At 36.9% G+C, this 144,179-nt stretch overlaps 1 protein-coding gene across 3 annotated transcripts; it reads right to left on the bottom strand.

Annotated features, from left to right (window-relative positions):
- Window positions 1-39,744: 39,744 nt before the first annotated feature.
- Slco4c1 (solute carrier organic anion transporter family member 4C1) lies at window positions 39,745-103,785 on the bottom strand. 3 transcript variants are annotated; one of them, XM_063245523.1, is made up of 13 exons: window positions 103,340-103,785; window positions 99,942-100,205; window positions 64,609-64,788; window positions 62,602-62,698; window positions 61,126-61,247; window positions 59,549-59,667; window positions 57,520-57,664; window positions 56,928-57,123; window positions 51,951-52,104; window positions 50,431-50,618; window positions 47,041-47,105; window positions 44,833-44,970; window positions 39,745-42,808 (listed from the first exon to the last, which is right to left on the bottom strand). In XM_063245523.1, exons 1-13 carry the CDS (start codon window positions 103,635-103,637, stop codon window positions 42,648-42,650), a joined length of 2,127 nt encoding a protein of 708 aa, XP_063101593.1. In that variant the 5' UTR covers window positions 103,638-103,785; the 3' UTR covers window positions 39,745-42,647. The 3 variants fall into 3 exon arrangements, with proteins under 3 accessions (XP_063101593.1, XP_063101594.1, XP_063101595.1); XM_063245524.1 differs by having other exon boundaries at window positions 99,942-100,058; XM_063245525.1 differs by lacking the exon at window positions 99,942-100,205.
- Window positions 103,786-144,179: the final 40,394 nt, after the last annotated feature.

The raw sequence follows: 144,179 nt of genomic DNA, 5'->3' as shown, positions 1-144,179 counted from the left end.
TCCAAATATATTCTTTTTGACCCCAATCTGGGGCAAAGGCTGGCGGAGGGCATAAAGATATGTGTCACTTTCTGTCTTTTTTGCTTCTATTTTTGTGTGTGTGTGCTCTCATATTTAAAATTGGGGTGAAAACAGGAAAAAATTGGAGACAATTATTTCTTATGATTTTACTACCTTTTGATATTTGAGAATTAAAGAATCAAGATTTGCTTTTATGATTTAAGCAGTTTTAGATTACAAACTTTACCTTGTAGTAGACTATAGGATTAAGCATCCTGTTAAGTTAAAGAGATAAAAATTCCATCCACCCATAGTTTTCAGTGTTCTAAATGATATAAGATATGAAGTTCTAGGAAATACCTAATGCTTACTTGGCATTATGGAAGACACACACTTAGTCTGAAGCATGTCATGTAAGGTGATAAAGTGGGTATCACTGTAAAATTATAGAAAGTACACACAGTTGATTATCCATTTAATGAATACATTCTAATGTGTTTATATTTTTATTCCACACATTGTGTTATTAAGTGAACAAAAGGTTGAATTTCATAAATAAAGTTAATAAAGCTATACTCCTTAAGGAGGACTTTCTCACTATAAGCACCATGGCATCTCATGACTATACTCAGGATATAACACCTGATGTCTGTATAGTCCAGGTGCCCATCCAATGGCAATAATGGCCCAGTGCATTCCACATCCAGGTCCACACTCGCACACACTCCACTCAGTCCTGACTCCTCTGTCAGTCCTCTGGAAGCAAGGCAAGATACTAAGAAAAACAGAGCTTTTTCTCCAGACTTCTGATGAGGTTTTGGGGGGCTGAGGTGAATCATGATGGTCCAGCCCCATGCAGTGGCAGGGGGCTCAGTGAAGGGAGCCTCCAAGAACATCTTCTCTGCTCTCAGTCCTTCCAGCTGTGCTCTGCTGGGGCGGTGCTGAATCAGGAACTTGACTTCCTCTCCAGGTTCTTTTCTCCTATAACTTTAAAGGAAGTGTCTTGTTTAAACCTACTTCACATCTTGTAGGACTTTTCTTCACCTGCTAAAACCAGAAAGGGAGGTACAGCTAAGAAAGAAGCAAAATTCAGAATAAAAGTATATCTTAAAAACCTAGATTTCAGGTATGACAATGGCTTCTCTAATGTTGTGAAACAATGCCATCCTTTGCTTTAAAAACTAAAGAGGAAATTTTATTATGGAAATAGCCTGTCTCGGTGATCACTAAAATCTCTATCATCAAGAGAACATAAACCCTTAGCCTCCTACCTTAACTACGTCCCATTAAGAAATGATTTACATTCATTCTTTGTGTAGTAAAGCACTATACTCAAATTTCCCAATAAATACTTATCTAAACCAGGCATGGTGGTGCATGCCTGTAATCCCAGCACTCAGGTGGCTGAGACAGGAAGATTACCTCAAGTTTGAGGCTATCCTGGGCTACATAATGAGTTCAAGGCCAGCTTGGACCGCTTAGGAAGACCTTGTCTTAAGAAGACCAAAAAAAATTGTCTCTTTCTGTATCAATTTTAGCAGTTTGCATCCTATCTCTCAGGGTAGTCAGATTTTCTTCATTAATTTCCTTAGAATTTGCTCTGTTAGCAGTTAGGAACAACACCATAATGTAACATAAACCCCAAGAATTCAGGAAGATGGCAACTTGACAAGGTAGCAGGGTAGAGAGCCTCTCTGACAAAAGCAACTCAGACACTAGAATTTTAACACCACGGAGAAGACCAGACGAAAGGAGAGGGATTCTCATGACCCAGAAGAAACTGAGGAAAAAGAAAAAAAAAGTAAGGAAAGAAAAACATGGATGAAAGGCTGGAACTAGGCATGCTCACTGGGACCAGTCCTGTGCTGTGCTGGGCGTGCTGTGGAGTAGGACGATTCACAGTCGTCCTGAAACCGCAGCCTCCGAAATCAGGAGTTGGTGAGTCCAGGGCCCTTGGCAGGAGGATGCAGCACAGTGTAAAGTATAACCAAGGTGGAGAGCTGCATTAATTCGAGGCGGGTGAGGCCAGCTGGAGGACATATTGGAGTTGGGCAGGAAGGGTCTGAACCCTGAACCATGGTGACGTCAGTCAGCTGCCCCTGGTCCAGAGAGGACTTGTGGGATCTGCTAGGGTAGAGTCACGCCCCTGGTCAGGACCCAATAGCCAGGGATGAAACTGTCCCAACCCTGTGACATCCCCACAGCACAGACTAATGTGCTGAAGGTACTCACTGGTAGACTGGCTCAGAGAAGAGGGGCCAGCCCGAATTGTCCCTGTGTGCAGCTCACAGATCAACAGTAAACTGGAGAGGGCAGCAATCCCCTAGCCAGCAGGCTTCAGAAAAACTGTAAGCAATATGGAGAGGGACTCAGACTTCCACCACACACACCTGTCTGAGAGAAACCAGAAACATGACAAAAGAAAGAAATAAGAAAAAGCCTCCAGCTGCTGACCCTGGGAAAATAAGTCCAGGAGAGGTAAATACAGAAGAGATTCAGGGCAGCAATCATGCAATATCAGCCACAGCATCAGTGGACATAAAGAAATACCTTCATGACCTCATAGACGAACTTAAAACTGAAATTCTAATCCAAGTGAGGCAAGATATAAAAATATTAATAAGAGAAATGCTAAGCCCCTCTCAAGAAGACAAAGATGGAAGAATGGAGGAACTAAGAAAAAGAAGAAAAACCTTTGATGAAGAATCTAAACAAAATCTAGAATACATGAAACAGATCCAAAGAGATTACCAGGAAATTATCACTGAAAGCTGGCAAAATGCTTTGACAGAAACTAAAGTTAGCCTTTCAAAATTTGAAGATAGATTTGCAATGTGTGATCGTGAAAGAAAAGACCTCTTAAAAATAATAAAGAACCAGGAAGTAACAATACAAAGGCTAGAAGACAACAAGAGGATCTAAAACTTAAGAATAAAAAACATGAGCAAAGAAGCAGGCGTAAGCACAAGAGAATTACAAAGGCTAGTCACAGAAATAATTAAGGAAAACTCCCCAAGCATAGGGAAAAAAAATGATATCCAGATAAATGAGGCATGCAGAACTCCAGCAAATTACAACCAAAACAGATCTATACCCAGACATATAAAAATCAAAATCCCAGAAATTCACCACAAGAACAGAATATTAAAAGTGATCAGAGAAAAGAAACAGATTACCTATAAAGGAAAACCCATCAAAATAACAACAACACTTCTAAACACAAACTGCTAAATCAAGAAGAACCTGGAGTGAAGTAGTCCAAGTCCTGAAAGAAAATATCCTCCAACCTAGATTGATGTACCCTGAAAAACTCTCTCTCAAAATTAATGGAGAAACAAGATGTTTCCATGACAAGGAGGAATTGTGGGAGTTCGTGACCACCAATCCAACCCTACAAAAAATACTGAAGGACATTCTAGAGAGAGATAGGAAAAAATACCAGGATTCCAGCAACAGTGGCAGAGAGACCTCAATGAATGGGGCAGACAGTGGAATGAAGGAGAAAGGTGGACAAATAATAGCAGAAAAATAGAATAACAGAGATGAGGCTGAGAAGGTTGGCTATAATCTCTAATATAGATGGCCTTGATACACTAACAAAAAGAAATACAGGCAGAGTAGATCAGGAGATAGAATCCATCAAGATGCTCTGAATAGGAAATATACTCAACCTGAAAGAGGGTTAATAAACCGAAAGTCAAAAATGAGAAAACAATGCTCTATGTGACAGGGAACCAGAGAGAAATAGGGACAACTCGTCCAGCAGCTGCAGATAGGTTGGAAAGTCATGACAATTTTGTGCAGTGTAACACACAGTGCAGTGCAGCTCAAAGTCAAGCTCAGGGGTAAAAAGGTTCAGTACCACTCAGATAGATGATGGGTTGCCCCTCTAATCTAAAAACTAAAGGAGTTAGTGGGACCCAAAATATACAAAGCACCCTGAGAAAGAGAAAGGGGAGGAATTATCTAAAAAAGGAAGGCAGAGGACATTGTTAGTAGTGTATCAGGATTTAAAAGCCACATTAGTGTTATCATCTATTTAGTTTGATTTTATTTTGTTCCAATCTGTCTACTCATACTGGAGTTGAGGGCACAGACAGCTATCCCAAAAATAGCAGGATATACTACAGTAACTATCCTTAATTTCCTATTATCTTAAGCTGAATGCCTGTATTACTTACATTGTCTTACTATGACTGATCTTATTTAAATCTAGTTTGTTAGACCCCTGTTTTGTCTTGAATGATTTTACTCGAATTTGGTATGCTTGATAGTATCAAGTCTAAGAATAGAAGCAAATACTCTGAAGATGACAAGATGCAGTAAGATATCCATTCCGGTTTGATTATTAACTGCTTCTGAAGCAGTTAAATAATCTCCAAAGTTGTGTTTTTATTAAAATTTCTATGTAATGCTATGTTCAATTATATTATGCCTGATGATATAGACAATTCTATTGAAAATAACAAGAGACAGCATAGTAACTACTGTAGATCACCTAACATTGTGGTTTTATATGTCTTTTTCATTTCATGTTTCTCTAGGTATTTGTTTTGTTGTCTTGTTTTGATCTGCTTTTCCCTATAATACAGAAAAGATAGGTATACATGTAGAGATTCACACTGTAGAATTTCTAAACAATTTATGGAAACAGATTGTATAATGCACGATGTAATGAACAGGTGCTCTGAAGAAGAAGAGACACTAAGATACCCAGTGCTAATTCTGAAGCATTCTGACATAAAATCTAGCAATACTATTATTTACTGTTCAGAGTTATATTAGTCTAGTCTCTTACATTTAATTTCAACATACGTAAAGATATGGACAGCTATTTCGAAGAGAACGAGAGACATTATGGCAGCCATTGTTGACTTCCCTATTGTCTGGTTTGAAGACCTAAAAAGCCTTTGTCATCCTGTTCTGATTAGTTTAGTACTATAATGTTCAGTATGTATTCACTGTGTGTGAAGATGTGGACAACTATTTGGAAGAAAACAAGAGACAATATGACAGACAGTGAATATCTCCAGTGATCTTGCTTTGAAATCTGTGTTTCTTAAAATTGTTTCCTTATGATCTGCTTTGTTCTGTTTAATTTTACCCTCTTTAAAATAAAAAAGTAACATAAATCCCCATCATATAATAGAAGGCATCTTAACAAAAAACTAGGAATGACAGAAAAGATTCTTGAAAAATGGAGTCATCCAAAAGAGAAGTTACCAAATTATTCAGAGAAATTACTCAGATATCTGGATTTGAATGAGTGTGTCATGTAATAGGTTAGTACACGGGAGCTGGGTAGGAGGAGAGGAGGAGTCTACCTTCAGGAACAGAGGTCCCATAGGAAGATGAAAGAGACTCTAAGAAGCATAACATTTATTTTAACAGATACACATCAAAAAGTAAATAGCCAACTCTAATACACGTGATTCCATAAAAGGTTTCTGATTCCTAAAAAATGAATTTTGTGGAGAATGATCATCTAGTTTTTAGCCCATAATTCTGCATACTTCTCCTATATAAGACAGGGGTAGTAGAAACAATCCTAATGCATTTTTTTACATCTAGATTCACACAAGTCTTTGATTTTCATAAGAAGAAAAAAACTGAACCAATAACACAGCTCCACTGAAAAACAGGTACCTAGTAAAATATCTGATTTTATTTATAAAGTTAGAAATTTGGTACACTTTCTTTAGTACTAGCTTCTCCATTCCCAAACCTCAAATGGTGAAATGTAAACCTGAGAATATTAAGAACAGCTGAAAGTGTTTTTAAGCATGTGACTTAAGTCAAATACATCAGATGATATATTAAAAGAGACAGAAATTTTGATTTGGTTAAAGTAGGTTTCCCATCTTCAGTAGACTTTTTGCTGTAGGTGAAGAATTTATGAAGACAGTTATCCAATGTCTTTTCTCTACCACAGTTGTGGTGGTTTGGAGGAAAACATAAAGTTTATCCAAACACAAATTTTCTCTAACTGTTTATTGAAGTAACATACCATTGAAGTATATAACTAAAATGCAATAATAAGCCTGACATGGTGGCACACGTGTAATCCCAGCATTCAGAGGGCTGAAGCTGGAGGATCACTGCATGTTTGAGGCCAGCCTGGGGTATGAAGTCAGTTCAAGGGCAGCCTGATCTGCATAGTGAAACCTTGTCTCAAAAAGATAAAAATTAAGTTAAAATGCTATACAAACAGGGAAAAATTAAGCTTCATATTCTCAGTTGAGTCTTAAAAAATATCAATAACCGTGGTTAAGTGCAAGTTTGGAAACATAGCAGTACTGTACTCCAGAGCCAGAAATTTGTATTTGTTTTAATTCTGAAGTGTGTCTATTAGGATATCCTCTGAAAAGTGAAGCAATGAATAAAAATTTTTAATGTCCATGTCTTATATTTTTGACTATAATAAAGATTTGCACAGGTCTCTGCTATTTATTGAATATTTTTGCTATATTAACAAAAGCTTTACTCCTAAAAAAGAGATCCTGACTTAGTTTCCCAACCCAGAATATCATGGGAAATAAAACAAATGCCTAAAGTTATATGAATCAAATAGTCAACATAAAGTAACATTATTTTTAAAATTTCCTTAATGAAAACTTTATTTTCAAAATTTTATTTGTTTTAAACACCTAATCTCACAAGTATCTAATCATTACAATGGAAACATTAAAGAAAATCAGACCTTCCCTATCATGTCTGTGATCATTATGTATATCTAAAGTGTACTGATAAACTAATAAATTTTAAAGCTGCTTTTATTTGTGTAGTTGTATGATGAATTTGTATAACTGCCATGAACTCTACTTAAATTTTATTTTTCAAATGTTTACATTGTCATCCCTTATCAGTTTGTTTCAGTATTTACTTGTGAAATTCAGTATCCCAAATAAAATACATCATATTTTTAATGGGCAGACCTTTCTTTGTAAATTTTAAATGTAGTATTTCAAGTATTTTTTCTAGAATAAGGAAAAGCACTCCATAGTTTATCCTTCTCTAGTTTCCAAAAGGCAATCAGATACTCATTATTTTGCTGCTAATAGAGTTGCAAATCTTTTCAAAGTCTTTTCTTTGTATTTTGAAAAACTACAGTAGATAAAGAAGTTACCTGAAGTGTGACAAGAAGAAGAGAAAAAACAAAATCTATCATAGAGTTATGAACCTTAATACTGGGGAATAAAATACTGGAAAATAAACCAAAAGAACAACAAAACCAAATAATTCAATTATCCTTTCTCCAGAAAGAGAGTGATTCTGCACAATGTCTTTAGCATTTTTCAACTTTCCCCATTTCTTTGTCTTTGGTAGCGGTGTTAAAAACTATTGGATTGAAAGGGTAGGAAAGAGTCAGTTGTAAGTTGGAGGAAGATGAAAAGGCTTCAGACAGAGAAAGCGGTCTTTCCATTTTCACTCTGAACTCATTGACAATAGCAATGCGAGGCTGGGTGTCTTTGACTCTAATATAACCCCATTTCTGACTTATTTGATCAAGAGAAGTAAAAGTTTTAGAAATTTAAATAGTGATTAAAATGAGTACATTTCATGCTTTTAGTATTTCTGCCAAACAAATATAAAAGTCAAGTGTTGTTTTCAAATAACATGGATGCCAGACTTGGTAACACACGCAGTAATCCTAGCACTGGAGAGGCTGAGGCAAGCAGAACACTGTAAGTTCAAGGCCAGTCTGGGCTACATAGTGAATTCGAGGCCAGCCTGAACTGCCTTGTGAGACTCTGTCTTTAAAAACTATAGTTAATACAGATGATTTCCTATTTACTCAGAATTTCCACTAGTATGTGGAAAATCTACGCTATGTGCTATTTCTATGTTTGGAAACTTCTTTTCCAAGCTATCTCTATAGTTACAGAATCATTCATTGGACCCAAAATGGCCTCAAAGATGCTTTTTCTTTGTGCTTGAAGCCAGGGAGAAAGAGTGAGCTACTGATATTATACAACTTGACAATGTATGTGCACATTCATTTTCGTAGTATTTATTTTGAATACCAAACATTCAAAACAGTAATTTAATCTTCTCAAACCTCCCATCCCACTTCTCTTAAAACCAACACAAAAGACTGTGCAAACCAAAAAAGTTGCATAAATCCACTCAAATTGGTTTAAGGTACAACACAAGTTTTGAAATGAGTCTTTTTTGACTCATTAAGTGCAAACTCTGAGGCAAATGATTTGAATGTCTGTACAGATCTATGTGGTGCCTTTCATACACTACAACCCTACGGCATATTCATGACTGTATCAGTAGCAGAAATCAAAACAAGATCCAGAAAACTTGTTAAAAAGCTATGTTCTGTCCCTGACAAAGTTTTGTAAGTGGTCCCTTAATGTACTTCCTGCCTGGGTTCTGGGGAGTCTTTCTATCAGAAAATTTAGTGTGAAGCATTGAGAATCAGCAGTGCCATCATCTTCTGAAGAACATGAAGACTCAAAGTTATATGAGCTAGTGGTCCACGTGTGGCATCTCTTTGACCTGCCTAGTTTGTCTCCTCCCATCTGTGGGCTCAGTCTTCTTTTCAGGCATGACCTTGCTTTACTCCTTAGGGAAAAGAAATTATGGAAAAGCCACATAGAAAATGCCAAGTGGCTAACAAATGTGCAATGGAATAATGGTTGATAAATGGTTCCTAATGCAGTGTAACGGAAAATACCCCGCACCCCACCCCCAGCCAGTAGACTTCAGTTTCTAAGTTGCCCAGGTAACAGTTCCTGTTCTAGTTCCAGTTGCTTCGGTTTCCTAGAAGTGGCTGGTCACTGTGATGCACACTGTATAAACCAATCCCGAACTGATAAGCCATTCTGCCTCTGTACTTCCTGCTCGCTTATCCCATAAAAGCCCTAGACCACCAGAGATCAGAGCCTGACTTCTTGGAAATGATCCTAATCAGTTCTCATCAACATAAATAAATCTGCTTCCAAATACTAGGTGTCATTTCAGTGTTTCTGCTTGTCACAGCAATAGGAACTGGTGAACAGGGACTCATTTTCTATACTTTTGTGACCAAAAAGATATAATTTCATGGTTGTTTTTTTAAATCATAAGGATCCCTACATGTTTGGCACATATATCCGATTTCAGTATTTATAGCATTATCTTCAGCAAAATTAATAAACATCCATCCAACATTCAAAGAATTTGTACCAGCCTTTTATCAATTCTACCAAAATACCAGAAGGATATTCCCAAATTAATGTTAAGAGGCCAGCATCACTTGATACCAAGTGATACCAGACAAGGACAACACAAGAAACTGCAAGCCATTTTCCCTGATGACCATTTGTGTAAATCCTCAGTAAAAATAAAAGCACATTCAAAGGATCATACAACAGCTGCACCTGATGTTGTACATTTGTAATCCCAGCGCTTGGAAGGCTGAGGTAGGATGATCACCGTAAGTTCAAGGCCAACCTGTAGCATGTAGTAAGACCCTATCTCATGAAACCAAAAAAATAAAAATAAAAATAAAGGATCATATGACTAAGTGCAGTTTATCCTTGGGATGTAAGGATCATTTTACATATGTAAATCTCATATGCCATGTTAACAAAATGAAAAAAAAAATCATTGTAATTGATGCAGAAAAAGCATTTGACAAGCCAGTGTGGGGGTGATGTAGGAGAGATAGAACTCCCAACCTGCTAGATGTCAGGCGTTACAAGTTTGTTTCCCCAAAAATTGAAGAATCCCAAAGCAAGCTAAGAGTAGGAAAGGTTTACTGGGGAGTAGCAGCAAGGAATGGGAATGACTCCTATACACAGGAGGGGTACCCAGTGGGGTGCTGCTGAGCTCATCTCTCCAAGAATGTTTTATAGGTCATTGATTGAACCCTGACTCCAAGCTAGAACATTGTAGTGACAGTCCCAAGGCAGAAATCAGGTGTGAAGACACCCTATAGCTGTCCTGTTTCCTTGGAGTTGAGTTTGGATCCATGACTGTTGATTCCATTTAGAATCCAGGAAACCCAGTGACGTAAAAATATAGGCAATTCACCATAGAGCCATTAATTTAGTAGATAAGGTAAAAAGACTCCATTTTAAATTTGTTAAAAAAATTAAATCTCAAGCTCACCACCTGTTCCATCAGGATAAAGGAAGAAGGTAATAAAAAACCTTTTTATATACTTTATAAGAAGTATATATCTTCTCTACTATATTTTGTAGTATAGCACTCAGGAGGGTGAGATAGGACTGCAAGTTTGAGGCCAGCTTGGGCTACAAAGTGAGTTCAAGGTCAGTCTGAACTGCATAGTGAAACCCTGTCTCAAAAAGACAAAAATAAATAAACAAGTAAATAAAGATTTATTAATTAAATATTTTTAAAAGTATACTCTGTAATATAATAGCTTACATTGCCACAATAATCAAATGCATGTTTTCCAATACTTGATTGGAAATCAAGTATTATTGGAAATTAAGTATGGAAATACTTGATTAAATATTTCCACCTATAAGCATTAATTTTTTCAGGTATTTTTTCAGGCATATTTGAAAAACAAAACTAATGAACTAAAATATCCTTCAAATGCATATTGCTAGATAATATAACAATATGTTATATTATAAAAGTATAATACAAACAAGAATGTTTTATAGGGCAAAATCACAAGACATATACAATGTGGGTCAAACTAAATCAATCAATCAATAAGGTTACAAGCATAGCCATTTAAGTAATATTGATTGAATAAGGAAGCAAAGCAGGTGGCAAGGACATATGGAAGATATCGTTACCTTGGCTGATAATCTATAGTCTTTGTCTTATTTTTATTCTTAATCTTAGTGGTTTTAGGAGTTTTAGCCTTAGCCTTAGCCTTAGCCTTAGCCTTAGCCTTAGCCTTAGCCTTAGCCTCAGTCTCAGTCTTGGTGGGAAGGATGGCTCACCCTTGGTAGTTAATGGTCTATTGGACTGTAGATCCCAAAAGGATTTATTGATTACAGTGTAATGTAAAAGTTCCATTCATCCCCTAGGGAAGTATGCAAATATGTCCATTGTGATTTTAATCTTGAGGTCTTGCCTTCTTCAGATACACCTCCAGTCAGTTCTGATGTGTGCTTACCTTTTTTCACTGACTTCCATGATAGTCCAGTCCCTTTTGGATTGTATATAAATTTTTGTCTAATTTAGCTGCCTATAATAGTGGCACAGGCCTGTCATCGTAGTACTTGGGGGGCTGAGACAGGAGTACCACCAAAAGTTCAAGGCCAACCTGGACTACATAATGAGTTCAAGTCCAATCATGACTATACCGTGCTAGCTTACTTCAAAACATATAGATACAAAAATAGCAAAAGCATTTGACAGAGTTAAACATTTAATTCAAGGTTAAAACCCAGTAAAATGAATATGGAAGGAATTTGCTTCACTAAATATAGAAGCCATAAATTGGCAGCCAAGGGTGGTGGCACATGTCTATAATCCTGGCACTTGGGAGGCTAAGACAGGAGGATCATCAAGAATTTGAGGCCAGCTTGGACTACATTTCAAGACCCTGGCTCAATAACAACAAAATAGAAGCCATGTGTAAAAAGCTGACAGGCAGAATAATAGTCAACAGGAAAAACTGAAAGTTTCCCTTTAAGATCCAATACTAGGCAAGTATATGTGTCCTTGCCACTTTTCAGCATATCACTGGAGGTCATAGGAATGGTAATTAGACAGAAAAAGAAATAAAATCCATGGGGTACACGCATGCCTTTAACAAGTGGAGTAATCAGCAAGATCAGCAATGTGGAAGCATCTGAAAGAGCAGGGAGGAGCCAGCAGTTGGGCTCAGGGGAACCCCGCCAACAGGCCAGTCCCAGTCCCCACCTCCCAAAGCCAAGATCAGCACAACTCCCAGGGCAGGCTGGGCTGGAGTTCACAGCACATTTCTGGGGTCTGATGTGGACACTTACAGAACTATGAGCACCAAACGTATCGTACCACTTTTATTCTCCTCTGTTTGTCTGGTTGGCTATTCTTTTCCTGTCTGGTTAGATTTTGTCTTGCTTTGCTTTGTATTTTGTGGTTTTTTTTTTTTTTTTTTTTTTTTTTTTTTTTTTTTTTAGGGATATGTTTTTTTCTCCCTTTTTTTTTTTTGTTTTTCTTTCTTCCTTTTTTTTCACTGTTTAGGTTTCTTAACTTTCTTTTTTGTTTTCTTCTACTGATCTTTCTCTCTTTCCTCAGCTACCTCTTGAATTTATGTTTTTAAATGAGTAAACATTGCCTCTTTCCTTTCTGATTTCTCCTTCAGTTTCTCTTTCCCTCTTGTGTACTCGAGTTTCCCAAAGCTCAGGTGATCATTCTTTGACCTTCAGCCTTGATTCTACTATATTTGAGCACATCCAGCACTTTATCTTTTCCTCTGCACATCTTAACCTCTCTGTCCCCTATAGCGAGGTAAAATCACTCCACTGAGGGGAAAACCACTGCATATAAGTACATAGTACATGTTTGATTTTGTTGTAACATTTTATTTTTAAGACTATAGAAACTAACAAATGGCAATTGCATAAAGATTCACACAGGTGCTTATATGTCTAAACAAAGCATTTTTCACACAGGGAAAATACTGATGCTATCACCAAACCTTGGGGCCAGCTCATTGAGATTAGTGGCTTCTGTAGAAGATGAAAGAATAGCCATCTAATCCCAGCTTTCCCCATTTACTTTTCCTTGTGCAGACTCTGTTGAAGCTTGCAGTTCAACTCAGTGCCCGTGGGTAAATGCTCTTGGCTGGAAGAGGACTGCCAGTCTGCTAATATTAGCACCAGCAAGCAGAAAGACATTGGCTTCACAGGTCAAGAATCTGGGATGGGTCTCATCAGAAAACTGAGCTGTACAAAGACTTAGTTTAAAGCCATTCCAAAGAATTTATGAATTTTAAGGTGTTTACGCCTTTGAGAGCTGTGGGACATGAGCTTATAGACAGTAAATAGATGATGCACAAAAGTTATCAGCAGAAAAACAGGACGCAGAGTGTATTTATAGAAGGAAAGCAAATCAAAATGAAGTAATGTTTACAGCAGTTAACAATTATTCATCTTTAACAATAATGAGCCCTTTTGAGCTCCCAGAGCCTCAGCTTTCTTCTCCTTCTATTCTTGCTTGTGTTTCTTCTGTTACTCTTCCCTGGTTTGGAGCAGAGGTTGCTTGTAAGTTTTCTGATGGAAACTCACTCTACTTACATGTTAATTCAGAGAATTATTTTTTTAATTGACCCATGGTTTCAGCTTACCTTTGTGTGACTCATAGTTGAGGGGATGAGACAAACTTGCTTTGAGATCAAATACTGGTTTCTTATTGGAAATAAGAGTATGCAGTCTTGTGGTCGACGATTTGAATGGGGTAATGCCAACAGCAGCAGAATTTGGTCTGTAACTTTAGAATTTGCTCCTGCGTTTAAGGCATCAGGTTAGTAGCTACCGTAGTTTGTCAGTAGCTAAACTATACTTGAAATTATTGCCATTACTAACTGTCCTAATTTAGCCAGGATATCATACATGTTATAATCAGTCTTTCTCTCTTGCATGATAACACTGTGATGTATGGGGTCATAATCACCACCACAGTCCAGTACAAAAGGACTGTGTGCTGAGCCAAACTTTGCGTCCTTTATAAATTGGGAAGATAGGTTTTTAGGACAGCTATGAAGAACCGCCTACATCTAGAAAACATCCCTAAAGAGCAGGCATCTCCTAAGAAAGCCTTGATATTAGTGACATAGCTATCTGCCACAAGAAATTGGCAAGCATCAATGTAGAAAACAAAATAAAATAAAAAAGAGAAAATAAGACACAGAAGCAAAATACAATCCCAGACCCTCAGTCCGTCTAGGACACAGCTGGAGCACAATGAGACAGATGACATTGGAAGTCAAATACTGGAGCTTTCTGAAATAACAGCAACAGAAATGAAAAAACAAGTGGAAAAGGCTATAGAGAAAATAATCTCTCAGGTACAAAAATAAGTGATGCTTAAAATCCAATATATTAGAGTAGACATAGAAAAAAGTTAGATGAGCTTAGGAAAATAATGGAAACTGCAAATACCCAAATAGGAAAGAAATGTAATCCATGAAACAAATTCAAACAGAAATACAAGAGATTAAAACCTCCATTGAAAGCATATGCAAGAGATGGAATGAAGGAGATGACATAGTATCAGATCTGGAAGACAGAATGGCAGCTAATGATAATAAAGATTCCAGAATTGTTAAGGGAAGACTCCAGGAAGAAAAAATAATCACACACACACACACACACACACACACACACACACACTGGGATGCACAACTATATAAAACAAATATTAATGAACATGAAAAATCAAACACAACACAATTGTAGTGGAAGATGTAATACCCCACTATCATTAGATAGATCAGCCAGACAAAATTTCAACAAAGAAATATCAGAATTAAAACAAAACTGTAAACAAATGGATTAGTAGATATCTGTAGAGTTTTCTATTCCACAACATCAGAATCTATATTCTTCTCAGCTGAACAAGGGAAATCCTCCTAAATAGACCACATATTAGCCCATAGGCATGCTGAAGTCATGTAAAAGAACTGGAATTATTCCATACATATTATCTGACTACATGCAATTAAAATGGAAATCAATGCCAAAAGAAACCACAAAAACTACATAAATACATAGAAATTGAATGACACCCTCCTGAACAACCAGTGGGTTACAAAGAAAATTAAAGAAGAAATTAAACAGTATCTGCAATTAATTGAAAATGCTGATACAACATACCAGACCTCATAGGATGCAATGAAAGAAGTGGCATCAGGGAAACTTATCAGGTAAACTCTCACAATAGGAAAACAGAATAAGCTCAGATAAATAACTTAATATTCAAAATAAAACTTCCAAAATGAAAGAAGAAATCAAACTCAAAACTCATACAAGAGACTAAATTATAATGATCAGAATAGAAATTAATGCTTTTGAGACTAAGAAGATAATACAAAGAATGAATCAAATTGGTTCTTTGAAAGATTAAATAAAATTGCTAAATCTCTAGCCAAATATATCAAAAGCAGGGGGTAAAATAATCAATTATGAATAAAAAGGATGAAATCACAGTAGATCCTGTCAAAATCCAGATAATCAATACCTACTTCAAAAACATGTCCTTTATCACCACTCCTATTTAATATAGTACTGGAAGTACTAGCCAGAGCAATTAGGCAAGAAAGAGAAATAAAAGGGGTAAAGATAGGAAAAGAAGAAGTTAAATTATCACTGTTTGCAGATGACATGATACTCTACATAGAAGACGCCCTAAACTCCATTGAAAGACTCTTAGATACAATAAATAAATTCAGTAATGTGGCTGGATACAAAATCAATACTCAGAAATCAATAGCATTCCTATACACGAACAACAAAATTACAGAGAGGGAAATAAGAGAAACTGGACTATTCACATTAGCAAGCAAAAAAATGAAATATTTAGGAATTACTCTTACGAAAGAAGTGAAAGACTTATACAGTGAAAATTATAATACACTGAAAAAGGAAATTGAAGATGATCTCAGAAAATGGAAAGACATCCCTTGCTCATGGATAGGAAGAACAAACATTGTGAAAATGGCCATTCTCCCAAAACTGTTATACAGATTCAATGCAATCCCAATAGAAATACCATCAACATACCTTATAGATCTAGAGAAATCACTCCTAAATTTCATCTGGAACCAGAAGAGACCTAGAATCGCAAAGGCAATTCTAAGCAGCAAAGACAAAGCAGGAGGCATCACAATCCCTGACTTGAAGTTATACTACAAAGCAACAGTAGTAAAATCAACATGGTATTGGAATCAAAACAGAGCTGAAGATCAGTGGAATAGATTAGAAGATACAACCACAACTACGAACACACTCAACCACCTTATTTTTGATAAAGGAGCCAAGCAGGTTCACTGGAAGAACAACAGTCTCTTTAATAAATGGTGCTGGAAAAACTGGCTCTCCATTTGCCGAAAACTAAAGCTAGACCCATGTCTATCACCATGTACTAAATTAAAATGTAAATGGGTCAAAGATCTGAATATTAAAACAGAAACACTAAATCTATTGGAAGACAAAATAGGTAGAAACCTTGGAGACATAGGAGTAGGTAAAGAATTCATGAACAGGACTCAAACCGCACGGGAAATACTTCCCAGAATCAATAACTGGGACCACTTCTTATTAAAAAGTTTCTGCATGTCAAAAGAAATCTCCAGCATAGTGAAAAGAAAACCCACAAACTGGGAAAAGATTTTAGTGAACTCTCTCTCAGACAAGGGCCTCTTGTCTAAAACATACAAAGAATTAAAGAAACTCAGACCTCCGAAATCCAAAGATCCAATCCAAAAATGGGCATCTGAGATGAATATGCAATTCTCAGATGAAGAAATGCAAATGGCAAATAAATACATGAAAAAATGCTCATCATCATTGGTCATTAGAGAAATGCAAATTAAAACCACACTGAGATACCATCTCACTCCTGAAAGAATGGCCAGGATCAAGAAAACCGACAACAAATGCTGGAGAGGCTGTGGGGAAAAAGGAACTCTCTTGCACTGCTGGTGGGAGTGTAGACTGGTACAGCCTTTGTGGAGATCTGTCTGGAGATTTCTCAAAAAGTTGGGACTGGAAATCCCATTTATTCCAGCTATTCCACTTCTAGGCATATTCCCAGAAGAACTGAAAGCATCATACCACAGTGATATATGTGCACCTATGTTTATAGCAGCACAATTTGTAATCGCCAGATCTTGGAAACAACCCAAGTGCCCATCAACTGAGGAATGGATAAAAAAGTTGTGGTATTTCTATACAATGGAGTATTATTCAGCTATAAAGAAGGATCACATTGAGATATTTGTCAATAAATGGGCGCAGCTTGAGACCATACTCATAAGTGAAATAAATCAATCTCGCATGTGTGAATACCGAATAGTTTCCCTAATGTAAGTAATGATTCAAATATATAAAAATATGTGGTAATCATGATTCCCCATTAGGTGGCCTTGAAGCCTTATAAAGTTTACACTCATTAATTAGAAAGGCTTTATTCTGGGCTTCTTGATATGAAAATATTTGAAGCTAGAGTATATGAAGTTTTACCCAAATATTTCAAGGAAAAAGACACTATGGTAACTACTATTAAGTCAGGTTATAAGGTGGTGAAGTACTAGGTTATTGAAACAGTCATGCTGTGACCTCTATTGTTATATTGTTATGTCCTGTTTTATCTCAATCTCCCCCTTATTGTTTCAAAAAAAATTATTTAGTCATTTCTTATGTTTGTCTTAATTAAAGAAAAAATTCAAAAAAATTAGGATATATAAATAGTAACTCTTTTCGATTTCCTATTAACTTGTTTTGAAGTCCTGTAGTACTCCCACGATCTTGTTTTGACTGATTAGACTCTGTTCCATTCTATATGATAGTATCAAGTTTGAAGACATAGGCAACTACTTTGAAGACAATAAGATTCACTAAGATACCCATTCTGGTTTGACTATTGTCTTCTTTGGAAGTCCTGTAATGTTTACAATGCCTAAGTTTTATTGGTCTTGTTCTCTACTGTTTTGTCCAACTTTATAATATCTAATAAGATAGACAATTCTTTTTAAGGAAACAAGGGACAACGTTGATAACCATTGTTGATAAACTTGTACTCTGTTCTACACCATGTGCTATGTCTATCCTTGGTATTGACTGACAGATTTGTTTTGCCATATTTGACTGTATTCTTCCCCCCACCCCAAAGAAAGTAATAAGCACTAAGGAGTAATAAAATCCAAGATGTGTAAATTTTGTTGTAAAAAAGAGAGGGAAAAAAAAAAAGAAAAAGAGCTCTAACGGATATAACAGCAAGTGTGTTTGGGGGTGTTAAATAGCTGACTTTATCAATGTTTTTGGAACATTGAACACAGCTGTTTGCAGTCTCCCTGTTTGAATGTCCACCTTGTGTTCTTTGATACTGTGATTTGAGGAACTATTTTCAAGAAAATAGTGTGTAATCTACTAGCAGGTAATTTCTTACTGTTATGGTTTTTTGTTTTGTTTCGTTTTGTTTTGCTTTGTAGTTCTGTATTGCGTGTACCCTTACGCCGCTTTGGTTTGTTTTGTGTTTTTCTCTTTTTCCTCTTAAATAAAAAAAAAAAAAAAAAAACATGTACTCTAATAAGATGAAGAACACCAAAGAAATGGAAAGATTTCCGGACACATACAAATTTCCAAAACCAAACAAGAAGATATAAATATTCTAAGTAACCCAATACCAGTCAATGAAATCAGAAATGTAATTAAAAACCTACCAGTCAAGAAAAGCCCAGACACAAATGGATTAGCTGCTGAATTCTATGAAAAATTTAGAGAAGATCTAATATCATGGATTTTGAAACTCTTTAATGAAATTGAAAGAGAAGCAATACAGCCAAAAAAGAACTACTCTGATACCTAAACCAGAGAAGCACTCAACCTGAAAATAAACCTACAGACCAATATTCTTAATGAACATAGATGCAAAAATTCTTAATAAGGTTCTGGCAGACAGAATGCTGCAAATCATCTATTAGATTATACATCACGACAAAGTAGGATTTATCCAAAGGATATAGGGATAGTTCAACAAATGTCACCCAATAAATGTAATACACCATATTAACAAAGCCAAAGAGAAAAATCACATGATCATCTCAATAGATGCAGAAAAAGCACTTGACAAGTTCCAGCACCCATTTATGATAAAAACCCTACAGAAAATTGGAATAGATGATCTGTCTTTCAAACTGATAAAGGCCATATATGACAAACCAACAGCTAACATCACACTACATGGTAAAAAACTGAAAACTTTCACTCTAAAGTCAAGAACAAGACAAGTATTTCCACAATCATTGCTCCTCTTCAATATAGATCTGGAAGCTGTAGGCAGAGCATTTAGACAAGAGAAAGAAATTAAAGAAATAAAGATAGGAAAGGAAGAAATTAAACTATCATTATTTGCAAATAACATGTTACTCTACATAGAAGACCCTAAAATCTCCACTAAAAGACTGCTGGATTTAGCAACCAAATTCAGTAGTGTGGCTACATACAAAGACAGCATTCAAAAATCAATAGCATTCTTGTAAACAAGCAACAAACTTGCAGAGAGATAAATTAGGGAAGCTACATCATTTACAATAGCATCCAAATGAATGAAATATTTAGGAATTCTATCTAACAAAGGTCGTAAAAGATCTATACATTGAAAATTACAGTACTCTGAAAAGGTAAATTGAAGTAGATATCAGAAAATGGAAAGATAGTCCTGGCTTATGGATAGGAAGAATCAACATAGTGAAAATGACCATAATCACAAAATTATTATATGGATTTAATGCAATTCCAGTCAAAACACCATTAGCACACTCCACGTAACTAGAGAAAACACTCCCAAAACTCATTTCAAATCAGAGAGACATATAATAGCAAAAGCGATTCTGAGTAACAAAGCCAAGTCAAACAACATCACTATTCAGACTTGAAATTATACTACAAAGCTACTGTGATAAAAGCAGCATGATATTGCCAAAACAACAGATCTGAGGATCAGTAGAACAGAACAGAAGATGGAAGAGAAAATAACTAGAAATCTTGAAGACATAGTCGTAGGCAGGCACTTCTTGAATGAGATCTAACCTTATTTAAAAGCCTTTGCACAGCAAAAAAAAATCACCAATAGAGAGAAAGGAAAATGCACAGATTAGGAAAATATTATAGCTAGCTGTCCCTTGGACAAAAGACTTATATCTAAAACATATAAAGTATTGAAAAAATCAGACCCCCACAATTACAGTCCCAATCCAAAAATGGGCACTTGCTTGGCTACAAAGTGAGCTCAAGGCTAGCCTGAACTGCATAGTGAGACCCTGTCTCAAAAGAGACAAAAAAAAAAAAAAAATGGGCACATGAAATGAATGAGCACTTCTCAATCAAAGAAATGCAAAAAGAAAACAAATATATGAAAAAAATTCAACATAATTAGTAATTCATATTAAAACAACATTGAGATCCCATCTCACACCAGAAAGAATGGCTGTCATCAAGAAAAAGGGATCTTCTCCACTGTGGGTGGATTGTAGACAGGTGCAACTATTGTAATCCTAAATATAGAGTACTGTAATCCAACTATTTTTTTATCTTAAGGAAAATAAAACCAAGCAAAACAAAGCAGAACAAATCCAATCAAAATGAACCAGTGTAAGTGGCACAGAACTTCCAAACAATAGGAAGTCATTATGGTTATCATAATGTCACCTATTGTCTTCAAAATAGCTGCAGATACCTTCTAACATGGTAAAAATCAAACAACACAGTACACAATAGAATCAATAAAAACAAAACAATGGATGCAGTAAAGGACTTCAAAACAAGATAATAATAAATCCAAAATGGCTACCATAATGGATCTTGTTATTTTTAAAATATCTGCCCATGTCATCGGATATAAAAAAATCAAAACAAAACAACAAAACTCAACCCAACAAAACAATGAAAATGATACAGCACTTGAAAGCAAGACAATAGGAAAATCAACAATAGCCACCACCCTCCAAAGAAGATCCCCCACAGATGCTACACTGCATATTACTATCCTTTGAATAGATGATCAGTCCACTGGCTCTAGACCTGCCAAATCAGTGAAACACTAAACACTACAAGCAGATAGATGTATGGTGTTGATTCTCAGGAAGGGCTTGCTTCTTGTTGCCTTCTTTTTCTCTTCCTCCCTATAGTCCAAGTCTTGTAATCACTTTGTAGTTTTCCCTATTATCCAAAAAGTTATATTTATAATCCCATTGAAATGTTATTGAAATTTCAACAAGTTTATTCCAATCTACCACCTCCAATGCAACCCATGGTGAGAGTAAAGACACCAAGACATATTCCAAGTTAAAGGCAGCCAAGGGTTCCTAAGCCCAATTCCCATGAGGATATGCAGACCAAGTCCCTGATCCAAGGCCTCTCCAAGAATTTATTATCTTATGAAGAAGGAGGTGGCTCCAGGATGAGTGACAGTGAGGATGACAGGAACTCATGAGTAACTTGAGCCTGCTAGCCAGGGAGGGAGACAAATATCTTTGCAAAATGTGAAGAGAATGATATACAGAAGGATCAATCTGCATAATTCAATTGAGGTAGAAATTGAATTGTTTTTGGAGGCTGTTGCTTCAATTTCTAATATGTAAACTTTTTTTTTACTTTATTTGTAAGAAAAGGTAAAACATTTTCACAACAAAATAATAAAAAAGTAACAATTGTTGATAAATTATACAACATTATCTTTAGTCACTCAAGTACAAAATATGGGCATAAAAATTTCTTCAATCAATATTAGCACAACCTTTCCTATTCAGTGAACTAAGTGGTATAACTAACTTGCATTTTTTTCTTTTCCCTTCTATCCTTTCTCTTTTCCCCTATCTTAGTTTCTTCTTTTTATTGAACAGTTTCCTCCCATTTCACAGTGACTATTGTATATTTTGAACCTTATGGTTGTACATATGTCACTGTGATGTGATGTTTTTCAATCCTTCTGGGAAGATACACAGAAGGAGAATACCTGGGTTGAATGGGACCTCTAATCCTAATTTTTTGAGGAATCTCCACACTGATTTCCACAGTGTTTGTACTAGTCTACTCTCTAACCAACAGTTGAAAAGGGTTCCTTTTTCCCTACAGACCCAGCAGCATTTTTTATTGGTTGATTTTTTTTAAATTAAATAATTTTTAATGAATAAGGGAGAGGATGAGATAAAAGGGGGCATAACAACATAACAATACAGGTTAAAGCATGACGTTTTCAGCAACCTAGTTCTTCACCACCAAATAACCCGACTTAATAGTAGTTACCATAGTGTCTTTTTCTTTGAAATATTTGAATATAACTTCGATTGCTATAGCATCAAACATATCAAGACTGTGTAACACCATTCAAGTGGATGAAAGCATTGTAGAGTATTTAGAACCAGCTAACAGAAAAAAATGATCAATGGTTTCTATATTATCTCTTTGCCTATAACAATTTTTGTTTATACTGCCACATACAATAAAATCCAGCTTTTGGCTAAGATCAAGTGTACCATGTAAACTTTTATGCACTGGGAACTCATAGCCTCTTTATTTTGAGGCTCATACCCAGTTGACATTCCTGCAGCTGACTGGCACTATCATCCCACTGTGTTCATATATTTTACAGAGAACACTATGTGAGGAAACAGGAGACTGTCTGATGGCTTTAGAGATTACATGTCAGTACCTCAGCTAATGTTATTTGCAATGCTTGGAGCCTACTGAAGAGAGAAGGGAATAGCATAGTCAGCTCTGTATGTATCAGTATATAGAAACGAGCCTCAATATAATCAATATTGCAGCAATTGTTCTGCATTCGAGGGAAGTCGCTCAAATTGGTTTCCTACAGTACAACCACTGTGGAAATCAGTGTCCTCAAAAGAAACTGAGATTTGTGGTTCCATTTGACTCAGTTATTTCCCTTCTGGTTATCTTCCCAGAAGTATTAAAAACATTACACCATAGCAATATATGTGTACCTATGATTATAATAGTTACATATTGTGCAATATATGTGCACAATTTGTAATAGCTAAATTTTGGAAACAACCCAAATGCTTATCAATTGAGGAATGGATAAAAGGATGTGATATTTTTATACAACTAGATGTTACTCATCCATGAAGGATAAACTTGAGAGTTTAATAGACAAATGAGACCATGCTCATAAGTGAAATAGCTGGGGATTTAGGTCAAAGGCATAAGCACCTGCCTGGAAAGTGCAAGGTTGTGGGTTGGATCCCCAGTTCCAAAAAATAAAAACTAATAAGTGAAATAAATTAGGTACATATGTGTGAACATAGTATTGTCTCCCTACTGTGACAAGCTGAAAGAGTAAAATAAGATCCAAAATATGCAATAGATATTGTGTAATGGAAAGAAACTGTTCAAAAGGAAACAAAAATGTGAATGGGGGAAAGGTGAAAAGAAGGATGGAAAAGGAAAAATATATATTTACACACACACACACAAGATAGTTAAGATAGCTATACTACCAATTGGTCTTGAGTCATTGAAAAGAAAGGTTTGTGCTCATATTGTTTGATCAACTTTTTTGCCTGTATCTTATAATCTGAGCAACTACTTGAAGATAACAATACACAATGTATTAGTCATAGTTACTCTCCTGTTTCTTGCTTTGAAATTTGCATCATTATTTTTAATGTTTTTTTCTTTAAAATAAAAAAATTCATTGAAATCACAAAGGAGGAAAAAACCATTTTTGTCTTCATTTGACATTATCACGTATTTAGAAAAATCTAAAAGCTAAGCAGAACGTTTTCTAGAATAAAAAGACAAATTAAGAATACTAAACAAATTAAACAAAGTTAAAGGGTATTTTGCTATGCAAAAAAAGTAGAGAAGTTTAGAAAAAATCTTTTTCATCGTACCAACAGAAATAATAACATATGTTTAGTCCAAGAAGTGAAAATCAGAAGGTGGTGATGAAGAGAATTCAAACACACAGACAAGTGGAACGATACCATGTGACAGTGAATTAGAAGAACCAATATTGTAGAATTCCCTAACTGAGACAGAAGACTAAGGCATGGCAGAGATGGCTGGAGATGTAGGTGTGACCTGTTAATTACAACAGCCCAAGACAGACTCACAGAACAGTTCCCAAATGCCCACATCTGGCCTTTGAGAAAGCAAGCAGATTTTCAGTATGATGCCCTACACCTGACATCAGCCTGAGGAACAAGTGACACAAAAAAGACCATCAGCAGTGAATTTTTGCTATTGTGTTATCTGTTGCTTGGTGGCTCACTCTCACACTGTAGGATGTACTTCTTTTCCTGCTTTTGAGAATCAGACAGCTGTGCAAATCTTATTTCCTTTTCTACCTGTAATGAAATATTGCTACTGTTGCACTTCTCTTGATCAATTCTTTGCTCAGGACAGAAAGAACCTAGAAAGCACCTCCATAAGGATACTCCAGCACCCCAAAAACCACTTATATGTAGATTTAATGCAATTCCTATCAAAATCACAATGTTGTCCTCACAGATTTTTTTTTAAAGCTTAAAGTTCATATGGAACAAGAGATTTTAGTAAGTACAATCTTTAATTAGGACAAAGGAGCAGGCACCAGTCTTACTTCAAAATATATTATGAAGCTACAGTCATCAGTAATATGACAGTTAAAAATTACAAATAGATCAATGAAACAGAATAGAGAGCTCAGAAATAAAACTGAAACTGGACTCTCATTCCAATTAATATGCCAAAGTCAATTCAAACAGATTTAAAGGCTGAGTGTGGTGGCACACACCTGTAATTCCAGCAGTTGGGATGCTGAGGATCATCATGAGTTTGGTACCAGTGTGGGATACAAAGTGAGTTTAAAATCAGTCTGAAGTACATAGCAAAACCCTGTCTCAAAAAAAAAAAAAAAAAAAAAAATCAAAGAAGCAGAGAACAGAATTGTGATTTTAGGGTCTGGAGAAAGGAGAACTAGTGTGGAATGAGTCCACAGGGCCAGTTTCAGTTATGCAAAGTGAAATGAATTCTAGAGACCTTGTGTAGAGCAGTGTAAATAACAGCAAATGTTGTGTTGTATTGTATTCTTTAAATTTGCCAAGAGTATATATTAAATGTCTTTGAAACACATATGCACACACACAAGAAGAATCAGTGATTAAAAAAAAATTTAAACTCCTTGTAGACAATGTGTTTTGTGCAAAATTGGTTTATAATATTTTAATTACTGTGCTCGTTACTTTATGTCTTGCAACACAGTCTGGGGGTACATATGACTTGATATGTCCTTTGGGTAATGTGGCAATTTTTTTTCTAATTCAGGAATGACCTGAAATAAAATTGACATTAGCCACTGTCATTCAGTGTTGCACTTCAGGTCTGGGTTTGTGGCAGTTTCTTGTCCGGAAAAAAAAAAAAAAAAAAGACAATTACAGTAGACAAAGAATGTATCAGTGGCAAGAGAGAAAGTTGTATAAAGACTGAGGTGTCTTCAGGCTTAGGATTGCTCATAGTAACAACTCATCAGCATAACGAGCTTTTTCCCTATTAGTTTAATGGTAAAGTTTCTGATGTACAGATATTAAATAAACTCTACCTATTTCAATGGATCACTTATTCTTTAGTTTAAAACAGTTTATTACTAACAGAGAAAAAATGACTGTTTCTTTGGGATATTTACTATAACTTATCCTTAAGCTTCTGATTAATAAAATAATATGGAACAAATAATTCTTAAGGTATGCTGACCTGAAATTTACTCTTGGGACAGAACCACAGGATTTTTCTTTCTTTTTTTCTTTCTTTCTTTGTGTGTGTGTGTGTACCAGAAATTGAACTTATGACCTCCTGCTTACCAGGCAAGTACTTGAGCCTCTGAGCTAAATCTCTAGCCTTCCCCAGGCCCCAGCCCACCTTCCCCATACCAGAGATCAAATTTATAATCTCACGCTTGCCAAGCAGGTGCTTACACCACTGAGCTAAATCCCAAGCCCCAGGAGTTTTCTTTCTAGCCAACTCCAGATTGTTTTAATTCCATAAAATGCAAGCATTCAGTTTTCAATTAGTTAAAGTTGTGCTTCTGAGCATAAAACTGAAATATTCTGTTTCCTGTTCTCACATATTTCTATTAATATGGTTAAGAAAATGTTTTTAAATTTCAGAAGTTTTCTCCTTTTGTGATATGTATATAATGTAGCTGAGATTTATATTTAACCATTCCATAAGAAATTTATTTTAAAAAGCTTTTGTAGCTGGGGATATAGCTCAGTGGCATAGGTGCCTGCCTGGCAAGCACAAGGTTGTGAGTTTGATCCCTGGTACAATAAATAAATAATTAACTAATACTTAACAAAAACTATTAATGGTAGGAAGCACTGAGTTTGTTTCTACAAGATGAGGCAAAAAAAAAATTGTGGCAATGAATCCAAAGATTGTGTGCATTTTCTTAACAGATCAAACTATTCCCTTTGGAGCTGGTTAGTTTGGCATCATGTAGAGTGAAGACATAGTGGGTTCCAAATTTTCACAAAAATCACAGACCCCACATTTTGACATTTTGGAAAAATTTTTTAAACTTTGTGTTTCACTTTGAGATATATTGATTTCTGTGTGTTATTTTCATAAGTACATGGGAACAGTACAAAGAAAGAGAATTTATTATAAAAGGTACATCAAACCCAGGAAACTGTAAATGAAAATCTTAGACATTCCTCTGAAAAATCCACAAAACCTTTCTTAGGCCACTTTTTTTTTTTCCTAAAAATAATGCTTTGCTCTATGAATCAAAAAGCTTAACTTTAATATTTGTCTAAATAAAATGTCCAAATAGTTTAAAAATAAACATTTCTGAAAGGTTAAAAAAAAAAAAAAAAACAATATCCACTAACAGATACATCTTTAGCCTACTCTCATATTCAAAAACTTTTAAAGACCAGAGGTGAACATCTATTTATTTACTTATTTAGGTCTATTTCTTTAACTTTCCATCACCAAATAATGTATTTTGTCTGATGTTTGCTTCTGTGTTTCAGCTGTTACCTATTGGCTCCCACAGACAAAAGTAAAAATCTTAAGTCTTGCATTCTGGCTCACCCTCTTCTGTCTCCTATAATAATGTTTCTCTAGCCTCTCTTTCTTAGGTATTTAGTGAGGCATTAGCGACCTGAAGCACACAGGGGGATCAAACCGCATGCATTTCAAGTTATAATTCATCAAACAACAAAGACCTATAATATGTTTATAATCATTTAGTAGGTCTTGGGTTAAAAAAAAATAAGCTCCCCATCCAACGCAATGATGCAGTAAGGGAAAGCATACACCATACATCATGCTAGGGGTCACAGGATGACAAATGTAGCAAAAATTTTAGGGTCATTTATCTTCAAAACAAAGCATTCAACATTCCTACTTGCCATGACTTACACCAAGTGATTTTGGTTTTGTTTTGGGTTTTTCTTTTTTTTTTTTTTTTTGGTCTTTTGGGGATTTGTTTAGTTTAGTTTAGTTTAGTTTTGTTTTGTTTTTGAGCCAAGTTCTCACGGTATAGTTCAGGCTGTCCCTGAACTCACTATATAGCCCAGGCTGGCCTCAAACTCATGGAAATCCACCTGCCTCAGCCTTCCGAGTGCTGATATTAGAGGCTTGAGCCACCACACCTGGCTCACCTACTCACTTTTAAAAAGGAGGTTAAAGTAACATTCTTCTAAAACAAACCCACCCAAGTTAAACTGAGACCGGATTAGGTTTTTTCCCTCTTGTAAATTTCTTAAATGATTAATGCCCCTAGGATAATAGTATACTTGAAAAGGGAACCCCCACCATCTACAAAGAGCAAAAATGTTTTAAGTAGTCTCTGAGAAAAATGTCTAAAAGCATATAGACCCTTTGTAGACAAAATAATGATGATCATTAACATGATCGATTCAAACTCCACACTAGGAGTATTTACTTTCTCTCCCAGCACTACCTACCTTCTCTCTCTAAGGCATATTCTCGATGGTTTTTTCCTTTGCAATTAACTGCACCTATACCCTCCATGGCTGCTTATCAATGTCATCTGATTATTCACTTGCCAATGGCATAATCGCCTGCCTGGCAAGAGTGAGGTCATGAGTTCAACTCCCAGTACGAAAGAAAGAAAGGAAGGAAGGAAGGAAGGAAGGAAGGAAGGAAGGAAGGAAGGAAGGAAGGAAGGAAGGAAAGAAGAAAGAAAGAAAATTATCACACACAGTATCAGAAAGCACAGGAGGGAAGAGCAGTCTTTTGTCCCTCATGGTGTCTGAGGACAGCTTCTGGTTATGTATTCAATTATGATTAGTTTTATCAAATATTTCTAAACCAAGAAATCCATTATAATTATGTTCATTTTCCTGTCAACTTTTGTGGTGATGATTTTTTGACAATTTTTAAAATTTCCATGTAGTTTATTTTTTTAACTTTACACTATTTTTCCTAAAACAAGATTGTTTTGTCAAAATAGATCCAAAACCACATGTTGGAGAATATTATTTTAAAAAACAAGAAAAATGAAAGAAAGCATAGAAAGAGGGGCCAGGGATATAGCTCAGCAGCACAAGCACCTGCCTGAGAATCACGGGGTCCTGGGTTTGATCCCCAATACAAAAATATGGATAGGTATGTATGTAGGTAGGTAGGTAGATAGATAGATAGATAGATAGATAGATAGATAGATAGATAGATAGATAGAGAAAATCTCCTGACTCAGACAAACTCTCCACGAAGAAAGAAAAAGAAATAATTGTATCATCAAACATTAAAATCAGAATGGGATGTTCCTCATAGCACAATTCCCACACTTTGATGTAGCCAACTCATTACATCCCTCAAGATAAACCCTAAGTAGTTATAAAGTAAAAAGCCCTGCCAGCACTGTTGGTCTTCCTTACGTGAGGATTTAAATTTGCCAACTGACTTAGTAAAGACAATGACCATCATATTAGCTAATGGCTTTCTACAAACAAAACCAAATACATCTGCTGAAGATAGGCTTCTCCCTTCTCACAGAAAGGGGGACTGGAGATCTGGGCTCTTTTCCTCATATAGCTTACAAAGAGGTAGTTCCTGGGTCTCTGAAAAAGACAGTCTTGGGTCTTCAGTGAGCAAGACCTTTTTGGATTTGGCAAGCATTTATATATCTTTCCTCTTCCAAAGAGACAATTACAGATTTTCAAAAAGAAATCATCTAAGAAAAAGGACACTGGAGAAATCTCTCTTTGTTTTCTTTTTTCTTTCCTTAATTTGTGTTTGTCCTTATACACCCAAGTGTGCTGCAACAAACTCATAGAGAGCATATAAATTATTTTTAGAAAAAAATGCTATTTGATATCTGTTGGGCTCCATGTAAACTACTTGCTAGAGCAATTCTATCTTAACATTTGATTGTGCAGATCCTTACAGTAATGTCATATCTTTGCAAATCTTAGTAGTTGCTATGATAAAAAGGAATCCTTTGTGAAAATCCACTGGGGATAACAAAGGAACATAGAAGCATCCAATGTGGTTTCTATGTTTCTGTAGTACTGTATCCAACTGGTTAAACATTAGTAATTGTGATTATTTCAAAATGAAATAGTAAGATAATTTTCATTCAAATTGTGTGTATTGCTTTTTTAAAATAACTGTTAATTCACAGAATAAACATTTAATTACTTTTGATCTACTTTATTAATAAGAACAGTTAACCCTTTTTTGAATCAGGTGCACCAAGAAAAAGATTATTATGACACTAGATTTGTGTCTGAGAACTTGGGAACTCTGGAAACTCCAGGACGAGTATCTAATCTCTAAAAATACTTCATGAATTTATAGACTCACAGTAAACTCACTTCAGTCTGTGCCTCTTCAGTACTAATAGAAAGATACTTGCTCCTTTCCATCCCCTGAGAGTTAAATGCATATTTATTAGAATGGAGATGAGTCTGGCACATCATATCTAAGAGGAAGGAACACAGATCCGAGATGCTACCTAAATTAAGTTTCATTTCTCCTTACTGATACAGGGGAACAAAACTCTCAACCTACTACATGTCCAGTATCAGTTCATGTTCTCTAAAATCAAAGAATGAATTTTTGGAACAATGGAGGTTAAGAGCAGAATGTATTTATTGAGAGAAAGAAAGCTTCTGTCTGGGGGAGAGACAGAAGGGGTCCTGAGTGGGTTGCCAAAGACCATCTTTTCCAGGGATCTTTATAATGTAAAAATCTGAGGCAAGACGGTTTCAAGATGGGGAAAACATGGGAATTGGCAAGGTGGGCATAAGCTGGCACAGAACTGTGGTCAATCATGATTAATTTCTCAGGTAAAATTGATTAAATCAGGAACAAATGGGGGAGTGAGTCAGGTAGGAAGCAGGCATGCTTAAAGAACTGTGTCTTTTCCTGTAGGGAATGGGATAGTAGTGACTCCTGGCTTCCTCAGGGTGATAGATAACTACTTAAGATTGTCAGTCCTTAGGATGTGGGTGTATTTGCTCTGCCTTTTGTCTTGAGATCTGGCCCACTGCAGGAGGTGCCTGCCTCCTATAAGTTGACAAGACATTTGGTCCTTTGGGACAGCTCCCTGGAGAGCCTGGCCCTGTCTGACTGCCTATAATATTTCTAACTAACCCAAACATTACCAGCTCCAAAGTCACTGTTAAAATGTCATAGGAATACTTAAGCTTATCGTTCATATTTATTTGTGTGTGAGAAATAGTAAGCAAATGACTTTACACTAAAATAGAAACCTCTACCTAATAAAAGCAACACACTTGATGCATGCAATTCACTGAAAATTGATAAAATGCTCTATATATCTCTGCATTAACTGAACCCTTACTAATGTATAAATCTAAGTTCTGTGACTGAAAATGAGGTTGAAAAATAGCTGGGTTCAGCTGAGAAGGTAGAGCCTATTGCACTGTCATGCCTGGCAGTTTTATTATAGGCAGCTAAGTTAGAAATTAATATACAAAAGAAATTAATATACTGTCAGAGATGGTATACTGGACCCTCAAGGAAATCAGCACAAAAAATGTAGACATCAGAGTCATGGCTGGAGGAACAGCTGGAGAAGGACAGGCCTCAAGGTGCAGAGGTGATCACCAGGCCTGAGTTCCTCCTCAGTAATAAACAGCAATGGAAATTAGACTGAAAATAGCACCACTGGTCAAGGGAATCCAGATAGGCATCCTTGCCCAGCTGGCTGACCATAGCATCTGGACTCAGCCCTACCCGAAATGCCTTTGTCCTTCCCGTGTACCCCTGCCACACAACTCATTTCCCTACTGCACTATTAGATAAGCAGATGTACTTGTAATCCTATGGACTGAATGTAGTTTGACCCACATTTTACCCACATTGTGACTTTGCTGTATATATTACCTGTGACCAGGGCCTCATGGATATCCCGCTTGGAATCTTTTTCCCAAGATTCCCCTACCTTCTTCCTTTTGTTCTCTGCTTCATTCCTAAATGTTGTGGAACATTTGGCAGGTCAGGAGTCACGTTTCTCCTCTATCAGTTTCATGTGTATAGATTATATCTCTGTTATGTAGCTCCTGCAGAAAATGTCTCCCCACCCTCCAGCAGGTATACGCCAGTTTCTGTGAAATGCCCAGCTCCTGTTACTTCTGTTTATTAGAAATGGTTGGTCACTGGGATGTATGGCTGGTTAAGATGATGTACACTCTCAGAACCAAAGACAGCCATAAACTCTACCTCTGTACTTCCCTTAGCAACATCATAAAATCCTCCCTCCCCGGGCCTTTCCAGGCCATTCTTGAAGTCAGTGTCCATCAACATTAAATAATTTGCCTCTAAATCCTGTGTGACCTTTCTGTGTTTCTGTTTGCCATTGCATAGCTAATTATGCAAAGTTAAAAATGTGAAAAAATAAAGAAACAGGAAGAATAAAAACAGAAGTGAACTTGGTATACCATCATCTCTAGATTCTGAAACATTGCCAGCGAAGATCACTTTAACTAGAATAAAACACTGCAGTAATCTCCTTAATCTCCTGTGTGACTTTCTGTCCATGCATTACACTTGCATCCCTCATTTTTTTTCTCATGTCTCATATTATAGTGGTTTTAATGTGCTTATGGCCCAATCCCTCATTGTAACATACAAACCATTTGCTGTAGGTAATTAACTTTAGTATGCCTGAGCCTTGTTATCTCAGGCTGCCCTGTTGAGAGTTGTCTTGCATGATTGCTAATCTCATATCAGAATTTAAAAGCATAAAAGCCAGATCAGTGTCTGTTAAAGACATTGTGGCTTGCTTTTTCAGTCTCCAGTAACTAATTGCTCAGTTAAACTCGTCTGGTTAAAACCACAAATCTATTGACAGATGTGCTGTTTAATGAAAAACTAGTAGGATGAGTCAGACTAAAATTTAGGATGGACTTTTGTGAACCCAAGTCCTTAAATCCAAAATCAAATACCAAGCAGCCATGAGTTATAATATAGATATATAAATTTAAAGAAACTTCAGGAAAATTTGAAAACAGAATTGTACTCCTTGACAAAGACTGCCTTGACATTTTATTTCCCTCAGCTTGAGTATGTGGCATGTATATAAACATGTAAACAGATGAAGATATACCTATAAGAGCGAGAGAGAGAGGAGAGAAATTTTGAGATGAGGCCTTGCTCCATTGCCCAGCTGGCCTAGAACTCCTGGGTTACCAAGCTCCTCCCACTGCAGACTTTTGAGTAGCTGGAACTAAAAGCTTGCACCGCTGTGCCTGGCTCTGACCCCACTTTAGAATGACTTCTTTCAAATTATAAATAAGCTGACCTCCCTTAGGGCATCTACTTTAGAAAGCTTTTGCTTACACTTTTGGTCAGTTCTTTCAATATGTAAATATGTTTAAAAGCTTCTTGCTGTTTTTTACAACCCAGGGATATCTCTCTAAAATATCCAAGATCTATCCCATTGAAATGAAATCATTGAGATAAATAGTACTCTCCTCTCCCAGATTCTTAGAGAAGGTGGAAGCATAACTCAGCTGAGCTTCTTGCTCCAAGCTGTAAAAGCATCAACTGTCTTAAAGACATGAGAAAGTTTATTTTTCATTTGGTTGAGGACAGGTGGCAAACAGAGGTCTCTGAGCCCACCTTTTAGAAATCTTTCCAACTTCTGTTTCAGATGAGTGATTTCAGACTTAATTATCTCTCTTTCCTACTTCAATAGCTTGGGATAAAATTTTCCTTGACCCTTGGACTTTGATGCATTTTTTACCTTAACAACCCAATAATGGATGAAATTATTAAGCATATTCAAAACTAGCCAATATATTTGTTTTTCACAGTTTTTCCCCTAAACTTAGCTTGGGTATTACAGAGCTTGAAAATAAGAACCAAGAAAATCAACATTTTCTTTTCAGTTTATATTAGAAAGTGACTTATATTTCAGATTACTATAGATTCTTGAAATATTTCAAAATAAAATTGTATCAATAAATTAAATTCAGTAGTTTGTCACACTTTTTTCCTTAATTATATTGGTTCTTGATGAAAGAGTTTTGGTCTAGACAGGACACTGTAGCCCGTAAAGCCTTAGAGGCAAAACCAAGGAGCTCCATCTCCCCTACCCCTAGGAATTTACCTCTGGCACCAAAAGAATACCAATGGGCTACCTGTGCATCCCTAATGCCCCTCAGGGCCCACCCCAAACCTAAGCTACATACATGCCTCCACTCCACGTGTGTCCCACGGAGAGATTGCTGATGTGGGGGGATGCCGTACCCAAGGGGATTAGAGGTCTCTCCCTGCATTCTTAAAATAAAGGTCATTTATATTTCATACTTCTTATCTTTTCAGCCACTGCCACAATTCTATCATTTGACAACTCACAGATAGTAGAGAAAAATATGTAATCTATATCCAGTTTATTCTCTTTTAATATAGTAAAATCTATCATGTAGCCAATGAAATTTATAAACATTTTTATTATCTTTTCCTTGAAATTATGGTGATTTTAGGCAATATTTGATGCTGGTTTACAGTCATTGTGATATAGTGATATGGAGCATGTGATACAGGGAACATGCATGACCTCCAAATTACAGGAAAATCTACAATCTGCTAGCTATGTGACATGTTGAGTTTGCATTCTCTAAAAATCAAAGGATGAATTACAGAAGCAACAGATGTTAAGAGTAGGAGATACTTACTGGGAGAAAGAAGGTTTCTGTCTAAGAGGGAGGAAGGGGGTCCCAAGTAGACAACCTGGAACCTACTTCTCAAGGGAGTTTTATAGAGCACAACCATGAGGTAAGGTGGTTATAAGGTGGGACAAAACTATATCTAATAAATTTATAAAAATAGTCACTTAGGTAATATTGACCTAATGGAAAAATCACAAGGTGGGTTTAAGGTGAGGCAAAACTATAGTCAACAAGAAAGAGTATCAGTAAAATCACTTCAGTAATATTGATTAAATAGGGATCAAATGGGGAAGCAAGTCACTTAGTAAGCACACACTGAAGGAATAAGAACTTGGGAAGGAAAGGGCTAGTGTTGTGGTTGACACATTGTTTTTTTTTTTATCTTTATGGGTACCAGATCGAACTCAGGACTGCCTGCTTGCAAGGCAGGCACTTATCCCACTGAGCTAAACATTGTGTCAACTTGAGGAGTTTAGAAGTTCAACTAAGACTCAGCAGGGAGCCAGGATCCTTAGTTTGTAAATATCTCAGCCAGTGCAAGAGGAGGGCACAGAGATTTTGTGAGTGCTACACTCACCCTGTTGTGTGAGGGGCTGCCTGTTTACAATATAAGGGAGGAAAGGAGGCTTGGTCCCTGCTTTTTGTGCAAGCTGCTGCCTTGGCCCAGTGCCCTAGCTCTCTGCCTGGGGGCCGGCTGATTATGCACTGAACCTCCATAAACAGTGAGCTAAATAAACCTTTCCTTCCTTCACTTTGGATGCTAGATGTTTTGTCCCAGCAATGGGAGAAAAGTATCCAAGACATCTAGGGAGGGTTTGGTCCTCACCCAAGGTGACTGATGCCTATGTGAGTATCAATCACTGCTGCTCATCCTTAAGGCTCCTATGTGGGCTTGGTGAAGCCTGACCCCCTCCCACAAGGAGAAATCTCAGTTAAGTGGGCGTGGCTCGCTGGAGTGCTGGGTTCACAGTGTAGACCCTGTGTGGAGGGCATCTCTCCTCAGCTTTATTGATCACTGGCTTGGCAGGTGGGAGGCTGCACAGTTCTATATATCTGTATTATGACTCTGAAGTGCTCCATAATAACATACCTGGTGAAAAACAGAATAGGATTTTCATGCAGTTGATTATTTACATACACTTCTATTTATAAAAGTCAATGAGCCTAGGGAGGATAAATACAAACAGAGGTCCCTCTCTTTTTCTTTCCTCTTCTCTCCCTCAAACATTTTTAGAGCTTAAAATTATGCCTGGTGGAAAGTGAAGGGTCAGTACAAGTTTCTAGAAGCTCAGTACTTTATCTTCTACTCTGTCTTCAACTTATTAACTTAATGTACTTTTAACTTAGGCTTTATTTTGTCAAATAAGTATTAAGGATTTTTTTGGTGTGTTTCACTGTATTAGTACATGTAATGCAGTACATGAAGTTGACGCTTATCTTGGGGGTAGGCATGCATACCAACTCAGCTCCTTCCTTTCCTTTCCCGACCCTCTTCCCCTTCCCATCCACCTCCCTCTCTCCTTCCCTCCCTATTGAAGTCCTCTTTCCCCATTTTCATTCTCTTTGTTATCATTCTTGCCTCATGTTTACAACCTTAATGTTTACATTCATTGTGGGTATTTGGAAGCTGTACTGTCGGATCTTAATTCTCCTGATTGCTCCTTCTCCTGCCCTTCTGCCCACACCCTCCGGCTCCTGGACCTCTTCCCATCTGCAAGGTGTCTATCCCCTGGTCTCCTTCTAGCCATCTTTTATGTTGGCCTTTGTACTTTGCCTTACTCAAATGACAGATACCATATGGTATTTAAGCTTATGTAAGTATGATTTATTTCACTGCATACTAATGTGTATAGCAGAACAATTCATATTAACTAAATCCTGAAAGTAGACTGTATGCCTGGTAGTTTAATGGAATACTATTCACCTAAAAAAAAGAATAAATTCAAGGTATGTGTAGGAAAATAGATTTTAGATTTTTGAGGAAAAAGTAGGCACAATTCTGCATATTAATCTTCTGGTTAATTTAAAAAGAAATGTCCAAAAATGCTTTTAACTTTATAAACCCAACTGAAATCTTCCTTTGATCCAAGTATGCCACGTATGAAACAGAATGTCTATGTTCTCGGATTCAATATTTTTAAATAGTTTAATTTTAATCAGTATCTTTTTTTTTGAGACAGAATTTCACTATTGGGGAGGGTACTGGGATCAAACTCACAAATTCATGTTTTCTAGGCAGGCACATGTGCTGCTGAGCTAAACTGCTGGTCTAGCATTTCATTACATGATCTAAACTGGCCTTGTACTCACCATACAGTCCACACTGGCTTCAGCTTCACAAGGATCCTCCTGCATTAGCCTCCCAAATGCTGAGGTTATAGGCGGGCACCACCATGCCCAGCTATTTTGATCAGTTTTATAGATTTTCACTGAAGGAAACAGTATGAATAGTTAAAAAGAAAAAAAACCCCACAAGTTCCTGGCCCTAGCACCATGCCAAAAAAATTAAAAAGTTAATTTTTTTAATGTACACAGAATTTACATTAATCAATGAAAGACCACCTGGACAACAATTTGAAATTTATTAATTTCAAGTACATTTTCTGTGCTTGTGAAAGACTAAATTCTCTTGTTCATAGTAATTTAAATACCTTTCTGGCATTCAAAATAAACCAGAGCAATATTCACTGTTCACTCTTGGTCACTAAATGTGTAACATAAGAAATATGTACCTTTCTATTGCAAACTAGAAAGTAAATCAAAATAATACAGAGTGTATCCACGGGACAATTATCGTTATTAACTGGAAATCTTTTCAGTACTCTGCAGTACTAAAATTCTAGCAAAATCCTTACAAATAGGAATGATGGTGGTTAAAAAAAAAAAAAATGCCACTTTTTCAGAAAGCCCAGAAATACTCCATCAACAATTAGGGCACAGTGACACGGGCCTGTAATTGCAGCACACGAGGCTGAGGCAAGATGTTAGTTTGAGGCCAGCCTGGGCTACACAGTGAGTTCAAGGCCAGCCTCAACTGAAAAGCAAGACACTGTCTCATAAAACGCCAACCCCTTTCAGAAGAGTTTTAAAAAGCACAGGTACAGTACCTTTTACTGTCATTGTGAAACGGTACCACCACCTGCTGGTTCATGCAGAAACTGCAAACCTGGAAAGAGTATCGTTTTTAACCATGTTTTCAAGTGTATTGCACCAATTATGCTTAATTGCTTAATAAAATATAAATTTTACCAATGAAAAAAATATTGGATAATACCCGTAACATGTGTGGGTTTTCTAGTCCATAATGTTAATCTCAGTATATTCTAATTAAAAAAGACTAATTTCCCTGTTGTCTGATGCGATCATAAAACGTGCAACACATTTCCTCAGACAGTGCAGGTAAGAAATCTCTGACAGCTACCTCTTCTTCACTTGAATTGCCTGATCTCCCCAAATGTTTATTAAAGAGAAAAAAATCAGGCAGGTTTGATACTGTGATTTGTTTTTCCTCTCCTGTGACTTTTGGCTTTGCTGACATCTAACGTACAATCGGAAAACTGCACCACTGTGTCACAGATGGGTCAGCTTTTCGAAGAGCTCAGGGAGACAGGAGCAGATCACCCAGTAGGATGCTGCAACCTCTACCTCCGTTATCCCAAATCTGCCCCATTTCCCTACATCTTTACCTTCAACAGATTTGAGGTGCTCAAGTTACCTGCCTGTAGAGCTCCCCATTATGTATCTTGCAGTGTGAAGTCTAGTTAGCAGTGGAGTTGCTCACAAATCTAGCACAATGTGGACTTTTTACAACTGCTAAAAGACTTAGGCACAATTTTGCAACTCCAAATCTTTCCAAATTCTTACCACAAGCCAGTTCCAAAGGCTCCTTGTCTTGGTTACTTTTCTCTTGTTGCTGAGACAAAACACTTGATACCCAAAATTAGGGAAAGAAAGGCTTATTTTAATTTTTGGAGGTTTCAGTCCATAATCAGCTGGCTTCAAGGCAGGGTGGCACAACACCAAGGCAAGACTTCAAGGCGGCAGCCAGATTAAAAGCCGGGGGAAAAAATCTCTTCTCCTCCCTTATATTGTAAGCAGGCTACCCCCACCCAGGGCGAGTCTAGTACTTACACCACCTCCGAGGCCTTCTCTTGCACAGGCTGAGGATATTTACAAAGCAAGGTTCCTGGATCCCTGCTGAGTCTCTTAGTTAAAATTTTAACTTCTCAACCATAAAAGTGTTATCAACCATAACAGCTCCTAAACCACAAGAACAGGAACAGTCATAGTAACCACCCCATCCTCAGTACCAAAATCTTACTTTTCCTTGCTGAGACAAAATACCTGACACCCAAACTTAAAGGCAGAAAGCATTATTTAGGCTCACAGTTTATCGCTGTCAGTTTACAGACAGCTGGCTCCAAGTCAGGGTCGCATGGCAGAGGGGCATCGCAGAGCAGAAACAGTTCATGGTGAGCAGAAGGCAGCAAAGCAGTGAAGCAGCAGCAGCAGCAGCCCGCCTCTCCCTTCATTCTTTCCAAACTACTTGCTCTTCCGGTGGTGGCACCCACACTCGGGGTGGATCTTCCCATTACCCATCCCCAGAACCACGCCAAGCCAATCAGTGAAGTAATGTAGTAAACACACATCCTTAATCTCAGCATCACATGCCCTAGAGCCTGATAGTTTTTAAAACCCCACCTATAAATACATTAAGGTTTGGGGGAACATCTTGACAGGAGCTATAATAGCAATTTAGTAAGACTCTGTTTCAAAATAAAAAATGACTGATTCAACCCCACTACCCACCCCCGACACACAATGAATTTATCTCAGGTTGTCCAGATTGATATAAAACACAAGCCCTTCAAAGTAGAGAATTTTATTTTACAAAGTAGAGAATTTTATTTATGAAAAGGGTAGGTGGAGCAGAGATAGGAGAAAGGAACTCAGAAAAATTTAGATCTTGAGAGCCGACATTGCTGGCTTTGCAGATGCAGGAAGTGAGGGGCGGTGCATGAGCTAGGCAATGTGATTGGTCTGCAGCACACAGGAACATTAAGACCCAGTTACTAGCGAGGACGAAAAATGGACTTTATTTTTGAAATGCCCTGTACTTGATTTCTTCCAACTCCCTCTAGAGTTTCCATCATTGAATATAGCCTTATTTATTATTGACTACAACCTTAACTTGATTTGAGAACCATGGAACTGAAAAACACTTACACTACACTCTGCCTGGACTTTTGACATAAATAAATGTGAGTAATAGACAGATACTGTTTTATGATACTAAATTTTAATAATTTGCCATGTCACTAGTAGAAACTCAATATAGGACAAATAATTTGTTGTGGATAATGAAAACCAGGTCTCTTGCTCTCAGAGAAAGGGTCTACAATAAGAAAAAAGACTAGATTAACTTCCTGGCACTAAATTTCAATTGGAAGTATTCATATATTTATGCCCTCGGTTTTACTTATTAAAAAAATGCATCTAGGTACTGTGGTGAAGGGTCTTTGCAGGTTCAATGAATATTACCTATGCTGCACGATCAGTGAAATGCAATAAAAGGGATATATTACTTCTAAAACTGGGTGACAATAAGACACTAAGACATAAGACCTCTACATGTCATTATGCTCTATGAAATGGCTCACATGCAGAGGAATGGACTTCTTTAACCCTCACATAAACACACATGTTTACAGGAAGGTTATCTAATCCTGGGCACATTTTAATGATTCTGTAGGCTCAGTCTTTAATCACTTTAGATCTCAGATCAGAACCAGGAAGCATAACTGCTCCTAAAGTCCTGACTGTAAGACAATAAGCATAATTTTAAGTTACTAGAATTTAAACTTGTTTAGGACTCAGCAATAGAAAAGAAACACATCATGAATGAAACAAGGAACTGTTACAGATTAGGAAAAACTAAGGACTCATAAAAAACAAATTTAATGTGGGAACCTAGTGTGGATACAGAGAGGATAAAGAACATTAGTAACCAATATGATTTACAAGTTCTGTGCCAAGCACTTTGATAAACTGAGATGAACTAAACACATTCCTTCCAAAACTACATTACTTCTGTAAATATCAGATGTTTTATAATATGCCATTTGTAACATATGGTTACTCATACAAATCTCAGATGTTCAATTTGTTATACAAGGAAACTATTATTGAGAGAAATTTCCCAATACATATTTCATAATGAGTGTAATTTATAGTTAATGAAACATATTTATTGAGATACTCAAAATCATTAATTACATTTGACTTCCAAAGTACAATTTCCTTTTCCCATTAATAAGTGTGCTTATATTCAAACTGAGATTAATCAAATTTCAAAATCTGTGTCGTTTAATAAAGTCACTTGCTCTAATGTAAATACTTTGATTTAATAAAAGACATATATGGCAAAGTCATTTACAATAAAGAGAAATCTGAACATTCTAAACTTTTATTTATATTTTCTTCCAATTTACATAGTAAAATGCATACAGTTCTTTCCATGTATTTTCTGCTGTAGGAAGTCAAAACGCTTAAGTTCTAAGGTAATATATCCAATTATATACAAAATCATAATAGGTCAACTTGTGAGTTCAAACTTTTTGAATACAATCATTATAAATTATGAAAAACATAACTTGTGAAAAATTTTTCTAGAAGTAGCATACCAACACATACAACCTAGGTCGGTGACGGCAAAGCTTTTAGAGCTTTCAATGACAACAAACAGCCCACTGTGACACAAATGCAACAGGTTTGCCACCACCGACCTACGTGAATTCCAAAGCAAAAAACAAGGGTCATAAATTATAATAGTGTCTGTATCACCCTATCATGAAATGAGGTATTCTTTCCATAGATGTATAGTATAAAGAGGAGTCAGATTCCTTTTGAATGGGAAAATGACTGTTCTATTGCAACCACTTTCATTAAAAGTTTGTAAAAATATATCATCTTATAAAACAATACATTTAACGCAGGGTAGCCCTTGATAACTAACAATCTTTATGAAAGTTATTTACTTATTATTAACTCATCAAACTATTTCTCTCTGTGGAGTTATCTTTTTTTTCTCTCTTTTTCTAAAATTAAGTGGCTCTGGTCTAAAGTATTTGTATAGTTATTCTGTTTGCTTTATTTTCATTTCACATTTCTTTCAGGGAGGTTCTTAGAATTTGCCATTCTTTTACAGCTAAGAAATTCTCCCACTGAATCACTTGCTTCCAATTAGAAAACACAGGAAGTCCCTTAGTCTTGGCCCCACCACGTGGAAACATTTAAAACGTGTCTTGCTGAGTGGAGGGAGATACCCAACTGAGATACCGTCATGTATTCCTCTATCTTGCATATCCCTTTGGTTGCTGAGATTTTGTTTCCAAGAACAAAATTTTTAAATTTTTGGCAGCCTTCTTACTTTGATGCTTGTTTAAATGTTCCTAGTTAAGTAGATCTGTCCCTCTGATTACTGACCCACTGGTCCTCTCTCAGGATATTCAACTTGCTTGTCTGACTCCTAACTTACCTCTTCTTGAATCTCAGTCTGTACTGCTACTAGGTTCTTGAATGATCCTTGCCCACAGACTGTTGCCAAAAATCAGTGACATCCTGCCAACTTCTACAGCTTCTCATGTTGACTTTCTACTAGGTCTTTACTCTCAGTTTGCAGTATCCTGATCACAGTATAACAAGAACACTTGCCCGTAAAAAACTAACTTAAGAGAAGACTGATAGGGGAAACCTACCAAGTCTTTAGTTTGGAAAAACATTCAAATGTAATCACTTCTGGGATTAAATTTCAAACTGCTTTTCCCTGGCTCAGGTTTAGGAAGTCAGAGCCTCAAGCACAATAGGGAGGTCGTGCTTTACTACTGAGCAACACCCCTAGCCCTTCAACACTGTTCTCAATCAGGGAAATTCTTAACCATAGTAAAAGTTATTTTTGAGGATGTTCACTGCGATTCCCTCCGTATTCTGAGTTAATGTGATGTAAATCTGACCTGAATAAACAAAGTTATAAACTGAGCTCCATCACTGAGCTCTATCCTGCCAGCCCTCTTTTCACAGATCATTGGCACTTTTTATTAGTGAAGCAGGTTCTATCCTCTGCAATATATGCAACTGAATAATACTATCACAGGATCATAACAATTAAGTGTTAAAAACTCAACAAATTACCTCCTGGAATTTTTAAGTTAAAGTGAAAACAGGTGTATTCAAAGCTGGTATTTCTGTATTCACCATATACTGGAACACAAGATAAGAAACCAATATTCTAACAGTTCGATAATTTACTGTGTTAAATAAAGTTCAAAATAATACACATAAATTAAAAAGAAACTATTTTATAAAGCTGCCTTTAAACTCATGAGCTTCCTATAATAATCCTCATAGAACATTGCATAAATTTGATGAGTTTAATTTTGCACGATTCATTTTCAAATAAACTCAAACTATTGACAATGAAAATTAAAAAATAACAAATTGTAAAAAAGAAAACACTGCTTCTTTGGAATTTTTTTCTCACCATGTTTTTAAAATGTAAACATTTAACTAACCGCTGGCTGGCTTTCTTGTTATTGGTTGGTGATTGCATACCTAGAGTGTGGAAAAAAGTGAGCATATGTGATTTGAAGCTTCAGTGGACCTTGAAGGCACAGGTCTGATTCTTGCTTTGAAACAAATCAACAGTGCACACACATGCAACAAACACACTCAATTAAGAAAAACATCAGCTGTTAAAATGGTGTCCTTATTGGGCAGATAATGCTGTAATGGTACTATCTTCTCCAAAATGAAGACTGATTTTCCAGCTATAAGACACCTTCTTCTTTCACCCATCATTCACTCCTTTGTTGAGAGCTTGTTCTATTGAGACAGCAGTCACATCTGCATTCTGATTTTGAAATGACACCTCAGTGCCTGGTGGAGGTGGTTTGTACAAAAAGACTGCAAGTCCATTGAAGAAAATTGTGATAATTTTACAAGTAACACCTAAATGCAAAACCAAAAATTAATCACACATTTGGGGTTTTAGTTCCTGGAAAAAATAATGCCCTTTAAGAAATTCTACATGAACAGCAATTCACAATTTTAAAGAAAAGGATCATATGAACGTTCTAGTTCTGTATTTTAAAATCTTAAAACATTAGGGAAAAATACAACACTTATGTACAAGTTAATTAGCATTTATTTTCTTTCTAAACAATTAGAATTAATTTTACAATAATACTAGTCTTATTCTTGGTCATCATTTACATTCTCATAGGATCTAAATCCATGTTATATTTCTAACTTTAATAATGCAATGTCTTACTTAAAAAAAATTACAAGCAACCAAAAGTCAGTGAGAAAATAAATTAGCTTAATCCCTGAGCCTGAATAAGAAGTTGCAAAATTTTCATATACAAAATGAAAAATTCTTAAAATAAAAATACTTTGTAATTCTTAGGGAAAAAATCTATGAAACTATATCATAATTAATAATAATTCGGGGCTGGGGGTTTAGCTTGGCAGCATAAGCACTTGCCTTGCAAGCAGGAGGTCGTGAGTTCGATCCCCGGTACCGATAAAAATGTAAAAGACAAAAAATAATAATAATAATAATAACAATTTTCTCTAACCGATGAGCCCAAAAAACAAAATGTTCAGATTTCCTTCATAGGCTATGATTTCTTTTCAAACAGCTCCTTTGTCAAATAACTCATACTGTAGGTGGTTTTGAGCTCGACTACATGAAGTGAAACTAGTTTCGGCCCCAGTACTAGGCTGAATAAGTGCTAGCTGAGTTTATAAGCGTCAGCTGAATAAGTTAAACATGATCTCACAGTGTAATTTATACAGCTACTGATTTGTCAATCATCAATATAATATTTAAAAATGTGCACCCAAAAAACAAGAATGCTTATTGTTTTAAGCATTCACAGATTTGTAGATGATTCTATAGATTAGAATTTTTACAATTTTTGTGGGTTTGTTTTGAAAATGTATAGTTATATGTCTTTGGGAATAATTTCCACATTTATTAGCAAGAGAGAGAACACATCATTATCCATATCTCTCAGCTAAAAAGTAGGGAAAAAATCAGTTAAATAGACTACATATTCAGCCCATGAATGGGCTGAATAAAAAGGCTTTCTAGGGTTAGGCTTGCAGCTCAGCAGCACAGCCCCTGCAGAGCGTGCCTAACACCCTGGGTTTGATCCCCAGCAACACCAGGAAAAAAAACAAGAAAGAGAAAAATGTCTTTTAACAATAGGCAAAAGTAATGGGAAGATGAATTTTGTCTATTTTACTCAACATTAACACTCAGTTTTTTTGGAATTTATGTATCTTTTAGTCAATGTATCTATTACTGTGTAATTGAGTAAACACATGTGAGAGTAATAGCTCATCTACTTACAAGTGTCAGAGAGCAATGAAAATCATATGAATACATGTTCGATATTTCTCTATTTTTAAATACTTTAATTTCTTCTGTTCATTTTGAAATTCTACATTTCAAGTTTTATCTTAGTACTGCAAGTAAGACATGGTGCTTTATTTCTTAAATTTTAACTTTCAGCTATTATTTAACCAAGATATGATAGGCCACAAAAAGTAAAGAAGGAAAAACATTATGGCTAAGGCTCTGAACTCTAACGAGTTCCCAGAGCCAGAGGAACCTTCCCTGCAGCAGCCCTTCTATGTCTTACAAAGTCCAGACACCTGGATAACAGTCAGTCTACAGAATTTCTCAGAATTCTCCTTAAGCTTCTCAGTACACTTCCTCCCCAAATCTGAGAGAGACAGTTAAAAGCAAGTCATAGGATACGCAATGTAATTAAAGCTAGTCTTTTATTCTCTTCTTTTTAAGAGTAGGACTTGCAGGCTTCATTCAAAGCCTCTCATAACAGCTGTGATAACTGATCTCCAACAGCACAGAATAAGCCTTCCCAGCACAGCTGGGATCTAAGTAACCAGCAGCAAGGTTTTCTAACTCAACACTCATTTACTCCAGTTATCAAGAAGTCACTTACTTATGGCTACCAGCATATGGGCCATCTTGATGTTATCGTAAACCCAGCAAGCTCCTTTAATTCCACATTCATTAATATCCCACAGAGTACATGTGCTGTCGATTGTGGCACCAAATATAATCGGTCCAGGTATGGTACCTAGAAGAAATATAGACAAGATACAAATAGGTACAGATTACAATTTGTAATCATAGGTTTTAAACTTTATGTTGACAAAAAATAGGCATGTCTACCAACATGCAAATTATTTGATTCATGTACAAGCAAAGAGATAGAAGCACAAAAAAAAAACATTTTATATGGTTATGGATAATTTTATATTTCTAATCAATTCAAACAAGATTTTAATGAAAACCTCTAGCATAGATTGGGTTAATATTGAATATAATAAATATTTTAAATTTCTTGCTTTTATAATGTGTTATGAATATGCCTTTGAAATTAGCTATTACAGATTCAAAAAAATCAAAATAAGTTATTCTTCATATACAAATAAGTCTGATGAACTATGTGTGGGTAGGCACATTGATATAAGCTAATGTGAACTCATGTATATACAAGATAATGTGAATGTGTGTGCATGAGTGTATATTTATGTGTGGATACAAATATAACTCCATGCTAACACACCCAGCAGAATCATTTATTTTAAATTTTAAATTTTTGTTGTTCATTTTAATTTTATTAGTATACCTGTGCAGTAAATAATGATTACACTCATCCCAGGGAGTTGATCCACATACATGACATAGTTTCTTTTTTATTCCCTGCTTTTCTCCTCTCACCCCCTTCCATGTCTGGGCTTCCTTCCCTTTTGTAAAAGATCCATCTCTCTGTTCCCTATTAACCATCTCTTTGCTGGTTATTTATTTATATTTTGGGTTTCACATTCAAGACATCATGTGAGATTTAAGCTCATGTGTCTGATTTATTTCAGGCTGGAAAGCAATAAATCTCCACGCAGGGTGGTGGACCCTTCCTCTCTAGAGGTTCTACATTGGCAAATTTAGCCAACTGCAGATTAAAAACATTCCCTAAAGATTGTGGTGCTACTAGACATATTTATTATATTTTTCCTGTCACTATTCCTTATAAAGTAACTATTTACATGGTATTTGCATTGTTTTGTATACTATAAGGCATTTAGAGATGCATTAAGGTGTGTAAGTTTGAAGTACATAAGAGAAGGACAGGCCTAGGTCACATTCAAACACTGCACCCTTTTAACCCAAGGCTTGAGGAATCAAGGATTTGGGTGTCCACAGGGATCTTGGAATTAACCTTCCCAGGAAACAGAGGAATGACTATAGTTAAGGAGCTTGGGCTTATTACATATCGGATGCAGCATATGATTTGAGGAAATATTGCCTAGACAATGATCTACGCTTCATGGCCTACCAGTTGCACAACAGCAACAAAAATGGTCGTAACTCAAATCACTATCTTAAGTCCTCTTTACACTTTTAAATGTGAGAATAGAGACAAAATGGTGCATTCACAGTTCCTTAACTTATGTATCTGAAAAATGAGAAAGTCAGACCAAGTGATTCCTAAGATTTTAACTTATGTTTTTGCTTTTAAAAACTGATCTTAATTTTTTTAATGTTTCTTTCTTTCTACTTTTCCTACATCTAGAACCTTGCAAAAGCCTCCAATATGGGGCAGGAGTTGGCTCAGCAGCATAAGTGCCTGCCTGGCAAGTGCCAGGTCCTGCGTTTGATCCCCAGTACAAAAACAGCAACAACAAAAGATTCTCTGGTATAAATTCTTTCTTTCATCAAACCTTATCTAGTCATAGACTTTACACCACAGTTACTTTTGAACTGTTTTAACTCCTTATTTTTCATTTCTAATACAACACAATAGTATCACAAATGGAGCTAAAAGCAGAAAGTAAGTATAAGCTTGAGGTCATATTTTATCTTTCGAACAAATGAGGTATAATTTTTAATGTTGCATTTATCACAGGTTTGGAAATAACAGTAACAAATCAGGTGGATGAAAAGTAAAGGTATCTTACTCTTAAGTGCTATATAAAAATACTATTACATCTTGAACTTTGGGAAAAAGTTGTTTTTTCAATAACAATTCTGTAGTCTTCCTCTTCAATTGTTTCTTGACACATGCTACATCTGAATTAAGTCAATAACATTAATGAAACAAAATATCCAACACTTAACACTGCATCATATAAACTGGCATACCCACCCAGTAACCGAAGCAACATAAACTGTGTTCCCAATGCTAGAGACCGCTGCCTCTGATCAACACATCTGGAAATATACAAAAATGAGACAAGAAAGTTGTACATTTATTCATTGAGCAATTTTGTATCTTTATCAGTTTAGCATTTTGGTGCCAAATTAAATTTTGAGCATATAAAAGACAGAAAATTATTTATATGACCTTAAATTAGTTTAATCATTCTGGGTTTATAAGAGAAGAAAAATGCTATCAAAACTAAAATACTGCAAATAACAGAGTCACCAACCCCTGTGAATTTTAACAAAGGTAAAGGAGAAAAGACATTCATTGACAAGAACTGACCAAAAGGTTTTCATAAAACCTGTCAATAAATTAGATACAGAGCTGATGCACTCCAGCACCCTGCTAGTGTAAGTTACCATGCTACTGTAGGATGACTAGACTCACAAGTTCCATTCAAGATAGTACCCAAATTCCTGTCCTAAGTAATTTGGTAAGAAAAAGAAATAAAAGCTATCTACGTTGGAAAGGAAGAAAAATAATAGCCTTCGTTTCCTGATGATATGAACTTTCATACAGAAAGCCCTAAAAACTCCGCCAGAAAACTAGTTAAGAAATACTCAGGATACAAATTAACAAAAATTAAGTTGTGTTTCTATGCATTGTGTAAAATATCAAAAAAGCAACTAAGAAAACAATATCATTTATGATAGCATCAAAAGATAAAATACTTAGGAATAAATCTAACTCACAAAAGAGAAATTCTTGAAATTAAAAAAATTAATAAAAAAAATTGAAGACACAAATAAATGGAAAGACATATTATTTTCTTGCATTGGAAAAGCTAACACTGTTAAAATTCCACTACTACACAAAGCAATCTACAGATTTGATACCTTCTAGGTCAAAATGCCAATAATATCTTTCACAGTCCTAAAATTCATATACAACTACAAAAGACCTAAAATGGCTAAATGAATCTTGAGCAAGGAGAACAAAGATGCAGGCATCACACTAACATATTTTTAAATATAGTACAAAGCTATGGATATCAAAAGACTATAGGTCTGACATATATATATATATATATATATATATATATATTCGTGTATATATAAAACAGAACAGAGAGACAAAAAATAGGCCTACATATTTATATGCGATTGATTTTTGACAATGGTATCAAGAATGCATAGTACTAGGGCTAGGGATTTAGGTCAGCAGCATAGAAGCGCACAGCCGTAAGTTCGATTGCTGGTACTGATAAAAAAAAAAAAAGAATACATAGTACAGAAAGAAGACTTTCCTTAATAAACCAGTAAGTGAAATAGTAAATGCTGGATAATTACAGCAAAAGAATAAATTTGGACCCTTCTCTCATAACATATACCAAAATCAACTCAAAATGGACTAAAGTCTTTACACATAAGAGTTGAATCTATAAAACGTCTGCCAAAAGCATAAGCGTAAAGTTCCTTAGTTCCTTGACTTTAGTCTCCACAATGATTTTTTATGTAAAATCATAACTGCTCATCAGGGAATGGTACGTCAAAACCATCAATATCACCTCGCACCTGCTACCTGGCTATTAACAAAAAGGACAAAAGACCACACATACTGGCAAGGTATAGAGAAAAGGGAACCACTGAAAATTGTTTAAAGAATGTAAATTGGTATGGCTATTATAGAAGGGAGTCTAGAGTCTTCAAAAATTAAAAACAGAATTATCCTGCTATCCGGCATCTCAACCATGAGTACATATCTAAGAGAATAAACTCAATATGGGGGAGAATACTTATACCCTCTCATGTTCATTTCAGTGTTATTCACAATTGCTAAAATATGGAATCAAATTAAGTGTCCATTAGTAAATGAATAAAGGAAATGTGGTACATAATACTAGTCAGTTTCAAAAAGAAAAAGAAACCTTGGCATTTTTGACAACATGGATACACATATAAAATTACATGCCAACTGAAATAAACCAGACAAGGACAAAATACTAATACTTAATCTCAGTCATAAGCAGATACTAAAGCAATCAAGTTCATAGAAATTGAATGTAGAATGAAGATTGCCAGGAGCCGAAGGTAAAGAACTGGGCTGATGTCAAGGGGTAAACATTTCAGTTATTGCAGGGTAAGCCCTGGAGATGGAATACACAGCTTGGTGACTGTGGTTAGTAACACTGTATTAGAGTTGAAATCTTCCAGGAGTCGATTTTAAATGTTCTTATCTCTCTCTCTCTCTCTCTCTCTCACACACACACACACACACACACACACACACACACCCACACACTATGTGAGGTGATGGATATATACAGTAGCTTCATTGTGGTAATCATGTCACACTGCATATTTATTTCAAAATTTTCCTTAAAAAATAAAAATTTTATTTGCCATCTGAAAACAGTTATATTTGTATTTATACCAAAAATAGTGTCTTTTTAGCTACTGCCATTAACCTAAGTTGTAACCACATAATTCTAACACTTACTTAACTTTGACATTGAAATCCTATCTACGAGATAAAGGTATAACTTTGAAACAACATAAAACAGTTCCTGAAGCTCATTCTGATCCAAAAATCATTCTTTAAGGAATGATCACCAAAGATCAAGGAGGCAGGGTACTAACCAACAAAAGTTGTGAGAGTCAACTAGTTGAAAGGCGATTTATATAATTTTCAAACATGAAAATTTTAAAAGTATTTTCCCTAAATAGCTTCCATTTCCATATAATATAATTAATGTTAATTATTTAATAGTATTAGAGTTGAATTCATAGAACTTTTCATTTTCAAATATATGAAAAGGAAGTGAAAACAAAATACAGTAAAAGTTTTGGAAAAGCCCTTAGGAAAGATACAGAAAGACCACAGTGTTTATGGATGGGCACACAGGAAATATTTTTAAAACAGTATAGAAGCAGAACATCTGAAAATATAAAACCCTGGCTAACAGCTAGACTGCCGGCTTCTTTTTGATTATCCTCATTTCTAGGATGACTTACTGTCAAAGCTCTTAGTATTTAGGGTAGAATGCATGCCATTCTGAGTCTGGGTTACATGGAGTACATTTAATTTTCATGAAACTCAACTACAGTGTACCTAACTCCAGCTCACCACTGAAGCTGCATGAAATAATCAGAAAAACTAGCTCCACGCACACACCAGACAGGCACTATTATTATGGCACCTTCACACACACAGACTATCTCATTAAATTCCAAACATCTGGGGTTCTGTGAGGGAGCTTTCCTAATGACAGAGAAATCATGTTATTTTTAAGGGCTGGATGGCCGCTATAAGCCCCAGCTGAACCCCTGGGTTAATTTTCTTTGCACTCAACATGTTGTCTTAGGGAATGAAAATTTCACAACGCATACATACCTCAGTATGGACACAGTTATAGGAGTACCAGCCATAAAGGTGAAGATCACAGTAACAAAAAACATGCCAAGGAAGACAGGCAAATTTGTGCAGTGAGTTTCACATTTTCCTGCTTTTGCTTCGAAGCTCACACTTTCTGTAGATGTTATTTCTGCTTTCTTTTCAATACAGGAACAGTTGTAATACCTCTGAAAAATATGAGACATAAACACAGTGAACGTGTTTATAGGAAGTAACTCTGAGAAACAGTAATTAACCTTAAAAAATTCAAGAATGCAGTTTAATCATTTGTATTTGAGACTTTTGTAGCCATTACTTCAACTTGTAACCATTGTGACTTCCAAAACAAGTTGATGAGACTCTTAACAATTATATGAGCTCACACATTCTCAACTTGCCATCAACCATAATTATTCAAATAATGTTTTCCTGATAACATTCTTTCTTTTCATTACCAGAAGAAAAAAAAAGGCAGCCACTGTTACAATTTCACTAACCGTAATTTATGTGACTTCTCTGAATTACTTAACTGAAAGCAAACTATCCTTAAAGTGACACTTACCAGTTACTACAGCAGAGTTGCCCACCAGTGGTTACCACGAATGCCATGCCATACGCAGCTCTCTTCCGCCACACCACTCTGCCTCGAAGCTGACCAACCATACAAGGACTGAAGCTTCCACAGTGTGTGCACCAAAAGGAACCTCTCCACCCTGAACTAAAGGGACTGGCTGCCGTTCAAAGCTATAACACCTGCCAAATTCCTAGTGTAAGGGGCAGATTCCAGAAGGCAGGGGTCAGGTCAGAGTTCCCACATTGTGTGCAGTATGTTTATTGATAAAGTAGAAGCATAACGCTTTAGAAAACAGATTAAAACTGCACCTACCATGCTAATCTGTGTTTATCACTATTTTTGATAGATTTTTTCAATATTCTTAAGATAATTTGGCCTAATAAAATGAAATAAAAAACCCACTGTTTATCACATTTTGGTTTACTCCCAGCATGAAGACTGAAACCTGAGATAAACTTTTAAATCATTTATTATACACAAGCTCCTTAGAGATAAGTACATACATATATTTACAGATACTGTGTGAACACAAAAGTGTATGATTTCATGCACATGTACATCCATGTTGGTTTTGAAAGAACTCTTTAGTAATTTTATAGATTATTTCATTTAATCATTCCTGAAGAAATGTTTTCTTACAGCTTTCAACTTATCCTCAAATGGGAAAAGAAATGCCATGTCTTTACCCCATATTTCATAGACTGAGGACTGTCATATGATTCTTAGACAGCTATTAACGTCTTTTATACCACAGTGCTTCTACCAAGTACTTTTAAAAATATCTATCACATTACCTACTAATGCACATTACTTTACCTACTGAGTTACATAATGGAAGAGGGGCACAGAAAAAAAAAAAATAGGCAGTGTAGAATTCCACTACAGGGATTGGGACAATCCTAAATACACAAAGACTTCATGAGGGGTAAAGCAGCAGGCCCATTACCTTTGGTTTACTGTTTGAAACGTAGTTTAAGCAACCCGCAAAGCAGGGAGAAAAATATTGGACCCCATCTCTTCCACAAAGCGGATAATAATAAGATCGCAAACAGTTACAGTTGGCGTTACAAGGGGCTGTCAAGTTTCCAAGATCTCCTGTCCTGTAAATAAGAGAAAGCAGAAGGTGAGGTTATCTATGGCATCACCAGGAACGACAGTTCAGAAGCAGTGTAATATCTTGCCATTCATTTAGTCACACCATTACACACGGTGCATAAGGGAAGTCACAGATCTGCCTTTGTGCATAAGCTTAATTTCTTATGGCGGACAGGCCGTCAAAACAACAGTGATGTCTGCTAGTGAAATATAATGTAAAGCAGAGGAAGTGAGGAAAGCAGGTTCTCCTTTGATGCCAGACAGTTCTGAGTGGCACAGCGTTTGCAGACAGTGAGTATCTAGTAGCATTCCCACCTCCACCTGCCAGAGGTCAGTAGCTCTCACATTAATCACAGCAGCCAAATATCCCTTGAAAGCTGGAAAACTATTAAGTCTCAAAGGTTGAATTCCTGCTAGTCAGCTTACCAATGAAAAAACTAAGGCCTAGAGAGATTGAGTTACTTTTATTTCCTTACCAAATATAATTTTCCCAGTGTTGCTTCATTCTGCCTCTTAACGGAAGCAACATCCTTCATGATGCCAAGCAAGGATTACTCTAATTAAAGGTGCTTGTCCCATGCCTCATTCATTCACTCTTTCACCCACACACACTGAACCAGAGCGAGGCTCTACACTGGTAACAGAAAGAGAAGACTGAATAAGATAGTGTACACCTTCAAAATTTTCACAGTCCAGTGAAGAGCTGTATGTAGATAATGAGATTACAAACATGCAAATCCTGGTTACCGATATCCACAAAGCACAATTTAGAAGCACCAAGAGAGGACACTACAAGTCAGAGTCCGGAGACGAGAGACTGAGAAACTGCTGCCTGAGATGACCCTCAAGGGTGAGCACCAGCATGGCCATGGGGGAGGAGAAGGAGACCTCAGTAAAGCCTGGCAGCGAAGTAGAGGTCTGACTGGTGCCCTGTGGTGCAATAGGCACAGCGCTGAGCCAGAGCAGAAACACTGCTGGACAGTGATCAGGGACCCCCAGACCTTTTTAAAAACAATGAACTCTGATCCACTGGCAAAGGGAATCACTGAAGTATCTTCCAACTGGAAAGTTCTATTTTCAAATGTTCATTTTAAAGAAATAATCTGAGAAGTGGTATAGAGTTTCAGCTTGAAGGAAGGAGACCAATGATGACACCCAGAGGGCAGGTGCTGACAAGCTGAAGGAAAGCTAAACCCAAGGCAGGATTGCAGGAAACACTGGAGGAAAAAAACCTGGATCCCTAATCAGCGCCCTCTCTCTGAAGATTGGACAAGTTAAAGGCGACTCCTACAGTGCAGCTAGAGAAGGAAGTCAGGTGGGGAAGAGGAGGTGATGCACACCGAGGTTAAGAGTTTTGGGTCTGGCTACTGGCCTGAAGCTAGAGGTCTGCACAGTCCTGGGCCTTCACGCTGAGCTACGTGCTCAGCTCTTTTTATGTTGAGATGGGTTCTCTCTCACTAAGTCACTGAGATGCCCAGGATGGGCTCCAGATTGCAATCTTCCTGCCCCAGCCTCCCAAAGTGCTGAGATTATAGGAGCTTGTCATCATTCTGGGCTAGAAATCTTAGTGTCTGTCTGCATAGAGATGCAGTGGAAACCATGAGACTTGGTAAAATTGGCCTAATACACAATGGTGAGCAGAGCACAGGGGTCCCAGGCATTACTGATTTACTGAACGCATAGCAAACTCCAACCGGGTGCTAGCTAAAATACATCTAAAAGAAACAAGGAGCCAGAGCTGACAGAGAAGCAGGCATGGTGGTAAATTCCTGCAATCCCAGTTATTCAGGAAGCTGAGGCAGGAAATCACAAGTTTAAGGCCACACTGGAAAGTTTACAAAATAAAGATGAGATCAATCATAGAGGTCTTGGCTGACCATGCTTGAGGACTGGATTCAAACAAGAGAGAGACAGAGAGATAGAGACAGGGAGACAGAGAGGAGAAAGGAGAAGGATGAGGAGGAGGAGAAAGAGGAAGACAAAGAGAAGGAAGGTGGAAAAAAGAGATGGAAAGGAAGACAGGGAGAGGGAGGAAGGAAAAACCAAAAATAAATCTTTGGAATTCTGAAGGAAAAAGAAATAAAAGCAATAGCCTGTTGGTAACTATTGCTAGAGTCTCATCTTAATGTAATAATTTACACTCAAATTATGCAATTATGCATTTTAACTTTTGACACTTAAAAATACATATGTATATAGACATAAATGCTTGTCAAAAAACAGTGAAACTAAAACACTAATGTCTTAATAAAACCTCAACTAGCAGGGCGTGGTGAAGCATGTTTATAATCTCAGCACTTGGGAGACAGAGCAGGAGGAACACCAGAGGTTCAAGGCCAGGCTCAGCTACAGAATGAGTTCAATTTCAGCCTGCAATGCATAGGGACATGCTGTCTCAAAAAAACTAAAATAAAATGAAATTCAAACTGTTGTCCCATAATTATGCCTCTGCAGTAGGCAAAGATTTTCCTAAAATTATTGCAAAATCTTGCTAGACATGGCTTTTTTAAGGAGCAAATAGCTCATATAAACAATAAAACTCTTCCTATAGTTGAATACAAAAAAAGTCATTGCATAAAATACTGCTATTTCATATTTTGAGGTCTTAAGTACAAACACCAATCATCATTATCAAAGTATGATGCCAAAATACTAGAGATTATCAAAGCAGAAGAACAAACAAGGAGTTTTAATAAATAATAGGTTTCTGCAAATGTGCTTAGACAATCTCAAGTGAATTTAGTGTTATATCTAAATATAACACATAAATTAATGTAAAATATTATACTACTTTGTGACATGAACCTTGTTGTTATCAATATACACACGTATATAAACATATATAGAGATATACAATATATACATACACATACATAAACACACAGATATAAATATACATATAGATACACATAAACTCAGGTGAATGTGAGTATGCTTTTCCTCCACTAAGAAACGTATATGCATATTAAACACTATCTCTAAGTTCCAGGTCTTGATGCGTCTTCATGATCCATTCCTCCAGTACCTTACACAGATACCATCACTTCCCTGCCCTTCTGTGATGTCAAAGATCGCTCACTCACTCTTGTGGAAACCAGAAAAGACTAAATGGACTGACACCTACTTTGTTATTCAGGGTGATAAAATGATAAAATATGTGCTAAACTATTCAGGATTATCTGCCTTCCTGAAACAAATATACAGAGAAAGTGGTTTGTTAGGAAAAGTTTGGGTGAAGCTTTAGGGGTTAAAAGTCAGGTCTGTACAACTTCATCTACATGTCAACATTTGCAGGTACTTTTCTATCTCCAGATACATAACCCAAGTCCCATGCAAGCTGACACCTCAACCCAGACTCCATTTCTGATAGCATTTATACCCTACGCTTAGCATGTTCCCTCTCTCTTTGTCTCCTCTCAAGTCTTTATGTCTGAAAATTCCTTGTAGCTCTAAAAGATACCTAAAACAGTTCCACTTTGGGTCATGAAACTTCCTGAATGTAATCAACTAAAATCGAAAAGCTTTTCTTCTTTTGAACTTCACAGTCCTTTCTAGAGCCTCCAGTTATGTAAGTCGTTCTTCAGTCACAGTTTTGTTTTCCAATCTCTCTTTCAGAACACATTCGGCCCCAGAGGTCTGCCAGAGGAAGCATTCCACAATGCTGAGTAGCCAGCACCGAGCTTAACCAAACCCTACTCCCGAAACTCAGTCTCACATTAACCTGCAGGACAACAGGCATGTGAATAGCAACTACAACCCATGATTACTGTGACTAGCAAACATCTCCAAGCAAATTACATTTCATCCATGTCACCTGAGTGATGGATTACACAAAACGATGGAGTCCTGGGCCTGGAGTACCACGTCCCTCATCAGCTTCGTGCCCATGTGACGAAATAATTAAAGCAATGCCACGAACTCTGAAATATACTTCCATGCAACACTCTCCTGCATGAACCCTTACTCACAGCTTAGGATTCCAAAGCCAAACAAAGCAGACAAACAAGGAAAGACACACAGTCAAACTAGTTTAGGCAGAAACACTCTACAGGACAAGCCAAGTTACTAAGAAGTTGTTATTTCTGTATGAAAAACCTGAATTTTAAAGTAAATACACAGTAACATCCAAGACTGTCTTTATTTTAATCTGTCTTCTAGTCTTTCTCAAACTATCTATTAAGACGATTTTTTCACAGGGAATAATTTTCATTTCTTAAATTTTAATTAAAGAGAGCTATAAAGTGAAATTTTCCCTACAGTGTTGTCATAGTCTGTTTTTCCTGCTGTATCAAGATACCCAAGACTGGATCATTTATAAAGCCTGTTTATGTTCACTTGGCGGAGGAGGTCAATACAAGGAAGAGCAAGCAGGCTGGCCTGGCTTCTCTTCCTCGATTTAATAAAGCCACTAATGCCACCATGGGGGGTATCACCCCCCTGACTTCTAATTTTCATTACCTCCAAAGCCTCACCTCCATGTACCATCAAAATCTGAATTTTGTGGTGATTTCCAATACACAAACTACTGGGAAACAAATTCAAACCACAGCAGATGCAAACTTCTGAAACGCAGTGTTTTTGTTATGTCAGTCTTTATATCAAAGCCAAGCACACTGCACAGCACATGGTAGCTGTTTCTTAGATAAATCTCTGAATACACAGTAACAACTCTAAGAAGACATATTACTTAATCTAAACACGCAGACATTCTTACACTTTTTGAAAGTTTAGTATCTTTACAAAGTCCATTCCTCATCATTTGATTTTAAAATGGATACCTAGTTTCTTATTCTGATATTAATATGAAAAAGCATTGAAATATATTTACCCATTATATGACTCAGAGACACCTGCAAATGGCTCATTTTCACATTTGGCACAAATAAGTAAAAAAGTCAGCACAAGTGCAACTCCAGAAGTGACCAAAGCAAACTTCATGGCATATTTACACGTCATTTTGTATCTTGAAACAATGGCACCACCTAGAATCTGACCAAGAGCAGCTCCAGGAATTAAAACAGCTCCTAATGAAAAAAACAGTGAGAAGCACACAAGTACGCTCAGTAACTCATCCTGACAGTGAGAAAGCATCACAGCAAAACCCCAATGTGGCTACAACACATAAAAGTATTTGCCCAGCAGAGAAATAATATGCATAAATGACTGAAGAGTCCATCAAGTAAGGGCTTAGTAGAATTAAACAATGAGCATTAAGATTTCTCTTTAGTGTGGAAGGTTTGTCTCCTTGAGTTCATACAATCAACTGTCTGATTTCAAAAAATCAGAAAATTAAAATCACAATAAGGTGTAAATTTCAGGGTGTGGCACATCCAGATTTTATACATATATACACATATATTTAACATTCAATGTGGCAAAATAAATTATTAGAGTAAATGAAAATAAAGGCAACATTTTACCTCCAATGGTAGCTGCAAAGCTGGATGTCAGCCCAAACTGATTTTCTATAAATTTAGGTAAAAATGTAGCAAATCCAGTAGTAATTAAGGCTTCAGAAGAAGTTGACAGAATTAAACATATAAAGACAGTGTTCCTCATCAAATTCTAAAGGAAAAATACAGTTCACCAAATAAATAACTACGATCACATTAGCAAGAGCAGCATTCCAATGACACTATGGTGAAATGGCAAAAATTCTAACACACAATGTAACATCTTTACAACTTTTATAGCATTTTAGATCATAAAAATTTAGCCATGGATAATTACTAGCAGAGCAGCAAAAGGACTTGACAAATGATTTTTCCTTTATCAGATTCAAAGGGCCAGGCGGGGGCGACAAAAGCCTATTTGGAAAGGTTGTCTCCTCCAGACTTACTATAAATGTTCCAACTACAAATGTACCACTATGTGATTTTTAAAATTGGGTCTGAATTCCTTGGTCCACTAAATGAAGAACTTGAGACAGGAGCGCAGTGGGAATGGACTTAAGGATCAAAGTCATCGTTCTGTTCCACGATGAAGACACAGTAATCAAGAACAGCAGATGAGTTTAAGGCTGGACACCCTTACAACACAGCTGCTGTAGAGACAAACTTCTCAAAATCTATTATGTGTAACTCAGCAAATTTTCTAGCATCAAATACAGACTTTAAAAATTTATGAAACTTACACAAAAACACACACGTGGAACTTCCAACTGCCATTTAAAAAGAGTGTACTCTTTTAAATAAAAGGACTGAGCAACACCCAGAGAGTGCTGAAATTAATGGCAAATAATTCAAAAGTATTTATGTGGTCAGAACTATCATTCAATACTTAAGTGATATCCTAACCCACAAATAAAAGGCTGCACCCACAGAGACCTGACTCAGAATACGGATCCCTACACAGGAAGCCATAAGGACTAAAAAAAAGGCGGGGCTGGGGATTTAGCTCAGCGGCATAAGCGCCTGCCTTGCAAGCAGGCAGCCATGAGTTCGATCCCTAGTACTGATAAAAACGAAAAAGACAAAAAAATAAAAAAATTTAAAAAGGCAATAGTGGTTAATGACTGCTGATAATGTAAATTAGAATTTATAAAATTCACAGAACAGAAATCTTAGCTGGGCGTAGTGGCGCACACCTGTAATCCTAGCACTTGGGAGGCTGAGGCAGAGGATCCTTGCCAGTTTGAGACCAGCATGGGTTACAAGCCCAGCTGAGCCTGGGTTACAAGCCTGAACACAAGCCCAGCCTAAACAAGAAAATGAGACTCTGTCTCAAAAAACACAAAACAAACAAAAAACCCCACAGAAATCTTACAACAGAAAATAAAGAGTAGTTGGAATTAAACTTATAAACAATAGCAAAACAACATGCATGTCTATGGGAGGAGAGGGAGGCTGGAAGGTAATGAAGAATCATGAAATACTAATATAGCCAATAAAGTAACTCACGTAATTTCAATTTCCTACTGTAGAATATCTCCATCTAAAGCACTATGAAGTAATCTGGCTGCATGTGGTGCTGCATGCCTGTAATTTCAGTACTCTCTGGACTGAAGACAGGAAGACTGCAAGTTTGAGGTACCTGGGCTACATAGTGAGACCATAAGCTCAAAACAAAACAAAACAAAAAAAACGTCCCAGGTATGACAGCACAACCCTGTAATCCTAGCACTATGGAGGCTGAAGCAGGAGGGTCACTGAGAGTCCAAGGTTAGCCTGGTCTGCATAGTAAGTTCAAGGTCAGCCTGGACTACACAGTGAGACTATCTCAAAAAACAAATGAACAAAAACTGGATAGTTTACATAAGCCCAGAATGGCAGTAAGTAAGCAAATAAGAATACATTATAAAAATCTGTATGGGGTATAAGTATGCATGTATATTGTGTGCTTGAATGAATGTATGGCTATTTGTATGCAATTCTCTACATACATACATGTGTACATATGTACATACAAGAGAAAAAGAGACAGAGAAACACAGAAACTGTTTTATTTTACCTTTAGAGCCACTGGAAAATCTTTAATATTTTGCCCAAAATTCTGATCTACACGTGATAAGGAACTGCGTTTACACTGATGAGTCTGGGAAGTTTTCTCAGCTTGAACTTTTGCTGTACCTACAATACAGTAAACTTACTTGCTCTATCATTTCACTCATTTTATGTTTTTCCATCCACTTCTTTAACTTTTTTACCCCTATTCCCTCACTTCCCTCCCCTTCCCATCTGAACATTTTCTTCCTACTTCCCAACATCTATCGTTGATTTTTGTCCTTATTTACTCTTTGGGTTTCTCACATAAGAAAAAAAGCAGTACTTAAACAGTCCAATTCATTTCATTTAAAAGCATGGTCTGAAGGTGCACCCATTTACCTAAAAATGTCTCAAGTTTACCCTTCTTTATAGCAGGGTGGTATGATTTTTTCTCATTGACAACATACTTCTACGAATATGTAAATCCTGTAACACAAAGGATGTTCCTCTCTGTGAACAAAACTGTTCAAATACCTATGCTTCTCACTAGGGCATGCTAGAGCTGGAATTCATCAATACTAAGGAGGTGTCCACCAGGCTAAATATTAAAATGAGACACTTTTTCTTCCAATGCATATTCTGTCCATTTTAAGTTTAAAAAATTTTCCCTATATGTATATCTTTTTCCTCTGCTCCCTTAGGAGCTTAGGAGCTCCCTGCTTAACAGATAAAATAATACCTGCTATCTGTTCCTTCTGATTTTTTTTTTATGGTACTAGGGATCAAAATCACAACTTCACACTTGCCAAGTAGGCACTTGTGCCAGTGAGCTAAACCCCTGGTCTCGTTTAGATTTTTAATAACAGTACTGTGAGTAAATCTGAGAAAACAATCAACATACAGAATTAGAACTGAATGGCCCAGTGTGTAAAGAAATCGATGAGTCCAATCTACTACTTCTAGTTTGTCAAGTTTTATTTTGCCTATTTCCAATAATTAACCATCTATTCTGTTGCAAATATCAATGGAAACAAATCCCTTCAACCTACAGATAAATATTTCTACAAATAATTTTAGTTGCAGAAGCAAGATCTCATATATAAAGGTACAGATATTATTTTCTTCATAAGACTAATGTTGAAATTTTATTAGTGAAATTTGATAAAAAATAACTACGGCATAACTCTGGTGATAACTGAAAATAAAAGGACTTGTACTTTCAACTACAAACAACATGAATGATTTAAGGCAGGTTGGTCCTTGAAATCAGTCACACAAACTAATAGTTTAAAAGATATTCCATCTTGCATACAAACTTAAAGCAAGAATCAAGATAAAACATAATAAATAAATTTACTAAGCAATAATGAAGTGATAAGAACAGTTTTATTATTAAATAAAAACAGAGAAAACCCATAATAAATGTTGAGATTGCTATTCAAAATTTTCTAAAATGAATATCGATATTTGATGTTTGTGTAGGCAAAATAACAGATTCTATAAAACAAGGTGAATCTATTTCATTTATATTCATCATGTAGGAAATGATATGTGGCCTAGAATTAGAATAAAATATTCTGAATTTAAAGAAAACAAGTTTACCTGGCAAATGTTTGGGAAAACAAGAGAAAGGTATTATCAAAGACCAAGCAAAGAGCCAGGATACAAGAAATCCAATCCACCAAGCCCCCAGCCATCGAGGGTCATCTTTAGTGACATCAATGCTACATGAGAGAAAAGCAAAAGCAAAAGTCAACTCAGTCTTGCCCGTTAAAACTCAGCTGTGAGGACCTTACGGTTTATAACTCAAGTGCAGGTCGCAGAATATTACTATCACATCAAAAATTTTAATGAAGTCATTATACAGATTCAAATAACAGCACACTTAAATGGGTTATAAGAGTAATGGTTTAGAAAGTATTTTAAACTGACAAATATGACAAAAAGTCTAAGATATTAAATAGTAACTGTAAATATAATGAGTACTTGAAAACACACATAGAATTCTTAAGAATTCTTTACCTTTAGCTACTTTATTTTCTCCTCTGCTGTATGTATTACATAAAACACATCTCAGCAGCAAATCACGGATCTGTGAAAAGGTCATAAACTCTGCTTCCACTAGAACATCTCTTTACATGTAGGCTGAAGTAATGTATTCAAAGTTTTTATAATGGTTTACATATTTTAACATGAATGGGTCCTTTCTATAACACACCATGCACACAACTCATGTGTTCCTCCAACAAAGTTAAAATGTCATTTCTTAAAAACCTGATTCCATGCTTCTAGAGCTGCTTCTGCACACCTGTGAATAGTCTTTAAAATACTAACCTAGACTAACAGCTGAAAGAACAAGTCTTATATCTAGGAACATGTTTTCTTATTCATTGCTCATGGTCATGCCAAGGGTTATGCAGCTATAACCCGTCAACTCCTTTAATGGTAAAATATAAAAGGGGCGTCATCAAAGGTCACTGATGTCTACAGTTAAAAAAGAAGGTGACTCAGTGGGGCTAAGGGGGATTTGGGAGTGAAATATTCTACTTCAAGTCATGTGTTGACCACTTACTAATGTGTAGGTATCAACTGTCTTACAGGATTACTGGGAGGATTAAACAAAACAATGTGATGCGTGTTGACACAAAAATGTATGTGCAGAAGAGTATGGGGTAAATATTATCCATTATTACCACACTGTTGCTATTATTAAAGTGACAAAATTAGGATCACTATGCCACTGTCAGAACTACCAGAGAACTGACTCTGAGAATCACAGCCTTTCAAGACACTACAGGCCATCTATCTATAATTAAAGCTCATGAAAATGTAACTGTTACCAAATTCTTTTTAAAATATATGTATTTCATTTCACCAGATTCCTCTATTGTACATCCTTATTTATGAATAAATACAGACACTGTAGTACTGATTCAGGAAGCCTAAGTAATATATCATTCAAAAACTGTGTGTGTTCAGGTTTTGTTTCCTCCAAAATCCCTCATGCCATTCCGAGTAAGTAGAATGAAAACATTGTGACATTAGCATTATTTAAAAAAATGAAAGAAATTGTCTTGCCTCTGTCCTATAGCAAAATCAATGTATATGTTTAACAGTTGTCCTCCCAAAACATAGCCAATGGCAGGGCCCAAGAGCGACATAGAGTAGCCAATTCCTAGAAGAAGAAAGAAGACATTGGAAATACTGTATGCACTTTTCTTTCTATGTCTAACAATAACAAGGAAAGAAAAATATTTTACTACAGAAAAATCTTAATGGCTAGATCTAAATCAAAATTACACAGACTCACTGTAATAGTTGGTGGACTATTAATAGTAATAATTACAATAAGCCAAATAGTTACAAATCCATGCAAAGTTTTATTATGTTCACTGGGGGTAGCAGTAGCATGATCATTATAAATAAGGAAACAATGTGAAACGAGAAACTTTTTGCACTCTGCACCCAGTTGGAAAGCATTCTTTACTGTGCACTAACACAAATTTCAGAACCCGAATTTGCTGACAAGTCTGTTTCTTAAAAATAAGACATCTGATTTTAGCAACTCATTGTTACTAACAGCAGGATTAAGTTGACTATGTCAGTCAAATATTTAATTTTTTTCATATATAATTTAGAAAATTTACAAAATTTATTTGTTTTACCATCCTTAAGACTTTTTATTAGCTGGTAAGATTTTTATTCTCATAAGAGAACAAGAAACTTAGTTTATACTCAAAACTAAGCACATATAGTGGCAAAAAATACTTAAGCACTAGGTAAGTCTCCAAACAAAGCTTACCTGAAAACACATAAGACTATTTTTTTTATGGCAGAATATATTTATTGAGAGAAAGAAAGCTTCTGTCCAAGAGACAGACAGAAGGGGTTCCCAGTGGTTTGCTCATGTAAGAAGTTTATCCTTCAACCACATTATTTTATAGTTTAATTTTATAATGTAAAAAAATATTAGTAGGAAAATTCAAGTATATAAGTATTTAAGAGTGCACATATAAAAGATCCATGCTCAGAACAGTTTATGACCAAGAGAATACAATTAAAAATGCTGGAGCCAGGCGTAGTGATGCATGCCCATAATCCCAGAATTCTGGAGGCTGAGACAAGAAGATCACAATGAGTGCCAATGAGTTCAACGTCAGCCTGGACTACAAAGTGATTTCAAGGACAGTCTGAACTGCATGGTGAAACTCTGTCTCAACAAAGACCAAAAGAAAAATGCTGGAAACCAGTCATTTATACTTTTTTTGTTGTTGAGGGACTTTTAAGAATAATTTCCAATTAGGTCACGCCAATAAACTTGTAAAGATACTAATTAACCTCTGCAAAAATATAAAACTGCTTTAGAAGTTTTTATATTAGGACCTTGCAAAGATGGGAAGGAGAGTTGGTGATGGGAGGTATGGCAGTGAGGGAAAGTAAAAAAGAATCAAGATGAGTATACACACATACACCAATGGGAGTGTTCATTATGTGTCAGGAGCATGTGTACTGACACTCAGCAACTGGACTCTCTCTGACAGGATAATAAAGTCATAAAGAGAAAATTTAATAATTAAACATATGGCCTTGTGTAGTCTAGTTAGCTCTAGGCTGTAGGGAAGAATTTACAAACAAAAATTAGCCATATATTTATAAAACAAACAAAAATGTGCCATATATTTAAAAATATTATGTTATATGGAAAATTCCAAGCATTTCTGGATACTTGCTTGTGGCTTTTCTTGTGGACTCCAGTCAAGTCCACACAGGGTCTAGTAAGTCACCGTCTCCATATCTTGTGTACATTTCCTGGGGTTCAACCAATAAGGACACAAGGCTGCTTGGATGACGCTTGCCATCTAGTGAGGTCAGCGTGACAAGGGCAGGACATCAACAGAAGCCACTAAACATTCTATTCCCTGACTTGAGACAATCAAACCCATAAAAGTCATACTGCAGTGACCTAATGGAGATATCTATGGTCTGAAAAGAAACTTTTTAGTAACCCTAAGTGTTATGTTTTATTATAAAGTAACCAAGAAGACAAAATGATACCGAGACCGTTACCATAGAGAGTAGACTCACCGATGTAGAGAGAAGCTTTGTGTGTGGGTACAGACTCATCAATGAAGGCCGTGCCCAGGGTGTAGAGAGGGGTTCCCCCGACCCCCAGCAATAGCTGGCCCAGGATGAAGACATACAGGTAGTTGGAAAGCAATGATCTTGAAGGGGCACAGCTGGTGCTATTTCTTGCCAAGCAAGTACCTTAGTAGAGGAAAAAATGACTGTAATTATAGACATTTAAGTACCTGTCTTATATACTTGTCTAACATAACATTTAATTATTTGTTACAGTTACTTCATTTTGATATTTAAACCATTTACATTACTACAGTACTTGTAAAGTGTTACATGTCAAAATTTAGAAAATAAACAGCAAAACTGAGAAATATTACTTAAAGCACAAAATTAACAAATTTTAAATAAAACAATCTAAAGGCAATCAAAGCAACTGATATCAAGGAATTACAGTTTCTAGATTAAGAAAGAAAAAAGTAGTCTTTATTTTTCTCCAAGTCAGAAGTTCAAAATTACCAATACAATGAATTTATCAACAAATACCTTAAATATATTTGAAGAAGTTTTGGTATTTTGACCACAGTATTAACCTCAATATTTACTGTGAAGCAGGAAAACTAAAGTTACATCTAGTTCTGTTTTTATTACCCAAACTATTCTATTAAATTTATTTTTTAAATTTTATTTTAAAAAGGATAAAACAGAATGAAACCAATCAAAACAAACCAATGTAAGAGATACAGGATTTCAAAACATTATGAAATCAACAACAGTTGCCATAATGCCTTTTATGTCTTCAAAATAGTTGCAGATAACTTGGACACAGTGAAAGTCAAACAGAACAGAACAGAATAGAAACAAAACAAGATACTGAATGCAATAAAGGGCTTCAAAACAAGCCTATAGTTAATCCAAATGGCTATCATAAAATATCTTGTTATCTTAGAAATAGCTGCTCCTGCCATAAAATTGAACATAAACAAAGGAGAACAAAACCCAACCTAATAAAACAAACAATAAAAGACCTCAAAATAAGACTAAGGAGTCAACAATGGCCACAACCCTCAGAAGGAGATCCCCTCTAGATACCACTCTGCGTGGCGCTATCCTCTGAACCCATGATCAGACCACTGGCCCTAGCCCTGCGATGTTAGTGAAACACCAAAGCACCACAGGCATCCAACTGCACTTCACCTCCAAGGCTCTCATCACAGCCTGTGCTTCCCTGGATAGGCCAGGCACTTACAAGAGAGTGGGGGAGGTAAATTGTACTTTTAGTCTGCCAGCCCAGACGCCAGAAGGGGCTAGGGTCTGGCTGTTCCCAGTCCAGCAATGGCCCATGCATGGCGCTGGTTCCCAGATTGGGCTTATTTCTCACTCTCTCTCTCCACAGTCTGTGAATGGTGCTGACTCATGGGGAGAGCTTGGGTCAGCTGTTCCCAGTCCAGTGTCAGGCCACACATGATGCCAGTTCCCAGACTGGGCTTGCTTCGTTGTGTGGCCCTGTTGTCTCTGCCCACAGCCTGAGAATGGCACTGACGCATTTATTTTTTGAAAAAATATTTTTGAAGCAGTATTTAGGATTATAAGTTATCATTATAAGTATTATAAAAAAGTTATCTTCAAGATGTGACCAAAATCTTTTCTCAAAAAATTACATGAAGAGTAAAGATATTATGCTAAAATTATGCTTCTTAAACTCGATATTAATGAAATGAGATGCCTGTTAAAACCTATTCCCAGAGCACTCTCCCTGAATCTGGTATAAACACTCAGAGATCTGCATTTAACAACAGCCTCAGCTAATTCCACTTTTATTTCCTTTACATTAGATCAAAATTTATTACTTTTTGACAGGTAAGTACAGACCCCAAGAATCAACCCTGAGATTCTCTAACTGGTATGAGAAGAAATTAAGTTCATAGTTATCAAAGCATCAGATGCAAACTTGTGCATAAAAATCTGCATTTTTACATTTAAAATATACCTTCTCAGATAATATATACATATTATAACATGTGGATAAATATCTGGACAGATAATCTACTTCATCCATACCAATTCCCTGGCCATAGCAAGCATTCAAATTGTAATTTCTGGTTTTAATATTCATTTTCTTCAGATAGTACATTAGACGAACAATTTCTTATTGTGTAACATAACGCATGATTCTAGGTTTACTAATCTTTCTTATTTCCCTTTTATAGTAAGTATGTTTATAAGTAGCAAGTACATATGTTTCATGGTAATACAGTATTAGGATTGATTACATGAGTATTCTTTAGAGTTTTGATGTTTTTATTTTTTAGGGAAAAAAATCCATGATGCTTCATGGAGTTTTCTTTGGTTTTTCTTTTTTTTTTTCTTTCAACATATTTGTTCAAATACATTTCAAACAGCACAGAATATCAGGAGGAAAATAGCAAACAAAACTCTCCCTTCCCCTGCTGGCATGCACTCTGCACCCACCCTACCAAGCTTGGAAGGAAGGGGCACCTGCAGACAGCTCGGACATATACCACACACTCACACTGCACAGTGATTTAATTTTCTCACAGCCACAATCACACTAAACATGATTATCTTTATATTCAGCAACTTAAAGTTTTCACTCATTACATCTTCACATCCTTCTCTGTTTTTGAGACAGAGACTTACTATGCAGTTCAGACTGGTCTTCAACTCCTGGTCTCAAACTCTCCTCTTGCCTCTCTATTTTTTTTTTTTTTTTTTTTTTTGAGACAGGACCTCACTAAATAGGCCAGGCAGATCTTAAACACACAGCAATCCTCTGGCTTCAGCCTCCCAAATACCAGGAATATAGGCATGAAACACCACAAAGTCGCTGCCTCAGCCTTCTGAGTAGCTGGGATTATCAACCTGCTTGCCTGCAGGTCCCCACGTCTTTTACAGAGCACATAAAACTCTATTAAGATGTCATTATTGACAATATTACAATATTCTACAGCATGAATCTCCTGTGATTTGTTTTCCTAGTCTACCATTTAAAAGTAATGTGATAAATATTATTATATAAATTTAAATCACTTGTGCTCTTCCATTACAATTTTGTGGCATATATTTCCTTCCTCCACTTTTAAAATTTCTCAGCACTGAAAACCGAAGTCAAGACCTCACCCACGCAAGGCACAAACTCTAGCACCAAGCTATACCTGCGTCTTTCATTTTGAAACAGGATTCACTGGTTCCCCAAACTGACCTCAAACTTTGGGTCTCCCTTGCCTCAGACTCTCAAGTAGCTGGGTTACAACCTTGCAGTGTAGCACTGTACCCAGCACCCGCAGTTAGTTCTTAAATCTATCTTGGCAGTTGTGCAAGACTATCTGTAGGACAGGTTTCAAAAGACAGAACTGCCACAGATACTGAGGTTTCAGTTATTTCCAATCTGTGTTAGCGAAGAGTCACACAAATATGAAATCCAACCAACAGTGTAGTTAACAGTTCGCACAATAAAATTTATATTACTACTGATTACATTGGTTAAAAACATAGTTTTTAATTTTCAAAAAATCATTAAAGACATTAAACATTTTTATATACTTATTACCACTTGGTATTTTTTTCTGTGAACTAACTTTCCAAATTTATTTGATATGTTGAGTTTAATACAGGATTTATGGTTGTTTGCTCCACTCCCTGGCATAAAATTAACAGAGGTTACATTCTGCCATTTTCCTTTGTTTTTAACTTATAGTCTCTTTTCTTTCAATGGAGACCCAGAATTCTGTAGGATTAACCCAAATGCATTTTTTCTAACTTTCCTGTGCATGGAATTATGTCTGGATTCATGTTCTTATGTCACTGACTTTCACAATCTCTCTCCATCACAAATTTTCGTGACTACTTTGAGTTATTCAAGTTTGGGGACATCAGTATCTCAGCCAGCTGTAACCTGTTATAGTTCAGCACAACAGGCTCGGTGCTAGTGAGCAGATCTACTTAGGAAGTGTAAAATACATCTTACAAAATGCTGTCTGAGAAAAAATTCACCTGATTCGAGGTGGAAAACAACCAGAAAGGAAAATCAAATGCACAACAGAACCACCTACCAAGAATTATCACCATGCTATAAATTTACCAAGTTACCTTCTTAGGAAAATGTTTTTTAGAAAAATCAAACAATGTAAAGTTGAAAGCTCAAAGCAAGAGTTCATGGGAACACGGGAACATGGGGGAATTATATGGGTTGACATAAGTTAGGAAAGATATAAAATAGAAGAATGAAATTACCAAAAACAGAAGTCACACTAAGAAGAGCAGCAGGGAACAAAGGCAGAATTACGAGCCCCGCCAGGGTGGTGGTGCACACACCTGTAATCCCAGCACTTGGAGGCTGAGACAGGAGCTTGAGCTCAGACTTCATCTCAAAAAAACAAACAAAAAAAGAATTACAAGGACAAAGAAAAAAGAGTTGAAAACTATGAACAAATTTTTTAAAAACTAAGTAACATTTAATAGACTGCACAGAACTGTAATAAAAGCAAAAGCTATCAAATGAATTCATAATCATACAGAATAGGAAAGAAGTCTGTATTTCCAGGTATAATTAAGGAACCTTTCTTCTAATAAATGACAAATTCACAATCTAAAGGGGCACAGAGAATCTCAGGAAAATGTGATGCAGGGCTTCTAACGCCAAGAATTTCCCTCAGAACTGGGCATGGTAGTCCATGCCTATAAACCCAGCACATGGGAGGCTGAGGCAGGAGTATCACTTTGAGTTCAAGGCCAACCTGGTCTAGATACAGTGAGTTCAAGGCCAGTTGAGGCTACACTGTGAGACCCTGTCTCAAAAAAAAAAACATTCCCTTGTAAAATCACTGGACTTTAAACTGAAGGAAGACTACTTTGAACAGCCAGGCAAAAGAAAAATTCACTTACGAAACAGGAGATAAAAAAATCTTTCAGCGAATAGAGTTCCTAAAAGTATTTCATTCAGAGCTATCAGATCTAAAGAAGAAAGTACAAAATAAATTTAGTAAATTTTATTATTACAATGATTTTATTAAGTAACTAGATTCATCCATTTGGTTAATTCTGTTATATTATAAGAAGGAAACTAGGTGAATGAACCAACTTCTAATCAATATCTGACAAAATGCTTTCAACATTATTTAAAAAATGACGCAGGATAGGGGTATCAAAATACAGTTAGATAACAAAAAAAGTTCTCATGCTGTGTATCACAATAGGGAGACTAACAATTTATTGCGTATTTTTATGAAGAACTGGAAGAGCAGAATTCAAAAGCTCCACACATAAATGATGAATACATAAGGACTCGGAAATTCTAACTACCTAGTTTGATCATTAGGCATTTATATACATATACTGAATTATCATTAGTCAAGTATACATGTACATAAACATGCATGAGTATTATCAATTAAGAAAAACTGGAGGAAAGGCATGTGATTTAACACACCACAAGAGAGAGCCCCTCTGTTGTTTATGAATTCAGAGAAGCACTGCCATTAAAATTAAGCGTTATCATTTCACTTAATAGAAAAAAAATAGCCACTCTTGCCTACTGATGTTTGAAGAGCCTTCAGCAAAAGGACAAAAGGAAGTCCACAGGAGTTAAGAGTATTTAGATGTTATCTAATATCAAGGCCAGCCTGAGCTTTGATCCAATTAGAGCCCAAGGTGTGTGACCTACAGACCTGAGGCCCAGACACTGTTCTCAGGCCTACCCTGCCTCCTGGGCTGAGGAAGAGGCCCGGGAGTCCATTCTTCCAGCCTCACTTCTGTGGCCAGGGTTTCCGATTTCCGGAAAGTACCTGAAACTCCAGTGGTGGGCATTACAAGGCACTGTTTCCCAGGGAACCCACTTCCCTTAGCTGCCCGCATCAGATACTTTAAAGGCTCCTAACTTTAAACAAAAGCAGACTCACTTTTCCAGAGCCAGATGAGACAGGAACTGTTTTCCCCTTCCCACACCTGTCTTCTGCTCACTGCCCTGAAGGGAAATGGGCTGCTTTTCCCCAAGTCACAGTAGCACCTTCTGGCCTGGGGATCTTAGCACGGTCTTGCAATCCTCTCAGGACAATAACCTTTCCCAGCCTTCCCTGTCTCCTCCCAACCCCCGCCACTGCCCAAAAGACTTGAAAAAAGAAGACACAGGATCTGAGACTCTCAGAGTTTGTGGGTGCATGTGTCCCTCCAAGTACAGGGCTCAGGACAGGGATGGTCTTGCCCAGGTCTAAGGCAGCTTGGTGGCTGGGCTCTGTGTCAGGAAAAATATTCTTCTTGTGAAGGAGAAGAGATGCCAGAGTCTTAAATCTAAAGATGCATCTTCTACAACAAGTGATAAGCCTAGTGACAGCAGAGGCCACTTGATTCACTCTGATTTATAAAACTCTGGTCAGGTGGGAAGAGTTTGCACAAAGCCTATCTCAGACAATCAGTACTTTGTGGGAACTGAGAAGCCACCTGCCTGGATCCCACCCTGGCCAGTTGCCACTCCCAGGACCCCAAGTCCACCCGAGCCACAAGGGAACCACCACAGCATCTTAGAAAGACACTGAAGAAAAGCAGCAGCAGGATTTCAATACCACTAACTTCAGGGCCACAGAACACTGGCCACAAAAATGTCAGGGTGCTAGTGCAAACTACAAATACACTTTTCCTCACAAATGAAGCAATTACTTATGTAAAGAGCGGTAACAAAGCAGAAATGAAGCAACATAAAAGGAAATGGTAAGAGGAGAGTTGAAATATGTGCTGATTTTCAGAAAGAAAACATAAAAAATTAAAACCATGAAAAAGAAGATACAACAGACAGAGGCTTAAAGATGACCTAGAAAACACCATAAGGGGCATATTGAATAGAAATAAGAAAAATGAGCAGAAAGATTGGTAAGGATATGAAGTGGAATTATTAAAGATGTAAATTGGCCAAAGGAAATCACATATACACATAATTGAAGGGCATGAGAGAAAGAAAACTAAAACCTGCCAATAAAACAAAGATGTACTGTTTTAATAAAATGGCACAAAATTTAAAAGCATGAATGTATTTAGTATAGTTCAATTCTCCCTTACTAGGTTCCAGGAAAACATGACATGGCTTGTCAGTACCACCATATGCCACACACTGGACCTCAAAAGACTCCAGAGTCATACAATTTGGACTTCTGAGATTCTTCCCAGATAAAAACAGCAGTACACAGCACAGCACAGGTCCCAAGCATTTCTAAATTATTTCAGAATGTACAAGTGGACAGAAGCTATTAAGTACTTCGTGTTCCTCCATAAAGAATAGTAACTGATACAGGTATGTAACTGCATATGTGCAGTATTAACCATCATGTATTAAGTTCATTTTTTCTTCACTTATGTCTAGTATCTCATAGACCAGTGCTCTAAACACACACACACACACACACACACACATACACACACACACACTTTTGAAAATTACCAGTGAAGTAGGACAGAGGTCTTATAAAATAGCTGTAAGGTAATTAAAATATTTAAATTTAGCCTGTCTGTAGATAGACTTAACTCTTGGCATAAGAATGTACATGTAATTTTCTCAGATTTTAAAATTCTTTTCTGCATTTACCTTTATTCATATTCAGTGAATTCATGATACTGGATTATTTTTCTTACTTTTACTTTTTTTCTCTTCTTTTAATCTTTTCCTTTTCTTTTAATCTTATCATTCTTTTAGCAGTTGAGCCAAGACTTTGCATTTTAGATAAGGAAACTGACACATCTTAGCTCAGAAACTCTGGGCATTTTATCTTGATAGAAATGTTTTGAATTCCTACCCTAAATTTCCTAAGTAACCTCACACACACACACACACACACACACACACACACACACACTCACACCCCTGTTTCTTTACACTCTAAGACACACATCCTTGGGCCAGGGTGGTCTCTGGTTCACCTGGTGTGGAAAGCAAAGGTTATTGCATTTTGGGGGCTGGGGATTTAGCTCAGCGGCATAAGCACCTGCTTTGCAAGCAGGCAGTCGTGAGTTCGATCCCCGGTACCGATAAAAAGGAAAAAGACAAAAAAAAAAAAAAAAAAAAAAAAAAAAAAGGTTATTGCATTTTGCTGGAATCAAAGAATTTACTCCAGCTATGACAGAGAACTCTGGGATTTCGGTGCTTGCTAGTTCTGACTGCTGAGCTGCCGCAGTCACCACAGAAAAGCCAGCTGTGTGGTCAGAGTTGTTAATGTTATGTCAGTTGCTAAGAAAAATATTCACAAAGACAGTGCAGGGTGCTTGCTGGATTGGTTCTATGAGGCAGGTACTGAACTACGGTAGGCAGTCGTGAGTTCAAAGTCTCTCTGTCTCTGTCTCTGTCTCTGTTTCTGTTCTCTCTCTCTCTCTCTGGAACCCCTCAGCCTCATTTTAGTGGCAGTTATGGCAAGAATAACTCCATATAATGAATTCTCACAAAACCCATGTCATGGGGAAGATGTCAACTCAAATCATTCTCCCACCTGACACACTGTGGGAAACATCTGATGCTGAAATGTTGGCCACCACTAGCTGCCTTAATATGAGGTGGCAGAGAAAATGAGGACATTAGAGCAACATCAAATCAAGCTCTACAGCTCTTCCTCTGTAGCTGGTCAGAGGCCTGAGTGATATGCATCCTATTTTATCATCCAGTTTATGTTCTCTGTACTCCTGCCTACTTTTCAGCTGGACTGGGATTCTACAGATTCTTTTAAACGTCTCCAGCTGTTCTCTCTTTATTGGGTTATGGTATGCTATTGGTTATGAGGTGGTAAGACGCATCCAAGTACAACTTCTCTTTCAAAATCTATTGTTGCTTGCAACTATAAGGAAATAACTCAATTTTCCCTTGGTATCTATTATCCATCCCATTGGTTCTGCCTGCGAGGAGACCTTCTTTATTATGTAGAACAAAACACAATTAGGAAATAGTCTTTTGAATTTAAGGCAATAATACTTGTACTCCATGATGGAAAAATTTACCCCCTTGGAGGCTAAGATTCAACAAGGCCGAGACAGGAAGCAGAAGTTCCATAAAGGAGATCAAGTGAAGCATTGAGACACATCAATCCACCCTGTGCATTGTGGTTGCAGAAGATCTAATACCACAGTGGCTTCCACTTCAATGCATGCACATGTTGAGGAGGGAAGCAAACCATTCTGCAAGTTATACCTCTAAAGACACCATTGTGTGGAGCCAGCAGCTCCCCGGTGTTGAGGCACATGGATTTCAGTCTTTAACCTGTGCTTCTGATGGGTTTCTTGCTCAGAAGTGATACAGCACATGACATAATGAGAATGGGTATGGCATTATAGAAGTCACATAACGTTGGGTATTGCTATATGTATCACAGGTAGTAACAGCAAATTCCGACCCAGAATATGAATTTATCTCAAAAAGACAAATTGCAACCAGAATAGGCATCTGTCACCTGACCTGGGCAATGCTGTCTGCCCTGGGCGATGTTATCACAGAACTCAGCATCAGCCTCATGGGTAGTAAATCAGGCAACCGATCTGCAGTGGAGCCTTCCTGAGGCAAAGATCATAATTTTTAACTCATTCTCAGCTCCTTTAACATCATGATGGTTATTTTTACTTGGAACAATCCTACAACTACCACAGCATTTGGGGGAAAACACAGGTGGACATTCACTGTGTGGACTACCGAGTCTTGCTCTTTGAGAGTCTCTTCCATAACAGATGCTTTCAAGTAATCACTGCGAAATAAAGAATTATCTTTATATCCTGGGCCATTCCAAGAAGCACAGGGCACACCCCTGAGTGGGATGATCTTATACTTTTGAGTATCTTTCATTTTGGTTTCTTTCAGGCTTCTGCCTATCTGATCTAGTGGTGGTGTTTATGAATAATCAATAGAGATCTGTGCCCCAGAACAAATTCTCTGCTGTCAAAACTGGGTTTCTGTTTTTTGGGTTGTTTGTTTCTAATTTTGTTTTTCTGAGACACAGTGTTGCTACATAATTAAGGTTGGTCTGGAACTCACTGTGTAGTGCACACTAGTCTTGAATTTGAGGTGATCCTCCTGCCTCAGCCTCCCACCGTGCTAGGATTACAGGTTCCTACTTAACATTGCTCCCAGGGAATATGACTCATTGGAACTGTCATTCAGAGACACCCACCTGTAGTGGATGCTGCATACCTCGTAAGCTCTGTAAACCAGCCTATACAGCCTCCTCCGCTAGCCAGTTACAGAAAAGTTTTTGTGAGGTTCTCACAATGAGTGCCCCAGGTAAAGCTAATAAGGCCAAGCCAACTTCTCCCTATCATGACACCTTCAAAGGAGGGGGTGCAAGGGACTTTCAACTGGTAGAACAGTACAGTAGGATGCAATTCACCAGTTAATCATACATTCTTTAGCAGTACCTGCTATTTCACCCACCAATGAACGCTACCCCTGTAAATTTTCTGATCAGTCACAACAGATAAAAAAAATACTCACGTGAAATTCAAGTCTCATAGTGCTTGGTAATCATACCTATGCTTAACCAATCTATGGGAATAACTCAAGAGCTGCTTGTCATGTGAACAGTTACATAGTGTTACTATAAAAACATAGGGTCTTCCTTCACTATGATTTCCCATCTTGAGATCACTGCTTTCCTACACACTGCCTTCCACAAACACTGCCATACCTCTTTCAGAACTTTATTTTGTCTCTTTTCACTGAAATGTGGCAGCCTCATGCATTAATGGATTGAAGTATATAAATGAGGTAAAAGATTTCTCCAAAAACACTGCACATTGTGCCTCATTCTTAATGTGCAAGAGGTTGGTGGATAGTGTGATAGGGCCCAAGTTTAGTACCATCTGTGTAAAACCCAGTATAGTGTTCTTGAGGGTGACAAAAGACTGATCACAGTATCTTTAGGGCAGACTCCCAATCTTTGCAGCGGGTCGGTTTCAAAGGGCCCTCCTACACCGACTGGGGTTTATAGGTGTCCCTCAACGCTACCCAGTAGATGCTGGAACTATCCTACACTCCACCGTCATAACAAAAACTGTTTCCAGATGCGGATACTCAGCCCCTTTTGAGACCATCAGACTTGTGTCCCCATATAAGAATGTAGCACTGCACAGCTCCAAAAGCAGCAGTCACTTAGACCTCAGAATGCAAAGCAAGATCACAGGCCTATTCCCACCCACTCACTGCTTTTGTAAGTAAAAATTTATTGCAACACAACTGCTCTCATTTGTTTAGTGTTGCTATGTCTGCTTTCACACTGTAACAACAGAGTCAACCAGACATTCAATGGCCTGCAAACCAAAAGTATTTACTGCCTCACCAGTGAAGACTGTGTTGCTAGCCTAGATTTCCACCTTCCTGCAACAATGACACCTCTCTCTCACCCTGCTTCTATGGTGTTGTAAAAAGAACCTAACAAAGTGACATTCTGGCATACTCCAGCGAGGCCATAACTTTCCCACCTGGTGTCAGCAGCAATGATGAATATGAAACTGACTTTAGAGTAAAGAAATTTACCAGACACAGTGGATATATCAACCTAACAATAGTTGATTTAGCAGGAAGGTATGATAATCCAACATTCAGAGTCAGCAAAAACAGAGCTAAACCATGAAACAGAAACAGTTTATAGCTACATTTTAGGAATACTATTATGGTTTATTAATTTTTATATATTTAGTTAAATTTCTGCTCTTATTGTTGAATCCTATTATTATTTGTTGTATAACTGCTGCAGTTAGTAGATATTTAATGTACGTCCCTGTTCAGTTTATCTTTGCATCTATATTATAATTATAAATCTCCTATTCATTTTAGGAAAGGGGATGACTATGTAGTTCATGCTGGCTTTTAAACTCACTATGTACCCCAAGCTGGCCTTAAACCCCTGGCGACACTCCCAACCTCAAAAGTTTTGGGATTACGGGCATGCGTCACTATGCCCAGCTTATTGGCTCTTATGCTATGCCAATACATAGTTTGTCTTTTTTTATTTAAAAGAGAAAAAAAGTAAAAATAACAATAAAATAAGAGTTTTAAAACAGTCTAGGAGGACAGTAACAATCAGTATATGGTGTATTGTTGTCCAGTTTGTCTTTGACTTTTTTTACTATTGCTGATATTGATGTCATTCCCAGGTGGCCGAGTTGTGATATTAACTGGTTTTTTACTGTATGTCAATTCTGGTTCCTCAAGCCGGGCGTGGTGGCTCATGCCTGTAATGCCAGCACTCGGGGAGGCTGAGGCAGAAGGATCCTTGCGAGTTCGAGACCAGCCTAGGCTACAAAGTGAGCTCAAGGCCTTCCTGAACTGCACAGCGAGACCCTGTCTCAAAAAGACCAAAAAATAAAAAAAAAATTCTGGTTTCTCTTTGTACCATCCACATACAATGGTCCATCCCAGCAGAACTGAGTGCTGAGACTACATAGCATCTCTCCACTCCAAAGTAACAGAGGCAAGATATTGGGACATTTTCAAAGGCCCACTACTAGCCACTCTCACAGGCACTAGCTAAAGAGATCATCACATTACCTACAGCCTTTCCACTATAACCAACCCTCAATGCTCAGTGCATACACACACATGCGCACACACACACTCTCTCAGAAACACAAAATGAGAAAAAAAAATGCCTCCAAAAACTACCAGCACCCCTAAGCAGATCTATGTGATGTTCACATGTACAAAATCAAAAGTCAAACAGCTAAGATACATAAGATAAAAGAGTGAAAGGCACACAAATAGATCAATAAGGTACTTGCTAAGCTCAAAGATGATATAACTAACAGACAACTGATTTAATAAACAAGATAACCACCAGTGACCTTACAGAACACACTAATAGAAAGCTAGCCACCTAAAAGGTACCAAACATGACTGAGTAGTTCAGAGTCCTTAAACTGGCACCAAAAAATCCAGGCATGCTGGTACACACCTGTGTGTCAGGGAGCTGAGGTGGAAGATTGCAGCGAGGTTACACAATGAGGTGAAGACCAATCTGAACTACGAATTGAGACTCTGCCTCAAAAAACAACCAAGTAACAAAGACAAAACCAGATTATAAAAAATTCTACTGACAAGTGTGAGCAGCAGAACTGACCAATGTGAGGGCAGTGTCAGAACTATACTGTAGTATAAGGCTGATGCAAGTGACCATATACTCAAGAGAGTCCTTAAAGACAAGAGAAAGTAGATATGGACCAAACAGCTGCTACATGACACAAACAAGAACAATCTAGTATTAACCGGAATTGGTGAAAAATTAGACAGCATAAATAGCATAAAAACCTATTTATCGAAATAAAAACAGAGAATTTTCCAAGTATGGGAAAAGAACTTAGCACACAAGTAAGTGAGATATCTAGACCTCCAAGTAGCCATGAACAAAAAATTTCTACATGACAGATCAGTCATGTAGATTATAAGACAGAAGTCTTATAATCTCAGTACCCGGAGGCTAAAGCAGGAGGATCACTGTAATTCAGGCCAACCTGGGCTACACAGTGAGTTCAAAGCCAGCCTACACTGCATAGGGAAACACTTTCTCAAAAAAGACGAAAGAAACAATCCCAGAAATCCAACACAAGGAGAGCATCTAAAAATCTCTTAAAGAAAAGCAACCAAACAAAGAAAGAAAACCAAAAAAAGGAAAAACAGAAAAGCAACAAATCACTTACTAAGTTTAACTCATTAGAATTATAACAGATTTATTCACACAAATTTGAATGGCAAGAAGAGCCTGGAGTGAAGTATTAAAATCCCTAAAAGAAAACTTTCACCCTGGCCTACTATGGTCTACAAAACTATCTTTCAAAATGGATAAAGAAATAAGATATTTAGATGATAAACAGCACCTAAAGAAATTCACCCAAACATTCCACCAAAAGACTATTAGATTTATAAGCAAATTCAGTAATATAGTTGGATACAAAATCAATACCCATAAATCAACAGCATTCTTGTACATGAATAACAAACTCATTGAGAGAAATTAGAGAAAATATACCTTTCACAATAGCAAACAAAAAATTGAAATACCTAGGAATCAACCTATCAAAGGATATAAAAGACTTCTACATTGAAAACAACAGTATTCTGAAAAAGGAGATTGAAGAAGGTATTGGAAAATAGAGAGATATCCCATGCTCTTGGGTAGGAAGAACCAATATAGTGAAATTGGCCATACTTCCAAAACTGTTATACAGATTCAATGCAATTCCAATCAAAATTCCAATAGTATATCTCATAGAATTAGAGAAAACAATCCTAAAATTCATCTGGAACCAGAAGAGATCTAGAATAGCAAAGGCAATCCTGGGAAACAAAGACAAGACAGGGGCATCACAACCTGACTTGAAATTATACTATAAAGCTACTGTTACAAAAGCTGTGTAGTACTGGCCAAAGAAAAAAGAAAAAAAAGAAAAACAGACCCAAAGATCAATGGAACACACTAGAAGATGCAGAAGCAACTCCAGATATACTAGGCCACCTTATCTTTGACAAAGGTGCCAAGCACATTCATTAGAAGAAGGCTATTTAATAAATGGTGCTGGAAAAACTGGTTTTATACATGCTGCAGATAAAAACTGGACCCACATCTTTTACTGTGCAGTAAGCCAAAATCCCGAATGAATCAAAGATCTTAATATTAAAACAGAAACATTAAGTCTGCTAGAAAATAGAGTAGGTAAAACTCTTGAAGACACTGGTATAGGCAAAGACTTTATGAACAAAACCCCAATTGCATAGGAACTGTCACAAAGAATCAACAACTGGGATCTCACCCTATTGAAAGGCTTTTGCACAGCAATAGAAACCACCAACAGAGTGAAGAGACAACCCACAGTGTGGGAGAAAATGTTTGCCAGCGGTACCACAGATAAAGGATTGCTATCAAGAACACCTAAAGAACTCATTAAAAAAAAAATCCTCCCAGATTTAAACACCCAATCCAACAATGGGCACCTGAGATGAATATACACTTTTCAGATGAAGAAATAAAAACAGCAAATAAATATGTGAAAAAACAATATCACTGGTCACTCAAGATGCAAGTTAAAACACTGAGATTCTACCTCACCCCAGACAGGATGGCTTTTATCAAGAAATCAAGGGCTGGGGATTTAGTTCAGTGGCATAAGTGCCTGCCTGAAAAGCACAAGGTCATAAGTTTGATCCTCAGTACTCCTCCCAAAAAAGAAATCAACTAATAACAAATGTTGGAGTGGCTATAGGGAAAACCAAACCCTTCTCCACTGTTGGTGGGAGTGTAGACCAGTGCAACCACTATGGAAATTAGTGTAGAGATTCTTCAAAAAACTAGGACTAGGAGTCTCATTCAATCCATGTATCTTCCCACAAGAATGAATAACATCATACCACAGCAATATATGTGCACCCATGTATATAGCAGCACAATTTGTAAATAGCTAAATCTTGGAAACAACCCAAATGCCCACTGATTGAGGAATGGATATAAAAGATGTATTTTTATACAATGGAGTACTTAGTCATAAAGAAGGATAACCTGGAGACTTTTATAGGTAACTTGAGACCATACTCACAAGTAAAATAAATCACACTCACATGTAAACATCATATTGTCTTACTAGTATGAAGCTGAAAGAAGCAACATATGTCTATCTATGTCTATAAGAATAGTTAAGATAATTATACTATTGATTTCTTTGAGTTCCTTGAAGAGAAAAATTTGTGCTGGTATTGTTTGGACAATTGAAAGCACATGTCCTGTGCTGTGGGTGAATGACTGGGGGAAGACAACACAAAATGTGGGCACTACTGCTGCCCCCCAATGTCACGTTTTGAAGTTCTTTTCTTTTTTTCTCTTTAAAATAAAATGGATTTGACAAAAGGAAAAAAGAAATCCATGACCACCAAAACAGCACTCTAAAAAATTCTTAAAGATTCCCCAGAAACAATGACACTGACAATGCCAGAAAGTTAGTGGGAAGAATATACTGGACCACGAAGGGAAAGCAGTTAAGTAAAAAGAGGAGGAGGAAAAAAAAAAAAAAAAAAAGAATCAGCAACAGGAAAACAATGCAAAGGCAGAAATACGTCAATACATTCTAGTAATTGCTCTTTGTGAATGTCTAAATTCCCAATCAGAAGAAACAGAGTGGCACACTGGGTCACAAAAGTCTAAGGTACACTGTGTATAAGAAACACATTCAATCCAAACAGAAATTCACAGACCAAAAAAGAAAAAAAAAATCAAAAGATGGAAACACTATTCTCTGTAGCAGAAGCCCAGAAACGAATAGCAGCAGCTACCCTATTTTCAGACAAAGTGGCCTGCAAGCCAAAACTGACCCAAAGGGGCCAAAAGGTTCACTATGTACTGGTTAAGAGAACTACTTCACAGGAAGAGGTAATAATTATAAATGCCATGCACTGAAATCTGGCATATTGCACTCCATTTGGACATAAAAGGTCAAACATTAACACAATTGTAGTGGAGGACCTCAATACCCCTCATACATAAATAGGAAGATCAACCATACTAACAAAAAAAAAAGAAACGAAAAGAGTATCAGAGTCAAACCATACCTTCAAACTAATGAACTTTATAGAAATGAACGGTGTGTTCCTCTCACCACATTCTTCCCTAGAGGATAAGGAGCTTTCTCAAAAACAGAACACATATACCCCATAGAGCATGCTTAAATAAATACAAAACTATCCCATGCACATTATCAGATCAGAGTATAATGAAAGAAATCAATGGCGAAAGAAACAAATTAAATTAATGCATGGAGATTAAATAATGTGTTCTTGAATAATCAGAAGATCACAGAAAAAAAAAATCAAGGAATCAGTTCCTAAAATCAAAAACTGATGGTAGCACAAATGCTGAATTTATGGAACACAGTGAAAGCAGTCCTAAGAAGGGGATTTACATCTGTGAATGTCCACATCAGGAAAAAAAAAAAACAAAAACAACAGAGCAAGTCTAAATGCATAAACTAATGGTGCTGTTCAAGATCCTAGGAAAATACGAACAATCTAAGTTCAAAGCCAGTACACAGAAATTTAAAGACCAGACCAGAAATTAAGACTCAAAAATACTACAAAGAATAGATGAAAATTAAAAAGCTGGTTCTTCAAAAGAATAAACAAAGTAGACAAAATTCTTAGCCAATCTTACCAAGAAAAGTAAAGACTCATATCATTCCAATTAGAAACAAAAAAGGAAAAGTCTCAATTCATTGCACACAGACAAAATGCAGAAGATTATTAGTAACTGCTTTGAAAACCTGTACTACAATAAATTAGAGAGTTCAGACACAAGCGATAGATTACTAGATGCATATCAATTACCAAAACTAAACTAAGGCATAAGAACCCTAAATAATACAGCGTCAGGCAAAAAAAAAAAAAAAAAAAAAAAAATTGAAGGAGTAGTAACAAATCTACCAATTAAGAAAAGTTCAGGACCCAGGAGATTCAAGCATGAGTCCAGAAATCTACTGCCAATATTCCACAAGCTCTCTAGTGAAATTGAAAAGCGTGGGGTACTCCCGAAGTCAGGCCTGGAGGATAGCAACACTGATTCCAAAACCAGATTAGGACTCAAAGGAAAAAGAAATTTACACACGAATTGCTTTAGTGAACACAAATGCACAGAACCACAAGAAGATATTAGAAAACAGGATGCAACAAATTATGAATCATTACAGTTATGACTCAGTACAGTTTAACCCAGAGATGCAAGGATGGTTTGACATAGGCAAAAGTAATACATCAGATAAACACAAGCAAAGACAAAAATCACATGATCATCAACAGATGCAGAAAACAGATGTTGGCAAGATCCAACATCCATGTATGATAAAAACTTTGAAGAAAATCGGTATAGTAAGACTCAATCTGACAAAAGCCACTTATGACAAACCTATAGCCAATATCATATGAAATACAGAAAAACTGAAAGATTTTCCTGTTAAATTAGGAACAAGATAAGGTATTCGTCATCACCTTCCCTATCTAATACAGTAATTGAGGCTGGGCATGGTGGCAAATGCTGTAATTCCAGAGATAATCCCAGAGGAGGCTGAGGATGAGGATCACCTTGATCTCAAGGCCAGTCTAGACTACAGAAAGAGATCTTGACTCAATAAATATATTATTTAATTAAGTTTTAAAATATATAGCAACTGAAACTTTACTCAGAGCAATCAGACATGAGAAATAAATAAAGCAGGTATACATAGAAAAGGAAGAACTCAACAATCCTTATTCACAAATGACATGGTTTTTTACATAGAATACCTAAAAAATTCCACAAAGATTTCAAAAACTAATAAATTCTGCAAACGAATAAATCCTGCAAATTCAAAATCAGCACATAAAAATCTACAGCATTTCTGTACACCAAAAATGAATCCACTGAGGAAGAAATTAGATAAGTGATGCCATTCACAATAGCTTCAAGAAGAATTAAATACTTAGGAATTAACCTAACAGAGTAAAAGATGTGTATAATGAAAACAAGAGTACTATTCTGAAAAAGGAGATTAAAGAAAGACATCAAAAATGGAAAGATATCTCCTATTCTTGTTTAGAATAAACTGATATTGTCAAAATTGCCATACTTTCAAAACTGATACATAAAGTCTAATGCAATTGCAATGAAAATACCAACAGCTTTTCTTACAGACCCAGAGAGCACAATCCTCAAAGTCAGGTGGAGTCAGAAGACACACAGAATAGCAAAAGTAGCAACAAGAACAAGAATACGCCACACAATCCCAGATTTCAAGTTACACTTTAGAACTAGTGATTAAAAACAGCGTGGTACCAACATGAAAACAGACACAGGGATCAACAGAATAGACAGAAGATTGCAGAAACAACACTAGGCACATTCAGCCATCTGAGGTTTGACTAAGTGGACAAAAACACATATTGGAAGAAAGATTGCCTCTTTGGCAAATGGTGCTGAGAAAACTGGTTATACACATGCAGAAGACTGAAATCTAGAGCCATATCTAGATACAAACAGAATAGACAACCTACAAAATCATTAAAAAAAGAAAAATTACCAGCTACACATCAGTCAGAGGACCACTATTCAGAATATACAGACTAAAAAAAAAAAAAAAACCTTGAGTAGGGCGTGGTGGCTCATGCCTGTAATCCCAGCATTCGGGAGGCTGAGGCACGAGGATCATTGTGAGTTCGAGACCAGCCTAGGCTACAAAGTGAGCTCAAGGCCTGCCCGAACTGCATTGAGACCCTATGTCAAAAAAAGCCAAAAAAAAAAAAAACCCCTCAGACTCCAAAATAAAAGACCCAATGAAAATAGAATAGAAATGAACAGACATTTATCAGAGGAAGAAATACAAATGACAATGAATACATTTAGAAAAATGGTCAATAACTCTGTCCATTAGAGAAATGAAAATTATAACAATGCTGAGATGCTACCTTGCTCCAGAAAGAAAGGCCATCATTAAGAAATCAAATAATAACAAATGTTGATGAGGCTGTGGGGTAAAAGGATCTTCTACACTGCTGGTGAGAATGCAAATAGTATAGCCACTGTGGAAACCAGCATGGAAATTTCTCAAACACTAAAAATAGAAATTTCATTCCATCTAGCTCATTCCAAGCATCTTTCCAAAAGAGTGAAAGATCATATTCTAGTGACACATGCGCACCCATGTGTATAGCAGCACATTTCATAACAGCTAAATCTTTGATGAACCTATAAGCCCTTCAGTAGCTAAATGTGTAAATAAAATGTGGTGTTTATAAGCAATAAGGTACTACTCAAATTTATTGTCCTATAAAGAATAAATCAGTCATTTGTAGGAAAATGAATGTACATTGAGACCACAATGTAAAGTGAAGTAAGACACATACGCTTAATGTCACATGGTCCTCTTGTATGAGAAACTCAAAACAAAAAAATTCCAGAGTAAAATAGAAGACAGAAAATAAGAAATAAAGAAATAGATCTTTTGCAAGGCGGAAGGCAACCAAGAGATCAAGGGAGGAGCAAGTAGAGGGAGGGAAAGAAAAGGGATCTAAATATAATTGAAATGTGTTGTACATTTCAAACATCTCCCAGGATCAGTGCAATCATTATGTGTTACAAACATGTGCTATTAAAATAAAAAGTGTTTAAAATCTGTACTCAAATGTTCACATCTTTATCAATGGCAAAGAACTACCCTGATGTCTCTTAACATGAAAATGGTTAAACAAATGCCAGTATACCCATACCACAGAATATCAGTCAGCAATAGAGAGGAAGATCAGTTAACAAATATCATGATTGGATACTCAGAGACTTTCAATAGAAAAAAATAAATTCTAAAATGTTACACATGCATAATTACTAAAATAGAAAAAAAATACATAATAATGGGGCAATTAAAAAACTCTACAAATAATCTATAATAGTTAAAAAGTAAAACTATGCAAGCATAAAAATTTAATAATTTGAAAAATATATTAACTTTTTAAAAATAGCATTGCAAGAGCATTATATAATCCCCATGTTGCTTTCTAATGTGGAAATGACTTTTTTTCTTTTCTCTATTTGTCTGCAGTGACCCACAGAACCTCTATCCAGAAATATAAAATGCATTAATATAAAACAAAAGAGAGCTGGTTAAAGATTATGCAGCTCCATCTTTATAAATGTAAAGTGGTACCCAACATACATTTTACATAAATAACATAGACACCCATAGATTCAAACTTTTTCTGTATGATATGGATGACTGAACCTAGGACCTCATATATGCTAGGCAAACATTCTACCACTAAGCCACCTCTCTAGTCCAGGTTTATGTTTTTATTTACTTATTTTATCTCTTTGGTTTTTTGAGACAAGGTCTTGCTATGCAGTCAGCATGACCTTGAGCTCAAGAGGTCCTCTTGCACTTCCGGGATAACATGGTGGACAGATAACAGCAGCTACGGAGGCTCTCTGAGATTGCCAGCTTAGAATCCAGGAATGATGCGGTGTGAGGTGTCCTAAGCAAGGGGAGATATACCCTGCCGACCCAAGAACGAACTAAGTCGAGAGAAACCAACTGGAAATGCAATCCCGGTGCTATAACAGGAACAGATAAAATCTCAGCGCAGAAGCTGGAACCTGCAACGCTGGAAGCCACGATTTGAATTTCTTGCTGCCGTGGCTGCTGAGTCTGAATTGGCACAGCAGGGAGAGAGACACGGGAAAGTTCTGAGAGCAGGAATTGGTGAACCAAACAGAATTGAGAGCGGGACTGGCGGGGAGCCCTGTATCAACCTGTGGTGAGTGAGAGGAACGGAGACCCTCTCAAAGACTAGGAGGCTCCAACAGAGGACATTCTGGGACCAGGCAGACTAGCCAAAACAGGACGCTACAGTGACTTTAGTCGCATATTCCCCTTTCAAGCAGGATTGGTGGGGAGCGCTTGGCCTGAGTGATGCCACGGACTAAGATCCAATAGGCTAGCCCAAACCAGGTCCCAGCCCCTGGCAGTGCACCCTAGCAGTGAAGCCTTCAGTAGGTTGACCTGGAGGAGCGGGCCCAGCAGAGGCTGCCCAGGTCTGTGTCTCCCTAGTACACTGCAGTGAGTGGGAACACCTAGCTGACAAATTTAAACAAACTATAACAGACAGAGAAAAAAAAAACTGGGCCTCCTATATACGCCTGTACAGAAGGAACAAAAAGTATGGGAAGAGGGAGCAACAAAAAAGGGTCCTCCGTCCCCAATCCTGAGAACACTGATCCAGGAAAGGTAAATGCAAAGGAGAATGAGGACAGAAAACATGCAATATCAGACACAACACCAATAGACATAAAGCGATATTGCCGGAGCCTCATAGACGAGTTCAAAAGTGAAGTATTTAACGAAATAAAGCAAGATATAAGTAGAATAGTTAGAGAAATGCTTAGCACCGCCCAAGAAAAAAGATAGTGGAATGGAAGAACAGAAAAAAGGGGAGAATTGTTTGATGGAGAAAATAGAGAAAACATAGACTACGTGAAGCAGGTTCAAAGAGATTACCAAGAAACTAAAAACTCTATTGAAAGCTGGCATAACAGCTTGAAAGAAACTAAGGGTAGATTAACAGAACTGGAGGACAGATTTGTAAGGTGGGAGCATGAAATGAAAAACTTCTTAAAAATAACAAGGAAACAAACAGCAATAATACAAAGGGGGAAGATGATAAGAGAATCTATAACTTAAGAATTCAGAGCATAAAAGAAGTAGGGACAAAAACAAATGAACTACAAATGCTATTCACAGAAATAATCCAGGGGAATTTCCCTAATTTAGCAAAAGGTAAAGATACTCAGATGTATGAGGCATACAGGACCCCAGCCACCTACAACCCAAACAGAGCTACACCCAGGCATATAATAATCAAAATTCCAGAAATACAATATAAGAACAGAATATTAAAAGCCGTCAGTGACAAGAAACAGATCAATTACAAGGGAACACCCATCAGAATTACAGCAGACTTCTCGGCACAAACCATCAAATCACAAAGAGCGTGGGGGGAAATAATTCAAGCTTTGAAGATAATAACCTCCAGCCAAGATTGATATATCCTGCACAACTGTCCCTAGAAATTGATGGAAAAACAAGGTGCTTCTAGGATAAAGAGGAACTAGGGGAATTTGCAACCACCAATTCAACTCTACGGAGAATAATGCAGGATGTTCTAAAAAGGAAAAATATCAAGATTCCAGAAACAGTGGCAGAGAGGCCACAATGAATGGAGCAGAAAGCGAAATGAAGAAGACAAACTGACAAATAATGACAGAAAAAGAGCTCAACAGAAATGAGGCAGAGAAGGTTGGATGGTAGGAACAGCTATTTTGGAGAAAACAAGACATCATAATAGCTAGTGCTGATTTAATATCATCTTGTTTTGAAGTCTCATCAAGCTTTTGTTCTTCTGTTTCCATTGGTCTTAACATATTGTATCTTATTGGATTTTATTATATGTGATAATATAAATAAAAACTTTTATAGACAAGGAGATTATACAGAAACCATTGTTCATTTTCTGTTAGTTGATTCGAAATACCCTGTAATACTGTCATTCTCTTGAACAGTTTTACATTGTCTTGATATGTTTGATGCTACAGTATACGAAGTGATACTCAAAGATTTCAAGGAAAGAGACACTATGGTAATGACTTTTATGTCGGGATTATCTTGTGGTAAAACACTATTTTGCTTAAATGGTTATGTTTTGACCTGTGCTGTTTTGTTGCTATGCCCTCTTTTATCTCAATCTTCTTTTATTATTTACTTTTTCATTTTTATCCTTTTAATTAAGGGAAAAATAAAACATAGCAGGATATATTATAGTAACCCACTTTGATTTCCTATTAACTTGATCTGAAACTCTGTATTGCTCTCACCATCTTGTTTTGACTGATTTTCCTCTATTCTGTTTTGCTTGATAGTACCAAGTTCGAAAGTGTAGGCAACAACTGTGAAGACAATAAGATTCATTATGACGCCCATTCTGGTTGACTATTATCTTCTTTTGAAGTCCTCTAATGTCTCCAATGTTTTGGTTTTATTGGTCTTATTCTTTACTGTTTTGTTCAATTTTATTATAACTGATGATATAGGCAATTCTTTTTAAGATAGCAAGAGGCATTATGTTAACCATTGTTGATCACCTTGTATTTTGTTTTTACATTATGTATTATGTCCATCCTTTTGAATTGACTGCCTACGTTCCGTTATGTCACATTTGGTTTTACTCTCTTCAAAAAAAAGTAATAAGAACTGTGGGAGTAATAAAACCCAAAATGCGTAATTGTCATTGTACAAAAGAGAGGAAAAGAAAGTGCTCTAAAGGACATAACTGCATGTATATTTAAGTGTATAAGATAGATAACCATATTACTGAGCTTTGTTGGATCATTGAACAGAACTGTTTGCAGTCTCACTGTTTGTCCACTTTATATGCTTTCATTTTGTAACTTGAACAACTATTTCTAAGATGACAATATGTAATCTATTAACTAGTGATTTCCTAGTGTTTATTTTTTCTGAAATTCTGTATAACTTGTACCCTTTTTCTGTTTTTTTTTTCTCCTTAAATTAAATTTTTAAAAAAAGAGAGAGATCCTCTTGCCTCAGCCTTTTAAATCCTAGGATTCCAGGCCATTGCCACCACACTGGGTTGAAGTTTTACGTTTTTAAACAAGGATTTAAATATGTATGTGTGAATGCATGTGAATGTTAGTAACAGCGTTTGGGACTGAATATGTGTGCCAATGTTAATGACTATGCAATATCATCACATCATGATTGTTTATGAATATATGTACCTGAAATATGCATTTTAAAAGACTAAGCAATGAGGCATTAATATAAATGCTAAAACGATGAAAATGTTAATATGAGGAGCCACCTTTATTTCCTTAAAAAAGTACATACATTTAAAATCATAAGGCCAGGCATGGTGGTGCAGTCCTGTAATTCCAGCACTCAGGAAGCTGAGGTAGGAGGATCAGTTTGAAAAGTTGAGAACAGCCTGGGCTACAAAGTGAACTCAAGGCCAGCCTGAACCACACAATGAGACCCTGTCTCGAAAAGACCAAATAAATAAGTAAGTAAATAAAATCGTAAAAAGATACTTAAGAAGCTGCTTGGTTGTTTAAAAAGGCAGTATTTAAAATGCTATTATAAACAGATCCAACTATATGAGTTATATCAAATAAACTATCTTCATAAATCCTAAGAATAAAATTCTGGAAACATATCTAACTAAAATGTGTTTTATTACACATTTGCAAAGGTGGCCAAACTTTGGAGATAAGTCAAGACTAAGTTGTATCTAATGCAAACCAATGTCCTACATAGAAAGATTTTTGCTTATTTATATAATCACATAACTACCACTGCCAATAACTAAAAAAAATGCAAACACTGTTGGCTGATCATCATAAACGTGATTCTTCATCATTGCAACTACTTAATGGACACTTATAATATAGCTGGCATGGCTTTATTACTGTGATGTCTAATTTCCATGAGACAGGGGCTTATTTATCACCATTACCATGTATAGTTGAATAAACTTAACTAGGATTATGTAGTTCTGTCAACAGTGGGCGAATTAAAAAAACTCACTTCTGTCTGATTCTATATCTTTACGTATTTTCAGTGCAGACAATAAGTAATAGCATTAAAATGAAACAGGAAAGATGTATAAAACTCACATTGGCCAATTTGAACCGTTTAAAAACCACGACTAAGAAAATAGAATTTCCTCTTTTTATCTTGCCACAAACTTCATTTTTACTGATAGCTTTGAGGAAGCAAAAAAAAAAAAAAAAAAACCAGACAAAAAACATTTAATCTTTGCCTCCCATATTTGGTTAGCTACAACTTCCATGACCCATTAGAATTCTCTATCAGATAATTTCATTTTACATATGAAGATAAATACAGACAATCAAATAATAATCTTGCATTTTAGCAAGCACAGTAGTGAACATGTTGATCATGACAAAAACCAAAAGCAGAATATCAAAGTATTTCACTACTATATCTGAACAGCCCCCTCATTTCAGGTTCCTTCTGCACAATGCAAATTTTTCAGATCCTGAATCTTACCCTAAGATTCAGGGCAAGTAACTTTGGTCTGTGATCACTAAATAAAATTCTTCCTAAGTTAATGGAGACAGAGAGGGAGACAATATGACACAAAGAGACAGAACAACAAAAATCCTGCACTATTCCGTAGCTCAATTTTTGGAAAAAGTGGACAGAGTTCTAAAATGTCTGTGCCACTACATACCCTGCTTTCTGAAAGAGGAAAGAGAAAGTAAGGATCTGAAACAGAATAAACACAAAAAAGGGGATAAGTCAGACTCAGCCAACAAGTTTAAAGTCTACATATTAATCGTATCTTTAACTAACTATTCTCCAAATCCAACTGCCTTTACCGGGATGTAGCAAACATGTTTGTATAACTGTCATTTTTTTCCACAAATTCATTCAATCATAGAATATATTTTTAATGTACGTTAATGACTTTAAAAACTACATCTGATAGACCATGCTTTGTGAAATGCTAGGAATTTTTTTTTTTTTTTTTTTTGGTAGAAAGCCATGGATTGTTAAAACTCTTGGCTATACTTTACGATCAAAAGTGATTTTGTACTGATGTCTCACTGATACATTTTTCCTACTTAGATATTTCAAAATACCTATTTCAGAAGTTTGAACATTTGAATTTCAACTAACCTGGCCAAATTAGCACACCTAGTAGTCTAGTTGTGAAGTGTCTATTTAAATGGAAAATATAAAGCAATAATTCTGTGATGAAAAGAAACCTTTTCCTGTCTCAAATTGAAAACTTCACAAAATAATCAGCTGCTAAATGGGACATGTATTTCCTAAACTGGAGGAAGATAATCTAAGTGACTTTTCAAAAAGTGTTGACTGCTGGCTGGAGATTTAGCTTACTGATATAAGCACCTGCCTTGGCAATTGCAAGGTCATGAGTTTGGTACAGGAAAAAAAAATTACTGACTGTTGAGTCTTAGTGTAGCCTTACTGAAACTTTTGTTTTGTTTTATCTGCGACAGGGTCTCACTATGTAGATTAAGGTGACCTTCAACTCACTTTGTAGCCCACGCTGGCCTGGAACTCACAGCCATCCTCCTTCCTAGGCCTCCCCAGTGCTGGGATTACAGCCTGGCCCCATCACAACAGTTTCAATCAGGAACATCAAGAGGCAACATTCAGTAAAAATCAACCATACTTAGACAGTATGAGTTAACTTCATACTATCTAAGAAATTAGGGGAAAACAGAAGTGCTTTAAATCTATCAGGACAATTTCATCATCCCTGAAATTTAGCTCTAGCCCTTTATCGTGCATATTAAATTTAAATTTAACTCATTTGTCTCATTATAACATTATATATTCTCATTTGTCTCATTATAACATTATATATTCTATCACTTCCTTTCTTCTTTTCTTTATTTATTTCAATTGCAATATAATTGAAATACAAAAAACAAAATTGCTCTCCACAAAGGAAAAAAGGAAGAACACTCAGAGGCCAAGCAAAATTAAACCATCCTGTATTGAATTAGGAGTTGAAAAATGCTTAGGACTCTTTGCCCCAGGTCTTCTCCCATCTGAATAAGCATTCCTTATTTAAAAATAAACAAGAAAAAATATCTTTTAATAATACAAGATAAAAGAAAAAATAGGAACCAAAAATTTATTCCAATTTTGAGGCTTTAATCATTTCCCAAGCACAAGCAGTTAACATACTCAGCATTACCAAAGTCTCTTGTGTCGAATTCTTCTTAAAATACTACTTCTAAAGCCTTAGAAAGTTAATGCTGTCGCTACAGGAAAATCTTTAACATTCAAAGTTACCCTTTCTTGAGGGAAAAGGAGAAAAAACAGAAACTACAATTTACACAAAAAATCTTCAATATAAAAAAATGCTAAATTTAAGGCTGGGTATGGAGGTGGACACCTATAACCCCAGGACTCATGAGGCTGAGACAGGAGGATCATTCAGTTAGAGGCCGGTCTGAGCTACAAAGTAAGTTCTAGGCCAGCGTGAACTGCACAGCAAGATCCTATCTCAAAAAGACAAGAAAAAAAATTACTGAGTTTAGAAATGGCTTTTCTGTGATTCTTTGGTATATGAAAATGACCTCTTTCCCAGAGTTTCAAAGGCAAAAAAATTATTTTGCTTAATAACATTAATACGCATTCAAAAGGATCTAAATAAGGCTTAGATGAAAACAAAATGAACATGATAAAGATCTGTTGCATTTTAAATATTCAAAACGTATATTACTAACATGTTAAAATACCAGTATCTACCAGTCATTCTGACACGTCTGCAATCCCAGCACTAGAGAGGCTGAGGCAGGAAGATCACTGTGAGCTGGAGGCCAGCCTAGGTACCTAATGAGTTCAAAGTCAACCTGGACTGTGCATAGTGAGACCTTGTCTCCAAAACAAAAAGATATCAATATCCATCTGAAATAAAAAGGAATAATTTTTAATTCTCTCCCAATTACAATACACAGAGATACACATCTCTAAGGTAAAAGTGAGAAACCTTGGTAATACTTATATTCATCTTAAATACTCCTTCTCTCAAATCTATACTGCCAACCAGTGTTCACGGCATACAGCTTATTTTCTGGTATTCCAAAATCAATAGTACAGGGAGACAACCAATATGAAGACATTCACTATAGTAATGCACCTTCTCTAAAAGATGAACCATATGTGCTGCCCATACTACCAAATCCAGGCAACGCAGCTCAGTTTTCTTCCTTTTACTCTGCTCCAATAACTTCCACAACAGTATGCTTGAGTCTGTGCTGAACTCTTGAAAAACATAAAGGAATGCACTCCCTTGGATTCCCTAATCCACCTTCCCAACCTGGTTCAAATAGCAACACCTTGTGAAGTCCTTCCTGATTCCACGCACACTCACTTAAGGGAGGAGTGATTCTGCTGCTAACTCTCACAACATCCTGGACCTCCCCTTTGTAACACTTAACCATCATTTCTGCTACATAACATCAAACAGATCACTTTATTTTCATGATTTTGTATCACAGAGTCAGGGGCTCTCTGGGCCATGTTATCTCTGGCCCCAAATCTCCAGCACTCTGCACAACTGGTTAAAGCAAATATATAGTGAATGCTAAAATGAATGTCAGTCAAGTTACTCTTTTGAGAGCTGCAGAAGACTAAAGATCCATGGAGGAGAAAGTATCAATTACAACACAATAAACAAAAAACTCAGACCATGCAATCTATCATTTAATGAACACTTACCTAAATCTAGACTGTGCTATAGATTGTATTGTATAAATCCTCACTATAACTCTTAAAGTATTAATCTTATTCCTATTTTAACATATGAGGAAAACGAAGCATGTGTCACCCAGAGGAAGGTTTGAAACTGTACTTTTCTGCTCCCCAAATTATGCCATTTCCCATTTTTCTTCTTTCTCTTTATATTTTTATTATTGCACTATTTTTCTACATGCAAGTTTGTAACTTTCAACAAAGATCATAGTTTTTTGAAATTGTTAAATATGATTTGAAAACATTTTATGATCCTTTTCCATTCTGAAGATTTCGTGCACAAAAAGTATCCCTCAGAGGTATTTATTCCTCTTAATTATATTTCCTTGTTTATATCTAGTAAATAACCAAAACTTCCTTGTGATAAATATCTTCATTTTCATTCAAAAGATAATCATTCCAAAATCTCATGATCACCATCAAAGCTTTCCTTAAAAGAACTCTGTCTCCCTGGATGTGGTGGCATAGGCCTGTAATCCCAATACTGGGAAGGTAAGGCAGGAGGATCCCCAGAAGTTCAAGGCCAACCTGGGCTCCAGTGAGTTCAAGGCAAGGCTGAGCTATACAGTGGAGACTCTAAGAAAAACAAAAGGGCTAGGAAAGTGACTCACTGTAAAAGCTCAGAGTTCAATCCTCAAAAACAAACCAAACCAAACCAGACCAAATGAAACAAAACACACACAAAAAAGCTTTCTCTCAAATATACCATATATATATATAAAATACAATAGAAAATACAAGCTACTTTTGGCTAACTCTTAACCTCCTTTTGTGTGATCCTCACACTTCTGGAAATTCTACACACTTATCCTATTTCATGTTCTTTTTACATACTTTTTACTCTATTGAATTACTCTAATCCCCTCGTATAGAGATGATCTCATCCAAAGGAAGCCCTTTGATTTCCCTCAAATTCAAAAAAACAAGCAACACACACACACAAACTTCATTTCAAATTAAACTACATGTGCAATTTCAACTAATGAAATGATTTCTTAATAACACTATAATACTTAAGACTGCATATTCCCTTGCTTCTAATTTATTTAAAGGAAACTTTCAACTTCTTTGTTTTCCTTTTCCCAGTTAAATCTCCAGTTTTCTTCTCTATTTTCCTGACAGACACATAATACAGATTTTGGTTTTAGGTTCCTATATGTGCAAAAATGCATTTATTTACTTGGGCAGAGAACTTACTATCCTTTAAAGAAAGTACAGGCTAATATAATTGACTTTTTAAAATTGGGGAAGAAATGGTTTAAATTAATAAAAGTAAGGAAACCACTCAGTATAGCTAAGAACTTACTTAGAGTTAAAAGCATAAGTAAAAAAGCATATAAAGCATAAAAAAGATTACTGTTAGCTGCTTATTGCAGTAGTGATACAGTACAAAATCACTACTGTAATAAAACATAAGGGAACACCATTATGGCTGCCCTCCTGGAGTGTTAAACCATGGAATGAGAAGATCCCAGCCAGAGGTGGCGCCTGTTCCCACTGATCCTCCAGTGTGAGCATTCTTGAGGATGACCTTGGGAAAAAACCAACACCACGAGGACCTAGATCCTCACAGGTTACAAAACCCATGACATGGGGATAGCAGAGCAGGTGATGTAGGAGGCTCACATGCTAGTGATGTGACAGGCCCTCCCACGAACTCCTGAGAACGTCTGTGGCTATGATGGCAATCACAGCCTATACGCTGTTTCAACTGCTGCAGTCACAAAAATCAAAAAAGGGAAATGCTGGGGACCACAAATTCACAATGGCTATTTTACACACCTCCCTAAGGAATGAACAGAGGCTTAGAACGATTGGTATCACCCTTTAAAGATTTCCTATTATCCCATCAGGGGTTGGCCACCCTCTCCCAATACTAAGACTATATCTAAAGACTAAGGCTAAAACTAAAACTAAAACTACTAAGATTACTCCAAAATCCTCCTTAGTCTATGGGCACCACTCCCCTGAGTCATATGATAATCCCTCTGACTACTATGCACACGCAATAAACAGTGTCACTATCTCCGCCCACCCTGAGGCACTGACCTTTCCAAAATTCCCCTTGTTTATCTATTACTAAATTTGCTTGTTTTTTCTTCATTCTTTGTCCTCACACAGACAGCTGGTGATCTTGGTCACATCTCCAATGGTACATAATTAAAGAAATACCTCACATTTGAAATATTGTACGAGGCAACAGAGAGGCATGCCTTAAGCAGACATAGTAATGTAGCTTAGAAAAGAAATTTTTTTAAAAAACCACAATGGATCTATACAATTTCTTTAAAATCACTGAGCAAGAGAAACAGTAAACTTTCATGATGACTTTGCATAGCCCTTATACTGACTTAAATCCAAAAGCAAATACTAATACTCTCCTCTTTTATTTTTGGTAAGCAGTTGTATGGTAAACTTAGAAGACCTGACCCCTAGTTTTACCAGGGAGTGTCCTATTTAATATTTTATTTAAAAGACAGCAGATTTGGCACTTATACACTGATGTCACTAGTATCCACTTCACAGACATTTTCCAAAAGCAAATTCATTTTTGTTTTTTGGTGTTTTTTGAGACAAGGTCTCATCATGTAGTCCAGGTTTGCCTTGAACTCACTTTCTAGCTCACATTGGCTTCAGACTCACAGTGATTCTGCTGCCTCAGCTTTCAGAGCACGGGATTATAGGTGTGTGCAAACACACTTGGCCAAGAAAAAATTTAAGGGAGGAAAAATGAATGCCAAACCACTCTAAAGCACCACCATACAAAGACAGTGGAGGAATCACTGGCATAGTGTTCCTGAAAGCCCATTGTTATCTATGAACAATTATAACGAGGAAGTCTCTTGGAATCTAATGTTTGCATTTCTAGGGATTAAGCTTGAATGATTTACAAGTTTAGGCAAACAAGTTTGAGGAAGTACACAGCAAAACCAGGTAGATAATATGGAGCTCATACTTACATTCAAACCAAATTCTTGCTTTTTACTCCCAATTCTACCCTACTTAGTCTTGCACACTGTAATACACAGCCAGGTGGTCAATCCAGATAAAAAGTCAGTATTCCTTGATCATGATAAATCAACCGTGACAGTCTTACCCCTTTCTCTTCTATAATCTCTTGTTCACCAACCAGGCTCAACAACCATTGTCTTTCACCTGGATGAAGGTAAAAACCTTCTCAGTAATTTCCTCCCATTTATTCTCATGTCCCAGTTATAGAAGCACAATTTTTTTTTTTTTGGTCTTTTTGAGACAGGGTCTCCCTGTGCAGTTCAGACTGGTCTTAAGCTCACTTTGTAGCCCAGGTTGGTTTCAAACTTGCAACAATCTTCTTGCCTCAGCCTCCTGAGTGTTGGGATTATAGGCAAAATGGTCATTTTTTTAAAACACAAATAAGAGCCAGGCATTTTAAAACACAAACAAGTGGTGCATGCCTGTAATCCCAGCACTTGGGAGAGACTGAGGTAGGAAGGTTGCTGCAAGTTCAAGGCCAATCTGGGCAACATAGTGAGTTCAAGGACAGCCTAGACTATGTGAAGAAAACCTGTCTTACAAAAAATAATACATACAAACAAGATTATGAATTTCCTATGGAAAACTCTTTCATGAGTACATACTGCAATTCAAGCAAAACTCAAATGCCTCAATGGCATTTAACTGCCTCTCCAAGTTCATCTCAGGACACCTCCTCCCCCTTGCTATGGTCATGCTAGCCAAAAGTGACAGCTTCTAAAGTCACGAAACTCTTTCCCAGTGGCAAGGCCTTAATCAAGGTCTTCTCTGAACTGAAAAGCATCTTTGAAGGATGGCTGCTAGTTACCCATTTATTACTATGGTACCCCTCCCTGCCCACCTCTTTACCTATATGTACGCTATGATTTCATTCTATTTGTTCCTTCCATCCACTAACTTCAGTCTTCAGTTTTATTTATTAATTGTACATTTCTTAACATTAGTACAGAAAATCTAGGTGGTGTGGAGCTGTTCAACTATTATCTCAGAACTATGCAGAGTCTATTAACTATAAATATCTATTGTACAAATTGAAAAATAATACTGAGTTTTTCTATTTCAGTCATCTAGCAAACTCAGTCTACTAAAATAATAAAAAATGTCAACTAGATCAACAAGTAACTGGTGAAAACCTGTGAACAGTTACGTTCTGGTAATGTTCTGGAAGTTTTTGATGTGACTTTAGAAATCATTGCTTTATCTCTGGGGCACACACATGCATGGATTCACAAATTTCTTCGTGGCCACTACCTTTCAGGAAATACAAATTGCTCAGATTGGTTATAAATGAAGGTGCATATGCCAAGAAATAATACTGGGAAGATCACACCACGCTTAGCACTTCAAGAGAAATTTACCCTTTTATTGAGAAACTCAGAGACTTTTGAGCAAAGTTTGTTTTTACTTTAAGGGCATGTGATGAACAGGAAGGGTGTGAGCCTAGAGGCTGCATAAAGATTACCACCTAAACACAATAAAGACAAAGGCATTTTCATATCATAGGATCAGTGTGTATTCTACTGTGGCAGATTAGATTGTACTTGATTATTTACATTTCAAAGGCACTGTACTATGCAATGTGCCTTGTTCCCACAATTGGCTCCAGTAAAATTAAGTCAAACATGCCTAATGCAAACTTTTGTTATTTTTAGTAATGTTTGCAGTACATAATGATTTCATTTTTTGTGGGGAGTTGATACATGTACATAATAAATCTTAATTCTTTTTGTGTCCCTTTCCCCTCCCTCCTGCCATCTTTGAGCCCTTTCCTATTTGCAAAAGATCTATGTCCCCATTTTCTAATATCTATCTTCAAGTTCTCATATAAATTCAAATGCCTGATTTATTTCATTTAACATTATTATGGTCTCAAGATGCAGCTATTGTTCCACAAATGGCTCAAATACATTTTTCTTTGTTGCAGGGTAGTACTTCACTGTGTATATAATACATTTTCTTTATCTACTCATCTATTGATGGACATATAGGCTGCTTCCAAGATTTTAGCTGTCATGAATTGCTCTGCAGTAAACACAGTTGTACATAGTTGTACATAGCATGTATCATTATAATATAACAAGACCTTGTCCAATCTTAGATAATGTACTAGAACCTATATAAGTACTGCTTCTACTGGTAGCATTTCCTTAGTTTTTGTTTGTTTGTTTGGTTGGTTGGTTTTTGATAATGGAGCTTGAACCCAGGGTCTTTTTTCTTAGCTACATCCTCAGCCCTTTTTAAGTTTGAGCTAGAGTCTTGCTGAATTGCTCAACTGAACAGGCTGGGCTTGATCCCCCTGCCTTAGCCTCTGAGAATGCTAGCATTACATTTATTCACAAGTGTATCAGCTCTCCTTTCATTTCAAACGCTACTGCATTCTAAAAGAATTCTCCATTCATCTGTCTGCTTGCTTATTCTATTTTTACTTCCAAAATGAAGTTTCCTAGAGGGGTATAGTAGCTCACAGGTAGGAGGATCACTGCAAGTGTAAGGTTAGCCTGGACTACATAGTAAGACCATGTCTCAAAAAAAAAAAGTTTCCTTACCAAATAAATGCACCCCTAAGACCACGCTGCACAATATACACTTTGTTACTGAGAATATAATCCTGTATAATTGGGGAATTGGTGTAAGGAGCAATTAAGTATTTACTATTACGTGTAATATTGGTACATGAAGTAAAAAATCTTAACTTTTAAAAATAATAACTATAGTTCTGTCTTCCACTCTCTTTCCCTCTTACTCTGAGCCTTTTCTTCACTTACCTAACTCATGAAGGCTTTTTAATTTGAAACCATTAGATTTCATTCCTAAGTTTTTCAATGTTTGCTATAAGTCCCAGAAAGGACATAAATATGTTAAGGTGTACTTTCATTAGCACATTCCTTTGGCTGTACCATAACTGTTTTTCCATGTAAAACAATTCTTGAAGAGCAAAACTGAACAATAATTAAATTTCCTTCCTGTGTCTCTGAATCATGTACTTCATCTAACCAGAGCCACACCAGAGCAATACACTAAATTAGAGCCATAAGCAGAGCCGATTTCAATTATTAGGAAAAGTCCTGCTCCTATGAATGTCACCTCTCTTTGTCTCAAATTCTGAATCAACGTGTTCAAGGCACAGAGCTGTTAGCACTTCTAATAAAATCACAAAAGGAGAAAAAGCACAGATCTCGGAAACCCAATGAGGTCACAACACCTGCAAAAGAAAACAAATCTTTCTAAGGAGGACTGTGTGTAATATAGGCAATGAGAATCAGAGGATCAAAAAGCTTGGAGATGCTCAAGTGACAAATAATTTATAGTCTGTTTCAGTGACTTACCTTATACAATCCATTATCACCAGGGAGGCAGTGAGCTGCGGAGGAGACTTTACACTTTACCCTGCTGTACAGGGACCTGGACAAGAGAGTTAATGACCGGTTTTACATTACTACAAACAAACAAACAAAAATAACAGAACTTACCTTCAAAAATGGACCCCAGCTGATATTGTCCACTGAAAAATTGTGGTAACGAAAACACAAGTGCTCCCAGTCCTATCATAAAGGATGCAAATGCCAACCATCTTGGTTTGTGTCCTCCTTCACCATAGAATGATACAAATAAAGACAGCAAACAGAATGAGATATCATAGCTCGATGATATCAGGCCAGTCAGGGAGCTCTTTATTTCATAGCGCTTCTCAATAGTGGAAATGCTAATATTTACTAGGCCATTTACTACAATACCTAAAAGAAAAAAAAATGTGTGTGCATTACTCTAACTTCATTATAGAGATTATACTTATTAACACAATGTTCTCAAGTTTTGTTGTTCATTTCTTTTGCTATTTTTAAGTGTGCTAGTCTTAAGTCTCCAAAGTTCCAAATCAAGAAAACCCAGTTTGAAAATAAGTTTGCTTTTTAAATTGTTCACACTGAGGGCTGGGGATTTAGCTCAATAGCATAAGCACCTGCCTTGCAAGCAGGCAGTTGTGAGTTCGATCCCCGGTACCGATAAAAAGAAAAAAAAATTGCTCACACTTAAGTGTTCAGATGATAAACAATGCTAGTGCCTGCTACATAGTTAATTGGTCTTAATTCATTTTTCTTTAAATGACAAACAAAAGTCAAACTGGTACAGTTCCACAAAACCAGTTTGCTAAAGTTTTCAAGTGCAGTATATACTTCCACAGAGCCCTCTAGGGAAAGAACAAAAAGTACAGATGTTCTATCAGTAGCAAGAACTTAACTTGGATTCATCTTAGAGTGAGAAACTGGAATTCTCAAATTTTAGTTTGTTCCTAAAGTTTTTCTTGATATTGAATTATCATTTAAAAGGTTTTAGGAAAAAACTAAACACAAGCTAAGACTCCTATTTTGACTACCAGTATTCTAAATCATATGCAAAGTAAAACATTAATACCTCATACACTTATAATAAATGACTAAGATAAGACTGAAGACAGAAGATAAGACTGAAAATTTAATTTTGATTGACTCAAAACTGTCCTGTCCAGATACAGAGTAAAATGTAAAGGCATTTAAACTTTGCTGCAAATTGAAAATAATAGGACTGTAATTAAATTTTAACTAGTTATACCTTTTAAGAGCAACTAAGAGTTGTTCTCACTAATAATGACTGGAGTATATCTGTTACAATGCCTTTAAATGTTGATTTATCAAGACTATAACTAAAAAGGGAAAGGCGATGAAGAAATGGATTGAGTTATCCGTCCATGTACCAACTTCCCCATCAGGAACCTAAACATTACGTACTACACACACTTACTGATAAAGAAAGGAAGTACTTAACAAACTTCAAGAAAACTGACAGAGCAACTTTCAAAAGTCCTAAAATAATATTTGCTTTTAATGCCAATGTTACAGAATCATAAGCCAGTCAACAATTCTTAGAATTTAAAATGAAGCATTCACAGTAACTATGAATAACACTTTTCTAAGGAAATACTTATCAGGCACTATGAAAATTTCCTCATCCAAAAGTCAACTTCCCAACACCTATGTCACACTGATTAATAACTAGTCACTAAAAATCACTGCCTTTCTGGTGAAAATTCTCTTTGAAAATAAAAGTTCAAATACCTCTGGAAGGATAGCACTATAAGTCCAATGAATCCTTTAATGAATCCTAAGCTATACAAATTCCAAGAACACTGCTTGTAAAATGAAATACTGCACACTACTTCACTACTTCTATTGTTAAAGCATGAAAATAGGAAGCACATTAGGAAATTAAGCACTAAGGTAAACCCTATTTTTTTTTTTAGAAATAGTAAAATCAGTCTAGTTTTGTTTTGCTCCCTAATTAAGGCTCTATTAATATATGATGGAAAGAGTCTTCCTGAGAGTCATATTTGAGATACCCAGAAATAATGTCTTCAGAGTTAGTGGAACTTAAAACTGGAACATGCGTTAATTCTCTTTCACCCCAGACTGTGCTTTTTGAATCGCCTCTGGGTAGATGCAGTTCCAAGCTAAACCTGACACATTTTTCAAGAGTGCCAACTTTATTGGGTGACAATTTTAAACAATACCTTATGGTAAATATAAAACAATATAGTCTTAATATTAAATGTTCAGAGTTTTATTTTCTTGTATGGTACTGGTGATTTTATGGCCCAGGGCCTTCACATTGAATCATATCCCCAGCCCTTTCGAAGTTTTATTTTCAGTCTGGGTCTCACTAAGATTGCTAAGCTTCCCGGGCTGGGCTCAAACTTGTGATCCTGTTGCCTTGGCCTCTGGGCACTACAGGCCAGCACCACCACGCCCAGCTGCTCCAAAGAAAATTTAGGTAAAAAATGAGACAACAACAGTTTTATTTCTGTTCAACTTTTTGAGCTGTGCAACCCCTTGGCACTGAGATGTTTCAAAATCACTGATTTTGGACCTCTAGGGTCAAGTTATGAATAATGGTAGGAAAACGAGGAAGCGGAAATAACTCAGGCACAAATTTTCAGTGGAAAAGCAGAAGGAGACTCACTTTCAACAAATAATTAGCATTTAACCAGGGACAGGAGTTCCTTGGAGAGGGGAATGAAAATAAGAACGGGAAGTACACACTTTGATTTAGTTTCCCATTAACTTAGCCAAGAGCAATTTCTAACTCCCTCCTCCCAAAATACTCGTTGGGGTGCATTTCTTCCAGTCAGTCCCTGACTGCGCTAGGCAAAATATTCTGAGACCAGGACTCAAATGAGCCAAAAAAACATCTACATACAAATGCAAACTCAGCCCCAGCACGTCCTTCGGAGCCCTTCCCCGTGTCCTTCGGCCCCCAAGCTCCCTCACCTGAGTGTTCCTTCCCATTTCCTTCACCCCTCATAGCACCGGCAGCGCCAGCAGCTCTGTGCTGCCCGCTCTGTGCCCGCTTTAGAGGGAGCCGGTCTCTCCGCCAGCTCCTAAGGGTTTAAACTTGGACGCGTCTCTCCGGAGAACCGAACCGCGGGCCTGACGGCAGCAGCTCCCGGATAACTCCGGAGACTCCAGGGCTTGATAGAGGTTGCGCCCGGCAAGGCCCGAAGCCGGGGCTGCCCGGCCGGTGCGCACGCCTTACCGAGCGCGAAGTCTTTGTACTCCCCGTCTCAAAGCACCTCATCCTTACACGCAAAACACCTCCAGCCCTCTGCTGGAAAAACCTACAAAACCACTTGGACAAAAGACACCACACAAGGGATGCTCGCATAAAGCAGACCGCGGAGCGGGGACACGCTGCTTCTGAGGGAAGGTTCTCGTAAGCTTCCCTGCAGAACGCCGCACGTTAGCGAGGCACCGCGGATGACAAAGAGTGAACGCTCCGCCCGTAAGTTTCAAAAGCCGCAGCCCAGGGGGCGCAGGGCGCGGGGCGCACGGGACGGTACCTTGCGTGACGGCCAGGACGCAGTAGTGCAGCAGGAAGCCGGCGGGCGTGTTGCAGGGCCTCAGGCTACGCGGGGTGAAGCGCCCCCACCCGAAAGGCCCCTCCTTGAACTGAGACGGAGCGAGGGACTCGGGCTCAGCGGGCGGCGGCGGCGGCGGCTCCGGCGGCTTCGGGGGCTGTGCGTCTTCGGTCGGGGCGTGGGAGACCTCGACCTGGGAGGGTGAGGCGGACGAGCGGCGCGGGGTGTCTGGGCTGGAGGGGACGAAAGCCGGGTTATCGATGCCTCTGGCGCCCTTCATGGTAGGGAACCGAGCTCCAGACTCCGAAGCCTGCGAGCGGCGCCCAACGAGCGGCTTGGTGGCTCCTCCCCCGGACAGGTGACAGCGCCCCCGCGCGGGAGCCGGGCCCGCCTCCTCGCTCTCCTCCTCAAAGCGTCGCGCCGCGTGTCCGGCGCTTCCTCCTGGGGCTGCAGGAGCGCGCCGTGCCGCCCCACCTGTCGCCCGGCCTGGCGGCGCGCGGCGGAGTGCGCAGCGCGGGCGTGAGACCCGGCTGTGGCCAGGTGAGGGGCGAAAGCCGCGCCCTGCTGGCCCCAGCGCAGCTCGCTGCGCTCCTCAGCTAGCCCGCAGACTGCAGCAAACAGAGACTGCGAATCTGTGGGCAAAAGTTCTCCCGGGTTCTGATAGGACAGCTGTAAACACGATTGCGTCAGGAGACCTTTCAAGAAAATAAAGAAAATGCGGTTTTTTTCCTACCACATCAAGCCTCCTGGACTCCAAGAATCAAGCAGCCGTGGTTGTGTTTTGGGTTTCATGAACATCGTTTTAAGATTTTACCTATCATCCTCACTGGAACCGGAAATCTCCTCCCTCCCATGTTACCACACCTTAAGCCACAAAACAACGACCATCGTTTTTGATTTTACTTCCCCCATACTGAAGGAAAAGAAAGTAAGAAAATTAAAAACAAGACTCTTTGTGGACACATACTGCACATTTAAGATCAACGACGATGATAATCATGAAAATAATTTCTACTTGTGGGTTAAATACACAAAACGCTTTGAGGATCCTAAGGCCATCATATGATACTTACAATGCATTCATTTTTTCAACTAGCATCAAAAACTTTATTGTATGGGTGCTGAACACCATTAGTTAACACTCCTGCCCTCGTGGTGCTCACATTTCAATAGGAGACTGCAAATAATAATTCAAAGTGCCTGGTACATAGTACACTAAATATTATTTTGTGAAATTTTTGCATCAGTTACGTATGCTGTCTTTATTGGGTTGAGACATATACATGTTTGTTTTGTTTTGTTTTGAATAGACATTCTGTTTCCTGTTCCCTCACAGGATAAAAACAGGTCTAGGCTAGCCCAAACACGGGGAAGGAGTACAAAAAGGAACTAATATTTCAAATATTGGCTGGGTATCCCATTATTAATCCTTCCTTGAGCATAGTTAGTATTACCAATATGGTAAACATTGAAGAAACCATAATCCAGTGATTATGGTTTCTCCTAAAGTAGCTCTCCTAAAGTCATATAGTTAATGAATGGCCTGCCACTTGTTAGGGATTTGAATTCAGTTATCCCAGTTTGGACTTTGCACTTTCTGTCTTTTAATTTACACGGCCCATCTCTTGTGGTTAGAATTATTGCATAGTCATTCTGAGAGATCAAAACACATTTCTCTGAATTTATAATTTTAAAACGTACATGCTTTGCTTTTCTCAGTACTTCGATTTTGAAGGTGTACAGACTAAGCACAGTATGTAAACTCTCTGGACCTTCTTTAGATGGAAATGGGCTCAAAGTAAATATCTAAAAGTATAAATAGATAACATCATTTTATCTCCACAAAATGAGGTAATTTACTTAACCAGGAAGGTTTGCTCTGATAAGATGATTAACATACAGTCATGGCTTAAGACTATTTTGCAGCTCTGAATTAATGCATTCCAAATACAATCTCAAAACCAGAGTAGCTTAAATCCATACTAAGGAATAATTTTGATTCTTACAATGTTAGACGGTAGGATTCTGTTGAAAGACTAGCAAGAGTGCTGTTGCTTCATCATCAAAACATCCTGCTCTTACTGAATGGGTTACCAACAGCACTTTCCAGTTACCTTGCATTCTTTAAGCTGCAATGATCACAGAAGGAGACTCAGGTTTGCAACACAGATTTTAAAAATGGATCAATTTAGTCTCCAATGACTCTGGAAAATCATCATATTTTAAGCTAATTATGCAACCAATCTGTGATAAATCTGTCTGGAATGCATATTGTCAAAATACACCAAGTCAAATTTTAGAAGATACTTGATAAACTGCAATTTTTTCAGTGGATTTCATTTGCTTTATTTTTCAGGGTAAAGAATAGAGGAGAAAACAACATCCAGTTTTCACACTAAACCTTCCCATGGATATCATTCTCTCCAACAGAGCTTCCCTACCAGGAAGTGGATAAAGCAAAACAAAATAGTTTGATGACAGAAAGCAACAAGATTATGCCACTAACCCCCTCACTTTAACTCCATGCCCTGCTCAATTTTAGGATTGTATGTTGACATTCCTTGTCGGTGGATCTACTGGTTGAGAAGGTACTGATATGTTTTTCTTGAAAACTTCATCATATTCTTTTCTGTTTGCTTTATTCTTTCCCTGTTACAGGTTGTATGTTACAGGTATCCTTTAGCACTGTAACAGTATAATGTTTATAGACTATTACAATTAGAAGGAGCAGGGTAAATGCAAGGGTACAAATATAGGCAAATGCAAATGTTGAGATTAATTTTAAAAATTATGAAAATATCTTGTCAGTTAAAGCCTTTCAAATTGAGCTCAATATTATTTATTAAGTATCATAGTGTATTTTACAAATATCAAAGCATAATAGCAAAGAAATCATTGGACATATATATATATATATATATATATATATATATAATGAGATGTTTTAAACTAGAAGAAAGTATCCTATTGTAAATTAGCACTAAGGGCATTTCTTCTAGAACATATTTCTTTCCTTTCCAAAATCTGATTTTGGTGCCTGGAAAAGTCTTCAGTTGGTTAGTCTTGATTGTCAGCTTGATTGGCTTGCATGACACCTAGGAGATTGGTGAAGCTCACTTCTGGGAGTCTGGGGCAGTGTTTTGGAGACAGTTGGCATTTGGGCCAGGACATTGTGCCACAGATGGAGTGAGAAGGGAGGGAAAGGGAAGCCAGCCCACCTTGCAACCTCGATTCTGTCAGAGCAGGTGATCTGCCGCTGCTATTGCCACCTATAGAAGTGGGTCTCTGGCATCTTTCTTCTTTCAAAGGGGACCATACTAGCAACCCTCTAAGGACCTAGGCCTGCTTTGACTGGAGCTGCATCCTTGGTCTGTCTTGTTCTGCACCTTCTAGCTGCTGAGGCCAAGCAGCAACTGATTGGATCTTTTGCCTGTCCAGTGTCCAAGTGGCTTTTGTCCACTATCTTGACCCTACAAATCACCTTACTAAATCTCCCTTGTGAGTTTCTCTGCATTATGTATCTATTCTAACAATTCTGTTCTTTTCCTCAGTTTTTTTTTAATTAGTGCATCTTCGCAGTACACAATGATTGCATACCTTGTGGGGAACTGGCCTGTGTATAGAACGCGGCATAATTCCTTCTTCAGCACTTTCCCTTCCCTTCCACATCCCCTCCCTCCACCTCTTGATTCCCTTACCTTTTGTGAAAGTTCTATTATTTTACACTTTATATAGTGCATTTCTCTTAGAAACCATGTCATAGCTCAGCTTGTATATATGATTTATTTCATTTAACTTTATGGACTCAAAGTAAATCCATTTTTCTACAAATGACACAAGTTTATCTTTCTTTAAGACACAGTAGTACTCCAGTGTGTATAAATAATACATTTTAGTTTTTTCCTATGATTATAGCAGCACAGTTCATAATAGCTAAACCTTGGAAGTGGCCTAAATGTCTATCAGTTCCTTTTGAGCACCCTATCCAATACAAATACACTATTATTCTATAGAAGATATGTAATTGTAGGGGCTGGGGATTTAGCTCAGTGGCATAAGCACCTGCCTTGCAAGCAGGCGGTCGTGAGTTCGATCCCTGGTACTGATAAAAAGATAAAAAAAAAAAAAGATATGTAATTGTAATATCATAATCATGGAAAAATACCACTTTGCTTTTCAAGGCCTTGAACCCAGGGTCTCATGCACCCTAAGAAAGTGCTCCACAAGTAGGCTCCATCTCCCTTTTTTAAAATTTTATTTTGAGGCAGAGTCTTGCCAAGTGGCCCAGGCTGGCCTGGAGCTTGTGTTCCTCTCACTTTACCTCCTGAGTAGCTATAATCACAGGCATGCACCACCTTGTTCAGCACAAAACGCCATGTTTACTGAGTAGAGAAACAACCATACAACTACTCTTGACAGTCCTGTCACAGCTACAATTTAACCATTATTTGTTTTTTAGAAATGGAAGTGGGAGGAGAATAAGGGTTATTAAAATTTAGAACTGTAGAAAGGAACATCGAGGCATCATTTGTTCCAGGAGGCTACCTCCAGGAATTTTAATAACAAATACATTCAAAGGCTCAGTTCACTCAGAAGAAAAAAATTAAAAAGTTCTGATTATAGACAAGGTAAGAGAGATGAACAAGGAATTTTCATACATTGTTTAGTAGTAATTTTTTTCACTTTCCTGGCAGTTAGTTGGAAGAAATCTAGTAGTGTACAGCTGAGGAAGCTAGCAGGCTGCTACTAATTAGCTAGCAAAATACTTAATAAATACAAGTCAGAACAGTATGAACAAAGGGTAAGGCAGTAGGCATAGGTTAAACTAAAACTTTAAAAACCTTACATTTCCACTTATAATCACTTGTGGAAGTTCTCAGAGCAAGATCTCAACAGACAAAGAAAAGGATTTCACATCTCACAAAAGAAGAATGATGACAAAATTACTTCACTGAGCATTGGGGAAAGCTAAGAATCAACTGCCTATTTTTTGATTGATGAGGGAGTTACAAGAATCTCCAGTTTGTAAGAACATATAAAACTTCCTAAACCAAGGATTGTAGGAAATAGAAGCTTCTGAGGTAGTAGTAAATTAAAGACTAAAAATGTTTTAAAATGTTAAAGAATTGGCATTAAAAAAATAGTCAATGCAAAGATATCTTCTTCCGGCCCAAATGAAATAATAAAAACCATATTTAAACCTTGGCCTGAGGGACGCAAAAGGTAGGAATGTTAAAATGTTAAAATGTTAAAAAAAAAAAAAGATGTTAGGTAAGAGACATTGAGAGACCATGATCTCTAAGAGATAAAAGGAAATGAGGTGAGTGGTTTACATCCTTGAGGAAGTTTTCAAGTGAATAAGGATGGAAGGGAGGGTGGTACAGACAGAGCTGAAGCCCAAGGAACCCATGACAGAATTTGCAGAGCAGAGTTGTCCTGTGGAGAAAGCTGCACAGGGAAAGATGCAGAGTGGCCCCCAAATATCCAGTAGATTGTGGGCAGTACATGCCAGCAAAGAAAGTATTCTAGTATAGGGAAAGAATCATTTAAAAGATTAGGGAAACAGAGGCCAAATAGAAGTAAAATGAAGAAGTTTTATGACATTTAAAAAATCTGAAACTCATCACCAAGAGCAAAAACATACACATAGAAATTGCCTTGGTTATTTTTCTCATTGCTGAGACAAGATACTCGACACCCAGAGTTAAAGAAGGAAAGGTTTGTTTGATTCAGTTTGTCCATAACCAGCTGGCTCCAAGGCAAGGTAACACATAGCAAACAGGCATCACAGAGGAGAAATGGTTTATGGTGGACAGAAGGTAACAAAGCAGTAAGGTTCAACCACAGTTCTTTCTACCCCTTATATTTTATCCAGGCTACTTAGCACAGGTAGCACTCACACTTTTAATCCTAGTGCCCTTGAGCCTAGCATCGTACCATGAATCAATCTCGGTGTCATACAGTCTAGATCCAGTCACCTCTGAAAAATCCCCACCTATGACTGCATGAGGCTTTGAGGGGACATCTAGACACAAAGCATAACAGAAATGTTCAAAAAGTCTTTCAGAAAGAAAAAAAGTAGTACAGGCTGGCCTCGAACTCATTAGGTAACCCAGTTTAGCCTCAGACTCACGGCAATCCTCTTGCCTCAGCCTCCTGAGTGCTGGAATAATATACATGTGCTATACCAGGCCTGGCATCACACCAAAATTTCATAATCACTTCTATACATTTGCATCAAGAGAATCCTTGACTAATGAGAAAAAGCCCAATGATTATATAATTAAAATCGAATGAATAATTGAAATACTTCCCTTGAAAATCATTTGAAGGAACTATGAACATTTACCTGAATAATAGTTATACAGTTAATATAACTATAATAAAATATTCAGCAGGTGCACCATTTAAAGACACAAGACTTATGCTTTGCTGTTTTTCAGATTATCTGGATACTTGAAAAGACCAAGACCTATTCATTATGATTCCTACTTCTTATATAGAGTAAATAAGAAAAGTTGTCTTGTTTTGGATTCTTCAAAAATAAAGACCAGTAAACCCTTTTATGCATTTTGAAAATAACACATTGAACACAGAAAGTAATATTAAGCTGGTGCCTTAGTTATTTTCCTCACTGCAAAGCCACAGTACCCCACCACCCAGAGGAAGAGAGGTTTATTTTGGTAAACAGTTGCAGAAGTCTCATCTCAGGGCTGAGGCTCTCAAAGGCAGAAACAGAATGGTGGAGGAACCTGCTACATGGAGGAAAGCTGGCACCTGGGCGGCAGCCAGGAAGCAGAGTGAGGGGTGAGGAAGGCAGGATGATTTGCTCTCCCAGGCCAGGCCCCACTGGCCTGGGCTTCCCCCAAGGCTCTACCCATGAACAGCTCCATCTGCAGCTAAATCCACAGACGAGTATAGTGCCCCATGATGCACTCACAGCCCGAAGTTCCACCTCTGAATTCATGAGATTCTTGGAGGACATTTCCGACCTACGTCTCATGTAAAAAACGTGTTATGTGTTATGTTGATGTTTGTTTTATTTTGTTTTGTTTTGTTCTGTTTCAACAGTGGGAATTGGACCCAGGCCTTTGTGCTGGTCAAAGCCTCCTATCTGAGATTCCCACAGTGCTGGTATCACAGACAGTAGACACCACCTGCATGTAATACTTGCCATAGCTTTTAATATGCATATTTTGATAGAGGGCAATACACACATACACAATATTCTTATGTAATAAATATTCATATATACTTAATAAATTCTCATTCTCAGTTCTAGCTGCATGAGGAAAAGTAAAATATGTCATATGAATAATAATTTCACTGATTTTTTTCAAGGCAAAATAAATAAAATTGGAAAGTAAATTAGGACAAAAGATTGGAAGGACAAAGCAAAAGAAAGAAGCAGAAAGAGAGACAAGGAATTTCATGACTTTGTACTTTGCTTTCAGTAGTACAAAGTTACCTAGCAGTTGTACATTTATCAACCTCAAAATGGACTTAGGCTATTTCTAGTCATAAATAATAAGAAACAAAAAAATGGTGTAATATAAACGGCCCATCACAGAGGTAATGATTTCCTTTTGCTAGGTAAATTTTTGCTCCAAAACGACTCCTCAAACTCCTGATGTTATCTTTTAATTTCACTCAACAAAAAAGGAAGAAAAGGATGAAGAAGGGCGCTACCTGGACTCTGCACACATCACGTTTTCTGGCATCCCATAGGAAATGAAGCACATGTGGTGAAAGGAAGGCCAGCAATTGACAGTCTCTGTTCCATGTATCTATGTGGACTATTAAAAGAATCTAGATTTCAACAACTAAGGAAGAACAAATGAATTATATCTGAACTATGGTAATTAATAACAATAGCTTAGTCGGGAAGAGGAGGAGTCTCAGTTGTGGTAAGGAGACTGCTGTGTGCATACAATGGCATACAGATTTCTGCTTTGGGACTGCATGGCTTTGAAATGTTTGGAGAACAGGATAGAGTGAACTTTCAATAAATGGTGATTTTGAAAATGAACACGTTCATCAATGGAACTATTTCAAGTGAGAAGAGCAAGGTCACTTTTCTCCTATCCCCCAAAAGGCCTGGCATTCATTGTATTTCTCTAGCTAAGGATGCAGTTCCTATTGATGCCCACTCCAGCTCTACTAAGTGCTACAAAGCACTTCCCAGGTGCTCGAGGCAATATTATGCCTTGGACTTTCTACAGTTGAGTTGTTCTGCTGATGCCAAATCTATAACATTCACTTTCTTTGATGGACTGATGGAACCAAGGTGCACGGAAGTATTAAAGAAGTCTGGAAGGCATTTAAAGTCAAATATATAGCTTTGTGTCTATGTGAATTTTTCAAGAAAATGAGTCTACAGCTATCATATACATTACAAGATCCCCCCACTCCTCTCCCACCAAACATTAATATTTGCTGGCTCAGAATCAGTCTTGAGATATAGATGAGTTTTCCTGGATCTCACTCTGACTTCTTGAAACTTCTCAAGAAGAAGGTGCACACATCTAAACCTCGAGGACTTTACATCCCAAACATAATTATCAAAGAAGGAAAGCAAGGACAAAATGTTCTCCCAGGAGAAATAACTAGTTTAGATATTGTCCTTTTGTACTGAATCTTAAAGTCGGATTCATGTGCCCCTGTCGGAGACAAGTGAGGTGGGGGTACAGTGTATGCAGCAAAGGACTTAGCTCCATGAACTAAAAATTCTAGAGAAGACTTCTCAGTGCCTATTCTTTGATTACATGAATAAAATTCAAACTCAAGGAGCTATAAATTCAGTTTTCAAAAAAGGTTAAGAGAATGTCTCATATTCACTCTTTATATTACAATTGCATCTTCTTTGCATTTCCTATTTTTTTATTTAAGGAGAAAAAGGAAAAAAAACAGAAAAAGGGTACAAGTAATATAAAATTTCAAAAATAAACAGTAAGAAATCACTAGTTAATAGATTACATATTCTCATCTTAGAAATAATTGTTCAAGTTACAAAATTGAAGCACCTAAAGTGGACTTTCAAACAGTGAGAGTGCAAACAGTTTTGTTCAATGATCCAAAAAACACTCAGTAATATGGTTATCTATCTCATACACTTAAACATATATGCAGTTATAACCTTTAGAGCACTTTTTTTTTTTTTTGTAGAATGACAATTACACATTTTGGGTTTTATTACTCCCACAGTTCTTATTACTTTTTTTGAAGAGAGTAAAACCAAATACACATTTGGCATTTCCTATTCTTATCATAGCTTTAACTCAACAGTCACATGGATTAGTAAAGTCTCCCTCCAATATGCTTATCCTAGCAAATCTTCTTCATCTCTCATGTTGAGTTGCTAATTTGATGAGTCCATTTGACTGGGCCATGTGACACCCAGGTATGGGGTCAAATAGTCAAATAGTGAGAATGTACCTAGATGAAATTAGCACTTGAGTAGGTAAACAGAGGAAGGCAGATGGCTCTTTCAGTGGAGGTGCACTTCATCCAACAAGCTGAGGAAATAAAAAGCCTGGTCTATCCTGAGGAAGACAGAATTCTCCAGCAGATGCCTTTGGACTCAAGCTGGAACATCAGGTCTTAGATGTTCATCTTACCACACATGCTGCAGATTTTAGACTTGTCAGCCTCCATAATGGGGGAGGCATTTCCTTATTTTATGTTTCACACACACACACACACACACACACACACACACACACACACTCACAGCTGGTTCTGTTTCTCTGGAGAACCCTGACTAATAATCCATATTTATCCATGAAAAGTGCTTTTTAATCTAGCTTCAAATACATCATGTGTCAGTCTGCTTTGTTCTGTCTTCATTAAAATGCATTTATTAAGTTATCCATCTCCTCTCGAGTACCTTTCATAGTCTCTGCTATCGTTGAAATCTGGAACATCTGCCTTGAAATGGACAGCAAAGGTCCATGTGTCCAGGTTTTAGCTCCCTCCCAGCTCAATGGAAACTTTAGGATGTGGGGCCAGTGGGAGATTGTAGGTCCTCTTGAACCTTCAGGGGGGCTTAAGGACTCCAGGCTTCCTCTTCTCTTTTTCACTTGCCAGCCATGTGGTAAGGGGCGGGCTTTGCTTCACACTCCCTCATGATGTGCTGCTTCAGCACACCCATAAACAATAGCCCAGGGAGCCAGAATAGTAACCTCTGAAACCATGAACCAAAATAATTTCCTCCTTATAAGTTGTTAATCTTGAGCATTTTGTTATACTAACAGAAATCTGACTATCATAGCCCTCTATAGGATTTCTACTAAAGTTCAAAACACTTTTTTCAAGATAGTACTCAGAATGACTTATTTAATATGTGGAAAAGTTTAACCATCATTATAAAAATGATAATAATGAGTTACAGTGCATTCTAATAAAATAAATCTATTAATTTATATCCTTTTAAATGAAGAAAAAGAGACAGTGCTTCCTTGCAGTAGAATAATAGACAGCTGAGTTATTTAGAAATATGATAGGTAATTACACAGGGCTGGACACTTGAGAGGTCAGTGCCAAAGTTGACTGTGGCTGGAGAACCACTCGTCGAAGGTCAGTCATCAGGATAAAGAAAGGACTACATCACACACTTCCCCTAGGGATGAAGAGAGTGATCGATAATCTAAACAAGCACTAATCAACTTGGGTAAAGGACTATACCACCCCAGCCTCTCCCTTCTGGGAAAAGTCCTTGTTCCATGTACGGTTACCATGTGACTTGCTCCTCCACTTGATTGCCATTTAATCAATACACCTAAGTGACTACGCTCATAATTTTACTAGTTGACCATAGTTTTGCCCCACCTTATACCGACTTTGTGATTTTCCACTGGATAAATATTGCCTAAGCAACTATACTTGTAATCTTATTAGTTAACTGTAGTTTTGTCCCACCTTACACCTGCCTCACCCCGTGGTTTTGCTCTACAAAACTCCCTTGGGAAGCAGGTTCCCAGGCACCCACTCAGGAACCTCTTATGTTCCTCTTAGACAGAAGCTTTTTTTCCCCAACAAATATTTCCTACTCTTAACATCTACTATTCCCAGAATTCATTCTTGGGCATGAACTCAGTGTCCCAGACATCTAGCAGATTGTAAGTTATAGTTCCCTTATGTTATTTGGATTATGTTATTTAGAAGTCTTATGTCATCCTTGTATCATATGCCCTCTATCAATACCATATAGCAATAAAGAGAGAATATGGGTGAAAAGTTGAGGAGACAGGTGTGCTGCTGCATGCATCACAGTGTGTAAGCTATTAAAACTTTCTTTAAGCTAAGTTGGAAACAGCTGGATGTGTGCAATATTTTGAGTTTGGCACAGGTAGTCTCTTGCACTCAAGGCTGCAGGTTGCTTTAAAGAGACAAACATGGCGGGGGCGATCTGTGTCTCACTTCAGAGTCACTCTAACATTTACAGTTCACTTGGCCAAATAATAATAACTTGCCTTTAAAAACTTCTAAGCATAACTTTTTCTTTTTTGGCAAGCAAATCCGAAATATCAAAGAAGTTCTTGTTAAGACAAGCACTGTTGTGTTTGTTGAGCATCAAAATTCTTTGAAAAAATATTGACCTTTCTCACTTCCAAGAGGAAACGAGGTTACTCTAGGCAAAAATGAAAATACTTTTTCAATTTGCACAGTTACATCTTATTCAGCTATGGATTGTCATCTACAAAAAACTATGCTGTATATATGTGTAAGGTTTTAGTTACTTTCTCATCCCTGAGACACCATACCTGACACCCACAAGTTAAAGAAGGAAAGTTTTTTGAGGGGGCATGTCTTGTAGACGTTTTGGTTGCAAACAGAGCAGCAAGGCTGAGAGGGGTATTGCAGAGGAAAAAGAGCTCAGACATGGTGACGGGTAGCAGAGTGAGAGAGAGGGGGAGAGGAGATAGACCCTCCCTCCCCTGGCCAGTTCCTACCTCCCAACACCACATTCATCTATAAAATCATCAGTGAAGCAATCCGCTGATGCGTATTGCACCATCATGATTCAATCACCTCCCCAAAGCCACACCTACGAACATGCAAGGCTTGGGAGTAAATGTACATGCATACTTCCACATGAATGTATATGTGTGTGCATGTGTGTGTTCATGTATGTATGTCATATGTATATGTGACCATCTTAAGTGACACATCTAGTCTTTGCTTCAGGTACTAACAAAAGAGTACAGTTTAGAATTGCAAATCTGTATGTCAAAAGGGCATATGGGATGTAACTGATGGGAGGAAATGTTAACCATAAGGTCTTCTGAATTTTTGAATTCTCAACTTAAAAACAGAGCTCTAGGAATGAGAGAAACTTTGTACCTGATAGAAATATCTACACCCAGCTATAACCTGGTATCTCAGGCAGCTCAGGTTTAACTTGGGATTAATAATTAGGACAAGCTATGTGAGGTCACATTGTACCAACAACTTACTTATCAACCGGTGACAGGTTCTCATGATAGAAAACCTCCTTCCAGGTGTTCAGTGGGGTCTGCGTGTACTCACTCAGGGGCCCAGGTCTACTGTGGAGCTGTCATTTTGTACTGTCTGAACCATTCAGGAAAAGCAAATCTGAAAAATGACCAACCTATTTAACACCTAAATCTAATGGGACAGGAGAATGTAAGTGTGGATATAAGTAGAACATTGGATGAGTATTATTTCTGTAACAGTGTCATTCCTCTGAGGATTTTTTGTCTTGGGTTTTTTTGTTTGTTTTGTGTTGTTTCTGCGGTTTGGTTTGATTTTTTGTGAGACAGTGCCTCACACTGTAGCTCAGGTTACTAGAACTAGCTGTGTAGCTCCAAGTGGGCCTTGAAGTCATGATCTTCCTCCTTCACTTTTAAATATTTGAAAACTAATATGCCAGCTATTTTAGTTCTCTATTGATGCTTTAACAAATAACCACAAATCAATGACTTGAAAAAACATATTTAAGAGTCAGGCATGGTGACTCATGCCTATAATCCCAGCACTCGGGAGGCTGAGGTGGGAGGATCGTTGTGAGTTTGAGACCAGCCTGGGCTACAAAGTGAGCTCAAGGCCAGCCTGAACTGCATAGCAAGACCCCATCTCAAAAAAGACAAAACAAAACAAAAAAAATCATATTTAAGGTCATGTGCGGACTGCCACCACCTGAAAGATAGCCAGACACTAACCTTTTCCCATGAGTCAACATCATTCACAGACTGTGGGGGAAGAGAACAAGAAGCAAGCCCCTCCTGGGAACCAGTGCCATGTGTAGGCTGCCACCATCTGGGGACAGCCAGATGCCAGCCCCAGCTTGGAAACAAGAAGAGCCAACCATTCCACCCACCCCCAACTCACTGTAAGCAACCTACTGATTCAGAGGAACACAGGCCGCGGATGATAGCTATTGAGGTGAAATGCAATTTGATGCTTGTGGTGTTTGGTGTTTCACTGACTTTGCAGGTCTAGGGATGGTGGTCTGGTCATCTATTCGGAGGACCATAGTACACAGTGTGGCATCTAGGGGATCTCCTTCTGAAGGTGGTAGCCGTTGTTAACTCCCTATCATCTTGTTTTGAAGTCCTGTATCATTTTCATTGTTTTGTTGGATTGGGTTTTATTCTCTTTTGTTTTGTTTGATTTTGTTATCAACAATGCATGGGCAGCTATTTCAAAGATAGAAAGATATATTATGGTAGCCATTTTGGATTCACTGTCTTGTTTTGAAGTCATTTATTGCATTCAATGTTTTGTTTGTACTGGTTCTACTCTGTTCTGTTTTGTTTGCTTTATACTATGTCTGAAGGTATCTATAGTTGTTTTGAAGACAAGAAGCATTATGGTAACCATTGTTGATTTTGTATTGTTTTGAAGTTCTGTGTCACACAGGTTTGTTGTGATTTGTTTTGTTTTGTTTTATTTTGCTTGTTTTTATTCTCTTTAAAATAAGAAAAAGCATATTTACATTCTTACAGTTCTCGACATTAGAAATCCAAAATGAGCCTCATAAACAAACTACTATTTGTTGAATATGGCTCCCTTCTCCCTTCAAAATCAAAAATATCCCAATTATTCTTTGTCACATCACATCAGCCTTACACTGATTTTTCTGCTTTTCTCGCTTACATTTAAAAAACACTTAAAACATTCAATTTGTATAATCCAAGCCACTACGTAGTTTGGATTGACCTTAAACTTACTATATAGCACATGGTGGCCTGTAACTCATAGCAAACCTGCCGCAGCCTCCTGCGTTTACAGATGTGCACCACCATACCTGGCTTCCTTATTCTAAAGGTTACAGGGTTAGAACCTTAATTCCAACTGCAATCTTAATTCTCCTTTGCTATGTAATTTAGCATATTCATAGATTCTGGAGATAAGTATGTAAGCATAATTAGATGACCCTTTTATTCCCTTATAACAATAAAAATATGGAAAGAAAATTTATACAGCTTCTCCACACTGCTAATCATATTTATTACATTCTACAATGATCTTTATGTAAAGTTCAGATTTAAAAACTATAGGAACTGATAAGTTTCTCCTATCAGTTCATGGAAATGAAGCAATACATTTCCCTTTTTATCTTAGAGACAAGGGAAAAAGTAAAACAAATTCAGTGATACATTGGCATAGGCATTTCAGTACCAACTGTGAAACAAGTAAATCCTGTTTTTCTAGGTTGTCTTATCGTCATTTTCTTTAAGAAAAAGCTACTTCTAACGCTTCTAAAAGCCAAAATGTTATAAAGTACAGCTATAGAAAAATAATGTTAGCATTGCTGGGTCAAAAAATACACAATAATGGGTACGAAGTAAAAGTAACAATAAACATTGACTATTATTCTGTAGAATAATAAATTTGTTCTTATATTTTATATATAGCCATGTATAAAGTACAGCATATGAAATAAGAACCACAGCAGTAAAATATTATCCTTTGTCTTTTTCTCAGGAGCAAAACATTCTGTGGAAGTGATAAAACCATATTCATAAAAGCAAAACCATTTAAATCTAGCAGAAGATATACAGAAAACTGCCATATAAATAAATAAATATATAAATAAATGGTATGACTTGCATCCAACAAAGTACAATTAATTATATGGAAAATAATTCTGATTAAAAAAAAGAATCAGTTTAAGAAACATTTTTGAGATGGGAGATTAGGGCATGGTAAAACTGGCTGGAGAAGTAGGCATGACCTGTTAATTACAAGATCCTAGACACATGGGCAGAACAATTCTCAAAGCCCTGCGGGGACTCCTCCTGACAGCCCCAGCAGGTTTATAACAAGGTGACCTGGACCTGACATCAGCCTAAGGCATGGGATCCCTGCACTGCCTCTTTAGGATCTAGGTGTAGAAGTTCTCTGGATTTTCTCAAAATCCGGACTGTGTAAAAGAAAGGCAGCCATAAGGAATGATGTCATATCTTTCCATAATACCCCAAGCTGTGTTTCCCAGATGCAGTGTGTAATTCACACAGTGCTCTTATTCTCTTTTTCTATTTATTTGGCCCAATCTAGTTGTACAGAGCTAGTTTCTCTTACATTCTTCACTTTTACTTTCTCAAATAAAGTTTGCAACTGCTCTTTGCTCGTTTCATTCAGTTCTTTGTTCAAGAACCGAACATGGAATCCAACTTCAGAAAGTGAAGCAAACAATCCCAAACCTGGTAACAATTGGCCGATGAGTCACTTTTTAGAAGCAAACTACCTGATAACATTTTGAATTAAAAATATAAAAGTTAGGGGGTTGGGGATTTAGCTCAGCAGCATAAGCACCTGCCTTGGAAGAAGGTGGTCCTGAGTTCGATCCCCAGTACCAATAAAATAGAAAAAGACAAAAAAAAAAAAAAAAAAAAAGAAAAAGAAAAAGAAAAGTTAGAATCAAGAGTCATGGTGCACACCTGTAGTACCAGCATTCTGGGAGGCCGACACAGGAGGACTGCAGATTTTAGCCTAACCTGTGCAATTTAAGCAAATTCAGTCAGGCCCGAGCCCATGTCTCAAAATAAAAAAAAATAAAAAATAAAAAAATACTGGGCATGAAGCTCAGTGAAAAGGCCTTAGATTTGATCTTCTGTGCCGAAAGAAAAAAATAGAAAACAAAAACAGGTTTTTGTGTCTTAAGCACTTTTTCTTTTAAAAAGTTTTGTGATGAAATGTTCATTTTTACATGGCTAATACAAACCTGATGTAAAAATCAGAATTAGCTATTCCCAACATGCAAGTTAAAGATCAATTTCACTTAAAAATTTAGATGCAAAAATCTCAAATGAAATATGCCATATTCCCTCTCTCTCTCTCTCTCTCTCTCTCTCTATATATATATATATATATATATATATATATACATATATATATATATATTATATATATAATTTTTTTTATTGGTACCGGGGATCAAACTTACGACCGCCGGCTTGCAAGGCGGGTGCTTATGCCGCGAGCTAAATCCCCAGCCCCACTTTCTCAAAATATTCAAATAAATGTTCAAATGGTTCTTATCCCAGAATTATAAGAATAATTTTAGTACTGAAAACTTATCAATATGTTTGACACTGATAGATGAAAGAAGAAAAATAGAATGCTTATCTCAATAGATGTTATAAATTCACATAAAAGTTAAACAGAATATATTCTCCAACTATAATAAAATCCATAAAAAATCTGGAAAATCACTATGTATTTGGAAATTAAGTGATACAGTTATTTTTTAAAAGAAACTATCAGGGACCTGGCCAAGGTCTCCAACTGCCTGTATGATGGGTATGGCAAATGATGAGGAGAAACAAATTTAGTAATTCATAAAAGGGGGGTTGGGAGATCAGTGCCTCAGAATGGATAAAGACGATGACATTCCCAGTCAGTCACTATTTATTCAGTGTATACAACATTCAGAGTAATTTAAACTAATGAGGATCCTGCCTTCAAGTGTCTTTAGTCTCAGCAGTTTTACTCTTAGTTTTATTTTTAGTCTTAGTCTTAGTGGTGGGAGAGGATGGCCTTCCCCTAATAAAATAGTGGCAAATCTTAAAATGATGATACCAGTAATCCCAAGCCTCCTTTCATCCCTGAGGAAGTATGTAAAACTAGCTACTGTGAATTTTTGGTCTCCAATAAAAATCTGTGTGTAATTGACAAGGCATGTTTGTGTTTTGAGCTCAATAATAATCCTCAAGACAAAAATATATAAATATTTTAAAAGAATATAAGGCAATGTTTAGGGGAAAATTATACCATTTAAAATTATATAGCACAAAAAAATATTTAAGAAACAATTACCTGCCAGCCTGGTGGCCCATGCCTGTAATTTCAGCACTTGGAAGGCTGGGACAGAAGGATCACCATGAGTTTGAGGACAGCCTGACAGCCTGAACTACAGAGCTAGACCCTGTCTCAAAAAACAAACAAACAACAACAAAAACCCCCAAGAAAATGAAACAAAATATTATCTTCTCTTTTATGATCAAATGAGAGAAACTAACCCAAACTGTACACAAAGAAGAATATTACAGTATAGGAAGGTAAATCAAAATAACAGGAAACCCACACACAAAAAAATAGGAAACAATTAGTAGGGAAACAGACTTAACTTTGTGTCATTAAAAAAAAATAATGCAGTATATAAATTCCTAGCTAGACTGATCAAGAAGAGAATGAAAAAACAAAATTTATCACTGTAAAAAAGGAGGTCAGTATTACTATAAATATCATAGACAAAAAAGTTTGAAACAATGTCTCACTGTATATCCCAGAGTGGTCTTGAATTTGTGATTCTCCTGCTTCAGCCTACTGAGTGCTGGGATTAAAGGAATGAATCAGCATTTCTAGCTCATCAATGTTTTTTTTTATAAGCAAAGTCAATAGATAAGAAACAGAAAATGTAAGAATATATCTGTATTATTTATATCTGTATTCATAATTAGAATGTAAGAGTATATCTGTATTATTCATATCTGTATTCATAATTAGAATCCACACACACAAATGTACAACTCAGACATACAACTCCAGGATGATTTACCTCATATGTTCTACTGAAGCTGTAAGAGAAAAGTCATATTAATCTAAACAAACACATTCAAAAAGCAAAGGAGTTGAGATCACCACCCACATCATTTACCATAATGAGAATACATCTTATACCAAACAAAATGAAGACATTAAACGAAAAAATTTAAATAATAAAACTTTTCATGAGCATAGACTTAAAAGTCCTTAAGAAAATATTTGCAGAACATATCCAGTAATAAAGTTAAGGAATAATGTAGCATGACTGAATTTAGATTGGGGATAAAAGACTCCATAACATAGTAAAAAAAGCAATAAAATTCATCACATAAACAGAAACATTTAAAATGATTACATGAACAGTTCAGTGTAACCAATAAGCAATTAAATGAAAATCAACTAGTCAAAAAAAATCAACCAGTCATTTATAATAGAAGTACTTAGTAAATCAGGAACATAAGGAGTTTCTACATCTAGTAAAAGATTCCTCAAAAATACGTAGCAACCCTGCATGGATTAGGAAAGGGTCCCTTAAATGACACTCATCACTTCTTAACTAATACTTACAAGACATAATGTTGTCATGCTCATTAGACTCATACTCTTAATACCGGTAAGTCTTAAATGAGAGTTGTAATACTCATAAAATTTATGAGCCATAAAATATTAGGCTGAAATGTTAAAATTAGAGACTTTTCTCCATTCAAGTAAACTGGAAAAAAATGTGAACAGATAACTCACAGAGAATATTTGTAGTACGTATATATCTTCAAGATTGAGTAGCCAAAATAGCCAAGAAAAGAAACATGACTCAACATAAGAGAGTATAAACAACTTACATAATTTACATCAAAAGAAGTTAAGAAGCAAGATTTCTTTTAAAATGTTTCTCAACTTTACAGATAAGGATTGATAGTACAGTCCATCTATTTGATTAAAAGCAACCCTGGTACCGATAAAAAGGAAAAAGACAAAAAAGAAAAAAAAAAAAAAAAAAAAAAAAAAAGCAACCCTGACCCAAGTAGAAGAAAGCAATGAGATTACTTGATAATTCAGTTTTGAAGAGCACTTTGGAGCTTTTTGTTTCGTATGGTTTTTTGTTTCTTTTCTTTTTGAAACAGGGTCTCACTACACAGTTCAGGATGGTCTTGAATTCACTGCGCAGCCCCAGCTGGTCTCAAACTCACAATGATCCTCCTGTCTTAGCCTCCCCAAGTACTGAGATTTTAGGCATGCACCACTGTGCTCAGTTCTGAAGAGTGCGTTGGCAATAGCTGGTGACACTGAGGAGTGAGTCTATGCTAAGACTCAGGAGCTCAGAGATGCCTGTAACCAGGTAATGCATGGTTACACATACATGTTTCACAAAACACTGTCTGTGAAAGTGCTAACTTTATTTTTAGTTACCTGAAGTCTGTTCTATTCACACACACAGAGGGGAAAAAAAAAAAACCTGGCACAACTATACACAAGAACACGCCCCATTTAAGTCCATAAAGAATTTCTTCCTCATAACTTGGGCCTGTGATTTTTAATTCTTCAGTGATTATATGTTTTGAAATCAAATATTCCTTCTCCTCCAAGTACCCTTTCCTTTTAAGCAAATATTTGTCTTTGCTTGGTTAAATTTACATAACTTTTAATGCCTTCCGCATGACCTGTATTATCATACAGCCTCTGCTGATGGCTTGCTCAGTACACATTCACATCTTTTTATTTAAATAAGTCACTTAATTTTTTTGTTTCTGTTTTTTTTTTTTTTTTTTTTTTTTTTTTTTACAGTGACAGTACACATATTTAGAGAAGACCTCTCTTCAGTCTCCTCGTAACTAGGGATTTCCAAATGATGGTTCTGGACACTGAGTTTAAGCAGGGAAACAAGTCACTGGTGTGTCTTTTGATACTGGCTTTCTTCATGTTTTTTACCTTTCTCCCTTTCTGCCTAATGGAAGGACATAAATCCTGGAACAGCTAACTCATGACTGTGACAAAAAGAGCAAAATGTTGAAGATGGCAGAGTAGAAAGATGGAAGGGACCTGGGTCCTCATTTCTTGGAGTCCTGGTCCAATCCAAAGCTGTCTGCTCAACGCTTGCTGCTTGCAGGAAACATGAATCCCCAAGATGTACTGCGTCTTTCACAGTCACCCGCCTGTCACTTGGTCATTTTTTGATTGTGTGAATCCTACATTCTCGTTAATAAAAGTGCTCTTACACAGTGGGCTTCTGGCTTTGCTCTCAGCCGGGACAGGTATTTTCAGTTAGTCTATAGCACAGCCTATTTAAATGTTGTATTTGTCCTAGAGTAAGTAGCCACTGTTCGTATACTCGCTTGAGACTTATACCCCAGACACTTGTACCCTCCAGCGGACTGCAGTCTCGTGCCTCTCATCCATACTTTTTCAGAAAGAATGCTCAGTTCACTTTCTAGATTCAAATCTCTAAGGCATATACTGGTAGTTAACATACTAATATTTTGACTTGCTCCTCAAGTTCTGACTTCCATTCTGTTTCTACTGTACTCCAGTTTTGATCACAGTGCATGATGTAATCACTTTTACGAACTGCAGACATTTGGGTCCTACACTGAGTTTCTTTCTGTACAAGATTGTGGTATCAATGATGAGTAAATGCATTTCTTAATGTGAATTTCTTAATTTCTAAGCTCTTAATGGGTGACATTAAAAGAAAAAATTCCTATTAAAGATTGAGCTGGGCTGGAAGGAGCTAAACTTCTAGGTGCTGGAGCAGTCAGGGTAAGGGAGTGGTCAAGATTTCAATCAGTTCCAGTGATAACACAAGCTAGGAAAGGAGAAGGTGCTGAATGTGCCTACCTTAACGTCTTCAGATTAGATAAGTGCAGATCTGGGGACTGTGTACTTGCTGATACAGCCCCAGACAAAAGAGTTCTGACATTTTTTTTTTTTTTGATCCAGGGATTGCAGGTAGTAAAAAAAGGGATAGGAATAGAGAAGCAATGAATATTGAATTAGAGAGAAAAATGAATGTCTTCAAGGCCATTTAATAATATGGTATCAGTAAAGATAACTGAGAGAGGTCTTTGGGCCCTAATAAAGAGGTCTTCAAACTAAGGTGAGTGGGCTAAGAATGCAGATAGGCACAAGAACAATACCTGCCACCCATCTCTAGTCTGAATACTGAATCTGAGTTTGGTGTGGTAAAAACAGATTGCTCTTGCCTCTTAAATCATTTATGAGGAACTTTTACTGTTATCTCAATCTGGGTTGTTTTTTTTTTTTTTTTTGTAACTGTAACAAAATAGTTGAGGCCAACTAACTTTATGAAGAAAAACAGTTTGTTTAGTTCACCCTTCCAAGACCATGGTGCTAGCAGCAGCTCAGCTCTTAGAAATGACTTCATTGCAGATGAGAAATGTGCATTTTGAAACTCTCTAGAGAAACTAAGTATTTGAAGGGTTTTATTTGTTGTTGTTGTTGCTTTTTTTAACCACATTGTTCTGTTTGTTTGTTTTTGTCTTTTTGAGACAGGGCCTCATTATGCAGTTCAGGCTGGCCATGTAGCCCAGGGTGGTCTCGAGTTTGCAATGATCCTCTTGCCTCAGTCTTCAAGTGCTGAGAGTACAGGCTTGTGCCACCACACCTGGCAACAAATTGCTCTTGGGAGAACTCACCATTTCCTAACAAGAGCAGCGCCCCCTCTGGCCAAAGAACCTCCCAGGAGGCCACATCCACCATCCTGGGGATTAAGCTTTCAACACATAAGCCACTAGGAACACACACAAACTGCATCCAAACTATAACAACTGTCTTTAGTAATTGCCTGCATAATTACTTCTACTAACACTCTTCATTTCTTCAAGTGAATTTAAGTTACCACCTAGATTCACAATGCTCATCTGCTGCAGTGAATGCTGTCAGTCTTTGTTTTTATAAAGACGCGTTTATTTGGCAGGATTGCTTTGCTGGATATAAATTTCTTGCGTGACAGTTTTTTTCTTCCCACTATTGACCTTTTGTCTCCATTCTTTATAAGAAGGATTTACCTGTTTATTTCCTCCTGTATGGTAAATAATTACAATCACAATTCCCTCATATCTGATAAGTTGTTACTGTCTTGCTGCTTGCAAAGTTTTCTGGCTCTTAATCATTTGATTGCCATGTGTCTAAATGTTCATCTTTTAAGTGTATACTTTGAAAGTTGGGTTGCATTACTTGGATGTGAAGATCAATGATTTTCATTAAATTTGGGAAATGTCTGACCATTACCACCTGAAATGTTTCTGTCTGATCTTTCTTTCCTTTCTGAGTCTGGCCTCTGGCTAGTTTGTGAGAAATTTTTTTCAGGGTGTAAAACTGCCCCCTCCCAGTATCCTTTAGGCTTCCTAACTTGTCATACAATATCTTGCTTTTAGATGCACTGCCACCTTGATGGCATCTACCATGCAGAGAGATCCATGCCACATCTAGAATCAGGTTATTCAGGCTTAAACTCAGGTACTATGTTACAGTAATAGAAAATAGATGAATATACTTTCCATGTCTTACAAATTTTTTTTATCAAGAAACATACATTTTAGAAATACATTATAGTAAGTCTACATTCGGATCCCTCTGTCCTGAATAGGCTTTATTGTTGTATGTTTATTGCTTTAATTAATTTAAGAATATATTACATTGCATACTTAGCCTTTGATGAATATAGTCATTTTTGTTTTGTTTCTATTGTTACTTTTGGTGTTGCTTTTCTACATATCTTTAAATGTTTACTTAATGACTGATTAGAGATTGTGCTTGTACATTGTGAGACACTTAGGTTTTCACACTTTGCTGATGGATCCGTGTGTAGTTTGGAAGTACTTTCAAAATTCAAAGAATATGTGAATCTGTGCAAATTTCTACTTTCTACATTTACAAGGCATGCTATTCAGCTTGGAATAAACAGCTCAGCCAGGTTCTTGAGGCTCTCTTGAACCTTGTACGTTAGAGCACCTTTGTAAACAAACAGGGAAAACAAGCTACTCTTTGCCTATACCATTCTTTAGATATCTCATTTAGTTTTCTGAACAACATACTGTTTTGTTACTAGCTCAAACCACTCCTGAGACTTTACTGAAAATATTACATTTTGCTAATTGTTTTGCCACTACAATCTCTACAGTTTTGAATGATGGCTCTGTGCATGGATTCTTCCAAGTTCCTTGCCAGTCAGAATTCATCTTATTAATATGGCAGAAAAGATACTAATTTTCATTGCATTTCCTACCTGCTCTTGTAGAAGTTCCATACTGTGAGCTGTGAGGTAGCATGAGGCCAATTCCAGAATTCCACTATTCTTCTCAAGTTTTAGACTCTCTAGAATAAATGGATCTCAGTGTGGTACTACCGTTAATCAGCTTCCAATCTGTAACTTGTCACTTTTAACAATTCTGAAAAGTTTTACCACTACAGAGAGTTCCTCAGTAACAAATCCTATCAGTTTCCCAGCTTTTCTTGTTTGTTTATTTTAATAAACTCAAATATATAAATGCTGGATATTTAGAGAGTCATCTAAACTCATATTACTGTTTATAGTTCTCATTGATTTTACTTTCTTATTAGCGTATCTTTTTAAGAACAGGGAACTTCAGGGAAGCTGGCAGAATAATGAGTAGCAGAGGGAAAAAATTTCTCTTAGATTTGGTATCCAGAAATGGAATATGGCAACATGAGGAAGAGAAGGAGAGAAGTGGGTCCCTGGAAACTAGGAAGGATCTGAAGTAAGAATTGAAGCCCATCAGGAGAACAAAGAGCGAGACTTCAACAAAGAAGAAGGGGATAGCTGGTGGCACTTTCTCCCTGAGCCCAGACTCACTGTATGGGAGGGGCAGCTCAAACCTGCAGACAAGAGGTGACAGTTGGCCACTCTAGAGGCCTCCATGAAGAAATGCATCAGTGGAATGGAGCAGTGAACTCAATGTTCTACAGTGAGTGCTGAGTTTTTCAGGTTTAGGCATCCCCCAAGAGAGGGTGACTGGCTGGTAGCCATCTTGGTGAGGAGCCAACTAAGCTCAGAATTCCAGGCTCCATCTAGTGTCTCCCAGAGTCGGGGTGAAGGTGCTGAGTTCAGTTCATCAGGAGGTTAGGAAGCCCAGTTCGGACTTGTTCTTGGGTAGAAAGAAACAATATAATGAAAATGACCATACTTTCAAAATTGTTACTCAGATTTAGTGCAATACTGATCAAAATTCCAATAGTATATCTCACAGAAGTAGAGAAAACAATACAAAAAAAAACTAGAATAGCAAAATCAGCTCTGGGAAATAAAGGCAAGGCAGGGGAGAATCACAATCAGTATGGTACTGGCAAAAAACAGACCCAAGGATCAATCGAATCGATTAGAAGATGCAGACACAACTACAAACACACTTAGCCATCTTATCTTTGACAAAGGGGTCAAACACCTTCACTGGAAGTAAGATAGCTTCTTTCATAAATGGTATTGGAAAAACTGGCTCTCTGCATGCCTAAGATTAAAACTAGACCCATCTATTTCACTATGTACCTAACTAAAATCAAAATGAATCAAAGATATAAGTATTAAACAGAAATACTAAATCTGCTGGTAGATAGAAAAGGTATAACTCTTGAAGACATTGAGTAGGTAAAGACTTTATAAACAAAGTCCCAATCGCATAGGAACTATCACAAAGAATCAACAACCATTAAAAAGCTTTTGCACAGCAAGAAATCACCAAATACTAGAATGGACAACTCACAGTGTAGGAAATAGGTTTAGCCAGCTGTTCCTCAGACAAATGACTACTAGTTAGAATATATAAAAAATCCCTCAAAGATAGACCCCCAAATTTAAAGGCTTAATTCAAAAATAGGCATCTGAAATAGACACTTCTCAGATACATAAGTAGAAATAGAAAATAATTACATGAGAAAATGTTCAACATTGCTGGTCATTTGAGAGCTGAAAATTAAAACAACATTGAGATTCCTTCTCAGTCTAAAAAGCAAGGCTATTACCAATAAATCAACCAAAAACAAATGCTGATGGGGCTGTGGGAAAACGGAAACCATTCTCTCCTCTTGGTAGGAGTGTAGATCAGTGCAACCACTGTGAAAATCAGTGTGAAGATTCCTCAAGGAGCTAGGACTAGAGGTTCCACTTGATCCAGTTATTTCTGTTTCTTGGTATCTTTCCGAAAGAAGTAAACAGTGATATATGCACACCTGTGTTTATAGCAGTGCAGTTTGTAATCTTGGAAACAGCCCAAATGTTCATTAACTGTTGACTGGATAAAGAAAATGTTTGCTTTTTAAAAAATCTATTCTTTTGGGGGTTGCGTGGGGCAGGTACTCAGAATTCAATTTGGAACCGTGTATTTGCCAGGTAGATGCTTCACCACTGAGGTATATTCCCTACCCTGCTTTTTTTTTAAACACCATGCAGTACTACTGTTCATAAAAAAGATTACTTTATAAAGAAGCATAAGCTTGACACATTTCTAGATAAATTGGTGCTCCTTGAACGCATTTTCTTCAGTGAAATGAATCACACTCGTGTAAATATTGCATGATTTCTCTGGTATGAGAAACCAAAAGCATATATAAGGACCAGAATGTATAATAGACATTGGGAAATGAAACACAAAGGTTCAAATGAGAAGCTTTATGGGTAGGGGGAGTTAAGAAGGAACAAGAAAATAAGAATAGAGGCAAAAAATGGTAACAAAGATTTTGTGGATAAAAGAGAAGAAGGACTGAAAAGAGGGCCGGGGATTAGGAAAAAAGAAGCAGAATACACCATTTATATGTAGAAATTTCCTATGATGAGTGTTGTCACCATGAATATCTAAAAATGTACTAGTATAATAACAATAAATAAAATGTTTATACTCATTGAAGACAAATATATTTTATATAGACTATGTTAAACTACTTTTGGAAAGTAGTATATGATTTATGCAAAATGTGAAATTATGTACTTTATTGGGCATTGTGATTACATTCTATATGAATAGTCTAAAATATTTTTAGAGTTTTGTTTTATTTTCTTTTGTTTTGTTTTTCCTTTTTGAGACAGGGTCTCACTAATGCAGTTCAGGGGGACCGTGAGCTCACTTTGTGGCCCAGGCTGGTCTCAAACTTGCATGATCCTCCTCCCTCAGCCTCCTGAGTGCTGGGATTGCAGTCATGTATCACCATGCCTAGCTGGGGTATTGAACAACTATTTTCTGAATATTATTTTAATTAATTAATTTTAAATAATGACCGTATATTTATTGGGTAAATATGAAATTTTGTTGTTTTGTTTTGTGATACTGTGAATTGAGGCACTCATAGGTGCTCTACTGTTAAGCTACATCCTCTGCCTTTTAAAAACTTCTTTTTAATAGAAGCAGGATTTCACTAAGCTGTCCAGGCTGGCCTTGGACTTCAATATACTTTTTCAGACTCTTGAATATCTGGGATTTGTATCTGGGTGTATGCTTGAATAACAGAAGTTTTGATATATGTATAAATCTCTGCATACTATAATAGTTGATGCTTTTGTGTGGTATATTTGAAACAGGGCTTCCCTATACAGTTTAGGCTGGCCTTGAACTTACTTTGTAGCTCAGGTTAGCCCTGAACTCACAGCAATCCTCCTGCCTCAGCCTCCTGACCATTGGAATTGCAGGCATGTGTCACCACATCCAGCTGACACTATTATTTGTAAGTCAACTAATACATATTTCAGAATGTAAGAAATGTATTAGTATTCAAATTTTCCAAATTTCAAAAAACCACTGTGAATCTAGGTAAGTCTTTAGGGTACATTTGTGATCATTATTTTCATGAGTCTGATTAGATTTTTAGAATGAATTTATAGTCATTATTATTGTTTTGTTTTTCTTACTTTGAGAAAGGCATCAAAATAAGTGAGTTTAATTAAGAGCAGATAGTAATATCTACAAAGAAAACAAAAAACACCCAGGAATAACAAATTAGATAAAGTTCGGCAGGCTTTTAAACAATATTGAAAAAGTGACTCGTTCTGGCAATGCAAAATTAGAAAATGTGAAGAAAAAAGAATGCTAATATCCAATTAATGGACTATAAATTGGGATAATATTCTCCTAATGAAGCTTAAATATGACACATGTCTTCAATTTCATTCCACCAAACATCATTTTGAATCACAATGCACTAGAACATAAGTATCATAAGGGGATGGATTTTGGGCAAACGTTAGTGTGTCTGAATGAGTAACAGATTCCTGATAGCAAAGTTATTAAGCACTGAGAAAGAATTTTATAGATGATAGCAAAATCTACTCCTACTTGTATTCTTCAACTATATGTGGGTCTCATCTGAGATAGTGGTTAAGAACATAATACTATTGCACATTTAATAGAATACAATGTACTAAAAAAACTCACATGCAAAGTGAAATTCTAAAAAATTATATTTTTCATTAAAATATTTGTTTAATTACAATGGTCCGGAACAAAACTCACAGTATCTCCAAGTATGTTTGTACTAGGATTTCAGCCATGCATAATCATAATGACTAAGACAAATATTGTTTCTGAGAGGAAATAAGTGTATGTTCTAAACCAGCATTACAAAAATATTCTTCCTTTTTTACACAATCACATAGGAGAAAGCGCAGATTCTTCCTATAGTTCTGCTCTAATGTGAGTTTCATGTGTGTTACACTAGGAGACACATGCTTTTCATGTGTATAAGAAGATTTATATATTTATGAGATCAGAAGCAAGCTCAGGCCTTAGGTGAGTGGTGCCCCACCTGGGAGTCACGAGGGCACCAAAGCTGTGTATAGTATTTCAAAAAGAATAATAAAAAGCAGAACATTTACTCCCTAACCAACTCCACAAGATTTTCTTAAATAAATACAGTCTAGTTTTTGGACAACATCCCATCAAAATAACAGTCCATGAGGGGAAGAAGAAAAAAATTAAAACAGCTTTGCTGATATTGATTTGAAGTAGCATAGCTGATTAGCTAATACTTCAGGGTTCCCAGGGACGGACTATTGAAAACTCTACACTTATATGCAGTTAATAATAACCACAGTCTGTCCTATCCAGTGTATTTCCAGCTCACAACTTAAATTTATAGATGGCCCTAAGATGGGTTTTCATGACAATGTAACAAAGCTTTACATTATTTTCTTCTAGAATGAAAAAATAAAATAAAATAACAAGCAACTACTTTCTAAGCACACATACTTTTGTATTTACAATCTTATTCAAAATGTGTTTCTACGTGTAAATATAGCTATGTCAACGTGTTAAAAATAATGAACAGCCACCAAAGAAACATCCTCAGAAGTCAAATAAATAATAATTCTATCCAGGGCTGGAGAATAGTATCAGATATACACCTGCACTCAGAGAAACAGGATGTAACCAAAGCGTTCATAATAGGTAAAATATTCCTGTCTGTTTTTCTTCCTGATGGCAAATGACTAATGATTTGGACAGAAATTTAAGGTCATAACCCATCTGCTCCCTCTCCTGTTCTCCCACCATCCCCAGTGAGCAAAAGCCCTATAGTTATATGGAGGAGGAATACATGGCCAGAAGTGGCTCCCATAGTCTCTTACTTTTGTATATGAAATTAATTCCAGGCATTTTCTATTTCTTTGCTCCTGACCTAAAGAAAACAAGATCTTTGTTCTTTTCAAATTATCCTGGCAATTATTGGGCCTACGTTTGCTTAGACCAAAAAGAATAGCATTGTGTCAGTCAGTTTTCATGACTGAGACTAAATACCTGAGACTGACAATTTAAAGAAGAGAGGTTCACATTGGCTCATGGTTTCACAGATTTCAGTCCATGGTGAGCACTGCACCAAGGCAGGAATTTCACAGTGGAGGGGCACGGTGGAAGAAAGCTGCTCTTGCACATGCAGTCAGATGCGGAGAGACATGAAGTGCCAGAGAAAGAGAAAGGGGCTGTGGACAGAATTCCAAGCTCCTCCAGCCAGGCTCCATCTCCTGACAGCACATTCCGCTATGAATCAATGAATAATTAACCTACTGAAGAGTAAAGAGCCCTGTGATCAAATCACCTCCCAGCTGCACCAACTCTTGACAAGTGAGCCTCTGAGAGAACATTTTAGGTCAAGCTATAACATATATGTCAAAATAGTAACAGCATAACTGCTTTAGACAACTTATCGTGATAAAGCATAGTATCACATATGAAAAGGAAGAAAAATGAAACTTGTAATACTTAACAGTAAATGAAAAACAGAAACCATGTCTCATATTAATTGTGATACTTTCAATTTTCTTGGTTTATATTAAATGGATAAATAAATACTAGTGTCCTGTCAGTTTAGAATGCAGAATTTCTATTAAAATATCTTTCAAACTATCCTTTCAATGGGGCATGACGGCATGTGTCTGCAATCCCAGAACTTGGGAGGCTGAGGCAGAAAGGCTCCTGTGAGTTCTGAACCACATAACAAGATACCATTGCCAAAAAGCCAATTTTTTCCATAAATTGGAATGAACACATCCACTGCAGTTTACAAAAAAGTGCTAATTTAACATACTTTCATTCTACACATAAATGAATGAAAAATTACCAAAGTTTTACCAATTTAAAAGAAAATTCTTTAAATACATTTAAATTAAAAACGTTTTAAAGAAAAGCTAATTTGTCTTTTGCTATCTCATAGTGACATATAGTGAAAGAGACAGTGTATTGTGAAAACAAAATCCTATATGAGCTTTTTTTAAAAAACAAATATCCCATCTACCAATCTTTTGATCTCCTCTGTGAATGAAATGGGATTTTTTTTTTCTGGTACCAGGATGGAACTCATGACGTCATGCTTGCCAGGCAAGTGCTTATACTGCTGAGCTAAATCCCCGGGCCCTGACCTTTTTTTTTTTTTTTTAACTATAACAATATTTCCTAGAAATAAATAAGGAGAAGTAGCTCCCAAACTGGGGAGAGACACCACGTGGGTTGGCAGGTGCCTGTCAGTCCTGAGCTTCTTATGGATCAGCAGAGGACAAGAATTGATGAGTTTATTTTAAAAAAAAATAGTGAAGCAGTTTTATCATTGGAACATCAAGTTTTAGGGTTTTTGTTTTGTTTTTGCCTTTTGTCTTTTTCCTTGTGTGTGATCTTGAAACATATTGCATGGAAATTCTTATGCTGTGAAATTTCTTATGTGAAATCATTAGCTGGTGCCAAATTTTTCCTGCCACCACCTGCTTAGACACTGTCATTGTCTAAGTGTTAATCATAGCAACTTAAGCAGATTAGTGTCACTTGGAATTTTTCTTCTTCATCCAAGAACACGGACATAAAAAAGAAAAGCAAACCATCATAGAGGAAATTAAAAAAAAAAAACACCTTGACTTAAGTGAATTTTTGTCTTAAAATGACAGCTAAAGTTACGACAAAGTTACATAAGTTATATGTAATTGGAGTAATTTCCTCAATGAGTAAAAGTGCAAAACTTTAAAAATTTGAGATTTGAGGTGTGTGTAGTGGTGGGTATGACGACATAAGTCCAAGCAGCCAAACACACATACTGTATTCATTTCTTTGGGTTTTCTTAATGCAATTCTATTGACTGAGTTGTTTGAAACAAGACAAATTTACTTTCTCATCATCCTGGAGGCTGGAAATCTAAACTGGCAAGGTCCTGGTTCCCCTGGAGGCCACCAGAAAGAAGGCTTGCTCTCCTCTTTCAGCTTTCTGGTGGTTGCTTACCAGATGTTTGTTGCCTGGTTGGTAGACACATTACTACAGTCTGAGCTTCCATCCTCACACGGTGTAACACTGTGTTCTCCGGCCAAGTTTCCCTCTGCTTACTTGCATACTAGTCAGTGGATTAGGACCCACTCTAGTCAAACATTACCTTACCTTTACTTGATTACATCTTCAAAGATCTAAATAAGGCCACATTCACAAGAATTAGAGGCTAGGAACTAAACACAGCTTTTCAGCGGATACATTTCCACCCAGACTTGAATAATCTTTGCAGAAATGGGCTTTAAAATGGGACACACAGAAATGAGTGGGGTTGAAACAAGTTCTGAATGTGTTTAAAACCTTGTGAAGGCTTTAAAACTAACAGAAGATTTCATAGTTTTATCTAACAATGTATCATCTGACAATCTCTATGGAAAGTGGAGCCTTTGGTTCTGGGAGCTTTAAAGATAAAAGTCATTAGGCATTTGTTCATTCAAATAACATTTTTGAGCATTTATTTTATAAAAATGGGAACAAAGTGATGAACAACAAAAGAGTTCTTTTCAAAGGCCCATAATGCAGAAGAGTGCCAGGCATATAAATAATGCCAACACAGTACATTTCTTGCTCAGACTGACATTTTAAAAAACTTGCTTTCACAGCAGGGAGGAAAATGGATTGGAAGAAGAAAAGACAAAGAGGTCAGTTAGAAACATATCATGCTGACTCTGTGCTGGAATACAGAATCGTGTCCATCCTTCCCTTCCTTTGTGCCTTGTTCCAATAAAGAAATCCGTTCTCTTTACAACAGATAATTTTACTTCCTGTGCTTTGGCCTCTTCTGCCTTCTGAAAAATCCAGCTGGATTAGTTCTGTTCTTTCTCAGACACAACAATCTCTTCCCCCTTATTCCTACTAGTAGCCTTTCAACATGCCCAAATCACCATTGCCACAGAAATAGCAGTAACTACGTTTGCCACGCAAGCCAGCCTTGGCTCTCCAGCCACCTGTTTCACGATGTGTCCTACACTTTTTGCTTACAAGTACTTATGAGCGAAGTTGTTCATGTGCAATATCACCAATCGCACATCTCCAGTGCATTCCTTAAGCTTTAACCATGTGGCATTTGCTCAGTTCTTCTGCAATTACTTTCAGCTGATTTCATCTGATTATCAACAAATTTTGTTGATAAACATGATAGGTTAAGATAGCTTTTCTTTCCCCTAATCTCAACAACATGTGACAATTTTGACAATTATCTTCAGCTACATTTTACCTTAGTTTACTGCATCAATTTCAGTCTTTATTTTTTTCTTCTTCCTTAGTTTTTCTGCTTTTGTTTTCTGTACGGTACATTCTTAAAAATGTATTAATCTATATTAGCCCTGTTCTGAGGAAAACATATTTTTCTGTGAATGAAATGTTTATTTCTATACCAAGGATTCCCACTTATGACTCCAGTTTGGATCTGTCTTGAGCTCTAGATATGTATTTTTAAATGCCAAATGCCATTTGGCTTGTTTATTGGTAACACAGAATTAGTTTGTCCGGGCCTGAACTATTGTCCTTTGAATATATTATCTTATGTTCTATTTTTCTACTTATATTCTCTCTCTCTCTCTCTCCCTCTCTCTCTCTCTGTCTCTCCGTCTCTCTCTCACTCCTCTCTCTCCTCCCTCTCTCTCTTCTTTCTCTCCCCACACTCCTTCACATACACGCTCACCATTCACATTCTACATTATTACTACTGTAGTCCTGACCACTACGTTAACCCCCAGAAATTTCTTCTTCTTAAAAGAATCCAGTTTGATACATTATTTATGCTTCTCCCAGGTTGACTACTAAGACATAAGAGAATCTGCTCCATCTTCAGCTGTAAGGATTGGATTCCATTAAACCATCTAATTATAGCAACATATTTTCTTCAGCAATAATTAATTTAGGAACTAAAATTTAAGTCAATGTACCTGTGAATAATATTGCTCAAGGAATGGTCAAGTAGCCAACATTTTTCCAAGTGGATTGAACTAAAAGAGTGTTTTTTAATTAGGGACAAAGGTATCTCTCTACCCTCATATATAAACAATAAAGTACGTCAGTCACCTCTGCAGCTACAACTGATGCTTTATCACTCTCTTAGACTTCTTTATAATTGAATCATACACAATTTCATGTATCTCTTATAGAAACTCAGTTTCCAAGTTAATAATATTTAATATACCTGTAATAGAATGTAATACCTATAAAAGTCATTTGGTATTGTATTAGATGTAATAAATATTGATAATTTATTGTCTGCATTTAGGCAATTTGAGTCAAGATTTATTCTTCTGAAAATCAATGCCTCAGTTTTATTTACTTTTGCAGTAATATGGCTTTTATTGTTAAAATGCAATACCATGTACTTACCCATTAACTTGCTTATGAAAACATATATCATAGCTCTTATTTGCTAAAACAAAACAAATGTTTCTGTAAACATTTTGAATGTGTCACTTGTTGGACACATTCTAGAATATATATTCTTAGGAACTGAATTTCTGGATTATGGAATCTACATTTTCTATGTAGAGAGTAAAACTAAATGGCTATTCAGAATGCTTGTACCACTTTGCACTTTTATTTGAGGCCTCAGTAGGTTGCTTTTCTTCAAAATCCTCTGTGAGAAATACTTGTCATGTTTTTTCAGCCTTTGAAAGCCTAGTGAATATGAAATAGTATCTTTATGCTATTTTAAATTTTGTGTTGATTTCATGATCACTAATTAGGTGGACACCTTTTCATATTGTTGTTTCTCTATAACCCCGTCACCACCCTTTAGAATTTATCTTTTGCCAGCTGAAGAGTAGAAGTTTTAATATTTGTGTATTCACACACTCGATATGCCCTGTAGTCCGGGAGTGTGGAGTTCTCTGTCACCAGGTCCCCGCTTTGCAGGTCTCCACCTCTCCATCTCTACTCCAGCTCTGAAGAGAGAGAGGAGTCCAGGAAGTGAAGAGGATGAGCCGATTACTCTGGGGACTTGGGCTTTTCTACCCAACCATTGTGGAGTCTCTTTCTGTAACCCACAGTAACCTTTGCATCTTTCCTAAATCCACCATCTACAAATACCTTGCATCATCAGTGTCCATGAACTCAAGCCCATCATGTGGTCAAGGAACAAATGTTTGCTGAAGGGAAGTGGCTGCACTACAGACCTTTGGACATGAGGACTGATGTGGCCACAGTGCTGTGATGAAATGTACAGAAACATTATATTTTTAAAGACGTATACACTACTTTTATGGACATGGGTTTATTAGATTGGCATAATTGTCTTTCTATCTTTCTCTTACGCTTTGTGTAATTTCTTTAGATCCATATTCCTCTTCAGTTCCTACAATAACTATGTTTACTCTATTCATTTTTATTTATTGGTCTTCTTGGCAAAGGGTCTCCCTATGCAGATCAGACTGGTCTTGAGTTCAGTTTGTAGCCAAGCCAAGGTTTGTAGCGGATCCAACTTGCAATGATCCTCCTGTCTCAGCCTCCTGTGTGCTTTCTGTAACCCACAGATTATAGATGTGCATCACTATGCCCAGCTTTTATTTATTTTTAACCTACACACTGAAGTTTAAATTTTACTGATAGCATTTTTAACTTCTGACTCAATAATTTCCTTTATGTTCAAATCTTCCCATACATTTTGTTATCCTTATTTTTCACTTTAGTTACCTTTTAATTACCTTAAAATGATGTATCTTTAAAAATTTCTAAGAGTGATTTAAAATTTTTTCATGTCCTATAAATATATGAGTTTATAGGTATGTTAATTAAGCTAACAATATGCATTGTAAACCGGTATCAGATATCATATTGTATCCCATAATCATATGCAATTGTCAATCAAAATATAATTAAATAATAAAATTTAAACATAATCATTTTATATACTTGATGTGATAGTTCTAGTATTTAAAGATCTTGGTTGTTGGAAAGAGACAATTTTTCTTGTGGTTTTGCTGTCTCTTCTTAGAGTTTATTTCATTATGTGATTTGTAATTTTTCAGGACTGGAAAAAACCAGAGATGAAGATGCATAATTGTTTGATTTGCTTATGACTGGCAATTTGATTTAATGTGTAAAAAATTTGAATTAGCTGATTTAGAATTTTTGGACATATAGGTAGTTTAACAGTTTCACGTGGTGGGAAGGCTATAAGAGCCACTTCTACAGGAATGTCTCATTCCTTACTAGGATTATAAGGCAAAAAAAGACAAGGTATTGTATCAGTTTTCTTTACTATTAAACATGTGTGAAAATGCTGAATGGTGCTTTTGTCAGTCGTTGGTTCTTGCCTTAGAACAGATGGAGCAACTTTGGTTCTACCTGATAACATTTTGCCGGCCCATAGCCTCATTATCTGCTCCTTTACATTACTGCAAACCCATTTATATATTTACTAGAATATATGTTGCGTTTAATCCAAATATATAGGTACTTTTTGAAGTTTTTAAGATGATCTACCCTAGATGCTTTGATGTCACCCTTCTTCTTTCTATTTGAAATATTTTCCTGTGTTTTTGTTACAGGTACTTTATTTCTATCCACTATCCATTGTTATTAGCTCTTTTTTGTTAATTAAGTTTAATGGTACATTTCAGGTACACAAAATAATCACATAGGCATGATATATCTTGATTCTTTTTTTCCATTCCCCTCTCTTCCCTTCAACTATTCTTCCCCTCTTTATTTACAAAGCTTTGTTTCCAGTTTTTCCTTCTTTTCTTTTCATTTTTTCCTTTCCTTTCCTTTTCCCTGCCCCCTTCTTAGTTCCCCTTCCTATTTGAACATTTTCTTCTTCTTTCACAATATCTATCCTGATGCCAAAGTCAATCTGAAATAAGAGATGCATAGACCTCCCTTTCTAACCACTACTCTAGACAATCTTATTGACTCCCATTATCCCCATTGTATACACTTAATTTCAAATTTTAACCCTTCACCGATTTATTTTATGAAACTAGATATAGAGACATCGCTACCTACCTGATATACTTCCACTTGAATTTCTTATTTCAAACTTAACTGCGTTAAAAATTGAAGTCATTATTCCCTTCAGTGTGGCACTTTAAAAATAATATGGTTCACACTACAAACTTGGAATTTACTTTGCTCTTATTTTTTAAACTGTTTTGGAATTTACCTTGGGTGCCATTTGATTCCTCTCTTCAGTATTTCTAAAATCTATCCATATTTCTACACCCTTCTATTAACGTACGAATAGAAGTATTGTTGACTTTTACCAGAAGCGCTCAGAATTTGTAAATCATATCACAGTTCTCTTTGAAAAAATCAAAATTATTTTTTAAAAATCAGCACGTACTTGTCTCCGCTCCTCTACTTACTTTGTATTATTTTCAATCTGATTTAGAATAAAGTTTGGGATCTAACTGTTGCTCGGCTGCTTTCCACTCATCGCTTCTCCTCTACCTTCACGTTTCCTCGGTCACTGTTCTTTCTCAGTGGTAGTTTGTCTTTCTTCACCCCTCAAATATGTCAGAATTAGAAACTGCATTCTGCGTCTTCACTTGGCCCCAAGCTCTTTCTTGAGCAACAAGTACTAGTACTTGTGCGTGTGCGTGTGTGTACACACATGCATGTTTGCTGCACATCTCCAAGTCTTACTGCTTCGCCCGTCCTACCCTTTCCTTGTATGTTCCCTTTTTTTCTTAAGTATATGTTGGAATAAATATTTCCTTGAGGAGGGCTTGTAGGTGGTAAAGTCTCTGCCTGAAATTTTCTTTACATCACTTTTATTCTTGAAGAATAATTTATCTAGGAATAGAACCCTTGAATGACATGTCTTTTTTTCTTTCAGCCTTTCAGTGGAATTGTTTCATTTTGCTGAGGCCTCTATTACTGCTATTAAAATGTCAATCTTATTTATAGATCCCTAACTTGCAAATTCCTTTTACATGGAACTTTTGGTTTTGGTATGCTGAAGTCTTACTAAACTTTTGGTAATGTGCTTTTTTTCAAAAATGAGATATACTCACTAAACATAAGCTTTTTATGTTTGAGCAATGGGTGAAATTCTGAGCCATTACCTTTCATCATATTGGCTCTCTTTGATTTTCTCTCTTCTTTCTTTTTAGAACTTCTATTGACCGTACACCAGATATTCTTTTACTATCCTCTGTGATTTATACCCTTATCTCACAGGTTTTGTTTCCACCTCTGTGTTATTAACCTTTCTGTAACTGAGACACATACCTGGGCTAAACAGCTTAAAGAGGGGGGCTTTGTTTTGTTTCTGATCCTTTCCGATGGTTCAGTGTATGGTAAGTTGGCTCCATTGTTAGTGATACTGTGGCAAAGCACAGCCTCATGGCGGGGAGCACACGGATGGGCAAAGCTGCTGGCTCAGGACAGCCAGGGAGCAGATAGCTGAGAGGGGAGAAAGGCCAGAATCAAAATATTCTTCAAAGACGCACACCCAGTGACTTACCAATTCTCCACCTCTTAGGGTTTTCATCGATTCTCAACAGTGCTACTGCTGGAGCCCAAGACTCCTAAACTTAAGATTTTAGAGGACAGTGCTGAGATCTTGAGAGCAGCCTTCACTCAGCCTTCCAGTTTGCAAGCTACCCATTCAGTTTTATCTTACCTGTGTTTTAAACTATGTATTTAGGAATTTAGTGAAATGTTAAAAGTCATTGCCAAAGTCGGTTAATTTGTTTGTTTAGTTTATGTGCTGCCAAAAATGTAGTCAATTTTTTTGTTACAATGAAATTTTTATTTAAAATTTTAATTTTATGTCAGAGGTTCTTTGGCTCTACTATTTTTTTCTGGTTTTAGTTTCCTAAATACAGTAATTTAAAGTATATTTATTTCATATACAATCTGGTTGTTCAATTTTCTCCAGATCTTGGTACAAAATCTCATTCATTGTAAATGTTTATTATCACTCAGGTACTATCTTTTTCTGGGTTGTTGAATCTTGAACTATAAACTAACTTTTTATGGTATCTTTTCAATGGTAAAACTAACTTTAATGGTAACACATATGCTAGCTAGCTAGACATCTTTTCAGTAAATTTGTATTTGCCCATACTCAAAACTTAGGGAGTTATCAGTATGAGCCTCTGTTATGGATTAAGAACTGGTGATCAACTTAACACCAGCTGGATTACATCAGCATGGCATTGAGCGAAGATGCTCCACCTGAGGAAAGTTGCCAGAATAAATAGGTGGAGAAAAAGAGAGGTGCTGAGGCATTGAGGCATTGAGGCATTGTGGGTTCTCCTACATGTTGCTGTTTGAGCCGTTGGTTTTTCTGGAGAAGCTTCGGTCCTCACATCGAGCATTGCCTCCTGGCTCCAGAGGGGAAGACGTGTGCTGCTTGGTCTCCAGGATGAACTTGTCACGCTGCTTTCTGGCATATACCTGACTGTGCTTGTCATCGGAGGAACTCAGGGCCTCCGTGTTGCTGAGGATGGCTGTGGTGCCTTTCAGGACAGCCCCACTCTTTGTTGTGGGTGTGACTTCTTGGCTCCAGTGTAGAACCCTCATCCCACTAGCACAGCTCCTTCATCCTGCTGGCATAGACTTTCTGGCTTCCACCGCTGACCCTTGGGTCTTCCCCACAAGGATCCGTAAAAGAGACTGGCATGAGTCCCTCTTGTGGGCTCCAGTTGGACTCATGGGAGGCATTGTCCTGAGTTCTGGGTCCTTATGTGGACTCATGTGGGACATTGCTGTGGGATTTAGGCTCTTGACTAAATAATCTATGTCTTTGGTGTTGCAGATACATTTCCTGTATTTTCCTGTGTTAACTCCCAGTGACCATTATAAAAAATAATATAAACTCCATGTCCTGATCCTAATTGTTCTCTGCACAACCTCTAACTACAACAGGCCTCCTTTATTTATTTTGGGGTGAGAGTGAAAAATATATGGTAAAAGCTAAAATTAAAAAACATTTCCTGAAAAATATAAGATTTAAACTGCATTTTGGTAATCATAGCAAATATTAGGAAAAGCAATTGAGTACAGCTAATAAGGAGAATTTAGGTTGAAAAAGCAAGTCATTTGTGGGATAAAAAATTATATTATCATCAGATACCACTGAAATTCTTTAGACAATGTGGTAGTATGTCTAACGTAAGCATACTAAGAAAATGTGAGTAAGGATTACATATTAGGCCAAACTACTTGTTTTATTGTTGAAAAAACAATATTGAAAAGGCTATTGTAAACTTTCACCTTTAAAGACTGAGTTGAAAGAACATTTTTTTCCTTGGGGCCTTCCTAAGCATTATAATTTAGAATATACTTCAATTACATAAGATACCTACAGACACCTTAAAAATGTAAACATTGTATGGAGATCAAATAAATATTCATCTAATCAGGTGATAATTAAAATGGAGTGAGTTTAAAAAGTAATTGTTCTGGTACTCTATATTTGGCGTAGAAATTTTAAAGTGAGATGGTGGTGGTAGAAACTTATCAAAAAATAAAAACTTTCCAAATGCCTTATATTTAATAACAGAGTAAAAGGATATTCCACTGAATCCGGTGGCAAAGAAAATAAACAAATATGAAGGAAGACATTCCTAGATGCTTTTAATATTGCTTTATAGAATAGATTCAGTAAATATTCAAAAAGTTCTGAAAAACTCACAGGTATTTTCCTGAGGAACATATTAAAGACTATCAAAATGTTTCTGAGAAAGATGATCACAAAGGCCAAGGGGGAGTATTAAATACATATTTGTCTAACAATGGCTAAAGAGGATGGAGGAAGCAGAATTAGATGTCAGCTGAGTAAGATCCTTTGGTAATCATCTACCAGACGCACTAATTGGAACACTTCTTTTCATAGCAAAAGGTAGCTTCGCAAGAGCAACAGAAGACATCTGAGAGACCACAGTAGTAAGATAAGAAAAGACACACTGGAGAATTCAAAACAGTTGTCTTCATCATAACACTCTGAACTCCAAGCAATATAGCATGGACAGAAATCCCTCTTGCTTGGAGGAGGACAAAGGATTAAATTCAGACCCTAGACTTCAATCCAGTACCAGACTTGTGTTCGGTCATGAAATCCAGTTTAGGAAAAAGCCATAACCCCTGACCCCAGGCCAGGATCTATGGACAGAGCCTCTGGAATCACATTAGCCACTCAGCCAAGGGATTCTGTCCACTCCCCCTCCCTCAACCTGGAGCAGCAAAAGTGAGATTTCCCCACAGTGGAACAGGCCAGGACAATGGCCTGGAACTCTGTGCCATGACCACTGTGGTGAGACCCAGCACCTAGATGAAATCAAATGTCTCCATATTGAGGCAAGAGCTCATAAATGGAGCCTCTGAACATGCCCAGAGGGAATGATTTGTTTTATATTTTATCACTGTGAACGGCAGAGAAACCCTGGTGCATCCCTTTATAAGACTGCAAAATTGATGCAGGTGTGACTCCGCTTAGCTTTGATACTGTCTTCACTAACAGCTTGAAAATCTCAAGCAGCATAGCATGAAGTATAATTCCACTCATCATTGGTGAGACATAATAGTAAACAAAAGATTTTTCCCTTGGTATTCAGTGCCAAGCTACTGAAATCTAACCCTGAAATTTATTTCATTTCCCATCTCCAAAGCTAGTGCCATCAGCAGGGTGCTGGAACACCCCTATGCTAGACAGACATATGTCACCCTAGTCTATCAGTCTTCTAGTCCAGCCAGCATTACATGGTGCTGCTTACAGTGGTTGTGGGCCATGAGTCTACCTCAGCAGTAGGCCATCCACAGCAGGGTGAGCCTTGGTCTTACTCAGGGACATGCTGGTCTCGGTAAGCTTGGGCTCAGGAATTTTCCCAGCAGTGCATCATCTGTTCCATAGGACTCCCCATGTACCTTCCCAGTTGATGCTGAGCAACACTGCAGTTGCAAACTCATGGAAACCTGGGGCTGAATTACTTTCTGGTGTTTAAACAGCAACAATATATCAGAAAATTTGTATAATACCTTGATTTAGGTGTTGTCTACTGCTGATGTAGCCAAATATACAATAAGATACCAAAAGCTAAGCAGACTGCTTAGAATTCTTGGAAAAATAGCCATACAAAGAATGG

Source organism: Cavia porcellus, unplaced genomic scaffold (assembly GCF_034190915.1).
Source record: "Cavia porcellus strain 051 isolate PalLab524CR breed Dunkin Hartley unplaced genomic scaffold, mCavPor4.1 scaffold_2, whole genome shotgun sequence".
Lineage (NCBI taxonomy): Eukaryota > Metazoa > Chordata > Mammalia > Rodentia > Caviidae > Cavia > Cavia porcellus.
This window is presented reverse-complemented; position numbering and strand designations above follow the sequence as displayed.

Excerpts from the sequence above, each read along its gene's own strand:
- Slco4c1 (XM_063245523.1), bottom strand. The coding sequence starts at position 103,637 with ATGAAGGGCGCCAGAGGCATCGATAACCCGGCTTTCGTCCCCTCCAGC. Across the intron at positions 100,206-103,339 it reads CGTCCTGGCCGTCACGCAAG|GTATTGTAGTAAATGGCCTA; the intron begins GTACCGTCCCGT and ends TTTTTCTTTTAG. Across the intron at positions 44,971-47,040 it reads TATGTTGCTTCGGTTACTGG|GTACCATACCTGGACCGATT; the intron begins GTGGGTATGCCA and ends TATTTCTTCTAG.